At 45.7% G+C, this 130,025-nt stretch overlaps 6 protein-coding genes and 2 non-coding genes across 9 annotated transcripts in view; 4 read left to right on the top strand and 4 right to left on the bottom strand.

Moving 5' to 3' along the window:
• The window catches only part of LOC131267073 (probable G-protein coupled receptor Mth-like 1), a 143,596-nt gene extending 77,661 nt beyond the window's left edge, over window positions 1-65,935 (top strand). The window contains exons 5-8 of one of the 2 annotated variants that reach the window (XM_058269828.1): window positions 38,117-38,298; window positions 56,897-57,035; window positions 61,221-61,422; window positions 62,588-65,935. In XM_058269828.1, the coding sequence (XP_058125811.1) occupies window positions 38,117-38,298; window positions 56,897-57,035; window positions 61,221-61,422; window positions 62,588-62,779 (715 nt within the window). In that variant the 3' untranslated portion in view covers window positions 62,780-65,935. The remainder of the gene's footprint in view (window positions 1-38,116; window positions 38,299-56,896; window positions 57,036-61,220; window positions 61,423-62,587) is intronic. The other variant, XM_058269829.1, reaches the window with a different exon arrangement.
• Trnat-agu (transfer RNA threonine (anticodon AGU)) lies at window positions 3,496-3,569 on the top strand. Its single transcript has one exon. It is a non-coding gene; the product is annotated as a tRNA-Thr (tRNA).
• On the bottom strand, window positions 16,496-16,569 carry Trnat-agu (transfer RNA threonine (anticodon AGU)). The gene has a single exon. It is a non-coding gene; the product is annotated as a tRNA-Thr (tRNA).
• A 4,048-nt stretch (window positions 65,936-69,983) lies between the features above and the next one.
• On the top strand, window positions 69,984-86,089 carry LOC131267080 (guanine nucleotide-binding protein subunit alpha homolog). The gene is made up of 6 exons (XM_058269839.1): window positions 69,984-71,002; window positions 76,979-77,117; window positions 77,192-77,400; window positions 82,659-82,790; window positions 82,862-83,001; window positions 83,076-86,089. The coding sequence occupies exons 1-6, from the start codon at window positions 70,817-70,819 to the stop codon at window positions 83,431-83,433; spliced, it is 1,164 nt and encodes a 387-aa protein (XP_058125822.1). The 5' UTR covers window positions 69,984-70,816; the 3' UTR covers window positions 83,434-86,089.
• Window positions 86,090-88,842: 2,753 nt separating this feature from the next.
• Window positions 88,843-89,712, bottom strand: LOC131267085 (methyltransferase N6AMT1). The gene has a single exon (XM_058269845.1). It carries the CDS (start codon window positions 89,679-89,681, stop codon window positions 89,001-89,003), a length of 681 nt encoding a protein of 226 aa, XP_058125828.1. The 5' UTR covers window positions 89,682-89,712; the 3' UTR covers window positions 88,843-89,000.
• Window positions 89,713-90,082: 370 nt separating this feature from the next.
• Window positions 90,083-91,530, top strand: LOC131267084 (cyclin-dependent kinase 1). The gene is made up of 2 exons (XM_058269844.1): window positions 90,083-90,444; window positions 90,525-91,530. The coding sequence occupies exons 1-2, from the start codon at window positions 90,296-90,298 to the stop codon at window positions 91,270-91,272; spliced, it is 897 nt and encodes a 298-aa protein (XP_058125827.1). The 5' UTR covers window positions 90,083-90,295; the 3' UTR covers window positions 91,273-91,530.
• Window positions 91,531-91,568: 38 nt separating this feature from the next.
• Window positions 91,569-93,153, bottom strand: LOC131267078 (stress-activated protein kinase JNK-like). The gene is made up of 3 exons (XM_058269838.1): window positions 92,990-93,153; window positions 92,777-92,906; window positions 91,569-92,713 (listed from the first exon to the last, which is right to left on the bottom strand). Exons 1-3 carry the CDS (start codon window positions 93,151-93,153, stop codon window positions 91,799-91,801), a joined length of 1,209 nt encoding a protein of 402 aa, XP_058125821.1. The 3' UTR covers window positions 91,569-91,798.
• Window positions 93,154-99,918: 6,765 nt separating this feature from the next.
• On the bottom strand, window positions 99,919-109,791 carry LOC131267082 (stress-activated protein kinase JNK). The gene is made up of 7 exons (XM_058269841.1): window positions 109,653-109,791; window positions 106,500-106,863; window positions 105,757-105,886; window positions 105,312-105,509; window positions 104,968-105,232; window positions 104,610-104,893; window positions 99,919-104,541 (listed from the first exon to the last, which is right to left on the bottom strand). Exons 2-7 carry the CDS (start codon window positions 106,613-106,615, stop codon window positions 104,404-104,406), a joined length of 1,131 nt encoding a protein of 376 aa, XP_058125824.1. The 5' UTR covers window positions 106,616-106,863; window positions 109,653-109,791; the 3' UTR covers window positions 99,919-104,403.
• Between the last annotated feature and the right edge of the window lie 20,234 nt (window positions 109,792-130,025).

Here is a 130,025-nt window from a genome sequence, read left to right as displayed (position 1 = left end):
TCCACATTGGTTACACATCTCATTATTCGACGTTCTTGTTGTGGTGCATCGCCGGACAAAATCGGTGCACGTGATGCACCCTCCGGTTAACCTCAGCGCGGAGGGGGGGAGAAGGAGCAGGAAGTGGACAGTAAATGCATTCCTGGTGCATTCCGGCTTAGCGCGATGCCAGCGGCGTGTAGCACGCGGACACAATCGCGCGTAAACCGTTGGCCACCACCATCACCATCGGATTGCATAATGCATGAGACTGTGCACAAGTGCATAACGAATGCGCGCTTGTCCGATGCACACACACACGTGCGCTCCCGATCTTCTGGTACTGGGACGGACAAGCTTAACCCCCTTGGTAATAAACTCCGCCGAAACGAGAGATGGAAAACGAAAGAAAAACCAACCACGAACGGCTTAAAATAAATGGCTCTCGCTCGGAGGCAATGCAACTGCATTCAATCTTCTTACAAAGATGTGTCGTTGCGGCGGCGGCGTTTGCTAAAAAGTGCGAGCAGCGAGAAGAAAGTGGAATCGTGAACCGACGTATGCGATGTATTTGACGGACAGGATTCATTGGGGACCGTCTCCAAACGGTGAATGGAGTCCGCTGCATTGACCAACCGAACCCGAACCATGTCCCTTCGCCCCCCTCCCCCCGTCGGATCTGTCCTAAGCATTCCTACCAAATCCGGATCACCCGGGACGGTCGGCTTAAGTTTATGATGCAATTTAGATTTAAATATGGAACAATTAATCACTGTAAAGTTTATTTATTGCGGCTAGGCAAAAGGACCCTCCAGACTAACAACAACAACGACGGGGAGGATGCGATTGGAATGGGATGTGTTACGGCTTGTGTAACCGCAAAATAACAGCCAGCCCTCCTACCACCCACCCTCTCCATTCATTTCCTTTGGGGTAAATATTGACCATTTACCCCGTCGAGCGGTGAAAAACAATCGATAAACCTTCCCTTCTCGAGTGCATCCCCGCACAGGTAACCACACTCGGTTCAGTGTTGGGATGTTGTTTGCACAAACGTTGGCCATAGATCGGTTATTTGCATAACGAAGTGGCCGGGATCTCGGATCGGATCGGATTATTGCGCTTCCGAGCGCGCACTTCGCATATGTTCCATCGATTTCTAATGACGTGCACCATTTCCACCTGTGGAAAAATGCGTTGGCGAGTGGCGCAGGGTTTGTTTTCCGAGTGTAACAAAATTAAACCAGATGGAAATTAGTTTGCTCGTTGGTGTGGGTAAATGGTTTTTGTGGACATTTTTATTGCTTTTCGAAGCACTTGGTATTAGTTTGGTCGTGTGGTTGTGGTGACCTGGAATGCAAATTTTATGTAACAGGTAACAAGTTAGGTTCCATTGGTTTATAGCAAGTTAAATATAAACTGTTTTAACATTATTGACATACTTCTTCCCCAAAAGGAAGGCCCGAAATCCTGCGCCATGTTTCCCACCAACTCTCGCGCACCAGCATGGGGTGGTATTGTTGCCGTTGTCACTCGAGGAAATTAGCATATTTTAATTGATTTGATGTAAGCACCAACCACCCGCCAAAGGTTACCACATCGTGTGTAAGATTTTTTTGTGTTCGCTTCATTTCAAAATGTTCTGTTATCTTGTCGTGTTTTTTCCCACTCTTTTTTCCCATTCGGTCTAATGTCATTAACGTAAAGCAAACGAAACGAAATGTCATCACAGTCGTCGCAAGTCTCGAGCCTGTTTGAGCTGGTTTTTTGAACGCTCGTTGAAACAGAACCGAGTCCGACTCTTCTCCTCGCGAAGCCCGTTACGTTACGTTGCTTTTTCGAGGTATTAATTTATGCTAATAGACTGTATAATTTTCAGGGTCATCAACCGGCCCGCTTGCCGGGGTGTCCGCTTAGACATGAGATGGTGTTAAAAAGAAAGAGAGAAAGGGATTTGAAGTAACAAAAAAAAAACGGGAGCCCGGTGGGAGGGTAACATGATGCGTCCCACCCACAAACACTCGACACGGATAGTTTGTTTTTCTGGCAGCAAAAATTGTGTATCCAATAATTCATTTGTCACGATGTCGGAAAATTGTTTTCCCCCGCCTGTTTTAGAGGCGGGTGGCGGGGTGGTAGAAATGTCGCCCACAACACAAGCGAAAGAGACAAGCGCTGGGGAGACACCTGTTTGGGTCCTCTCTCTCGTTATGCTGGGCCAACATGTTGTGCCAGATTACATCGTTCGAAACGAAAGCGACTTTTAATCGCGCATCGGTACGGGGCGGGAAAAGAAGACACCATTTTTCCACGAGATCGTGCCCCATAACTCACTTGCACTTGCACATCCGGTTGTAGGGTGGTAAAGGGGAAAGGGAAGGAGTGGGAACGATCTCACTTTCTTCTCGTTTTCCGACCACGTTCGACCGTGTTGGAGCAATTTTCATTCGGACGGACAGTAGACGCCTCACGACGAGAGCGTCCGATGATAAATCGCTAGGGAAAATATGCCTCGCTAGTCGTTAATCACGGGTACAAATGCGCGGGTCTGGGCCTTTCCTCACACATCCCCCCTCGGCCCTTACTTCCCCGCTTCCCATGGTTGGCGTATCGCACAACGTTTTGTTTCACCACGGGCGTCCGATATCATCTCCATACGGCGGCTCCTATACGAGATAAAGCACCCGAACCGGTGAGAAGCATACACACACACACACACACACACACATACAAGAGATCCTCGACGAGCCCCGGGGTATGGTGATATGCTTTCCGAGGCGCGCGACGCATCTTTCCGAGGTCTCTAATTGTTGTCATTAATTTTCCCCCTAAGCTGCCACTTTCGCCGCGTGTGTGCGCATCTCATCGCTTCCCTCCCTCCTCCTCCTCCTCCGACGAGGGGTTTTTTTTGTGATCCACCTTCACCGCTATCTCATGCGCACTGTGAAAGATCGGTGAAGCGCACTGCTCGGGACCTTGGAGGAGATAAGTTATTGGAAACGGCGTAGCATAACCGTTCATCCTCGCCCGGGGATCGATGATTAACGTCCAATCGAAGGAGAAAAGAGGCACACGCCTCGCTCCGGCGGCTCCAATATTTACGATTTTTTTCCCCACAGTGTCAAGGTAGAATAAATCTACTTAACGCATAGCGTTTGGGTTGAAATTTATGTTGCCCGCAATTTTACAAATTTACAAATAGCAGCAAGATAAAACTATATCGAGTTTACAACCCACTGACTGGTACATTTTAAAGCATGCGTGTTACAACAATTTTGAGCATTTTTGTTTATTTTTCACCTCCCGAATGCCTTCGTACGCCTTTGGGTGGTTTATTTTTAACTTCCTTTCACTTCGATCGCTAAAGTAGGGGTTGATATCATGCGAGACGTGACGGGTGATCCGTGCACAAAAGGTGGGCCTTGTTTCATTCCTCCGTCTGCGTGAGAGGAGTTCGTAAAAAAGGGGATGCTGGCACTGAATCTGTTTTCTTTTGGACCACGTGAGTGTAACAACGGCGCCGTGGCTTAGTTGGTTAAAGCGCCTGTCTAGTAAACAGGAGATCGTGAGTTCGAATCTCGCCGGAGCCTAGTAATCTAAGTTTAAAGATAAGATTACGCAAACGATACTTTTTTACTATTAAAGATTAAGTGTATGATTTGATAATAGTTCTTTCCATTTTATCATACTCTAAGGGCCAGCGACGTACATCTCTTTTTTCAGAACTGATGTTTTACAGCTTGATTCATTCAGACACATGTGACCCTTGAGTTTGTGCTAACAATTTCTATTGACCTACGCATCCCCCCCATCAATTTATGGTTTATTTGTTTTGGATTATTCTTTCCTCGTCACACAGCATGGTGGACCAAAAGGTGGAAGAAACGGTGGGTCCTCACGTATGTGAGGAATAAAAATCGGTCGAGTCAAAAATAAAACAAACATTTACGTTACCTCCCAGGTTGGGCCACGAATCTCAACCTCCTGGGTCATCGGGAAAAGGAAAGCTTGGTACAAATTGTAGGCAGGAGCAGAAACAAAAAGTTGAATAAACAGCAAGCCAACGACGCTCGGAACAGGGGTGGGGAGAACATGTCCAAAGCTGGATGGATTCGTGAGTTAAGTTGGGGCCACCGGGGAAGCCGAGTGAAACTGTAGAACATTGCTTTTTTCGATGTCGGAAGATAGTAAAAAGTTTACAGATGGAAACCGTTGGATAAGGTAAAGGGATGAAGAATGATGAGAGCCTTGATTTGCGACCGGATGGAAATTTGAAACGGCAACTGGAATTGATCAAATCGTTGAGGGTATGGAAGCAATCAACCAATGGCCGTAATTTTTCTTTTCCCCTCTCTAAACGTGTGCCGGCAAAGTGATGGTCTTCAGATAAAAGCTTATATCTTAATGATATCTTTTTGGAGGTTCATAAATTACAGGAGGTATGATTTAAGAGGCAAATTAGCAACTCCACCATAAATGAACGCTTCCGAGCTGCTTGGAGGTTCCGCTGATCAACATCAAAAGTAAACTGGACAGTTTGGGTCGGTTTTGACCAAGTTTTCTGAAACCGAAAAGATGAAAATTAGGTTTCCCTCGGAAGAGTTTAATCATTGCCCGTAAAAACTTTGCATCCGTTTAAATCGCGCAGAGAGTAGGGGACGGTTGTTGGACACAATCTCTCCTAATAAGCTATTTGCATAAACGATACCTGATTGTAAATGAAAAAGTTGAGCGATTAAAGCATCGTAGAAGAGTCTGGGGAAAGATTGGCAAGGCTTTCGATTGCTGCACGCTGGTACACGAACATGTTAATTTATCTCTCCCTGTTCACTCTTTGAGAAAAGAAACATTTAATTTTGCATACTAGACTTCCCTTTCCATGTTTGCGAATAACTAAAAGCTAGTCGAGTTTCAAAAAGAAGCAAGCAACGCAGCTGAAAACGAACCGACCTAACGGAATTGGCAAAATCAATTCGTGAGTGTTGAACGAATTCGTACGGTGGTGGTGCATTCGAGAGGAATCTTTGGGCCAGATCGGATTAGAAATTTTATTGCATCCGATCCGTTCTGATCAGATCCCGTCCGACATTATTGGGGCACAAAAACCCGGTGAACCGGAAATCATGACCTGACTGACTGACTGACAGCTCGGTGACGCCCCGTGGGAGGGAGGCACAGCCGAGCAGGAGTGAGCAACGGAGTGGAAATGTGAGCCGGAAATTAGATTGATTCGGTCGTGTACTTTCCAAATGCGGGAATGTCGATCGGAACACCGGAAGGAGGGGTTGTGGAACAAAACGCCTGGAAACTATCCTGTTGATGGGAAATGCGCAGCTGCAGGTGAAACGAAATGCAACGGGGTTCCTCTTTGAACCTGAGACCTGAACCTATGACGAACCTGAACTGGAAGGTTGGCTTTGGTTGAGGATTTTAATTAAATTTGAAGCTATTTTTTCACCATCTACACCATTTGAACCGCACGGATATAGTCTGTTCTAGTCCTGAACATGCTGTCCGTCTACCAAAACACCGGTGCGACTTGTGCAGGCTGTATTTTCATCGTTTCGAATCGGTCGAAGATAATTCAATAAAATATCGTTATCGAAAGGCAGGTGTTGGATTGGGAAAAAGGGAGCGATTTGATCAAATGTTGTAGGACTCGCTGCCAAAATCCTAACGTGATGGCGTCGCAATGTCGCGGGTTCGAGCGACGAAGTTATTTATGTTAGTCCCCGCGGTGCAGTTTTGGCTGAAAGTAAACATAAATTGCCGATACCTTTCTGCATGTCGACGGATGCGCCCCCATTAGCTTTTATTTGGACTGTCCCTAAATCGTCGCAAGCTCCTTTGGGAGTCGTTAGCGATAAAGCTACCACCCGGCGCGTGTGTGCTGGCGGAAGAATTAAAACAGCGACCTCACCGTGTCGTGTTATGATAACGGATTCTAATCGCCACGACTTGTTGCCAAAATAGAACGCGACGCCAAAGTCCCGTTTCGCGTTCGTTTTGGCGAAGAAATAAAAACATACACACACTCCCGATAAAATCATTTCAAGGGACCCGCGGTCGTTTGGCGGCTTGTTTTTTGGGGGCCGTCAGTCGTGCTGGGGCGGTTTGTCGGTCATCGCTGGAAACTGGTTTACTAAGCAGCGGCTTTGCGGTTCAATCCCACACACACGACGCCGCACGTGTCCGTGGACTTCTGAACCGTTTTTTGATGGGGCAGGGGGAGCCTAAACCAGAAGCACCCCACATGGTCCATGGTTCGTTGACTTGTGCTTCCTTATACGCCACTGTCCAGAACTAACCACCCAAGGGACTCCAAAACGGGCCGCGATTTAATCAATCCTCGGCGGAACGGTGTAGTGGCTCGGAGGATTTATGATTTCCTCCTTCTCCTCTCAGTCAAGATGCGAAACGGGAAGTGATCCCGTTTCGATTGAGGCATTGGATTGTTGGTATTTAGTTGGCACCACCTGGGACGTTGGAAATAGGATGAGTTTTGATAGTTCCTCTCAAGTCGCAACATTGTTGGCTAATCTCATTCATCACGGTCACGGCAGCAGCAAGATGGAGGTAGTTTACGAACTGAAATGCTGGAGATAAATGTCACCGTTTGGATTATCAATCCAAGTTGCAGCCTCAGTCTAGCGTACGTATGGTGTATGTGTTCGGAATGTCTTGAAGTTGAGCTGGTTGGGACTCGGATGTCAGCTATTTCTCACCAGGCCTCTAGCCAACTCTAGGTAGTGGCCTTCAGTTTTACTGCGAAACTAGGCAGTCGGATGACAGTTTGCACACCTTGAATGGCACCGATTTTTCTTCCCAACGACGTCGCTAAACATACCGAGCGTTTAGGTAGGAGACTCGATGTGGTCTAAGACCTTAAACTGGCGACATTATGCAAACGGCAAACGGACAGCATCCATTTCGGGTCAATTCCACTTATCAGCGCGGCCCGGTGGATAAACCCTATGCCGATCGGATGACGATCGAACCATCACCAGCCAGGGGCATTAAACCGCCATTACATCCATTTCGTCAAATCATTGACCGTATTTGACGCAGACAATCCTCACGCCACACGATCCCTTAGTCAGTTGCCTGCTTCGGTGGGGTGGGTATTTTATCTACTGGTGAAACCGTGCCTTGAATGTTGATGGACTTGGACGGAGTGGATAAACCACCCAGCTATCAAAGGTAGTGTCGCACCGATATGGGATACCCGACGTTGGTGATGCTGGGCGAGACAACACACCGCAACCAGAATGACCACGTTAGTGCGCGGGCCATAAAATCTGCTCACTGATTGCATTGACGACCTTCCTGCATATTGCATTCATAATGCAACAGGTCTTTAAGAGTTGCCAATAAATTAGCCCACCGGCATGGGACCGCTTGTTGAATATGATCCCCGGTACTCAAACTCTCGCGTCCATAAGTGTATACCCTGACGATCCCCTTCGACTGCGCCAACTGCTTGGTTGAGAGCGATGGCGCACCGAAGCTTCCATAAATATTCAAATGATCAAAGAGCGCACACTGCAAGAGGCTGTACACACATGTCGTTGAATGTGCATTCCTCGTGCTCGTTCCGCCGGGCTCACGGCTAAATGCATCTACGCAATTGTGAACCGACGCGTAACGCCCAATGGTAATTTTTATGCCGTCGCGAATTGCCATTGCGGAACAATATCGCCGGTAATGGTTTATGAAGACATTATTTTCCAATTGTGCCGAACCCGAATGGGACCTGCGAGACATTGCGCTAATGGAAGGAATTCCCTTTGAATCCATTGAAACTGAGCGAGAGTGAGCCAATCATAGTAGGCAGTAAGTAAAAGGACTAGATCTTAGTAGCCTTCGGAACAAGCTCGTTCATCGTCGCTCGTAAACATAGTTCATTTAATTACTAACCTCGAGCGATCGGATACTTGAGAAATTATGGATGCACGTCCTACTCGTATAAAGGTTAAGTAGTATGACACGAGTCACCATCTCTGTGCTGATCGATTGTGACTTTTGTAAAATTTGAGAACTTACATCCCTGAACCTGCGCTGCATACAATAAGGAGGAAAGGCCCACGCGAGGTTTTCCCACGCGAAACTAACCTGCTGCACCTTCCGCACTCTCAAATTGATTGCACTTGATGACATGCTTCGGCATCGACGAGCAAATTGCCGCCCATTACGACATTCAATTTCGTTCGCTTGGAAGACTGAGGGAAATTCGTGCCACCTACACATCATCGTCTTCCGATCACATCATATCTGAACGGCGTCCCCGAGACCCCGTTAATCAACATCGATGTGTAATGAGCATAGCCAAAAGGAGCGAAGGCAATCACTTCATGGAAAATGGATTATTATGCGCGGGTCGGCAAAAAGGTTAAACCCATTAGTTCCTGCATATACTCCGGCACACAGGTACTCTGTGCTGGTGCTCGAGCATGTAAAATGACGAGTGTTTCGTCGAATGCAGGAGGTAGCATTACAGCTCCGGGCCGAACGTTAAGCACCTTTTGGGAGGCGAGAGCGATACTTGAGGATGGATTGATGGGGTCTCGAAAGGAAGAATACTTTACTGCGAGCTCTTTCGATGGGGCGTTGTTAGGGCGTAGCAGATTACGTCGTTCGGTTGGCCATCGATTTCAGTCGATAGTACTCGTACGGAAAATCGTAAGCTCTCAGTGTGAGGCGACGACATTATTTAAGCGGTTGAGTACAACAATCACCCAGACAACGGCAAGTGGATAAGTAGTATGTACTCAGCGTTTCTATGCTGTCTTACTTATTGAGAGGCTTTGGCGTACATCTTTGATGTCCGATACTTATCCGCACAACTTGTTTTCTACCATCCGCAAAATTTCATCAATGTATAACATTAGCTAAAACGGATGTGGCATTCAATCTAGTTATTATTCCACAATAGTTTCCTCGTCATCATGTTCAGCACGTGATACTGCAACATTTTGAAATTACTTTAATTGCTGTCCCTCACTCAATCCCAATGCGTGTTTTGGCTCAAACCAATTCTGCCTGCTACTACTGATCGATGGATAGAGAGAGCGCATGGTAGAACGCCCGTGGAAATTTTTAATTGAATTTTCCCACCAGTAAACCCGTTCCGTGCATTTCAATCAATTACGTGACGAAAACACATGCACGACCGAGCACGACACTTGCGTGTCGATGCTGGTCAGCTTCCAGACGGCCGACCGCCACCGGTTCGGGATTGGGAAGTTTAATCGGAAACGGTCATATTCCGATCATGTTTTTCATCCTCCCGATCCGAAAAACACCCCCCGGATGGAAAGCATCCTCGTCCTCATGCTCCCTGAGGCAGGCAAGTGTCGGGGACGGTCATCATTCCGCTTTTACCAGCGTCATCACTCATCAGTATGCTCGTAAACGTTCCGGCCGGTTCTGGCTCTGGGAAGCGGCTCGCCGCCATGGCGACAGTGGTATGGTGGAAAACGTGTGTAATTTTTCCTTCACGTCGAGTCGAGACACCTTGGCTTGCCTTGGCTGGACTCATAAATCCCAGCTCTTGACTCGCCGTTTCGATCGGCGTTTGGTCGATCGGGCAGACAGACGGATCAATATTTATAATTGCACCGTAACTTGAGTGGACAGTCGGTTTTCCCTGCTCTTAGAGGATACGTTCGCTTGTAACCCTTTCCAGTTACAAATCTCTTCCCGTTGACCCTTCCCGAATCAAAGCGCACGTGAGTTAACGTAACGATTATGGTTGTTTGAACTCAGATTTGGGATCTTACCTTGTTGTCCACAATTCTATTTATAATTTTTTATTTTACTCCAAGGATTCAAATGGCTTACATTATGAAATGAGAATGTTTTCCATTATTCAGCAAGCTTCTTAATGGTTACTGTAAATAAGTTGCCTGATAAGAATTGCACTTAACTCACCATTTTGTCGTAATGGACTTCTTTGCAATTTTCTGGTCCTTGCATTCATGTATTGTTTCTTTTAATAATGGGCCTTGCTATATCTGGACGAACGACGAAATTATAAATCCTTGAGAGGACAACCGAGCTATTGATAAGGTCTAGTGGGTCCTGTCCAAAGAAAGGTTACTATAGAGGCAAAAGAAGGCTAGTATAAGGTACCCATATCGTAGTTCGTGTCCTTGCTGTCGAAAAAGGGCATATTGACTGGGAACTGGTTTGTTGTGGCAAGATTCATCGATTCAAATCAACGAAACACTTCACCTTCGGCCATATTACGACGCAGGTATTAACCGATACTACGACTTGGGACCTTAATTACAAGGTGTTCGACTGGCTGGTATTGTTTATGGTTTTGTTTTTTCCCCTTCGTCCGTTACTTTTGTGTGATAGTGTTCCCAGAGCGGTTATCATCAATCAGCTATAAGACATGGAGCGAAAACAAAACTAGTGAATGAATTCGTTTTGAATAATTATGCTAAATAATGAATCGAAAATGAACCTTGGCGTAGAGGCGACGATGGCTTGGTGCAACCGTTTCATCCAAAATTACAATCATCAGGCTGTGGTCAGGTGATAAAGATCGCTCGTTTCGTCGTTGAAATATGAAACCCCCCCCCTTTCCGCCGATCAGGTCAATTGCAACCTTCATAATTGGGGATGGATGGAAAATTCATCACAAACCGACAATGTGAGAACCTGGATGCGACGGTCACATTGCACCGATTAATTTTCAGCTTAATTAAAACACGAATAATTTCTGTCATTAGACTTTTAAGCGACCGGAACTCGCCGATAGCGACCGTCACCGCCTCCTCTTGAGGTCGCATTTTGAAGCCGGTCAAACCGTTGACAAACACCCGGCAGGTGTTCACCCTCCCTCCATAGTCCTTAGTCGGCATTTGCCCCGCGGCCCACTGACGACACACTCTCGGCTCTTTAAGCTTTAATGACGGTGATAAAAACAGCAATCACTAATTGACGATAAATGCCGCGTACCGCAAACGCGAGTCGACTGAAGGCTTCTGGAATTGAGCCTGGAAAACCGGACAATTATGGCGCTCCCGGGACGTGGTTTTCACTCTCTTTCCTTCCGAAGGCTGGTCATCAACATGAAGCACATGCTTACTTGTTCGAAGTTGAAACCTAACGGGTCGTAGCCAGTGCTCCCTCCTTGGAGAGCTTCTTCTCGGGTTTCGACCACAGGAATGTGTATGCTTTTCAACTGGAAAATTCACCTCCGCTTTGTTGTCTCGGGCTGGCAGAAGTTCCAGTCTTGCATTCCAAAGTTTAATCAGAGCATGAACGAGTGAGTGTTAAACGAGGAAAATACCCAATCCAGTCCCAATGGAAACCCATTGTCGCATGTCACTTCCAGAAGGCGATCTAACGGAGAAGGACCGGAGAATGGTTCGTCAAACACGACAAGCAAACGGTCTTTAAGATCACGCTTCTGGAGATCTTCGGGGTGAAACCGATGTTATGTTTAAATACCCATTTCCTCCGCGGCCCGTTTAAGTGTGTTTAAGAGTGTGTTCAAACTCTCCCGTCACCGCCTCAACGCGATGCTGACCATTATTGCACAACCCATGATCGCAGGTGATTTACGATCCCGTTCTGCCAACAGTCTGCCGGCGCAGACACACTCACTAAATCTTGTTGTGATCCACGTCCGGCTCAACTATGTGACATCCGTAAGTATGGTCGCAAAAGTGACGGCTAGAGTCGCGCCAGACGTCGCCGGAAAGGTCAGACGCCTCTTTGTGCGATCATGCTCGAGAGACGATCGCGCGCGAGACAACACAAGAAAACCCCCCTTATTGGTTGGGTACAGTTAGAATTCGCGCATGAACAACCCAACACGGGGAACAGATCTAGTGATTGTTGTTTGGACAGAGTTGCACTTTCCAAGACGAGGCTTAGCGAAAAGTGGAAAGTCAACAGTGTGGTTTCATCCCGTTCGTAGGCTTTAATCTGGCCATTGTCGACTGGCAAACTGTCATAATGATCGTTACAGCCGATCGTTGCAATCTCGAAAACGATCATAAACGATAATTATGATAATCCTCTTGAGACGCCTTCCCGGTATCTCGAACGAATCAACTCGGTTGATCAGCGAAACTGAATCGAAGATAAAACGGTGTATAAAGACGCTAGGCCGCAAAGATCGCCGGGGGTTGGAAAAAGTTGCCCACTTTATTAACGGGCGGGACTCGTTTGAAGGATGTTGATTCAATTAAAATTGTACCGTTCTTCGTCGCTCATGTAGCGAACAGACGGTTCCCTACCCTGGCGCTTTCCTTAAACCTTGGCTTCTGGTTTCTCGCTCATGCGATGGGAACCGCTTGCTAGCTAACAAACCGGGGCCGAAAATGATTTATGATAGTTAACTGCACGCCGATCGGGCGACAGAATGCGTTTGCTTTTTTTAGTATTGCACCGCACCGAGGGTCGCCTTCGAATGGCGACGACGGGATGAACGTAAAATCACGCCGATATCGATGACAGTATCGCAATCAGGTGGAATTCTATTAAATTGTAACATTGTCTAGGTTGCGGGTCCCAACGTTTCCCAATCATGGGGCAAACGCCAACACCGGCCGAACGTTTGTTTCGATTAACGCTGAATTGCAGATTTAAGGCTTATCGTTCCGTCGGACAGGGTGGAGGGAAGAGAGAGGGCTGCATTGGATTGGATGCAGCATAAATCAAACGATCTCCAAGCTAACTTTTGCGTCGAGATGCCGCAAACCGTACAAACGTGGGCCTCTCGTTATATGAGTGTGGGAAATTGAACACACAAAGTGTTGTAAAATGGGATACTGGTGGAGGGCTGGCGGGGGGTAGCGGGTGATGAAGGGCAGAGATAGAATGCGTCACTTTTGCCGCCGATATTAGGAATGCGCATATGATACGAGCTTATAACCCTTCGGTGATTGATGGTTGCGACAACAGGAATGGCCACCTGATGGGAATGAGGTGGGAAAAAAGAGAAAAGATCAGGGGGAAGAGGGAGAGATGAAAACATTGATCTTGCTGGGATTGGAAAAGCAGAGGGTGGGTTTTTTTTCTGTTTGTCGTGTCACCTTCATAGGCGCTTTTGAACGATGCTTCCCTTTTTTTACCGAAGCCAAGCGTTCAGCCATAAATATTGACATGGAAAAGGTTTTGACACGGCTGTGTAATTTTTATCCCGCCGCTTTTCCTCCCATTTACATGACGTTTTCCGTCCAGCATCGAACAGGGAAAGTGAAAACCAATGGTGAATGGTCTCTCCTCTGGTGTTCACCTTTGGGAGAACTTTCACTGAAAAATTCATCCACACACTGTTTGAAAAATGTCAATGCACCACCTTATGCATCAACGTTGAACTGCATATACGGGGGGTTGCATTAGATTTTCATGTCACACCCCCCATGTTCATGAAAGGATCGCTCATTTTTCCTTCATCCATTCATCCATCCACCACTTATTTGCCTATTTATCATAATAGTAACAGTTTTTCCTTTCTCCATTTTTTCTCTCTTCGCAGGTAAGTGACTCACTTTGTTCGTGTGCGTTTACGTCTGCCCTTGCATCTCATTCCCCGAGGGTTACAATTTCCCTTCACCGGTGCAACGCGGGCATTTGCTTGCCGCGAGCAAGTTTTCTTCTCGGTTGCGTTCACTGCACCTTACCGTAAGTAATCGTCTGTCTTCGCGTCTGCTGTTATGGTACATCATCACCATCACCATCATCATCATCTTGGTGTGTCGTCAATGGTCATCGACAATCTTCGAGCAGGCTATTTGTGCTGGCCAGTGAAGATGTTTATGGTGCGCTTTTCTTCTCCCCTTTCGGCGAAGTTGCGACAAGCCACTTTTGGCCTTTGGGAGCGTTTTTTCCCACAACCCCTTTTTTCTCAAGGGCTTTTCACTTTGCACGAAACGGCCTTGCCGAAAAGACGAAACGATTTATACGGTGGAGAATGATTTGATGGCTCAAGTTTGTTTCTTTTTCCTTTTTCCACCGGTGCATGCATCGATGATGATGATGAGATGCACTTTTGCGTCGCCGTCGTCGATGATCATTTCACTTTCGCGTTTTTCCCCCGGCGTCCGGAAGATTAATGACGTTTCCTCGCCGACGACGACGACGCACGGATTGACTTCAATGGAATGGAACACGATTTATGGCCCGAGAGAGGTCCGATGAATGCATTCGCGGACGCTCGTGAAGGCGGAATGCATCAAACATCATCGCCGTCACTATCGGCGTCGTCACCGGCAATCGGTAGTGGTCATGTTCGACCTGTTCCTCCCGGAGCTGCTCTGCGCCATCTCGCCCCTTGACGGACGGTGGCAGATGAGAGGATGGATGAGATGCTGATCTCGCCCGATGCATCCCGACGGAAAGCGAAAACCGTCCGTGACCGTGTAGCAAGTTAGTGAAAGTCATGTTTGACACTGAAAGTGCACCGGCATGGCACGAGAAACCGGATCAGCGGAAGCCGCATTGCAACCGGTTTGGGTGCTGTTTGATAGATTGCTGTGTAATTTGGCAATACGTTGATGCAAGTGAAAGTGGTTACGGGTGACGACAAGGGGAAAAAAAGCTGAATCTTTTTATGCAAACACGTTAGGCTAAAAATAAATGATAGAGAGATTGATTGGAAAATCGGTTAGAACACACTTCTCGACCGAAATGAAGTGTAAACCGCTCTGTTTATTGAATCACAAAAACTCTAACGAACAAGTTCTTGGGAGTAAATAAAACAGTCTGCCATATGATTGAGGAAATCCTCTCGGCCCTGCAAATATTAACGTAATTAATGTAATTAGAAACGGCCGTAAAGATTTGGTCCCGGGCAAGGGTTATCGCGTTCGTGAAGCGCTCTCCCTATCTCATCTGCCTATTTTCACATTCCTCGGCATCTTCTGGTTGGGATCAATTAGCGTCCATTCCACCACAACCAACACACGCAGTCCCAAAACTGTGGTCGGGCGGAAGTGAACGATTTTTTCATTTTAAGAAAGAGTTAGAACTCAAGAAGAAGTTCTGGTTAAAATCTGCCTTTAATATTGTCCACGTCTTTTTTAAATTAGTGACGGACGGCTCCTTCGCTTCCCATTCAGCTTCTCATTCGTCAACCCGGTTGTGAATGTGTTTCAGCGAACACGACTGCTGCAGCAGTGGATGCTTGAAATTGAAATTAATGAATGAAATTAATTCACTTCAATCTTGGACCGGCGGAGCATTTAAAATCTTATCGACCGAAATGAAGTGTAAACCCGCGTTGCACATTTTTCGGTCTTTCTCTTCATTTGCAGGTCTTCGGCACGGGTTAGGGGTTTTTCTCATGTTCGCGTTCCGTTATCGCGAACATTAGGTTTTATTCATTTCTTTTAGCACTTACAGGGAAAGCATGTGCAGTTTGTGAAAGAAAGGATGAACATAAAAACGTACGTTTAAATGACCGCACGGCGCGAGAACATGGGTTGTTCGGGTCACCGTTCGGTTGATGAGGATATCGCTAATTATAGTTACACGCTCGAGTTCGTACCCGCTCGAGCACGGCCATGTCCCGCTGTCCATTTCAACAGACTTCCGGTCCGCGTGAGCGATGGCATAAGATGTTTTAAATTTTTAAACGCCTTCGCGAGAATGAGCGAGTCGTACCGAGCCTTCCACCACGGATTAGGTTCATCGCGATTAGCGCGTGCGTGCTTTGTCGTGTCACGTAGAGAAATGCTAATTAAACTCTTTCTTTCATTATTCCATAGAAGTCCTTTAGTAGTACCAATTTAATTGAAATTGCTTTATGCTTCTTACAGCAGCATTTGAAACTTATCATGTTTTCAATGACCACTCGACAAAGGATGCATGCACAACAAAGCAAAAGAGTACGCCAGCAGAGAAGTTTCGTTCTAATTGAATTCGCACTCGCCCCGTATAGTGGGAAGTAGTAGGAGTTGCTATGAATAATGGACCCGACTCGCATGTGACATATTCTTCCTAGTTCTCGCCAGTTAGGCCTGTAGTCGCGATGTTCGGTAGCAGAACAGAACAGAACAGTCATGCAATGAAAAGCGATGAAACAAGATGCGGGACATTGTTATTTTCGTTTCCATGCAGCTAGCTATGCGAAAATCCATTTGACAATGTACCGCTGTTCCAGTAGACAGTGTCGGCGTCGAACATGAAACACGCAACGCCTACGCCAACGCCTCGTCGAACACCTACGCGTATGAGACACGGTTTAAAAAACATGGAACACAGCGTATCTTCACATTTCCAGTAGCGTTTAGCGTCGTCATCCAGTATAGTTTCTGGTTTCCTTGGTTTTTTGAAAGGCGATAAATAATTCTTTATTTGTTATATTATATTATGATTGTCTTAATGCAGCTTTTTGCTCTCTTCTAAGACTGGACGGACTTTACCATGTATGTTATTAGATATTTCGTAATAATTCGTAATACTATTCTTTTCTTTTGTTAATACTTTAGCACAAAAATACTTCAAAAGTTTACACACTCACAGCTCTTTTGATTCAACGCTTTGCGAGTATAGGCTCCGGCGAGATTCGAACTCACGATCTCCTGTTTACTAGACAGGCGCTTTAACCAACTAAGCCACGGCGCCGTTGTGTTTGTCTGAAGGATAAACGCTACTGAATGTCGCCGTTCAAGATCGTCCACATGTTTCAACCAACCGCGGTTTGTGTTGCTAAAGTTTTATTTAGTCTCTATACGTAGACTTTCCATAAAGTTTCTATTAAAGATCCCACTCCATGTTGGCTAAATAATCTCGGCAAGATTTTCATCCCACATATGCACAACACTCACCCACTCCGGCGCTACAAAACACCCCCCCAAATCGGCGGAATGATTCATTTTCATATTTTCACATGATTTATCCGGATATTTATGGCCTACCAGATCGCAACGATGTTTGCAGCACATTTGGCACACGTTTTCGGAAGGGTGAGAGGAGGGGGGAGTTCGGTTTGGCCGTTTTCATTAGAGCTAACCGGCGGGGAAAACGACACCCGAATTTCGCTCGCTCGCGTCGAGTGGAAAGGGACCTGGTCATGTTGTTGTGTATGCCTTCTCGTGCGTTGTTTTCGCGAAAAAGTTTACGTTTCTGTTTCTGTGAGTCTATGTGGTTTTTTTATTCAGTTTTTGTTGTCTGGCGCACACTGCAAAGATCGGTTTGCGTACCGATCCTTTCATTCGCACGCTTTTTTTGGTGGACGTTGTGGAACGTAAATGCAACGCATGCAGGGATGCTGCCCTTCGTTTGGTTATTTGTTCGATTTTGATCGTTGCAAATTTATTGGCTTACTTTCGTGCTTGTTGTTTTGGCGGCGTTCCTTGGCTGTCCTTCGCTCCCGCTTGCCCTTGCTTTAGCACTAATTCCTTCCGATTTGGCTCTTGTTTGTACTTTGTTCCACAGTTGGTCCACGCCGGAGGAACACACTTGAATGTTTGGATTTTTGTTTTAAAAACTTTTTTATGCAAAGCCAAAATTCCTCATACAACTCATAAAAATTCCACCCGGTACGGTATGGTGCCCTAGCCCTTGTTCGCCCTTTGGACGAATGTACGCTCGATGGCTATTAATTATGCTGAATTGGCAGAAAAGTATCCTAGCCCACTGCTGCTCGGTGCTTCCGCTTTACGCGTTCGATCCGGAAGCATGAGGACAACGGTCTCACTGCCGGCTTATGAAGGATAATTAATGACACTTGAATGATGGTACCGGAAAGGACGATCTGGCTGTGCGTTCGTGTTTATTAAACGTTGTATCCAGGCGTTGAGTATCATCGGAGCGAAACGAACTGAGGATAATCCGTGTGCGTTCGGAAGTGTGTGCATCTGCAATTCCGTCCTCATCAACTATCCTGAAATTCATGCATAGTTTGAACCTCAGTTTTGGCTCAGTCTACTCAATCCATCCCACATCGTTGCATTACCGCATTGATCTATTTTTTACGGTCAAAAGGCCTATACCACATCCTGTCATCACCGGTTTGTATAATCAAACTACGTGCCGGAAAGGCCGGCCGGAGGGCAAAACGGGTCGCCGATACGGATCAAAAGTGCCAAAGTGATTGATGATAAAATGATGGCTCAAATTGTCCTTTGATGAGTTTGCTGCTGAAGTTCGCTTTGATTTACTGAACCTGAGGTAGCATGGGAGGGCGGGTGTCATCGGCAGGAAATAGGTGCTTTTTAGGCCTTTCATAATTTATCGCAGTTCATCCGCGTGTGGTTTTGATGATGGAGCGTTGTAATTTACCCAAAGTGCAGGGCCCTAAAACGTCCTTGTCATGTCCTATTAGTCAGAGGATGATATTTCGCTTTTCGTGTTTCGTGTCGATAATCCATGTTGCATGCGATAAGTTTTTAAACACTAAATACTGATGCATACTATTGAACTTTGAATCATGTATATTTGACGACAGAAAAGACTCTACGATAGTATCAATTACATTACAACGTTTTAAAGTGAAGAGCTATCATTTTGTTTTTGTCGATAATGGTGCACTACGAAAAAGTTTTCATTTTATTGAAATTTCTGGAATGTCGATTTACTTATTTCATCGCTGCACAAACATAATAGACTAACAAGAGGGGAAAACATTAATCATTGCATTTGGAGCACAAAGAAAAACTGGTCTCAAGTTGAGGCTTTAGTGTGGGATTTTTGCATTTTCTCCCCACCGAGTTGTGGTTGTGCGAGTCGCCATTAGGAGCTGAATGAAATTTAATTCTTTGCGTTTGCCATTCAAGCGGATCAGATTTCGGTGAAGAAGAAGCGGATAAAGCGATTCCAGAGCTCGCCGGAATCAAAGGCCAGCAGTACGCCACAACGACATTCAAAGTAGAAGAATATAAAAAAAGACTGGTATCAACCTCAGTCCGCAAACTATCCGAGAGTAATTCAATTCAGCATCATCCGCCCATCCAGCAGTCGGTGGAGGTCCTTTTTTGGCACAGCGTGGGAGTCGGTAAGAAAAATTCCGTCGCTGCCTCTCCTAATGACATAATCATTAACAGAGGGAGGGATGGACGCGGAACGAAACGAATACTCGCGCCAAAGGTGGTTCGAGTTAATAATCCGGTTCCTGCCCATTTGCCTTAGAACGACGATGGACACACAGGGGTGTCGTGTTTTGTTTGTTCGATTTCTTGAGGAAGAAATAATCGGTTCATGGACCTCAAGAGTATGATGCAATTCAGTTCCAACCAACCGTTTACGGTTCTGTGGATCGCAAATGCATCGAATCGAATTTACACTTAATTTTTGGGTCGTCCCACCTGCTGTCTGGAGAGCTTAATTTTAGAATTTCCAAAAGCTTCGAAATATTCACTTAAACAAATTCAAAATTTGTAGGTAAAATTAAAACAATTTAATCTTGTTCATTCGTGCAGTTTCGGAAGCACAAAAGCAATTGATTGCTTTATGTGCATAAAACCGTTCACGGGTTCCCTTCCGCCACATGGCGGGCGAGTTCTTTTCATCTTTTCTAATCAGCCTCCGTATGAAAACCCTCGCATGCTACTGTGCGTCATCATCAGCGGCAGTTTATTGAGTTTTTGTGCGTGTACCGTTCATGTTTTGCTTTAGTTCATTGGAAAATCGCAATTAAATTGCTCTAAATAACGAACATTCACAGCAGCAGCAGCACGTGTTTCCGTGCATCCGGCGTTCGTGTGTGTGTGTGCAGACCACTCGTTGCATGCAGATGCATCATCGCTAACCGAGGCATTCTTCCCACCTTCTATCATTGACCGCTTTCCAATGCCATTTCCACCTTTCCCGCGTGGTGAAGCTCTTATTTCGTCTTTTATCTGCGTTGCTCTATGGTGGTTTTTATCGCTGAAAACGCGCACCCAAATACCAACCAGGTTCGGGGTGTTCTGGCAAAACCAGCGTGGTCTTTTGAAGAGGAGGCCGACCTCCCGGGGAGGAAAAGCGCGAGCGTGCGCGCGCAAAACATCATCCGCAAGCCGGGCGCGTGGGCGACCCGGAATCGAATGTTTGGTCAGTTTTGTAGTTTTGAATAATTGATTTTTCGTGCGGAAATTTCAATTCAAACACCCACCCCGAAGGCTAGGCGGGTGGTAAGCGTTTGGCGCACGCATGCTATGCGCCGTTGCGAATGTGTCTCCGTGGCATGTGTTTTCGTCATTATTTGTAGTGATTTGCGGCATCGTAGTGGGCGAGTTCTGTGCACGCAGCATTTAAAGTTTGTTTTGTTTATTGGTGGGTCCGTTAAATAAAGTATCATATTTTTATCAGAGATATGTCCTCAAAAACATGTGACCAAAATAAAGCGATTAAACATGATATGGTATTCCCTATGTGGTTTTATGTATTCAATAAAATCGGAATGTCTTGATTAAATTTTATGTTTTCAAACGGTTGATTAATGGGTTCATATAAAAAAAAACATCAAATCACATTTCAGTTCTGCTCGATACGTTCTGGCAGAAGTTCATCCCAAAACGAACGTCAACCGTAATCAAAATAAGTCAGATATATTTTTGTCCCGAAGTGAATCAAACGAAGTAATCAGAAACCGATCGAGCGTGGCTAAACGAGCCGTCGATTTCCGTTATGTTGTGTCGTTGATGTCGACAGCTACACGATTTGGTGTCATGTTTGGCCAAATTTAAGTTGCAAGACCATTAAACACCCGACAGCTACCAAATCTCCTTCCCTTCAGGAATACATATAACGATATTCGATATGAAAATCTGTAGAACACCTTCGATTACGTGAGGGAATAAATGTGTTAGTAGGAAAAGGTGTCACAAGTTCACACTTCTTCACTGTTTGATCAAAAGTTAGGGTGGCCTTCCTTCATGGAAAAAGGAGCAGGCATCGAAAATAGGACGAAAACCCCGGAAAGGGAACGTTTTCGACACCCGTTTCAGATCGGATAACAATCGGACATCGATAATCTGAGGTGTAAGTGTGCGTTCTACGAATGTTTTGTAATTCTGTGTGGACCATTTCGACACATTTGGTGAGGATTTTACAAGCAAAGCTCTTGCTTGCATATGAGGGTGGATGTGCGGTGAACATCGGTCTTCTATCATTATCCTGTTTTCCGCAGCGGCAGCTGACTGGAAAGAATAATCGGATGGCAGTGTGTCTTATTGTTGTTGAGGTCCTGTTGTGCGGGAAAATAAGAGAGATTGGACAGTGTTTGAAAGGATCCGAAGGTTGTTGGTCCAGTGACTGTGCATGCCACAATGAAAAAAGGAAAACCCAGCAGCCTGACAAACCGACAATACTTCCACGGCTCTCTGTGCAAAACCATGCGAAAAGTAATGAAAAAAAAAATTCGACCAAACCGGATGCACGTCTTTCTCTTCCTTGTCCTTTGTTTCCGGTGTCCGAGTTGCCGGCCTCTGGTGACAGATGATGAGATTCGCATTCGCTCGACCGTAACGGAGCACGTATAGACGAGCAAATATATCCTTCGGGGGTGCGTCCGGGAGCCGCTGGAACGTCGACAGAACGTTGCCATGTCAGGACTGCACCAAATTGGCACATACGAAAGAGAGAAAAAAAAACTGCAGAAAAAACTACCACGCTCCCTCGGGCACTTACGCGTTTGGCGTTTGGCTGGCAACACTGGCCTATCAACACTGACAGCCCGTTTCTGCAACGCCCGAAAGGTAGGCTACGCAATGTGCGTTGCCCTTTCCAGCACCCGGTCCCCGGGACACTATGGGAGGAAAAAGCAATAAAGTGTCATTCCGTCAGCCGGAAACGGACAACAAAATGTGACACTGACACTTGCACTGACAACTCGGCCAGATGAGCTGTCCGTTTGGGCCGTGTTGGGCCGACGCCTCACACGACGAAGTCTTCGGTGGAAAGCCCTTCACTAATGGAAGAAATTTCTCGTCTCACGCGTACCGTTTCCTTGAGCTTTTCGTGTAGCGAGGTCTAAATTATTGGATGGGTCATAAAATCCCCAGAATGTTCACGTGTGAGAGCAAAAACAGAGCGCAGGCCGCCGTAGGTTAATATGTTTATGCTAATGTTGGCTGGAATGTCGTTTCCCCGTTTTTGGTCGGTTTTCGGGAGACAAATTTGATGAGCTTTTCACACCCAAGCGGGGTCGTTAATGGATGGGGATAAAACCTCCAAAATAGCGTTTGACGGATCGGAGCTTCTCTCTCTCTTTGCCGGCCATAGTTGATGGGACCGTATGTTTGGATGAAAAGCGTCAAAATTTCATCAGTTTGTATAAGGTGGGTGAAAGGTTAAGCGAGTCGCTTTTGACCTCGAGCGCGATAAGCCTACATTTATGGTGGATACCATGGGTTCATGCTATTTAAAACGTGAACACTACGATCTAATGAAACTTAATTAAATGTATTTCCTTGGGTACAATATATTGAAACATATTCTTGTACTTTTGTAAAGGACCTCGAGCATTCCATACAAGTTTATGATCATTATAGAAACAACACAGAGAATAGTTTATCGCTTCTCGTGTTCATTTTCTTCCAATCAACCGTGAATGATACGAAGCAACACTGCGGACGGAGTAAAAACAATCCATTCATGCTGCCAATCGGGGTGAGAAAGACTTTCATCGGAAATCCATCAGATACCGAAGGGGCCACTAACGAGGTGTGCACGCCGTCGATCGCCAGACATCTTAGTGGGCAACTTCAGCAAATTGTTATGACAGTTAATAAACATAACCTCTACACCTTTCGAGTCCGCTTGGCCAATCGAGTGTATATTTATCGCCTTCAATCAATCCGCCACCGGCGGACTCGCGTTTACTTTCCTGACTTTCGCTGTGCCGGTCTGATCGGTGGTCAGTCTTTCGGTTGAAGGTTCGGCCACACTCCGACGCCGAAACGACACCCAGACGTTTGGAAAGTAAAACAAAATGTGGAGTGAACCCAGAAACACTGGTGGGAGGCATTCTGCTTCCGATCCGAACAAGAGGAGGGAGGAAAAGCAGCCCGGTCATCCGGCCTACGGTGGTTCGGGTGGTGCAGGGAAAGCTAGAAAACTATGTGAAAATAATTACACTTCGAGTACCGAGATAGAAGACAAGAACGCCGCCACCGTGCAGTGGGACAAAAACGGCATAATGACACCGATTTTTCTTTGGTTTATGTTACATCTTTTTGTGTGTGTGTCTGAGGCATCGTCTTCCTCCGACGACGTGACAACTTCTCGGGACAAGTGATGCCTTGGTCGTGCCATCGAGATCCGCAAGCGTTGACAGAGGTTACGGCCCACGAAGGAAGAGAGCGCGGCTGGAAAGCGGGACGATGTCGTGAAAGGTGTCGAAATGTTCCAGGAAAATCATCTACCCAACCACCATCGTAACCGCTAACGGTAACGTGGAAGGTTTATGTTTCGCCGCGAGGTTTTTTTACTCTAAGGAAGGTACAAACGGTCGATCTAATGAGACCTTTGCACTCGAAGAAAGTAGCGCTACCAGCTCCAGCCCGAACGCTGACGACGTAATCTGCGGAAACATTTTCGTTCGGCTTGGAAATAGTGCAGTCGGAAATTGATGGTCTCTTTGTGGGCCAAACGATATTAGGGCATATTTGAAGGGGGAGAAAAATTACGGATGTTCAGAAAAGTGTTCTGCTGGCTCGAAAAAGACATGATTCACCGAGCGAAGGAAACCGAACCATTTATTGAAATGTTTCTGCCGGGTGAAAAATGATCGTGACAAGCAAATTTCGCATTTTCAACCGTGGAAGAAGCTACTTCGGTTTCTACCTTCGACATAATTTATGTGCGGCATTTAATCTTCTTAACATTAGTTCGTCTCATTGTCTGTCCGCCGTGGACTGTTGCATATCCCCTACACAACACAACCAAAGGCCCGGTGAGTAATGGGAACTTTATCGCATTTCCGCTTCATTTCTCAGCCCGTCAACTCGCCGCTACCGAATCTCAGTTTGGGTTTGGAGTTTTTGGGGCGGCTGTAAGTAAAATATTGTATTCCTCAGCACGCAGCACACACACACACCCTCCGGGAACATTTAAAGCTTTTCCATTGCGATAATCCTCCTCATCCTGGAACAACCACTTGGAGTACAAATAGGAAAAGCGAACGTGTAACCTCAGATGTTTCCTCAAATCTGCCAGCTGATGCCAACCGTTTGATAGAATGTTGCGGCCTCGAGGAAACGAGGCCAAAGCGATACAAACAAACTTAAGATGTTGTACATCAACATTACATTATTTTAAAAGGGGGAAGAGAACGTGGTGTCGAGTACGTTGTGCTGCACACAAATGGGCAATGACAATAATCGGGTGCATGAATGCGAGTAGAAAAGTTTTTAATCCGCAACAAAGTCGCACCAACACGGTGAGGACTTTGTGAACCGCACGCCATTCGGGGGAAGCGACCGGTTGGGTTTAGATGGAAATGGTGAAAACCTGATGATCACGAGGGAATGTTGGTGATGGAAACTCACAAAAAACGGTTAAATCTGATACATGAACCACTGTATCGCATACGTTCTCGGTTCGTTGTATTCTCTGTTTTGTCTCAACGTGAGGAGGAAAAATTCATCCCGAAGGAAATCCTGCTCGTCATCGGAAAACAGTCCACCGAGGGTATGCAAGATTTCGAGATCGAAATTGGCACTCCGCCGTGGATCTGCGTGCTAATCCCACTCAATTATGATAATAGTCAATCGGGAAGTTGTCGTGTCGGTTTTTCCGATGTCGAGAACAGAGACAGACAACAGCTTTCCTGCGCCGTTCGTAATCCTTTCCGGCTGCTGACACAGTACTACTATAATTGCATTTCGGTCAACCGACCAACCAGCCAGCAAAAACATTATGAGGCAGGATGTTGCACACACACAAACGGGTACCGAACAAGAACCTCTAAAAACTGTTCCAATTTTTCCGATGGTCAGCCATTGTGTGTTGGGGGATGTTGAACCACGGCAAAGGTACTGCGAACTAGAGTTGGGAAGCATAACGAACATGATGATACTCAACCTCGTCTGTGCATGACAAACGAGCCTGGGAGCGGACACATTTTCGGCCAATCGCACACAGACACGTTTCGCTGACAGATCCTTACCGACCGGTAGTCCTTCGTTTCCGCACGCTTTTGTTCTAATTTTCACCCCCCCCCTTGTTGGGCGAGATCACATTTGGAACAGATTTTTGGCACTATCCAGACGGAGGTGAGAAAAGAAGAGCACCACACAGAGGAGTGTCAAGCGCCATCAACATCGGTCGAATGGTTTTGAAAGCAATCAAATTCAATTTGCATAAATTACATTGTTCTAATGGATTTCATAAAGTTTGTTGGTTTTGGGTTGTTGCGCGGGCGCTGAACGCCAAAGGACGAAGGAGTTCCCGTTTGGCAGGACTTTTTATCGGAAGTGAAGCCCCCCCCAGTTGGCTTCGTGGGTGAAATCGGAAACCCGAAAGGTCTGAAGGCCCGCAAGCCCCTGTTTGCAATGTAAATGAAATATGATAAAAGCATCACTGTTCAACCCTCGCTCGAGGAACAAACGGTAGAAAGGCGGGTTTTCACCGTTCAACGCTTAGGGGAGTTTTTTCACGGATTATTATCTTAAACGGTCGTTCGGTGTCCGCGTGATTTGAGCTAATGGAGTGTACTATCCTTTCCGTTGTTCTGGTTTGGAAAAAAACCTACCAGCTCCCAACCGGAACTCAATTTAAATTAGGCAAACACCGATATTGGATACTGTTTGAGTAGGCTCATGTTAGATTTAAAATACAATTACTTGTGTCTTCAATGCTTTTTAAGAAAATTTGAGTAGAATGTAATGAAAACCACTTTTTAAAACATTATAAATAATCCATAAACTCGTTACTAATAACATGTATTTATTTTTCTTATCTCATTGCAGGTGAGTTACATGCATCCGTTATCGTGGAGTCCTGTAAAGATGTCACCGTTATTAACGATATTTACGTTGGCATCAAACAAACGTGCTCCAGAAAAATGGGCCCATTTCAATAATCTCTTTCCCCGAAACGACGAACCAAGCAAGCCTCCTGAAGTGTTTATTTTCGTCGGGCATTATCACCCGCCAACCCCGTCAGATTGCCGGTTCTGGTCGGTTCCTGCGTGTCTCGTCTACGATTCCAAATATAGGTTAGGGAAGCGATCGACTGTCGGCGTACGCAAGTGGCCGCAAACAAAGCGAAGCGCAGAACACGGGATCGCGTCTGGCGACGGTTGTCACCTTCTGTAGCCTTGCGCGCCTGCGGGAGTATGAGTCAGTTTTTAACGGTTCTCGGGTTCACTGAACAGCCACAACAGTTGGTGGGTCATGTGCAGGCCCTATCGCGAACATCGCGCATCGAAACATCCACGTGTGCTCCGTTGGAGTTTCCCGTTTTCTCGGCCACTATCGGAACGATTGTCAAAGTGTCATCAGAAGTTGTTTATTTTACGTCTCACTGAACTAGTTCGTCCAAATTCATTTTGGTCAGAATCGAGCGATAAGTATCATGGGAGATATATTTTATTCCAAATTTCTGATCAACTTTTATTTTTCTCCGTAGGCTTTGGCGGAAGTACCTCTGAAGGTGTTAAAAGGGAAATAAATAATTAAATCTACAGCGCTTCGTTACCCCGATCCAACGTTTACGATCGGACAAAGTTGCTACTCCGATTTGGTTCTGAAGCGTTGTCGCCTGGTCATGGCGGTTGTACTATTTGATCAGTGATAGCGTTGGAAGTGTCGTGCAAGGTTCAACGACCGTCTTACACGTGTGCTCCCGAAATGGTCATCGGTTGGCTGTACGTCGCAACCTAAATCCAGACCGGTTCCAGAACGTTCGAGAACGCTCATAATCCAACATCAAAAGCTATTTTCAATCTGCACTTAGCGGCAAACGGATGGAGGAAAATCATGTCCCACGGAGCGAAAGGTTCATTTTCCAACGCTCCATCCGAAATCCTCCCCCACGCAACGAGGCTGCATCTTTCAAGCTGCACTCCGCGCGAACGACGAAAGCTTTCGACGTGGGATGACTTTATCATAATTAGATTTTTCAATTTGGCTCCCGAGTGACTCGACGATGGCAAACAGTCATAGTACACAGAGTGTATTCCAACGGCGAAAAGATCAATATGGCACGACATTTTAGCTTTTCGCTTTGCGCCATCCAGTCTGTTTCGGTTGTGCCCTGGGTCCTGTTTTTCGTTTGTGCTGAACCGAAAGCCTCTTCTCGCTGCACGTGAAGCAATTTTCATCATCCATCACGTTTGATGTAGCTATGTGTTTGTACTTTGACATTGACATACCTGCGAATCATCTTTGGTTTCATGTTGCATTTTCATGTAGCCATATTGTCTTTCATACTACTTTTCTGTAGAGAAAGCTCTAACAGTTTTACTTCTATTCCTTTAAACACGAATACAAATGATAAACTCGATAAACATTAAATTTCATTCCTGTCTAACGGTAGTGTGTGATGAATATAAAATATTATTTACAAATTCCTGCTTGCTGATAGCGTGAAATTACTTGCAAATTCACACCTCCATCAAAGTGGAAGCGACATTTTGCATGCACACTCAACATTGATTGTATGCCATCCATCAGGCGGTCGAATCGTGCCGTTGGGCTATTTCTAAACTTCGCTTTAGAACAACTCTCCATCCTTGCGGAAACTCCTCCTTCGTCTTCGTTTATCTACCGCAGTGCTATAAATGACCGTGAAAAGTTCACGACTCTGCCACGAATCATTTTCCCTTAGCTTGGGTGCTCAAATGCCTTTGCGCTTCGTTTGTCGTCACGGAAAATTATGGGCAAAAATAATATGACAGACTGCAACTTGAGTCCACAACACTCGGCTCTCTCTTTGCAACTCTTGTGCACAGAGGTTATGTGTTCGCACTCCCGCCGATCGGCATGGGCATCGGGTTTCGGTTGGTTTGCATACTTCAGAAGAAAGCGTAAATAACTGTAATAAAATAGAAGTGAACGAGCAGCACGATGTGCCAGAGCGAAGGAACTCATCAGGTCTCAAGGTGCTATTAGAATCGGCAAACATTCGTATCTTGAAGTGTTTGGATAAAATTTATTTCCGTCCCACACTTTAAGGGAACTCTCACTCTCGGTGGAAAGGGTTGGTGACAACTCTCCGGGGGTGGATGGAATTTTCCCGTCCCAAACCGACAACGTTTATCTTAAACGGATGCAGACCGCGTAACCGACATGGCGATCATGGTACAGTGGTTCAAAGGAGCCCCGGGGTCGAAGGATCCATCCCTGTGGCAGATAACGAAATTGGGGAAGAAAAATATGCAAATCGGTTGGAAAAACGTGCCTCTGGTTTGGCATCCTTCCCGAGGTTTCGTCCCTGTTGGGTTGCCAGTTGGGAGTGACAGTTGTGTGCATAAACCATCGGCACTATCTCACTTGCTCGGATCTCGGATTGGTGCGGCGGGCGAGGCTGTTATGCTAATGCCGAGCAACCGACCCGGAAAAGGCCACGTGCCTGTCAAATGGAACAGGAAGCGTCTTACCGACCATCTAATTAGTCCACTCTTTCAATTCATTCGTGTGTGTGTCATATCCCGAGTTGCTTTAGTTGCTGCAAAAGCACCCCCGAAAGCACTCCGTTCTCGATTATCCCCTTTAATCGGTTGGCTCGATGCCAGCAAGCGCGGACGTTCATGCCGAGACCGTCCGTGATCCAACAGGCGCTCCAAGGACATATGGAGCATGGGTTCGAAACTTCCGGCGAATGTCATGTAGAAAGTCGACCAATTTACAACCACCATTCACGAAGTATCCTTCGCTTTTGTCGGTCCCGGATTTCTCCTGGACGTATCTCTTTTTTTGTGACCGTGCCGCGACTTTCTTTGACAGAGGTTGCAGCTTCCTTAAACTTCATCCGGAAAATGTTCTTCCTTGTCTGGTCGTTCCGTTCCGGTTTGGGGGGGGAAATTTTCTCATAATGCCAACGGAATTCTAAACATGTCCGTTCGTTGCATCCACTGTACAGCTGCATGTGGCCTCAACGAGAAGACATTGTCGAGGATTGTAGGAGAGTGGTAAGAATGCAGGAACCACACAGACACCCGAAATATCCAGGAAACTGTTGGAAATTACAGCACGAACTTGAATTTTCGCTCATGCCTGCTCCGTTGCACGAATGTTTCTTTCCCTTAGGGAGTAATAACTGTGGATGAAGGATAGAGTTAAAGCTCCGTAGAGTTTCCAACAAGGACGAACCGAAACCTCCGGTCTCGACCAGTGATCGACTTTTGTGTAAATAAAGACACTAACCCAAAACCTCGACAGCCAAGCTAGCACATCGGGAGTGTGCTCTAGCCGATGGACCGTTTCTTCTACACCGCTTCTCTTCCCTCTGCTCGGAGCTCCCTTCACCATCACTCGTTCGATTCATGAAAGTGGTGCTAATTGAGAACGAACGATAGAGTCCGCTGTGGCTCACATCGAGGTTAGCTAAGTACTTTGAACCTCCTCCGCGCGTTTGGGAAGCTGCAGTCGAGTGTATCGGTTGCTAATGGAAGGGTTTTGTTTAGATTCTTATTTACACCAAAACCTCCGACATGACCCCGCCCTTGAGTAGCTGTTGCATGTTGAACCATGAGCAGAGATCTCCTCTTTTTGGTGGATGCTTTAATCTGCAAGCTAAGTAGAAACAAAAATGTATTCCATTTGTTAACATCTCGTTTGCGTGGGCAACCTTTAAAGCTCCTTCGCAAATGTTTAGCAGTCAGTTCATTAGCATTACTGTGATTAAATTTACATAACCCCAGTATGCAGAAGCACCTTCCAAACGGGTACCTTTCGGAAAAGGAGAAAGAAGAAAATCCGATCCAATTTCGCAAGAAATCGTCGCATCGCAAACCCCTGCTTGGCCCCAAAACCCGCTGCTCGTCATAAATCAAAACACATGTCACCCATTGCGCGGTGGTGGTGCCGGTTTCGTCACCCATCTTCGCTGACGATGTTGCAGTGATTTAAATAAATTGAAATTTGCACTCCCAGTGCACGGAAGGCACGCGACCCAAGCGTTTTGGTACCATTACCATCGCTTGCGCGACCGGTTTTCGTGATTCAGATGCAAATTTGAGGCACACTTTCTTCGCGGATTCCTCACTGCGGGCGCCCGGAGGGTCTCGTTGCAAAATTGATTCGTCCACCCTTTTCGTGCACCCTTCCACCCTTGTATGGCAATCATATCATGGCATGTGCTTGCAGAGTATGCTAACTTAATTCAATTAAATTAGATTAATCAAATTCTTATTTATACTGAACCAGCCAATCACTCCTTGGGTCGGGAGATTGTTGTGTTGTTGAGGAAACCCTCTGGCTTCTTTCTTTTCGTGTGTCTCTGCCATTTAATTCCATGTATCAGAAACTGCCTTTCTTCGTACCTTCGTAGCTCTTTTTCACTCTAAAGTACAAGGAAATAATTACTTCTCGAAAGACATATCCCTTCACCGATGCTCAGCCGTGTATTAAGACATTAAAGTTAATCATCAAAATGCATCCTCGATGGAGACGTTCAGCAGTTCATGGATATGTGCTTGTGTGCGCACGAATTTTCCTTCGGAATGCAATTTACTGCCACTAACACAACGGTTCGTCGGTTGTGGTCGCCCGCTTGGCGTGAAGTGAACGAATGCTCCGAACGCTTCGATGACTTCCGATTGAACTTTATCGAAGGACGGGAGGATGAGGAGCAACCCGGGAACGGTGTCTGGTCGGCCCGGGCTGTGGCTTGGTTAATTGGATTAAAGGCAATTTCCCTCTCGGGTGTTGATAATTATTTGCAAATAATCTAATTGCTTCCCACTGGCAAGCAACGTCCTGGGCCGGTTCCAAGGGCGACGAAGCGAATACCGACGATAGTGTTTAATCAATTGCATTCCAAAGCTATATGCGGGTGAAAGAAGGAAGCAAGAAACTCAGGTTAAATTTTAGCAACCAATCCTTAAACGTAATGTTTCTGGGTTCATGTTTTGAAGAAAGAGTGTACTGTGAAAATAAATTTTGTTTATGGTATAGGACTGATATACTTGTATTGAACAAAAAAACTCACTGTTTAAATCATCCGATCCACTTTAAATGATTGTGATTTCAAATCATGTTTTATTCATACCAAGCCTCTGCAAAATGGAATTCAATATGCGGCGTCGATATCTTTGTCACCAAAGCGCGGCGGAAAGTGAAATGCTAGAAAAAAAACGGTTGTCCCAAATATTTCTGCCAACCGCAAACGTGTAAAGCAGGACAACGAATGTGATGCAATCCGGAAGGGAGAAAACCGCCATTCGACGATATGCAAAGCAAACACAAAGTGTGATGCTGTTCGAGGAGGTTTGCAGAAGAATCGATTTCTTTTCTTTGTGGTGGTCTCTCCCGGTCGGCATCGAGAGTGAATTTCCCTTTTATCGGAGAAATTGTTCCACCGAAAGGAAGCATTCATCATAATCCCGCCAGTCCGAGCTCTTGTCTATGGTTCCACTGGATGTGGAATAGCCCCCTTCAGTCCGCAGTGAAGGCTCGCTTTCGCATTCATCGTTGGGGGAAACCATTTCGCCATATAAATACGGCAGCCATTGTGCATATCCGGCCAAGGGACAGTGAGAGTTTTATGGTCCCTCCGCTCCCCGGGTCGTATAATGTATCCATTCGCACAATGAACCGTGACCTTTCCCTCGTTGGCTTTTCGCTAGATTCACTCCAAGACGAGAGCACATCATTTCCGGTATGATTGCAGAAATTTAAAAACTGCCCTGCCGAGAGCATCCCTGACCTTACTCGCAGCATCACTATCGAAAGCGAAAATCTCCCGGTCCGGCGACGTCTGGGGTGTGTGATAAATCCGAGGCCGGAGCTCTAGCGATCACGCGCGTCCGGCAGAAGCCTTCGGTCACATTTATGGTGGCTATAATTTTAATTTTATTGTCACATTTTATACCCTCAATTCGTTTCCAACAGACTTCGAGACTGTTGGGTGCGTCTGGAAGGGTTCAATGGGCGCGAAGATTCGCACTCGGTGGAGAAAAAGATGCATTGCTGAATAGAAAGAACAAGTTTTAACTGACTGCAAACTCATGCTAGGAAGTAAAACTAGGAGCGGAGATTTAGAGAAGGCAGAAAAATCACTAAAAACTCCTGAGTTCATAGGAATTGTTGCGTAAAGAGATAACATTCTGTACAGCAATGTTTTTGTCTCCAACGTTTACCACCAGCTTACATTGAAAGAAAAATCAAAATAATTAAAAATGGTTAGATACCATGACAAAATCGGATGAGTTGGTGTTCTTTGGAGTCAACACTTTCGTTTATACTTACTTTAAAAGCTTCAAGTCCTTTTTTCGAGACAAGAACCTCGAAAACTTGCTTTCGCTCTTGAATCGTGATCGTTCAATCACTCCATTTCGTGTTGTTGCTGCGTGACACAGCTCATAATGAATTCGTGGCAAAACCGGTTTTCCTATTCTATCGCCGTTATGATGTTGCACAACTTTTTCCCGACGAATTTCGTTCTTTGAAGTGCTTCACCTTTTTTTCCTTGACCCTCGAGCCTTCTCGCTCCAAAGTCCAAACGGCTTTTCGTTTCGATTTCACTTTTTAATCAAATTAAGTCTCGTTTTTCGACGGGAGAAGCGGGAAGTCTCAAGTCTCCAGAAGATTGGATTGAATGCTCTTCGGATGACGCATTTTCCTTTCGCCCGGGTCAAACGCTGCCGAGAAAAGACATGATTTGGTGGAATTCTTTTGCCGTCATGTGCGTCTATCCATGGGTCGAATAAAATCGACCGTAAACGGTGAGATTTAACGGTTCGTTCGTTTTCGGTTATTGAACTCACTCACCTGTGTATGTCCTCCGCTCCCGTGTGTGTATTTCCAGCCACACTGCACCGTTACAACGTTTGGTGGGGCCGACGAGATTTGTGATAGGATTTCTTAAGTTTCTCAATCGTCTCTAGATGCTTCATAAACCCAACCGGGATGAAGGAAACAACCATTTCGTGGACGTCGTTTCTTAATTCTATTTTGACAAATGCGTCCCTGACAAAGAGCTACAAATTGAACAATAAAATCTCCACACACCGGCGAAGTTTAAGGCGGACGAGCGCCTCACCTTAGGTTGCGCGTCCTAAAAAGTCGATCTTCATTTAGGATTAAGCACCCCTGACGCCGAATTGCATTCTATCCTACGCATTTTTCTTCCTACGGCCGCCGTACGAAACTCATAAAGATGCCATCATCATCCGTCGCAAAGAACCGAGCGGTGTATCGTCGTAAATGAACCCGTCTTGTAGAGGTTTTTGTTGATTTATTTCCTCCTAATAGCACAGATTTCCGCCGTCGATTGAAGGTAAACGATCGACGTTCAAACTGCATCAAAATGCAGTTAGTTTAAATGGTGCCTCGGCGGGCAACCCTTTCCTGAATCGGTGGTCGTTAAGTTAAATTGAGCTTTATCTCAAATGAAATTGGAAGTAGAATAATGCTGATAAATATCTGATACGCTTAAATGCTGAAATATTTGGGCAATTAAAGCCTTTCAAATTCTGATTAGAGTGTAGTTCGTCGTAGGTTTATCATATCTGAAACGCATACAATCAAAGTTAGTTCGTAACACTTGATTCATATTTTTTTATGTTGTCTTATACACAGCAAACGTGATAAGGATATCAGGTTTTTGAACAAAATAAACGTTAAAAGAAAGTTTTTCCAGAGTTGCAACGAACTATTTTTGAATTGTTGTGTTGTTTGTCGTTGCTTAGCTTTGTTGTTTTGAGCAGTAATTTCGGAAGTAATTACCAACGTCTTCGCACGAGTTGACAGGATGAACCTTCCAAGTGGCGTGAGATACCCAATGTAACTTTTATGTCACGAAATTGGTTGCATTTCTTTTGCAGCATAACTTTTTCCCCCACGCTGCCGCTTATTGTTTGCCAATTGTTTGTGCAATTTCCATGGCGACGAAACACAACACCCGAAACGATTTAGAATCCGACAAGCGGGGGATAAAAACTTTCCCCTTTTCTGGTGTTGTTTACAGCCCATATGTTCGTTGTGAATAACGGTCACGGCACAGGTCCCTGTTGGCCTCTATGCACTCACTTACAACTGCACGTCGCATGTTATCTATCCAACGACTCCATCCGGGACTGTCGAGCGAAACTTTTTTAAGGAAGAAATAAAACTATCGCTTGATGCACAGCCGGGTTCCGGAAAATTGGCGTCTTCAATGTTTGCAGCCACGGACGAAAGGAGAAGGACACAAAAGTGCAGAACAGCACGATCCCTCAACACCACGCTGGCTGTCCGCGCGGGAGGATGGCGTTGGTGACTGTTTTCGCTTTTAATTAAAACTTGTACAATTTTAAAATGTTTTAATTGATAAAACTCAACCCACTCCAGTTCGCCCCCGCTTTCAGCCTGTTGTGGGCAACAGCCCCGGCGATCCCGTGCCGCTCCCTTCGTTCGTCTCCCGATCCTGATCATCACGTCTTAAATACCACCACCTTCGCAGAAGTTTCCACTTGGCCAATGTGACGCCCACGACCACGAGGCTCATTCCTTCATTACGCAGAGAAAAAGGAAGAAGAAAAAAGTGGCATTGTGAAACATCTCCCGAGGAAGCAACGGGGGCTTTTTTCGTGACTTCCGTCGCAGTCTCGCGACAATTAGGGAATCTGTTTCCAGAGTAGATCCACGCGCGCGCGCGGGTGACGAACTGTGAAGGGAAATTTAAATTAATTAATTCGTTTACTTAAGAAGTGAAAACGCTGCTACAAGTTCTCAGGGTGTGTTCTCACAGCCGGTTTTCTTCCCTCCCTCATACACACACATACACTTTCTCCGAAGGAATGAAATTCATCATCTTTCAGCAACGGCTGGAGCTGAGAACGGTCTGAACCGGGCAACGCCATGCCGTAGAAGTTGTTACAGTAATTTGAGCCAACCGAGAGTGAGACCGTTGAGTCGGGATAGAAGCAGGAGTGGGGAAATGTCTAGTTAAAATGACACCATGGATGAATGAGTTACGAGTTTATTGGACTAAGAAGTAAGGCTTCATGGAGTGCGCAGTTGGGCGTTGGTGGCAAAATAACACCCCCGTTGGAACCACCCTTTCTTTCTTTCTCGCCACCTTCTCTAGAATACTGTTGGAAGTCAATCTTCATTCTGGATATAATAACAGGAACTACAAGCATCGTGATTGATTGCTGCTTGCTTGGACGATGGTTGATTTGATTGTGGCAATTAACGAGTAACTGCAACCCTTTGGAAACAGCAGCTATTGGAGGCAAAGTAGAAGATTGTGTTCTTACACAGAGAGTTAGAGCTTGTCAGAAGGAATAATTTGTCAAGCAATTTGTTTAGTTTAACAAATGTTTTAGATTCCGTATTCGTCAAGTCTATTTTTCACAGACCAGAGAAACTAGATGCCACTAATCCCGTTCTTCAGGGTTATCGTTTTTTTCGGGGTCCTCCGTAGCCTTGCGTTCTCAAAGCGCAGTTTGTTCCTTCACACCTCGTTGACGGTGTTGACGTGTTCCGTTTCCTTTCCGTTGCGTGATTTGCGATTTGCGCATTGAGGAGTAATGTTGCTCTTTACCGACACTACTAGAGATATCTAGAGTCCAATAGGCGATCGGAACCGAAGAAGAAATATCTCTTCAACGTCTTTTGTGCCTGCTTTGTACAACGTGCAATAACGATTTCGTAATTTCACACCACATAACTCTCTCGGCGCCGTTAAACGTCGTTAATGACACTTTACCGGACGTGGAGGGAAAAAAATCAAGCAACAAGAAGTTCATTGATCAATTGGTAGAACAGCGTAGAACATTGGGTTTTCACATCCAAACCTTAGCCAAAACGTTGTCTCTTGCTTTTTACCCATTCAATGAATGCCTTCTCTAAGGAAACGAAGGAGCATGCATACTAAATGTATTCCCCCGGGCCACCGATGGCTTTCGTTTTCTAATTCATTCCCGGTTCCGTCGTTTGAGCGTCTGCTTTGCTTTCAATTTCCGTCTTCTGTTCAGCTTTTCCGGGGCGGAGACCGTTGACACAATTAGCGCGCGATTTATCGATTGATATGCAAATCAATGCCCCGATGATTTCCTGCTAATGGGCCCTTTCATGCTCGTGTGTGGCTGCATTATAAAATCATACCCCAGTGATTAATAGCTTCCAGGATGAATATTTACCTTTCGATCCCCCCTCCGCTTCTGTCGTCGTTCCCGGGACATCTTTTACAGTATCGAGAAGTAAATTCCTCCGCAAACATGAAGTGACCTCTTCGTGCCATTGTATGACTTTTATCACGTGCTCAAAGCTCGGAAAGTAGATCGAAAAATGGCAAACCATATGCTCGGGTGTGAATCGTGTTGCCAGACTGTGTCGATGGTTCCGTTTCCGGCTTGGTTCTCACGTCCGATCCATAAATCATACATCCAAATGGTCCCGAATTTCTAATAAAACACAATTTTCGCTCCAGTATTGAACTGACTTGGGCGAGTATGAGGACACTTTTCTGCACGTGTTGGATCCTTTGGCCGCATTTTGAACCTTTCCTGTTCGTTCAGTAGCGCAAACATACATTCCACTAAGCAAAGCGTGTCGTAGTCTCACTTTGGAATCATAAATTTTCATAAAATGCTGTCCCATATCAACATCAACGAAGGTCGAGCCCAGTGACCACAGTAGGCTTTGGGTTTCCTTTTTCCCAAAACAAGCATTCCGAAAGGACTTCAAAAAACCCCGGGCAAGCTGCTGCCTCTTGGGGTTGACGAAGATAAGGAGGAAGAAGGATACCCAGAAATCAAAACTCTCCCAATGTAGGAAATGCAATTCATAACCCCCAAAGGCGTCTCTGCTCGCAAAACGACAGATAACAACGTTACTAGTTTACTTCGAAAGCCTCGAGAGGAAACACTCAACGGTAACATCTTGAGAGCAGGAAATCTTCCTTAGCAAAAAGAAAAACTTAGCAGAGATACTGGACAAGAATCGGAAAACAGAAAAGAAAACATGAATTGCTGATAAAAAAAGTGTCCGTGCTATGCTGTCATATCGTCCTCGTTACGAGTTGGTGAAAGTATGGCAAAGAGGATGTGAAATATTGAAGAGCACGGCATTTGAATAAATCATGTCAAGGATATTTCCGGTCATTTTTTTTCTGGCTGTAGTATTCAGTTGATCTTTCGTCCTCGCAAAGGACGTAGATTGCTAGAACTGAATGAAATCAGTGACGTTCCATTGAGATGTTTGGGGTTTGCCCGTTTTGATACCCGTGGATCCAAATAGAGTGCAAACAGAACGAAGAAGTGAGGGTAAATTTAGATTATCTACAAACGTTCCAAAAATACTTTTTGCCTTACATCATTTCCTGGTTCAAGAGAATTGCATTTAACAAAAAAAGATTAACAAAATTGGATTCTGGTTTGTTGGAAAAATTTATCGATTTGCTTGCTATTCAAGTTGAGGCAAAAGGTATGATCTGTGTTTTACAATTACATAACTCCCAAACTAGTCAACATCTTTGAATTCTCTTTTCCGAGTTCAAAGGAAAAACTTTACAATTACATGCCAATGGTGTTGTATTCTCGCTTTTGCATCAAAACTATTCAAACCTCACAGCACGAGTGCTTAAAGTTTGCCGAAGCATCCAAATGGAAGGAAACATTCCACAACGAAATCCATCCCTGGTCCTCCTTTTATCCCGGCGTCGCTCGGTACACCAATTCATTTGTTCACCAGTGGTGCCACCGTTAGCACTTCATATGCCGACCTTTTCGCTCCGGCTCCGGCTCCGGAAAAGCTTCATTTTCTGCATACGCAGACATTGGCGCAGTCTGGCATCGGCATCGGGATCAGCATGTCCTGCTGGCGGGACGAACGACGATGATGCTGCTGCTGCTGCTGCATCGTCTGCAGGCGTGCGGGTATTATTTGCCAAGCCGGGGAAAACTATTTATTTATTCATGCATGCATGTCTCTTTATTTATCTTTTCCGTCGATTTTCCTGCTACAACAGCGAAAGGCTGGAGCACCACAAGCACAAGCTGCATCCTGGGGAAGGGAGGTCTACAGAAGTAGCGAGCGGCGGGGGGTCAGTGTTACGTTTCGGTATTTATAATATTTCCTCTCTTCTCTCGTTGCAGTGATCTACGGCCAACGTCGCTGGAGAAAAGCCAGGAAGTCTGCCGGCTCCGGATCTACGAGGTGTACGCGTGGGGTGTTCCGCTGGTCATTGCCGGCGTCGCGGCCATCCTGGACAACCTGCCGGACAGCAACGATACCTACTTGCGGCCACGGTTCGGTGAAGCCAAGTGCTGGTTCTACGGTGAGTGAAAACCGCATCAGGATTGGAGCAACAAATTCCAAGCCTATCCCCTAAACGCAGGACGTCGTCAGACCAAATTCCAGCGTAAGCTCGTGGGCTCACGCACCCACACACTTTAAGCCAAGCGATCGATGCATCAATCACGGCGGACGACCAAGCAATCAAATCGACTAACATTTCATTTCATTTCATTATGGTAATTATATGAATCAAGACGAGGGCGTCTCCCACTGATGGTTCGCCTCCCTTAATCCCCGTCCACAGAGCAGCCTCTCCGTACGCTTGCTGCTAGGTTACTGGTTTCCGATTCCATTTTCACGATCAATATTAACCACAAATATTTCTCTTTGGACTCCAGCAGTCCACTCCTGGCATACAGACGGAGCAAGATTAAATTACTTCCGCCACAGGAAACAAGGTGTCTTTGAAGCTCTTGACGTAACTTCCGTTTCATGTGGGCCAAGCAGCATCTCCTCGTGAACACGGTCGATCACTTACCTATATCTTGGGGGTTTATACGAGAGCGAAAGAGAGAGACAATGATCTACCTCTTCATTCTGACAAACCGGAACTACGTTGCTGTGTTATGTTCATAAATTAGCAACAACACGGAGCACTGCCTTTGTTTGTTGGCTAAACTCAGCCCCGATACCTAGACTTGATTGGCTCTGCGTGCATGTGAACGCCTCCCGGAAGATCTATGATGGATGCATTTCGACGATTGCATCCCATTTATCATTCAAGGTGCTCTTAGTGTGGTCATCATCGGATGTAAATATTGTGGCTGAATTCCTGAAACTCCTATTCATTTATTTAGATATTGGAACGGAAATAGGACAGTTGGAATTTCTCCTCGTATATTTGTTTTGATTATATCTAACCTTTTTAATATTGTACACAAGACGACTTTCAAGGTGTGCAATATTTCGTTACGTTTAACAAAACTACTGCTACCAAACCAATTAGTTTCACGATGAAGAACCAGCAAGGATTCCACGCAACATGTAGTTCCAATAGACACACCTAGACATGCTTCCTGAAGAGTATCAACACTCCAGGATGCACCGTCTGGATTGTTTCGGATTGAAGGATTCGTATCCGCAGGATATTCAAAGTGCACTTTGAAAAATTAATGACTACACTCTCGCTCTAGAAGATGGTTACTATCGTGTGTGACTCCCCGTTTGCCAAACGATATGTTTCGGTTTGTTGTTGGTAGTAGAAAGGCAAGTCTGCAGGCAACATGCCACTGCACACACACAAGACTTGATGGAAGGAAGGAATCATTAATTTTTGTATATGCAAATGAAGAAGTGCTGTACAGTTTCAATTAAGGAATGAATGTTTGATGAAATCAAGAAAATATGTACATAGCTCAAACGTTGTTGGTTTTTCTCTACCTGGTGTGAATTGTCAAACAGTTTAGTGATTTTAAAATAACAGCATTGGTTGAAATCAAGCTGTCACTCCTATTACCATGGGTTGAGATTCCCAAATGTTACGATTGCCTTCATTTTCAGAGGAAGTCCATCGATTACACGCCAATGATAAATTATTCTGTGTGATTCAAACCGAAGGGAAATCAAAGGTTGAAATACGAGGGTTCGATGGTGATCTAATTGTGGCCCGATTGAAGCACCGTTGAGGTTATAATCAAAGCCTCTGCTTTCCGAGCGATGCACTTGACTGGTTGGAGCATCATTTTAATACTACCTGTCATTACCCGTCTCCGCAATGGCTTGATGAAAAACGTTTGAACATTGTAGGTGAAGGAAAGGCCTGGTAATGCTCAGGCATCATTCATTACCCTGCAGTCACCGGTGGCAGCCTTGCAAAATTGAGATGAATCCAATGAAACCCCGAGGACAGACACGGAAGATAAAATCCCGGATCTCCCGGTTCGACGTCGTCGTAGGCTACCGCCTCCTTCTGACAAAATGTGCAGAAAATACCGATGGAGCTGGGCTTGGTCCAGTGTATATGCTTTCTAGCCTTCCCGGGTGAGACGACTCCACCGACGGAGACGAAATGGAAATCAATCTTCCATTTATCACTCCCTACCAACGTCTCCCATGTCAGAGGCCGGTCGAGTGGCAAATTGCACTTGCACCCGGCAGGCATCGAGGGATACCTCGGACATCGACTCGGACAAGGAGACCCAGAGATCTGCGGGAGTAGATATCAATTATGAACGGAAATCGAAGTACTTATCAATATTCAATCGATGACACTTTCACTCCTCCGAGTAATGATGATGCTAATGGTATCGAGATGATGTTCGATAGAGGGAGAGAGAGAAGATCTTTCATCTGCCGGCAACAGGAATGTTCCTTATCGTATCGCATAGCCATGCAGAGTCCGGGTCAATATTGTCCAGGTGATGAAGTGGATTCTCTTTGGAACGACTGGGAAGTCATACAATTATGCTGTAAAATAAATCATTCCATTAGAAAAGAGATTAGGAAAGAGTGTCGGAACGTGCATGGGCATTTCATAATGCTTAAATGAGTCTAAAAAGACATTGGGTTATGACATCTAATATTCATCGAGAGATCACTATCTATGATTTATGTATAACGCAATCATTATTCTGTGAACATTTAATGTTAAAAGTGTTCTTCAACTTCCTCGCTAAGATCGTGAATAAAGCCATCGGTTTCATTAATAGCTCGGACGTTACGTTATACTCAACCCATCGTCACTTCTCCAGCGGCGAGTTCTCCCGAGAAGATATTACGCCACCCTGTCGACCATTTGCGGATTTAACAGCGAACCCCCATCGCCGAAGCCTTCGGCTTTGGTTTTACGAGATAAAATAGGTGCCGGCACTGTGCTCCGTGTCGGCTTTTGCATGTTGTTTTGCCTTTTAATTAAAACGGGTAGCTTTCTGTCGCCGCGATCGCCAATCTTGTCCAGCTGCTTACTGCCTGCCTCTTTGGCCTCTTGGTGGACGGAGGAAATTGAAGTGTTATTGCCCGTCGGCAAGATTTGCTGTTCGTTGTTCGTTGCTGTAGCTTCCGATTCTCTGAGTCTCATGGTCGAACGCCGTCGCAGCGGTTTACAACAGGCGAGCTGCAACTGCTTCTACTTCTATCGATTGTTGGAATGGGCAGGAACCCCGACACCCGAGCGCAGTGCAACAGTGCAGGATGCTAATCAAAACGCCGGCGGGCTATCGTAATTGGCTGCGACCGCTCGGCTTGGCTGTCCAGGGCAACCAAGACCTGGTGGTGTGCATCCAAGTCCAGTTAGAGTCCGATTCAGGGAAGGCGCCAGCAAGCTTCACTCAAACCCCCGGTGTGGTGGAAGTGGCATACGCGGCAAAGTGTAATTTAAATCAAATTATACGATAAATCTCGTCCCGAGCAAGCGCCAACGTCGCTTCGGGGTGAGTCCGTCGGTGGAGGATGGGTTTGTAGCAAAACTTCCTTTCTGCGTGAAGTGAAAAATTGCGTGAGAAAGTGAAAATTACGAAACCACATGTCGGTTTGGTCGATTGGTTCGTCCAGGTTGTTCGCGTGCGTTTTTCTTTTTTTGCTAGCATCGATCGACCGAAGCTAAATCCGATCCGCTGAGTCCAGACTAACCTTGAGCACCACAACATGACCACAGTGCAGCGTTTCCGATCGGTTCCCGGTCTCGTTAGTTCAACGACACTTGCCCGCACTGAACCCCTCGGAGGGGGGGAAATGGAAACGCATGTTACCAACGCGAAAAGTTCGAGGGGAATAAATCAGCCAACACACCGAGCACACCGACCGTAAACTATTTCACACTTTTCTCGCTCGCGTCTTCGTCGAACATTGCGAAAGGTTAAGATCGTCACCTTGCTACATGCTTGCCTGCCAGCCGGACATAAATACGGGACTGGTGAAATATCCCAATCCCGCATCGCTACGTTGGATTGGCCTGGGTGAACATGATATACCCCCGGGAGAACCGCAGGGTCAACAACTAACTAACACGGTGTTTGTACGTGGAAGTGGAAGAGAGACACTGCCCGGAGGGGGTTTGCCTATTTTTACGTAAAATTCCGAAAGGGACGATATGCGATCGAAAAATAAACAACGAAACAAATCAGCATTCCACCCGGCTTGGGGTGCGGGGGGGATAAATCGGCAGTCCAGCAGAAAGTATAAACACACTTCCCGCTTAATAAATATGTCCGCGATTTGGTTCGGTCAGCTCGGAGGGACTGCAGGGAAATAGAAAACCCCACCGCGTGTCAATCAGACGCTGGAATGTTCCGACGAAAGAGTTTATAAATTCTCTCCGACATCATCCGGACAGCATCGGCGTTCCACTCGGAGTCCGAGGTGAGCTTGTTGAGGGGACGCGGTAAATTTAATCCACTCCACTCAACAAGCCGCCGGTGAGGGCGTGTTTCGGACATATTTTCTCCACGGGGAAAAAAGGGCAAAAAACCAACACGACTTCGGCTCGGAACCTTGTCTCCACCTAATCCTTCTTTTGCTGGACATTTCTCCTCGAGCGGTTGATTTGTCTTCAGTTTGAATCGAATGAAACTGGATCGATGCCAACGATGACAGCGATTTTGGTGTGCGGTACACTCTGTCTGAAGCGGTCTTGTTGAACTTGGAAATGTCGTCAACGGTCGTTGTTTTTCCTGCTTAGTTTTTCGGAGTTGAGTTTGAGTTGTACCATCAATAATCCAGTAGGAATTGGTTTGGCTCCGAATCGAGCTGATGATGTTCAAATATTGGGCTGTTTGCAGCAGTTCAACGAAACGGCCGAAATGCGGAAGAGGTGTGACAAGCTGATGAAAAATAAATGCAGTTGCAAGCCGGACTATCGGTCCCGGTGTTGTTTGCCCCCGGTTGACATTTTCCAACCAAGTCCAAAAAGGCAAACATGCACTGACAAATTGGTAGAATACGGTGGATAAATATGGAACACGGACTTTTCCCAATCCCGCAGCATTTCGACTCCATGGTTGATTCGATCGGTTCCGATCACGTTGGTTATTTGCCTACCGGACCTCACTGGCAGCTTGTTTAAGCACTCGAATATGAATAAATCAGAGGAGATGATTTTGCTCTGGGCAAACGTTGCGACTGGATTTCGGATTCTAGCGTCAGTTGATTTTGTTACCGACTCAGTTTTGTGTCGAGTTCATTGATGTTTATTTTTTGGTTGGCTTATATCGATTGCGATTCCAAAACCGTCGGATGTATATGAGAATAATTTAATTATTCCTTAATTGAAACATGTTTGACGTGAGATCAACGTGATTGTAACGTTTGCTTTATGTGCGTTGAGTGTTTCATTAAAGATTTATCAAAGTTTAGAGGCCATTGCTTTTACAATTTTGTTTCTACTTTTATCTGCATCCAAAATAACATTTTTTTGTTTTCTTTATTGGCAAAATTCGTCCCGCTCAATTTGTAAGTGGAAAATATCTTTCACCGTGACGTGGAAAGGGGTTCAGAAAGGATAACATAATATCGCCAAGCTTCACTCCACTGCGCCACGAGGTAAACAACCACTTCGTAGTAATTCTTCTCGCTAGACGAGGTGCAATGCGGCATTTTTCCCGGACTTCCACCATAATTATGGCCATCATTCAGACGCTAAGCGGCTCCCGAGCCCGCTCCAGTTTATCTCCGGCAGAACGACGCCAGACGACGGAAGCACGCGCGCCCGTGTAATTATAACTTTTGAAAATTAATACAATCTCCAAAGCGCGCTGCGAAACCGACCGGAAGAAGTTTTGCTGAAACGATGAGCTGAGAATTATTGGCATCCATTGCGTCCGCCGCAACCCGGCTGAAGCTGGAGTGGAGTTACGCTTTATATTCATCCTTCGTTCTCTGGCATGCTTTCTCCGAAAGAAATTATTTCCATTTTTGCTGCTTCCACAGTCGACATGAATGAACCTTTTGGATGGTGGCTGGTGCTGTGTGTGTGTGTGTGTTGTTGGTTGGGGAGTAAATTATTTAATCATGATTTATTCATCACTTTCCTTCAACTTCTTCCGCGACCGACTCTGATGTTTCCAATGAATCGATCATTGGAATGCCAAACCCCAGCACTGGTGGATAAACGCGTCCGAGTACGTTTCGATTCCGCCTGTCGATATCTCTCTGTCCGGGATGAGGATGGGGGTCGGCACGTGCCACGTGGTGGGAAAGATTATGCGATTGCACTTATGCATCGGATTAACGTAATTATAATTGTTAATTGAGCAACTTCATTAAGGCAAATTAAAGCATTCGATGCATTGAGTGCAGCAGTGGACACAAGAAGATTACCGCTCGTCGAACAACAATCATTCACGATGATCTGGTTCAAGTAACGCTTCGCCATCAAAATGAGTCGCCCGGGGAAAATCCCCACCCCCCGAAATGCACAAACACAAATAAAAAAACGTACTGTAATTAATTTTCAATTATTCAGCTAAGGTTGGAATTTATGAGACGATGGGTCATAATCCTGGTAAATGCGCCCCCGTTGGAGCTCATCTACCCCTCATTAATCCCCAACAGCATTAAGCGCAGGCGTTCGAACGATTTTATCACCCCGAAATGATGAACGACCGCGTCGATAAATCACGCTACGGCTTCGGTTTGAAGTGGAATTAATCTAATATTCCCGTGGGTGAGAATGCGAGAATGCCTAAACACACCTAATTGGAGGATAATGTGTTTAAATTTCGTATACGAATTACATTCGTTGTTGCCTCCTTCTACTCAACGCCCCAACGTATTTAAATCCTCATGCTGTGAAGCTCATAAACAATAACACATAGCCCATCGAATTGCATCATTTATGCCTTCGTCGCTAACGATAATGGGACAATAAGGCTTACCCAAAGCCACACCTTAGCAGTAAGGAATTCATCTCACGTACCATTCCAATGCGCGGCCTTTCTACACCAATCGCCTAAAGCCTAGCATATTTTGTTATGCTTATTATGTCTCCCCCCCCCTCCCTCGATTTCCACAGAAAGTCAAGTCCCCTTTCACGTTTTTTTCAGAAACTTGTACAATTTCTAAGCACCAAATAATGCTCTTCTAGAATGTTAGTGCGAGAAATCCAGCACGAGGTTAATCGACGTCGATCGGCGCTGATAGTTACATCGTATCGCAATCAATCATGCTATTGTTTAGTGTGGCTTTGTGAAGCTTGAGCAACCAGGAAGCAAAACAGGATCGAAGACACTCTCGACTCTTTGCCCGACTTGTGACTTTCGCTTTTGCCATCTCGCATCGACACACATCCATCAAACGATCAAACGAAAGTTGCGAGATTGCTGAGGTTGACGCCAATCAACCCACCACCACCGATCGCTTGCTATCGAATATCTCGTATCGCACTGAGGGAAAAATGTAGGTTAAATCCTCCCCAACTTGACCGGACTCTGGACGTCGGAAATCTTTATTTCTATCTATCACGATAACCACGGGCGGTCCACGAGATAATCGTCTATAACTCACCTGGGGGTTCCCAGTTGGAGGTGTTCAAAAATTCGCCAAACGAAGACTCCCGTTTGATGCTTCGAAGGGTTTCGGTTACGGCACGTTCCCGCCCATATGATTATGCTCGCGGGTGTGTCTTATGGTTCCGTGTGCCAAGGGTTTTCCACTCTCATAAATCAGTGTAACTACCCGCATCTTTGAAACTTTAGCCTTTGGACATACCGTTCGTCTTTCCTTCGGCTCCCTTTTCGTTTGTGATGTGCTTCGGTTTTGTGCGATTTCCAATTAGCATCTTTCCACCTTCCGAGATTCCTCCACACGGGTGGACAGTGGAAACCGAAAAGAAACGTACCACTTTTACTTGCTCTTTTGCCGCCCGTCACGATTCATCCGATGACGGGAGCGGACGAAATGTGCTAATCTCTTCTTCCAGCTTTCGTTGAACGTTGCCGGTCCAATTTGCATGTGAAAGGAGAAGCGCAGAGAAATCAGCAGCTCGTCGGTCTGGTTTTCCAAGCGATTATCACCGGAACGCAACCGAAAAGGCTTCCAGCGAAAAAGCGCGTTGTGGTTTTGCCGCAGATAAACACGCTTGCCTTACATTCTTTTCAAGGTGACAGAAAGCTCATTTGGCAAATATCTCCCATTTTACGCTGCTCTTAGAAGACCACCGTCTTGTCGGTTGTCTTCATCGGGGACAATTTGTTTTCCTTTCCCGATCAAATTGATGTTTGTTTTTTTAAAGGCTTTTATGTATGTCGTGTTTGATCGTTTTACGATCTATCAAAGAAATTTGGATTCGGTGCTTTGATCCGATTGAAACTCTCATCTTTGGAGACTCGAACGATGACGCAAGTGACAAGAAGAAACAGTCTAGGACGGTTTATAAGAAGCTAAAATAGGTTCACAGCATAACTTAATTAACCGAAAATGACTGGTAGGATTTCAGATGGTGTTGTAAGAAAGTGGTTTTTGTCTGCTAGTGTTTGCGTATCGTATACTTCATACATACTTTGCTTTCACGGAAACCAACAAGAATACGGGCAAAATCTTAATTGCTTTCGCACAAACTTGAGCAAAAGTTTGGTTAGTCTCGTAAGGATTCAATTAAAAGTTTGTTTCGGTGTTTTATAATATCAAAATAAATTAGGAGTTTTTATTCTGATGTGATGAAGATGATTTCTTTCAGTAGTGACTAAAGCCACGTAATTTTCCTGTATGTTTAGAGAGAATTTTAATTACTTCCCATGAAACAAGACAAAAACTGGAATGAAATGAAATACTGATATTTTCCCACAAAATGTATAAAAGAGAGCTAAGAATCGTAATCATTTCCCAAGTTTAACGTTCCAGTTTCGTTAAATGAGTTTGAAATGAACAAAGCAGAGATGAATAAAAAGGAATACCTCCCAAATACCGACCGACTGGCTCAAAACGAAGAATTTGACTCGCGAAGGCTTCCCGAAAGGCTGTTTGTCATCTGGCGTTGCGTTTTGCGTGAGTGAATGAATGATGAGCCACGAGGATGCGAACTCGAAAAGAAAACAATCGTAATAGCGCCGGTGGGAAATGGGTCATGAAGTCAGCGAGACACGGGTAAACCTCGCTAGGCCTTCATTTCTTCTTCCCTGAGACCGAACATTGTCACCGAGTCTGCACACATCCGGCCTCTCGCGTAAGTCATTCGTCAGGCGTAATTATCCGCACGTTTTCAGAATGTTAACCTCTCGTGTGGTTGAATTGTTGTTTCATTCCGCCATCACAGATCGGACGATCGCAGGATGCTGTGGCGTTTCGGAGAAAAGAATTTTTGGGAATTTTTAACGAACCGCAAATAACGAGAAAATATTTCATCGCATTCGTTGACTAGTTTTGCGAACAAGAGAGAGAGTTGCTTGTTGGGAAAACTAGTTTCGTAAAAACATGGGTTTATCTTACCTTTTGTTGGTTAAATCTTTAAAGTGCTGCAAATATTACTAACGATACCATTCATAAATTGCATATTTTGATGTGCTATAGTTCCTAAGATCTGCATATTGTTCCATTTTCCGATTTATAATATCGATTTAGATGCAAATGTTTTGTCTACCTCCTCAGCAAACTTCAACCTGCTTTCATACAGTCGTAATAATCTGTAGAAAGTTGAAATATATCAAAAGCTGTCTCAATATTAACTTGTTATTGTTCGATAGTTTGTTCAGACGAAACCTTGTTCGGTTTGTTTTTCACTTCAAACAAAACACATTTCTCTTCACAAAAAATGATGTCTGTTTTATAGCAAGGCAGTGGATGAATAAATGTTTTCATCTTTTTTACTTTGACATCCACTCAAAGAAAGCGATCGTGGGAAGGGAATTTCCAACGATAGGAAATCTGAAAAAAAAATGCAATCTTAAAACCAATCACTAAGCAATGGCGAAGAATAACACATTTTGCGAACATATTTTCCTGCTTTCGTCTGAATGCAGGCATTGGCTAACAGTACCTCCGGGAAAAGGAAGAAGCTAGACCGATTTGAATAAACAATAACAAAGGAAAAATATGTTCAGTGAGCAGAGAAAAGCAACTATCTGTGAAACCTCTGGCTGGCAAAATAAAGGTGGATTTTGAGACGAATCGATATGGCCTTCCCGATCATTGGTGGTCCGTTAACATTCGAATGGCGTTGGAAAATTTATGACTACGCAATTTTCCTCTTTTGCGTTCGCTTCCCTAATCGTGGTCGGTGGAGGGAAGATAAAAAGGTTTCAATCGAAAAGATAACATACGCCGTTGTGTTGAGGTCATACGAGATCGGATAGATCTGCTCTCGGAGTTTTGTTGGTCGATCGTTTTCCCCCCTTTGGCTCCCTGGTTTCGTCAGGGGGTATTTTCGAGTTCATCATCATTAGTCAAACTTTCCACGAAACCATCATTCGTTGGATGCGGGCTCGACGATCGTTACCGACTTCCACGTGAAAGAATCTTCACCGGCGAAAGCCGGCATCCCTTCTTGACACACAGACACACGGGTTTGCGTTGTGTTTCCGTCAATAGGTTTCACACATTTACCCGACATCGTTGACCGGCCGGCTAATGGTTCCGGAAGAGGAAGTTGCCACAAAATACCACTCGTCCGAGAGCTGGGCTCGGAACCTCGCCAGCGTTGTTGGGAGCGCAACAATGTGTGAAAAGTGAAAATGTAACATCCTCCCCACTCCCTGCCTCTAGCTACGCATTTATCAGGGGGAAAAAAGGTCGAGGCAACTTCTAGACGATCACGAAAATAGCGGGTCGTCGTTGATAGCGAGGCGAGTCTGCCTCTTTTTTCGCTTCTTTCGCCCGGGTGCGCACACATTTGACACCAATCCGCGTGCAAAGCTGTCAATCAGATGCGGATGGAAAACAGCACCAACAGACAACTCTTGCCCGTGAGAGTGCGTCCGAAACGGCAAAACTCGGACCGCTCGACAGAGGAGATAGTGTTGTGCGCCAGGGCGGCATGAATGAACAAACCAGTGGTAAAGGGATGGTAGTGCGTTTTAGACGGGGAACCGGGGAATCAGGGAAACGGAATGACGAGCGGATGAAAAAGAAAACATAAGTAAATCCCATTCGATTTGAACGGTCGCCTCCAACGAGCGCCCGATTCATGAGGCGACGAAGTAAGTGATGCTGCACATTAAAAATAGAAACGTATTCATGGCCATGATTCATAAATAATGTTCCTTCCGAGAGCCAATGGTCATGTGCTGACGGGTGAAAGGAAGACATGTGAGCATCGTCCCTAAGCCACGCGCTCTCTTTGCGGACAGCTTTGAAGTCAAACATCTATGAATATTTTTCAATCTAGGAATATTGAATTGCACAGCTTTATTGATATTTTTATTGCAACGATAATATAAATAAAATTCAATTATTTTTTTTATTTGCATGAATTAATCAAACTTTTTTTTGTTAAATAAATTATTATTAGCGCCTACCTTGGGATAAAAAATAGCATTTTAAAATTGATTTAAAAGACCTCATGGTTAAACGTCCATATAACACGAAAAATAAGAAATTTCCTTCATACACTCACAAACACCTGTCGATCTCTCTCTCGAATGAACATAAAGTGCAAATTGCCGCAAGACAAGCCTCTCGATCATTACTCGTTCGAACGTGTCATGTTGGCGAATTTGTAATGGAGATAACTGTTTCGTTTATATTTCGTTTGTCGTTTCGTTTGTTCAGCATCGATTGGAGCTCCTCTTCGTTCCAAGAAAACAGGGGACAGAGGACATTCCGCACGAAACTGTTGGTACCATACCGTCTTTCCGACTTTAATTGGCCAAGTTCACCGAGAGTCCCGTTGGTCACTTACTTTTATTTTTGTTTTTTGTTTGAACATTTGCCGACTCGCCAACCATTCGAGATGAAACCCGGACCGACCTTCGGCCATTTTCTGGTTGATAAGACTCCGGCCACGATCTGTGACGACCTTTCCCATTGGCCCCGCTCAGCTTGTTACCGGAAGATCGCCGACCACAACCAGCCTCCGGTTGAGGTCTCGTGCGTGTCCGTGTGTGTGCGTGTGTGAGTTCAATTGTCGGTGCGGTGAGGTTCTAGAAGTCGCGCAGATAAAACATCGACACACAAAAAGCACATAAACGCGCCCGTTCGCGGAACTCCAGCTTCCCCACCGGGTGGAGCGAGGTAGGGGTGGACCCGGTGTGTTTTCCAAAAAAAAAAACTAAAGGCCAACCTTTCGGCGGCCTTGTTGCAAAAGTTGACCGCGTGCTTCCCTTGGCGGCGGCGGCGGCGTCGACTGCGGCTTGATTTATGGACGGCCCGCAGTTTGGCCCATAAATTTTACTTCGTTTAGACGTTTAGACGTTGTTGTGTCCATACACAAACCCAACCACCCGCCGGCGGTGGAAAGTTTCCCCCACCCACCCCATACCTATTTCCCCGTTTCCCACACATCCAGCGGATGGGTGAAGTATTCGTTTTTTTATGTTTAATGTTCTCGGAAAGCAAGCATAGTTTTCGGTGAAGATACCGAGGTGAGATCTCCGGGAGCTTCCTCCCGGCTGCGATGCCCGAGTCTGTTATCCGTGGTTCATTTTTCAACGAATGATCGGTGGATCGACGATTTATGTTGTTCGCTTGTTAACGAAACAACGCCGTAAATTATGCCCCATTTGAATGCTGCTGCCACATTATTAGTTTTTTGTGCACAAACAAGTCCTTCCTAATCGGATAGTTTGCTGCCATTATTGTCGATGATAACGCCAATCCCGGCTTATCACGTACGTTCCTCAATATTCATCTTCACAAAGTGCATCCCACCACGAGGGTCGTCGTAAACCATACGTTCTTCCGAGAAGGATTACACCTGCTGCTGCTGCAGGAGAAACCGAAACTAAACCAAACATGCCATCGGGTTTGCGATAAATCATGACCGATGTTCCGGTGGCTTTTGTGTTTGCCTTTGTTGTTGCGCACGCGAAAACCGCCAACCCAACCGCGTGTGCCTTCTTTGTTTAAGAATTGCTCCCACCTCCAAACACCCCTCTCCTAAGTTGTGGTGTTGCTTGTTCGAACGCATCAATTTATGTGCCATATAACGGCTGACCGATTCGCTGATAAACGTGATGATAATTGAACGACGACCCGGTGGATCGCCGACACGTTCGCCTCCGATCGAGGGGTGGTGGAGTAAGTGTTCAGGCGTGCGGAAAACAACACGTGCGAGACAACACGATGCATCCTAAACGTACGCGCCCCGGGTTGTGCATTGCAAAGTTGCAGTTTGATTCAATTAAACTTATAATTAATGGTCCGAACTCTGGTTGGTTGGTGAGGGGGAGTGGGGTTTGAGGGGGGCGTGCAACATGGAAAGTGTTAATTGTGTCAGTCTTTAGAGCGAGTTCAACGGTCTATAGAACGGTGCCGTGTGGCAATGGAAAAATGTTCGGTTGCGCGAAAACCAATAGAAAAACCCTTGTCGACACTTGATCTTATGGAAACAGTACGCAAACTTTCATCTCTACTCCGCAAAAGCATAGAGTGACCGTCGAGTGGGCCCTGGGGAAGGAATTTATTTGATTACCCCTTCCGCCGCACCCTCCTTTATCACCCTCCACGGAGGGAACAAACATAGGTCACGAGTGTGTGTCGGCGTATGTTTAATTGAAAATGTGTTATGTATATCGAGACATAAATAAAACGCTTTAACCATCGGCGACCGACAACTGTTCAGTGTGTTCCCATCAGGTTGTTTAGACCGCGTTGGTGGCCAACGAAGTAAAAAACCTCTACGCTCTAGCCATTCATTTATTTTGTACGACAGTTGCGCGTTGTAGCGGTTCGACAGAATGACACGTTTTATGTACACGCCGGTCGGTTGGCGTTCTGGTTCCTGGTTTGGAGTGGGTTACTCGTTTTTGCCAGCACAAGGGCGGGCGTGTCTCGCCAACCTGCAAACAACCTGTGTCCGCGTTGATTATTTGCCCGGTTTTCCACCCACCCTCCCACGGAAGCTGGCAGGCGGCGGCCCCCCGACAGCATGACAAGACAAGCGCTGTTGTATGCAAATAAATAAGTTAATATGACAATTGTGGACAAGCGCGGACAACAACTTGAGGCTACTGTCGATGCCGACACATCGCAAGACACGACAATGGGATAAGTGAAGAGAAGACGAATATTGCAAGAAAAATCAACAGCATCCAAGTGTTATACACAGTGATCAATTCGATATTCTAGAAAAGTGTTGTTTTCAATCAAATTGCGACCAATTTTTAATGGTAAAAGTGAAAGCATCCCCTACGCAGAAAGTAAACCCAAATTATCTCCGGTAGCAAAGTGAGAGTCCGAAAAACTAGTAAAAGTACTTTTACCAATTTTCGTTGCCTCCTTTGATTAAACCCCCCCGACCGATCAGTAGGTAATGGTCTGTAGGACAATTTTGCGTCGTAACGCACAAAAACGCTTAGAAAGTGTTCGCGGCCACGGGAAAACGGAGAGAAAAATGGTGGTTAAAAATGTCCACTCGGCTGGATCGGCAGCCGGCTGTTTGCGCGACCATTTGTGCGTTGTCGCCCTTTTTCGTCGCGGAATGTACGCAATCCGAAGGGGAAGGGAAAATGGTGGCCACCATCCATAAAGAAAAAAAATGAAAAACTCTTGCGCGTCATGGGGACGGTTTTCTGCCCACATTGCGCCACTTTCTTCTTCCTTTCTGCGTAATAAGTTTGGTGATTACTTTTAAGGTTTGCGCAGAAATTGGGTCACTTCTACGCCGAGGTGCGCCTATGAAGCCTCTAATGCCCTGCGGCTCTCAAGGGCCATTCGTTCTGCTCGCTCCGGAGGGGGAAAGAGAAAGAGAGCTGGCTTTCGCTTCATTTAACTTCAGTTTCGATTTGCCGCGTGGAAATGTTGACGCTGGACGCTAGAAGCGGATTTATTTTTACTATCCACCGGCCACAGACACTTACGATAATTGGGTACGAAGATTTAGTGTTCGGCTGCGAACGAGGAAGATGTCGATCCGTCGATCCCTTCCGGGGGGCTTTTCAAGGGTACGACTCCGTGGTCCCTTTTTAGAGTCAAGGTCACTTCACAAGGCTCATTAGGGAAGCGCGTCGAAGCACCTCCAATAAATGTTTTCCGAGATATTATGAAGGCCATGCCACGCCCTGAAGCCGCTTCCAAACACTCCTCCGCGGTGGAAAGAGTTTAATTAAATTATCATCCGCATCCGGCGATCGGTTCGGTTCGCTACCGAATGATTTTCCCCGTCCGGAGTCGCTTCCGTAAGCTGCGTGAGAACGGCCACTCAACGCCGTTGTGCCTGCCGGGAGCGCCAACGTTCACTTTGAATAATAAATTAAGCTCGACGATTCGTCGTGTCCCGGCCGAGCCGTCCGGAAAGCTTCCTCCCCTTGGGGCCGTTCACTGACCAACTGCTCCACATTTCAACGTCCGTCCAGCCGGATAATCAATCATCCCGGAGGTTTGTCCCGTGTTCCGATCGCCCGGTGGCTCTCTCGCTGGCTTTTGGACATTCTTTCCGATTTTCACACCAAAAACATCTTTCCTTTTTGTGCCGAGTTGAGGCTTAAATGCGGTTTTCCCTTTCATTTTTGTAGCATTTGGGTGTCTCTTTTTCTACCTTCAAATCTACCTGTAATGGTCGATTTGTGCTGAAGAAAATCAATTTTAACTTCTTGTTTCCTAATGTGTCAAGCGGAAAAGTGATACAAATTCCCTACCTCGCTTCCCTGATCTTCTACGAATCACTTTCAAGGTTTCATTTGTCGAAATCGCCGGAAGGTAAAGTTTGACCTTGAGTTACTTTGATTCCCGTTTTCTCTGGTCTAGCTTTAATGTCCGTGAAGTAATACTATAACCATCAGCTTGTAGCAAAATGTTCGGCAAGTGACGAAAACAACCCTTGGGCGCCGGCAGCTGTTAAATGAAATTGTTTGTTGTATTTTCACTGAATACAACTAGCTTTCAAGAAAGAAGAGGAGGAAAACTAGCAGATTGGAGTTGAAAAAAGAGTTGTCCGGATGAAATTAGAAAGATGGACGTATCGTTGGTGTCGTGGCGATTGACGGCTGCTGATCCCTCGGATGATCGATGATCGGTTTCGGTGGCGGATCGCGTCTCGGGCAACATAATATCAGTAGGCCTCGGGACATGTCTGTGTGTATCGAATTAATCATCACCTGCCGAATGAACGTCCAGGGCTCCAATCAATCTCGTCCCTCCCGGTTCCGCGGAAGCCCTATCGAACCTTGGATCAACCAAAAGCAAGGAAGGAAGAGCAACCTGTCGAAAAAAGTGCGCACACTTCCTCCACGCGCAGAAGGTTACAAGGAAGGACGAAACAAGATCCGTAGCACCGATCCCAACCGTATGGCCAAAGGCGTGAAACCCATTTAGCTTTTCGCACCACTCGCGGAACTGGTTCCAGATAACTTGATGAACAGTTCTATGCGCGCACTTTCCCTGCCACTGGCGCAAAAGTCGCGATCGATTACTTTTCGATTCGGCTCCACCGTATCGTCAAACGCACAACATTGTACGCCGCCGGTACGCCGGCCTTCGCCATGTGACTGACACCATAAAGGTGGGTTTCCCTTCTGCTAAAGGCACAGCATCAATCGAAATTGATTTATGCACCGCTGGGCGCAGGCAGGCAGGAAGGAAGGAAGGGAGCAAACCCGCCCGAATCAACATAACAATGTTGCAGGGAAAAATTTACAAATAAATTCACTATCGGTCCCATTTTACTGTGTATGTGTGTAAAGGGGAAAACGACTGTGGGTGAACCTGTTCGGAGAAGCATCCTTCCAAAGGCGTCTTTCGCGCGCACACACAATGTAACACAATTTTCCGACGCACAACTATTCGCAGCCTCGTTGCTGGTAGCAACCGACACGGTTTCTGCAGAATCTCGAAGCAATCGAGACGACAACGCCCATTCAACATGTTCCACCTTCGCTTGCTCCGCATGGAAACACGATATATTTTCGATTCAATTGTAGCTTACACGACGACGCTCGAGTATCCTGGCAACCTGGCATAAATTTCGCTCTTTCGATCCCAAAACGGTGGAAAATCGTACCATACCATTCTTATTCGATTTCCTTCGCACCGGGGGGTGGAAATGCACCGGGGGAGGCATGGAAGGGAAGCGAAAATAAATTCTTTCTCGATCACTATCCGCTGCTCGTTGAACGGTGAACGAAAAAATTCCAGCTTGCAGAGCGATTGTGAAGTTCGGAATTCGATTGTGAGCATCTAGAGTGGGAGCGAAAAAAGGTCCACCCTCTAACACGTTGCCAGAAGCCACAACAGGTGCACACCAGACAAAGTACAGCCAGTGCAGGCGAAGGCTAAAACAAAAGGCAAAATGTCGTTAATTTGAAATTACTCTGCAACGGTCTTCGGGAGAATGTAAATATTTGCAACGAAGAACGAAACGATAGAAGGAAGTGATTCCACTTTGGTTGTATCTTTGTTTCGTCAATTAACAGTTACTACTCGCGAAAGGCGAGACGATGAAAACACGTCCACGCTTTCCTCTGATGAAGACTGCAGCAGTAAAGCTCGATTCGGGAAAGCCAACCGACCGGACGGAACTTCCCTTCCAACGAGAGATCCGTTTTCACGTGTCCCAACTTTTCTGTCTCTATCGGTTCCCGTTCGTGCCGGGGTGGAGAGAAGACATTGTCTATTCTTTATGCCTTCCGACATCGGCGAATTTGTAAGCTAGCGCTTTTTCGGTCGTCTATCGGGAAAGGAAAATCTAATCCATTTCGACTTCCTCCGCACCGCGTCGGAGAACGGAAGTGAGCAAACACTGCAAATTTATTGGCCTCAGACAAAGTGACACACTGTAGATATCTACTCTGGGACAACAGAGTGTGCAACACAAGAGAGCAACAGGATGAAATCTTGTTTCGTTTGTGGAAAATTTTCGATAAATACAGTTGAAATAGTTTTGATAGAGGTTAGTTTATTCATTTTAAAGTTGGAAGACAAATTTTTTGTTATTTAACTTGGCTAGAAATAAAATGTTTAATATGACTTTTCTGCTCCAAACTTACTCAGAAAGAAGAAAAACAAAACGAGAGACAACGGAATCATTAAATGCGGCCACAACGCATTTAATGCCCGACATAAATTTTATTTTCATTACACGTGACGAATGATTTTACACCTCAGACAGAACGGGAGTAATCAGCGGAAAATCTTTTCTGGCCGATGGCCTAGTTTTCCCCACTTGGCTTCAAGCGTCGAGCCAGTCTGACGTTCGCCGAAAAGAAAAACAAAAATCGGCCTTTCCAATGCATCACTCGCCTCGGGCGGCCTGGGGTCGCCGTGGAGGATTGATGGGAGTTTGATTACGGTCCGTCCGGTGGAAAGTCGGTGTTGATGCACACAATGACAGCGCCCCGAGCCCGCCGCGAACCGATCCGGATTACATCAGCTTCTCCGTCCGAGCAGTGCGTGGTATAAACCGTGCATAATATTTATACAGTTGCTTTTCAGATGTGTGACCATCGTCCAATGATCACTTGTGCTTATAGGTTCATTTTATGCTCATCACTCCCCTTTTTCTCCTACTTAACGCTTCTCACCCCCGATCTCTTTTTCTTTCTTCCCTTTTCCCCCGACAGGTAACATGGAAATGCTGACCTACTTCTTTGGCCCGATTGGCATCCTGCTCTTCATCAATCTGCTACTGTTCGCCTCAACTGCGCGCCAGTTGACCTGTGGCCTATGGAAGCGGGACGACGTGAAATCAACCACGGAACGGTAGGATCAATTACTGGGGCCCACAATTTCCCTGTCTCTCTCTCTCTCTCTCCCTATCTCTCGATCTCTTTACTTCTCATACATTTTTCCATCCCACTGTCACTAAGTCCACATCGGTTACTAGCTTTATTTTGTGCTAATTCGTAGAACTTAGGGTTGGTAATCGTGTAGCGTAAGGGAAAACATTCCCAACCCATCGGCCTAACACTTGACTAATGCAACGAAACGAAACTAACACACAACTCATCGACATCGACGGACTGAGCGGTGTTTGGATGCAGAGGGTTTTCTCAATAGAAGAAAATCTATTTTGCTGGAAAGTAAATTAGAGTTCGTGTCTAAGCTCTTGTTAAACTTGAATTGGAATCGTTGGAATCCAATCGTCTGAAACCAATATAAATGGTTTCAATAAAATCTCATCCTTTTCGGGGCAAGTGTTTTCCCAAAGCTGGGTTGGCACTCCAACGTACGAAGCTTACCTTTACGATCATAATTTGTCGTGAGCGTTGTGCAAATATTAGTTCCATTATAAATCCGGTGGTAAAGCAAACCTTCGTCCGAAGCCGAAAATCACTTTCGCAAACTTCACTTGCACTCTCGCGGTTCGGTTTCGGCAGTTTGTGTCCGGAAAAATTCGTTTTCATGTTCGCCGAGGTATTTTTCCGGAACACACCCCTCCGTTCGCTCCGGCCATTTTGGAGGAGGAAATGGAAAAGTGTTCAATCAGCGGAAAAATAGCAGCAGAAGGATCGAATGCGTGGTGAAATATCGCTCGGGGAGAATGAAAAAAAAGGAATAGTTCCTCGGGTGGGAGGAATTGCAAACTTTTCCTCTCCCCCACCCGACCGACAATGACCTTTTCCCTCCTGTATCCTGCTGCCCAAAGCGCGTTGCTAGTGCCCGAAATAGGTCAGCACATTTTAAGTTTTCCTGTCGAAAGCAATTTTCGATTTCGAACGAATTTGTACAAAAACCATGCTACTTCATCGCTTCCGTTCGACCGGATCCTTTTTCCGGCCCGGGGTAGATATTCCGGGCTGGCAGGGCTTCGAAACCCCTTTCGGGTATTGAATTTATCGGTATCATCACGTTCAACCTCATTTCCGGCTCTGACAAGTAGTAGAGTTTCGTTTTTTCCGTTGGTCGGTGCTAAAATCAAATCTAGAAAACTTTCCCTGGCGTAGGCGAAGGGCGGCGGTGCAAAAAAAAAGGGGCCTGAAACACAAAACATTTGTCCTACAGCTATTGGCAAAGTGCCGCCCATTCGGCGTGGGTTAGGTGGGAAATAATTAAAACCCCCCTTACGTGAAGGAAAAACCGGACAAGTTTTCTGCCATTCATCCGTTTCGGGCTGTCGGTAATTTTGTTTCAAGAGGTTTTTTCTCGGTTTGCTAAATTTCCGAATTTTTCCTCCTAATGATTCACAATCTTCAAGCCTCCCGCGTTCCCAAGCACAAGAACACAATGCTCCGAAGATTGTATCATAAATCTATATCAGAAATTGTTTAATTAGCTACAATTACCCAGCGCCGAGCAATGTTTTACTGTCACTGGAAAATTAATTGCTATTTGATCAAGTGTGTGCTCGTTCCTCTATTTGGTCTTGTTTCCGGACGGTTTCCTCCTCGGCACAGGCTGGAAAATTATTTTTCAACACATTACCCATTTCCTCGGGTGATGAAGCAATGAGATTTTCAAGCAGTTTCCTCTGCAATTGAAGGGACGAAATAAATGTCCCAAACTTCTTTCCATGGGAAAGCGTTTCCACAAGGTGAAACAGTCTGGTGCACTGGTCGTATCGAGACAAAGGCGAAACAACATCGTCCCCATTTTCTTCTCGCCCACCGAAGAAGGTCCTCTTTTCTACCTCCTGTGCGCCTTTGCGTCGGTTTTTCAATTAATTTCAAGAAGCCTCTCGACTAAACATTTTCCTGTTGCCTTCCGGAGGGGGCGAGTAGGGATTCGAATTGAATCGTGCTTTTTTTTTTTTTTGTTGTGGAAAAGTTTTGTTCCCCGACAGGGAAGTCTAACATTTCACCCGAAGTGCATCCAGACGAGACTGATGCAGAGAGTAGAGTTTTCACTCCAATTTCCCTGGCATGAATCCCAGTGACCATTGATGAACTTGCACAGTACAAGGATGTGCCTGCATCGTCATCATCATTTGTGGCGAGTGATTTTCCCGTTTGCCCACCCTCAGTGCATTTTCCACCGTGCGGGAGTGCACATTGTCTCAACATTCAATCCTTGTGCAATCCTTCGAGCGAACCATTCATAGAACTCGTAGAAAAACGAAACAATCAGATTCTCATTCCGTACATCCGGTCGTGAGGGAAGAGTTCGTGCATCGTTCGCAGCTGTCGGTCGAAACGTAACGAAACGAAGCCTCGTGGAAAGAAAAACTACCAGCATGGATCATTACCGGGCAAACCCGCACAATCGTTGATGAACAAATTGGATAACAAGGCAGGCTGTGGGGAGGATCAAAAACAAATTTCAAAATTTCTTCTCTAAAGTGTGCTCTTCTATTTTGCTTCCCGAAGAAAAGTTTCCATTGAAAACGGGAGATAGAAGAAAAATATGCTCAACATTAGCACAAACAGAACATGAAAATCTCATCTTACCGTTCGACATCGCTTCACCCAATGAAATATTCATCCTCCCGAGCTTTGGGTAATTGTTTAAATTTAATTTCATCGCATTTTCATCATGCGATCGATCAATTAGATTTTGATTGCTTAAAGTAGGTGCAGAAGGGCAGAGGGACAGAGTGACCGAACCGGAAGGGAAAATGCTCAAATACACTTGGCATTGCTCCAGCCAGTCACGCAAACATTCGCCATGGGTTTCGCAGCGTCGATCATACGACGATGGCGACATCATCAAAGTCAAGAGCGAAACACGACAAGTACAAGTCGTTGCAAATTTAGATTTATAGATCCGAGTGGTGGTCGCCACCAGGCCCCTCCCGCTGCAGGGCCTACAACCTGTTCCGGGGCACTCCAATGTTGATCGGTAATGAAGCATTTATCGTTCTCGAATTTGTCGCCGAACCCTTTCGAATGTTGGTCACCGAATGACTTGAATGGCAATTTGCTCGAAAGACTTCGAATCGAATGAGCGATGGTACGCTTTTCCTCCACTTGTCACTCGCGCTGGGTGGCCCACCGGCGTTTCCAACCGTTCGGCAAAAGATCCAACGGGAAAACCCCGCGTCCTCCAAGCCACGAGACCACCAGAACGAACGCCGCCGTGGTAATGGAATCACACACAAAAATCTGTATCATTTCAAGCGATAGTTTTTCCATGTACTGTGGTTTATTTTTTCTCCTTTATTACACTGCGCCCCCTGCTCCCGGGGCTTGTGCGCTCTTTACGAGGATTTATTGCACCTTTTGCTACACTCTCGTTTCGAAACCGGGGCCTTGTTTTATCTGCGTTCGTTGCCTTTGCTTCGGCCGGACGGTAAAGGACGATGAAGTGCAGCCTTCGGTGGAAAGCTCCTTTTGCTCCTCCAGAGCCGAAACCAAACCACCAGATGTCGGTTACCAGTGCGACCCCGGGGTGAAAGAAGAAAGTGAGTGATAAATCTAATAGTAAAATGGTAATAAAATAAAACATAGCCGGAAAATGAATGGTGTCCCATTCCGTACGACGGCGGACACCCGCGCAAATAAATAGGAATAACCGCAAGCTCAGGCACACTTACACACACTCACACACATGGACGAAAAATTGGGGGTGGTGATGTTGGGCGGAAAAAACATAGCTTTGCTAGAACTGCATGCGCCAAATCCCAAGGGTTTTGTGTAGCTCGGAACGGTACTGCCTTTTTTACATGTATGTTAGTCTGGGGCGACTCCGCGGGTGTTTTTCGGTGAGGCTTTGGAGTAGGTTTTTTATTTTCCTTTTCCGCTGGGTCGCCAACATCGACTGAAGGTGCCAGCCTAGACGTGGAGTATCATGTATGTTTTTTTTTGTGTAGTTGGGCTAGTGTTGTGTGTTTATGTTTAGTGATATGCTCTCTCTATGTGTCCTTGCTATGTCGCGCCGTTGTGCGTTATGTTTCGTTTCTGGCATGATTTAATGATTCCACCAACCTCTCCCCCCCTCGTCGTCCCCCTTTCTTCTCTTCCCTCTCTCTTCTCTCTCCCTCTCTTTTCTTTCTCCCCCGTGTATGCTCAGCCGCGGTTTGGTTTCTTCTCCCTCTTACAGTGCGGCGCTGGGGCGCGTCTGCTTGAAGCTGGTCGTCGTCATGGGAGTCACCTGGGTGGCGGACGTCATCTCCTGGGCCGTCGGTGGTCCCAACTACCTTTGGATCGTGACCGATCTGATCAACGCACTGCAGGGCGTGTTCATCTTCATTGTCGTCGGATGTCAACCGCAGGTGAGTTTTCCAAACGGGTTCTTTTCCGATCCGTTCGCTCCGGATTGATTCTCATCGAGATTCTTGTCTTCGGTCGGAAAAGTTGCCCGTTGCAAGCGCATCACTGTTGTCCGGAAGAAGGAATGGAGTGAACACACACCTTCTGAAGCTGTACATGGCGCTGAAGTAGTTCGATAGGTTTGAGCTGCCTTTTATTATCACATAACTGGCAATACTAATTTAAAAAAACGATGGAGTTTACCAACGACACCGAATTAATTATTTTGGATAATGCTACATAACTTTCCTCATCTAATTTTCCTATCTAATTGAATAATCTTCGCGTGACGATCGTTTCTGGGTGTTTTCCGTTCCACACATCGACCCACTTTTGCGTTCGTCCCAAGCAAGCAGAGAAGTCTACTAACCACAAACTAGTTTCCGTCGCGGAACTCACTCCCACCCCGCGTACGGGGGCTGTCCCTTTCCTTGGCCTTTGGGGGGCCTGGACCGCAAAATCTCATTTGGCACCATGTCATCCGAGACGTGGCTGGATCGTGTCCAACGCGAGCGGAACGATCTTGTCGAAGCCATCTGGAAGCTGGCAGGTTTGATGGTTTGCGACCACCGTCGTCAACTCGAAGGCAAAATTAACCTTTACTACCGACCCAGGTGGTTTATGCCTATTACACGCCGCTTGCAGCTTGTTTGTGATAACGGTTGAGAGAAAAAGAGAAAGGCTGAAGGAAATAGAGATAACCAGGAGTTTGGAAAGTTCTTTGTAAGCAACACACATATCGTAGGAAGCAGAAAAGGCACAAACTAACGGAATCAGCGAGGAGGAGGTTAATATGTTGAGCTTAAGCAAACAGCAGAATGCACTCATCTATTTTCACCAGTGGCTGTGTGTTGGGATTCCTGGAATGGAAATTCGTACCGTCACACGAAACAACCAGTTGCAGGACGAAATAGCCCACTTCCACCGCAAATAGCTACTGACCGTTCATATTCATTATCCTAATTTCAACACCATCTGTGTTGGTTCGTGCAAGATGCGTTTTACGCAATCCCTCGAATCCACGAGGCGATTACCCGGAAAGGTCCACCCTGGACTCGTAGGTGAAATCAAAATTTATAACCACCATTCTTTTCTTTTCCATCCCTTTTCTCGCACGGCGTACGGCAGGTCTGGGCCGCCATGAAGCGCCTCTGGAACTCGAAGACAGGTCGGTCCTTTACGAACACCACGCACGGCCCGCAGCACTCCAGCTCCTCGCACGGTCTGCCCTCGATGGGCGAATCGATCACGAACAACACCTGCACGAACAACACCACCACGACGACCTCCAACCGGGTCCCGATGGAGACGGTCTGCTGAATGGAGCTGGAGCTGGTTCCGCTGCCGACGCTACCGGAAGAGCTGGCGGGATAGCATGATCTTGCCGGCGGCATCCCGGTAGCCGAATGGCGTCGCGAATCGGTAACGCTGAATTTGTAGACTCTGGTAAGATCACCGGGGCTTTGGAGAACTTGGGACTTCGGGGGCAAAAAAGGGGCTGCAGTGGGAGAGGAGAACTGGCCGGGACGATCAGGGAGGACGACGATGCCAACATGCAGCACAAACCATACGCGACATGGCGACTCTCGCGAGTCGACGAATCGACGATCGGCCATACTGTGATAGACGAATCGATCAGCTCACAGCTATTGTGCAATCTTTCACAGAAGGTCGGAATTAAGTTTTACCCCGTTGGCTAACATTTATACATACCATCTCTGCGAAGGACGATCGGCCTAACATGAGCTTCTCCACTGCAAGGCGACAAGTTTTCTCTTGTGTTAGACGTTCTTCTAAGGAAACGAAAACAACAACGCGTCACCCGTTCAGTCATTAGAACAAGTTCATCCCTTACAGCTTACGGCTAACTGCCAGAAAGGTCAAGAAAGATCCTTACGGAGGAATATGATGAGACAGGAGTCAGTTTAAGTTCCACCAAGTCAAACGCGTAAAACAAGTGAAGAAACTTTTTCCTTCCTTTCGGAACACCTCTTTTTTTGCACAACTATATGTGTGTGCTGGTAGTTTATAGTATAAACCTCCACAAAACGTATACTAACCGTTAATAAATAATATTTAATCGAACAAACTCATTCTCTCACAGTTCATAACGCGTTGCACAAGTGCTGCACCATTTACGGGACAGTTGTCATTCATGGTAGAATAGATAAGTCAAACATTATGCTACAAACTCGAATCATAGTAGAGAGAGATAAAGTGATAGGCGTACATAGATATGCTGTTTCTTTGTGCTCGACCTTTTTTTATATTTTGCCAAAAACATAATCCCAAAAATCATTTTGCAAGAAGGTAAAGCAATTACAAAACAACCAACACAAGCGTCGAAAGCGTCTAGGCCTAGAACTTTGAGATCCCCCCAAAAACCCTCAATAATGTGTACATTTACGTTTGTTTATTTGCAAAATCAAGTGTATTATAAGGCTATGTTGATAACTCGCTATGTCGAACACTTTTCGTTGTTTTGTGTACATTTTATTTTCACCCCGATGGTGATTTGCTAACGCCTGAAGATGGTATTTCGGTTTAGTTTTCGTTTATTTGACCACTGCCTGCTTGCGCTAGGACGAAAAAGGTAGAGTTAATCAACGTTACGGCCTCGCTTTTTTCTAGCTCCAGCCCAGAAAATGGTGCCCAGCAATGGAAAGGCAGTCTTAGGCGATTATTTAGAGCTTTACTTAAGATGTAAGATATTCTTGTTTAACGGCACGTGGCCGTTTGGTCGTATAATTTTGTTTGCTTGTAATATTTACTTAACACACTTACACCCGCGTATTTATGTAAATAGTAATATAGGGAACGCACTATCTTTACTGGTTAGTAGCGATTTGTGGGAGGATAATGTTTAAAATGTGTCCGACGTGGCGTACTCGTAACGTAGCATTTTTGTTCTAATTGACTGATCACACCCCAATCGGCATCGTGTTCATGTGGAAACAAGTATTGGAAACATGATAAACTTTGATAAAACACATGTTCCTCCCCCTACTCCCGAGGGGGGGGGGGGGGGGGGGGGGGAGATGAATAGTAAGCGAAACCTATTTGATATCGTGTTCTTTTTTAAATCATACAAATCGTGTTATACTGTAATTAAAATATACTAACAACGCGAGAAATATATGTACGAAGAAAGCAGGCGCACGTAAAAATAACGCACGCACTTGCATAAGCAATTCGGAAGAATGAAATGTTTTTCTTTTAGAAACGTTTACAAAATTATATGCCAAACGCGATAAAACGAAAATACTAATTACAATTTATAAGAACAACAATGAAAAGCAAACATGCAATTAGATATTGGTACTGACGATAAATGAGGAAAATACCCACCGGAGAAAATGAATAAACAGCATCGATTTACAACAACAACATTGCAACACAGAACTAAGAATAAAAGGAAGCTCTTAGATTACGATACATTCTCACTCATAGCCACTTAAATTGATACTTTGCTATTGAATCCGATTTATATCGACATAAAAGTAATGCAGAACCGTTGGTTGCGAGAAGAACTAGTAAACCAATGAACCATTCTTATAGCGCGTCTCTCTAGTATTCAAATTCGAATAGAAGAACCGTATAACTCGAAAGTGATAGCAATAGAAATATAGAGGTAGAGCAAATCAATTAAACTCTTCTCCAATTAAGCTAAAACGTAGTTAATCAATTCGCGATAGATGCTAATCCGGTGGCGATAAAAAGCGTTTGCGAGTGCCCTCGACGGATGCAACTTGGTGCAAGGAGGATGCATTTGCATTTAGCCAATCGGAACCCGGGAGCAAACGCAAGAAACGCCGGGAGCAAAACGGGAACGTCAGTATTTTTACATCTTTTTTCTTCATCTGCCCTTAAACTCGTTAGCTTCCTTACTGCAATCGATCCGTACAATCTGTATGCCATTGCTACGAAGGAAAAGTGAAAAGAAATGCGCTTCTTTGAGTCCCAATGACTCCGTGGTGAAGGTGCACGGCGATCGCAGCATTCTCACGCCGACAATAGCATAAGTAACGCAACTGTTCAACATTTATCTTACTCTCCCGGTGCTCGCCGGGAAAATCCTCTTGACCTACCACAAGCGTCGACACACACGCTCCCGGGCTTTTTCTCCGGGCTTCTGGAAAACGTTTCGTTTTTCACATCGCCCGAACCGAACGATAAATCAATCGGGCAGCAGCACGACTCGATTTTCAAAACGGTTAGTTTGTTTTCGATTCGAATCGAAACAGTTTTCCTCAAATTTCCCTTCCCGTTCGGCCAAGCACCGGCAACACTTCTTTGCTTTTGCCGGAATTAAATTGTGATCGGCTGATGTCAGACTCTTTTTCCAACGGGGTTTTAAACCCTCCTTCCTTCACAACCCGGCGTACAATATGAAACATTTACAAACGAGTTTAAAAAAAATTATAGTCGACTGTCGAAGAGTAAAGCAAAAGATGTGCGTACAATATTACATAAAAATGTGTGTGTGAACAAAGTGCGGCGCAACGGAACGGCGCTCTTCAGAACAATATACAAATCAGCAAATAATGATAAATCGGTGAAGCAAAGTGGGAGTTTAAAAGCAGTCTTTACAAGTTAATAACACAAGCGCAATAAATATACATCTCTATACTATTATCAAGCGAACAGTGTAGCGAACAAGAAAACGAAGGTGAACGTGTGCTGACGGTGTCGCTTACCTTAAAACATCATCCGAATATGAGAAAATATATTACAAATCATTAAAATAAAGGTAGGTCTACATCATTTGTTTTATTTTTAATATTCTGGAAAATTTTCTCCATCCTAACAGATACAACAATAATGAACATTAATTGGATGGATCGTGTAATATTGGCATCGCCAGTAGGAAATCGGTTACAGTTGAACTTCCTGGATGTGTATGCAGGAACTTTCATTTGCGCATAAGAACCCGCCCTTTTGAGACAGTTGCGTCATTCTTCTGCAGTCACTCCGGAGTTGCCGTTGTTGGAGCATAATAAACTCTAATCAACCTGTCAACCCGCCACGCTCCATCGCTTGGTAAAGTTTGTGTTGTGTGTCGTTTGTGAGGCATGCAGGCGCCATACCCGGTTGACCGGATGAAGAACCGGCGGGTAAAAAAGTAGCAAACCGTATGGACACTTGGCTTAGCTCTTAGTATGTTGTTCAGTAGTGCGTTTGTGGATAATTATGCATCCGCCGCCGCGGCGCGAAGATTGCGTCGCATGACATAAGACGGCGACGATGACTAAAAAGCGACGTCGATGGCGTCGAGTCGGTGTGTGGAACTTGCGCGACACCGTACAATTAGCATAATAACAGCTGGGAATTACCCTCCGTATACGTATGCCCAGGCGCGTGCGTGTGTGTTTCTGCGAATTGCGTGTGTGTGATGTGTTCGTTTTTCTCTTCATCCCTTGACTACGGATGTAATAATCAACCCACACGGCACGAATGGTGGCGCGCGGTTGCGAGCAGGTTGATTGCGATTGGAGGGGTTTTTCTTTCGTGTTTCCATACTAACTTTTCCTCCCTAAGTCATCATTATTATGTCAGATTGAGAAGTGACTCACCCCACTGACTGATATTGAGTGAAATCACTTCCCCACTTCGACGACAACCGACCCAGATTCGAAACAAGGCTTTTACAAGGCCTCTTATCAACACGATCGATGCATTAATAATCAATCATACGGTGTGTTTGACCCGAGGCATAGAAATTCATCACAATAATTCACCGAAATGTGACGCCATTTAGAAGATCATCGAACGATCGATCGCTTGATAGTGACGTCATTGGTCGAAACTGTACGATGAGTTGTGGGATCAATCGATCCATCGAAGTAGGCTTCAAGGTAATCATTTTTTCCCCCAGCCAGCTGAGATGGACAGAACCGGATTAAAAATGATAGATGATGCAGAAAGTTTAGACATTCCAATAGTTAATTCCAGTAGGGCTGCCTATATGACATATTTTTATCGGTTTACTGTTCCTATCAACACCGCGCCTGCGGCTCCGCGATCATGGCGTCGTTTGGACGCGAGATGACCAATGGAAACACACACCGTCTTGGGGTTTCGTGCTCCACTTCCAACGCGTTCACTTCACACACGTGCCCCTAGCGTTCGTTGACCGATAACGGCGACGTTCTTTCCACGTGGTACGATCTCAATTTCAACAGTGGGTTTAAATGTTCGAAAATGGAAGTAACAAAATGTGCTGGTCACTCTCGTACCTTTCCAACCGTACAACCATCTGTCGTCTTTCATATCATGTACATACATGTGCCGTTTGGTGTGTGTTTTCTCGTCCGCGTTGCTAAAACATCGCGCACAAACTTTTTGGACAATTTATGGTAGTTTTGTCTTATTGCTTGTGTTTTTTTTTCTTCTCTTTTACCCAATCGACTTGGTTGGTGTGCCGGTGTTATGGGGGCCTTCCCTGGAATTTGACGAATGCCAACAACACAAGGCGACCCACGGAACGGTACGAAAGTAAAACAAAACGCGTCAAACATGGCGGCCGGTGCCAAACCTGGGGCTTGACCTACCGGCGAGCTTGTGGAAAGGTCTTCAAATACGCATCAACCTTGCCCAAAATTTTGCATACGTTCGCACTTCCCTTCAAGGTTACTGAAGAGCCAAAGAACTTGGCGGAATAGGTAGGAGGGTACGAAGGGGGCAAACCCATTTGGCTTTCTTTTGCTTACTCAAGCGTGAAATTGGCTTCGAGCCTGCTCTGGCGTCCTTCGACATTGCGAATGGCCATCTCCTCCCCGCCGGGTCGCGGGGTCTTAAAATCGCCACAGGAAGTGGTCAACTGCAACAAAAGTTTGAACAGAGGTACTTCACAGCCTTTAACGGCTGAAAGAAGTATTCGTAAAGGCCATCGGTAGGATAAAAAAAAGATTGAGGACATTTTGAAACATTGGTTCGTACAAATGATCTTTTAGCAAACCCATCGAAGAGCGTGGTATACAGTCGAAAACAAATTTCCGTCTCGTAATAAAAATGAAACACTTTGAGATTTGCGTTGGAGGCGTTGTGGGAGCAGTTGATAATGGTTTTGATTAGCGGATGTGTGCTTTATTGGGCAATTATGCACAAAGCCTCGGCAACGATGACGCTGGAACCGCCATCAACAAACCATGCCAAATTGATTCATTGAGTGGTTCTCTTCTTCTCTCGGCTGAAATGTTGATACACACACACACGGTTCGCCGTTTATGAGCGACAATTGGAGATGAATAACCGGGAATGGACGAAATTGAAAGGTCTTGAAAGACGACGGCTGCTGCCGTGAAAGTAGTGTCCCAGTGTTCCCCATCTTCAGCTTCGTACCTACTGACCGATTTACCGGAACACAAAGTTTTTAAAACGGATCCAAAGTCCTCCGTCCTCTCGAAAGCGAGGCTCATAAATCCTGGATAAGCTTTCCTGACCTAAAACCGATTCCGTAGAATAACAAATCCTTCGGCAAGGCTTACGGGAACCCCTAAGCCCTCTTCGAGTGGCATGCAAATCCGACTGCAGCGCATCCGAAAAGGGTTTTATTTTTTATGTGGCTCCGCTGTTGGTTGGCCGGTCGGCGATAACTAAACGAGTCTTCAGGTTCAGGGGAACGGTGGGTAGAGAAGAAAGAAATTTGAGAAAAAAAACCCAAATTGCAATTGAACAAAACGTAAATCTACGGTAAAACGCACCCTGTGGGTGCCATGCATGAGGAGGGAAAAACCTTCCTCGGTAGTTTTCCCTCCAACGAGTCGGGAACGGGAAGGTGCACTCTTGCATCCGGTGCATATCGGGACGGGCGACGTTAGAAACAATAAACATAAAAACATAAAGGCGCTTGCCCGTCTCGTCCCTTTCTCCGGTGGTTCCGTTTTTGCAACGTTTACCCGTGCGGGATCTTTGGTCGAAGAAGTTGAAAGAAAGCAGGAGAAGGCTGAAGAAAGAAAGGCGGAGGAGAAACTAAACATACAATTTTTGCACAGCATGGTTTATGCTTTCGAACCTCTTACTGAGAAGTGAGCGAGAAGGACGATGTTTGAGATGTGATGTGAAAAGGAAAGGTATTAGAATGAGATGGACGAAAAAATGCTTTTTCTTTCACGTTCACCGTCATCTCACGAGTCAGGATCTTTTTGAGAGTAAGAGAGAGACAATGAGGGAGAGAAACTCCATACGTAAAAAAATTATTTAGTTTTTAAACTGAAATCCCCTTCAGCTTGACGAACTTTTTGTTTTCTAACTTTTCAATAACGTGTTTACAAAAATTATAAATCCTAGTTTCAGAAATATTCCCTTTAAAAGATTTAAAATTCCAACCGAACCGTCAGTTGCGAGATCAAAACAAAGCACCACAAACTCGCTCTCACACGCGAGCTAGCCTTCTCTTTCGCGCAACCATCGCACCAACAACGGCTAGAGGTACCATGATTCCGACCCGCGGAACGCTCTCTCGGAGTCACGGAAAGCAGAGCAGGAACGCCGATTTTTGTAGTCAGAGTCCGCTGGAAGTCAATCGGGTGCGGTGTTGACGTACGCTTGCTGCTGCATTTTTGCGAAAAAATCCGTGTTTTTCGGCACCAGCGCTGCCAAAACTGTGGAGAGCGTGTGCGTGAATGTGTCATGCGTCGAGTGCAACCATTTTTCGACCCTTCCCCGTAGGATTCGACGGTGAAAAATGTGAATTTCCATCGGTTCCAGCGAAGAACCGTGCGTGGTGGAGTGATGATGTTAGTTGCCTTATGCCACCTCCGTCGTCGTCGTCGTCGTCGATCGTCGTGTGGCCGCTTGGAAGGGAAAGCGAATGCGAGTGAATGAAATAGATTGTGTAGTACGTGTGCAACTCTTCGCTCCCGGGGCGGCTTTAGTGTAGTTCAGTTTTGTTCTACCGCTTGGTTCTGGTGTGCAGAAGAAGTCAAAGCAATCCTTGTTGGTGGATAAAGCAGAAGTTGTTGGGTTCTGTGGTGATCAACGGTGGATCGGTGTCGATTGTTGCGGTGTCAAAAGTGCTCCAAAAGGGCTTTAGTAAATGCTCTCCGTTTGTTGGCAGAAAAAGTGGTTCTAAGCAGACACCGTCAGCAGTGAAGTGTGGATAAGTAACGTTTACTCGAAAAGAAAGCAATTGAAAAGGCAAAAAAAAAGCAAATCGGTGGTCAAGCACACCGACGTGAAATGTGACAGCATCTGCTGTATGTGTCTCTTTCCAGAGATATAGGTGTCTCTAGTGCGAGAGAAAGTGAGAGAGAGAAAAGGAGCGAAAGAGCGCACCTCGACTCAACAGTGAGAGAGTGCGGTAGCATCATCAGGCGAGTGTGCTCACGTGTGTGCGTGGTGTGATGAGATTTAAAGATGGCGGCATCGACTAACAGAAGGAGAGAAAGCACCTTATCGAAATTATCATGTTCTCGATGCTGCGGCGACCTGTTTGGCTATCTTCTGCGGCTTCGCGTCAGCCCGGAGGAGCTGGAGCAGCGCTACAAATCGCGCGAAATTGACAAATTTCTCGAGAAGGATAAACATGCATTTCGGCGACAGGTAAGCGAGCAGATCGCGTTCTTCGACGTGATCGATCGATCGAGAAAGGGCTAATTAATTTCATCCGGGTGCGCACCACAAAGGAAAGGGAGTAATTGTTCGTTACATGACCTTCCTCTACTGATTAAGCGTTACATCTCCCTTCCCAGACACGACGCGATCATGCTCGATCGCTTGAAAAACGACCCGACACGGTAGACTCTTTAGCTCAACCGCAATCAGCTGATGAGATGGAAATAATGATCGTTTTTGACGGCCAGGCGTGGTGCGTCTTGCATGCACTGGCATTGTGCAACCAGGACGCTGTGACGCAGGCTCGTTAAGGTCGTGTGGCCAAAGACTTCCAAAGGCGGATACGTGGCGATCGTGTGTTGTTGTTGATGTTTGGCCAAGTGACCACACGGATGAATCACGCCGCAGATGACGTGCACAGTTGTTTAATGGGCCAAATCCGGGGTTTGACATAACCGTTTCGATCGTGGATTCGTGGCGGAGGTTTGCTTCTCCTGCCCATTCTTTTGCAAGATATTGCACGTCGATAAATTCCCAACAAACGATGGTTTGAACATCAATTCCAGTTCGAAAGATTGCTATCTTAACGAACGATATACCCGTAAACGAATGCTTCCAGCGAAGGTAAAACAACGTCCGCCGCCTCCAACCAGGGACGGATAGTGCACACGACACGAGAAACATGGAATGTCGCGGGCATCCGTCATACCAACACCACGCTTTCCAGTTGCTTGGGTTGGCTGTGGGGTGGTGGTAGGCGTATGCAAAAAGCGCAACCGATCCAAAGCAAATCCGAAGGTGTTTGCCACACCACGCCGCCTTGGTACAAGTCGGTGGGATCGCTTAACATGGATGGTTGGGGGGGTCGTTTTAGCTCAATCGACCCCGGCCACTTGCAAACCAACACGTTAGCCCACGGTTTACGACCGTGGGTATGCGATATTTTTCATAATGTTGCATCAGCTTCATGATAGGCGTACGCAATTGTCATTTCAAAGTGTCTCCGAGCAGAATTTGTCTAATGCACCATTAAAATATTTTGCCAAACACTTTCGTTTCAGATATCCCGAGAAGAAAAACCTCTTCGGGTTTATGTCCCACTTTAATAAATTCTCCCAAATGTTCACTGTTGATAAACAAAACAAAACACGGTGAAACGGTTGAGCCATTCTGAAGATCGTCTACTCTTGGTCAAAAACACTCACACACACGCACACGTAAACGCATGCACAACTGTTTCGATTGTGAAACCTCATAAATTTCTCCTTCGCGGCGGCTGGCGGATCTTCCACAACGGCGATCGGACGTCCCACCGCGATCCGAAGAATGAATATATATTTGTCGCTGGCAGGAACACATTTCACGGCGCGAGCAAACTATTTTTAGGCTGCATGATTAAGTGTGCTGGCCAGGAAGGGAGGGAGGACAAGGCGGGAGGGAAAATTCCTCAAACTTGTTGATATTTCTATTGCGAATTTCCTGTAAACATGTTTGTTCTTCTTGAAATGACGATTCCCGAAGCATCCCAGTTGCTTTTGATTTGGTTGCGTTCCGATGAAATTGAAGATCCTCTCCAACCGGAAAGCTGGACGGCACGCAAAGCAGATCATCCTTCTTCGATAACATTGTGGGGCGCGTTCCGTTTCCAACCCAACGCGATCGTGTTTCATCCTCGAAACGACCTTGCCCCCCTCCTTCTTGCCACCCTGAACCCCCGGAGCCACACCCATTTCCGGTTGGTTGCGGTTAACTTTCGCTGCGCGCCTTTTTTTGTTTTTTTCATCCATTCGAACGTCACGCGTATCTATGTCTTATTTTCGCCTGTCTTGGGCTGCTTTCACGTGTCCGCTTTCCAACCGGGAGATTGGTTCGAAACTGATGGAATTTTTCATCCGGGAAGTAACGGCTCCTCCAGTCTTACCCTACCTTCCCGACGAAGCAGTTGGGTGTGCCGGGGGCCAGAGCCCCGTAAACCCAATTGCGTCAAGTTACGCAAAACGAAAAGCATCATACATACATTAACGCCATGACGTTGACAACAACTCTCCGCTTTCGTGGAACCCTGCCAGGAACAATATTGTCTCAGAAAGAAAGAACAAGAGGGGGAAAGAGGAAAGTTAAAAAAGTCAGTAAAATAATCAATGTGAAGTGTAAGTAGTTGTTGTTTGGATTCCATATCCTGCATCCGGTGCGCGGGTGAGATGATGGATCTGTTCGAAGAAACATACATCGAGCCGGTGTTTTTCTTTCGCTCTGCCATCGGCTGTTATTTTTATGCGGTGTTAAAATTATTCATCCTCCTCCCGAAATCTTCCACACCAAACGAGAAGGAAGAGTGAACATATTTTCCCTCAAACCGTCTTGTTTCTGGCCAGGACCGTTTCGCAGAATTTCGATTACAATTTTGCTCACGTCCGTTCCGCAGTAATCTTTCCGATATGAGATGATCTTCGCATCGGATCGTCCCGGAAGTCGCTACATTTGGGCGATGGTGGTGTCTAAAGCGGTGTCGACACGATTAAGTGTTTCCTTATCAACGCGCGGAGTGTGTGGCAAGTTTGACCTTCGCCATCCACCTCGAAACCCCAGTTTGACACAATCTCCACCGATGTCCGATGTTATTTTTGTTAGAAGGACTAATCTTGGGGATGTTGTGCCGAAAAAAAGGTTCAACTCAGCACACGGATCTGCATTGCGCTTTGTTCATTTAAGCTTGATTAGTCGAGAGGAGGTTCGGTTGTGTGTTTTTTGTAGATCGTCTGCATTCAACAACGACCTACGTCAGCGAAACCATTTCATACCGATTACGAAAGGATTTTTTCACCAGCAGAGAATGACCAAAACCTGATTCAGTAGAGGCTATGAAGTGAAAGATCGAGAGTGAAATTAGTTTCATCAAAAACATGCAAACACTTTTGTTATCAGTATCGGTTTGATTTCGTTAATTTTTGTATTAGCATTTGAAGGTCAGTTAATGATTCCCAAAACATCAATGAATCAGGGAGTGTGAAAACAAATCAAGAACTTAAGCTTGTGTTGAGAGATTAGTTGCATGATTTCGAGTGATCCTTCGCCTTATTTCTTTTACGAATTCCTTGGAAATCGAAATGTGAACCTGATTATTCCCTTAAAAATAAGTAGGTCACAAGCAACGATAGGGTTGGGAATCGCTTATCGGGAGAAAACAAGTATTCGTCAACAACTAATTTTCAATGTCAACATCGTTTCACGTTCAAACACCCTTTTTGCAGCCCTTCATCTATTCATTCGTTAATTGATTTTAGTGGCATTGAAAGCGGCAGACGGTTAGAAAAGCTCGTTAAATCGAATGGAATTGCTTTGTTGTCTTTTACATTCGCGCCCTGTTAACGTCGTTAAACGGTTCCCTTTGTTCCGTTCCATCCCCGCGGTTTGGAGATTTCAATTTCACTTCCATTGCATTGGATTGCATTTGCGATGAAAGTGCATCCAAGGTCTGGACTAAAGGACTATTAGTCTGGCGTGCGCGCGACACTCGGTGCACGTGCCATCTTTTCTTTGTTTATTTGACCGCGATCTCCTGATTTGCTCCCGCGAAGGAGGAACGAGAAAACGAAAAGCTGAAGGCCGCAATTAGGATCCCTCTGCTCGTCGATGCATTGCCGTTGACTTCCGTTTGATTTATTAATATTGATTCATCCACACGCCGCCGCTGGAAAACCAATGTTTCTCGGTTTGTGGCAGAATCGGGATGAAGTTCAAACCTCGACGGGGACGCCGGGCTTCGAACGGTAGCCGGTAGCGGGAAGCGAAGATGCGAAGGACCCCCCCGCGGTGGTGGGTTGTTGCGACTCCGTGACCCAGAAAGGCCTTTGGCACCAATCGACACCGACTCCCCGACATAAGAGGAAGACGGCGACGACGGCGATGAAGACGACGACGACGACATCTCGTGATCGCGTAGATCGGGCGCGAGATACCCGAGTTCATCGTGTGTGTCTTCGAGGCACGGGGTCTCCAGTTTTTTTTTTTCGTTTTACTTTGTGCCGGCAGATGCTTCGACGTAACCTTCCCCGCGCGCCACCCCACCCCGTTGCCTCCCGGAGTGGGTCGGAATGTTTACGGCTCACGCCGACTAATGGCCCCCTTTGGGGTTTGAGGCTGCGTTCGCGGAACGGAAATCGATTCGATCGGGAATCCGCGGCGAAACGTCGTACCGATCGACCAGATGAGAATGTTTGAAATTTACTGATCGTGATGCTGTTTGGCAACAACAACAGTTTAGCAACAATATTAATGCGCTACCGTACCGTCTACTATCAACACTTTCCCCCCTCCCTCGTGTATGGTGTTGTGCTCCCCACACATGATCATGAAAATCGCACCTCAAGAGTTTCTCCTGCTCTGTCGGAAGTATTTTCCCCCCTTTTTTTGTGTCGGCTTCTGGTGAAAATTGTTGGCATACAAACTTCGATTGGATGCGAGAAGAAATGCGGCTTGTGAGTGTGCATTAGTGCCGATTGGTATGTGCACCGGTGCATTTTAGTGCATCATGGAGAGAACTTTCTTCTCCGTTTCACTGCGCGCCTGTGGGTTTCTGTGTTTTTGTTTACTATTTGCTCGAACCCCCGTAGGAAACCCTCCCCAAGGGAGGCCCGCGGTTGGCGTCAAAGACTAGAAGCACGTTTTTGATTAGAGTGCTTAGTCCTTATTCCCCTTTTTTCCCTGTTCACTGTTGTCAATTACCATCGAACCCAAGGACAAACCTTTCATCCGAAGCGAAGCACTGATTGTGTTTTTATTTACTTTAGAAAGAGATATCTCTCAGTTAGTCTTCACGTACGCAGGAGGCGCACGTGTGGAATGATCGATGGGGTGCTAATGGATGGGTGGACGGAAGAGAGAATTGAAAACCCACGCAGCAGCAACAAACAAACACATACCTTACAAAAGTGGGTTAACGAAAGCCGCCTTCCAGCAGCAACAAGGATGGTTAAAAGCATTCTTTTAGCATTTTTGTTTCTAGATTGCACCCATCTACCCCGTTTTGCCCCTTCTTTCACCTCCTGGTTCAAAAGATGCTGTTATCATGGAGCGACATCACCACTTTCACTTTCTCTTTTCCCGTTGTTCTTCCTCCATGTGGTGGCATTCCTGAGAGATGCATGGAGTGCACGATCAGGGCAACGAAACAAGATCACGATGGATTGATATTGCCGTATCTAGTTTCCCTGCGGTGAAGCGAAAGGACTTGATAAAAGATCCGATTCAAATTCCCCACGGCTTCAAACCTTCGCAAGGGAAACTCCTTGGGTCATTCGATGTTCTTGGCTAATGCAATGGCGAGGAAAGACTTGCTGGCGATAAGAAGGGAACGCCACGGGATTTCGTGGTGCAATAATTGTGCGGTGTTTTGCACGTCGAACATGTGGAGCTAATTGTAACTAATTGAAAAATGTGATTACCCTTTCACACGTCCGTTACGTTACACGGACGTTGCCTGAAATTATGGACATCGGGTCTTGGATATTCGATTGCGAAAGTATTAGGCACACTTTTACCTGTTTGTTGGTACATTTAAAAAGAAAGTCGACGGAAAAATCATGTACTTTACATTATGCCCAAGGATACAAATCAACGTACCTGCGAGAGACACCTGCTCAAACTGTGTCTCTTACCTGTACATCTTTTCTTTGATGGGTGTAACCCTTTCACCTTCGGCGCATTTCATTTTAACTCATTACCAAAAACTATTTATTTTTATTACATCATAAGGTGTAGGAAGGTGGCGGATTAAGATTTGTCCCCAATAGAGATGGAACCCTTTTTCGGCATCGAAACACAAGGCCATTGAAGAATTTTACGACCTTCAATTCGGCCCACAAAAGTTTTGGGAAAACCCTTCTTGTGCCTTTGAGGGTATTTAAACGGGTAAAGAAACGATGCAGCTTTCATTGATATGACTCTTTTTTGTACCCTCTGTAGGTCAAGCTGTTGCTGCTGGGCGCGGGCGAATCCGGTAAATCGACGTTTCTCAAGCAGATGCGCATCATACACGGGATCAACTTCGAGCCCGAACTCATCCGAGAATACCAACATGTGATCTACCAAAACATAGTCAAGGGTAAGCACGCCAAGAGGGCGCGATAGCTGACCACAATTCATTGATTAATGTGTTCCCTTTTTTCCGATTTACAGGCATGCAAGTGTTGTGTGACGCTAGAGATAAGCTAGATATACCCTGGGAGGACCCGAAATCGCAGCAGGCCGCGAACAAAGCGATCCTGTTTCACAGCGGCTGCCTGCTGGCCGCCGAACAGTTCAACCAGTACGTTCCGTACATCAGAATCCTGTGGAGGGATGGCGCCATCCGGAAAGCGTACGACCGACGAAGGGAGTTCCAAATTGTAAGTCCACACGGCGACACGCGGCATACAACAGGGTTCGAGTAACATATTTGTATGCGCTAGCGGTTTGTTGGCAGATCGTTTAACGGCCGGCCAGGAGATGGTCATTAGGGAGAACGCGTACGACGCCACGAAGGAGGACAAAGAATTGGGGAAAACCCCGTCGCACGCACGCCGAAGAAAGTCACGTACCGTTGGGTAGGCGAATCCTGTTCAATTCGATTGTTTGACGATCGAATGATCGTGCGAAAACGAAGAAGTTTCACATTGCTCTCGCTTTCGTTCGAAGTTCGCGTCCAGCAGCGTCGTTAGAGGAATTCGCCGAAGCAAAAACCATCGTAATGTTTCATTTTTTTTGTGCGTGTGGACCAAACCTCGTAGCTCTTGCCCTTCGCATTGCTTGCTTGTAGAGCCCGTGGCCCCCCGTATGTTATGACACATGGGGAAAAACACAATGTTTTAAAACATCGCTGCGTCTACCCACCACCACCCAACGCTGGGGACGACGGGGGGCAAGCAGACGGGGTTGTTGTTTCGTGCGAAGACAAACGGCTACACGGCTGGTGCTGGTGCACCAACAAACCCACCACTGCGGAAGAAGTCACCCCGGCACGTACGAACGCCCAACCCAAGACGATCTTGATCTTGGTGGATGGTGGGAGCGTTTGGCAAAGATAGATCGCATTAGCTCGCAGTGCGCGAAACAACAACCATCATCTGCTCTCCCAAAGGCCAAAGCCAAGTGTCGTTCGCTCGCTAAATGAAGCCGTCTCTAAACGGACGACAAAGGTTAGGTCGTAGTAAAACCGGGCATTTTATTGGTAGTGTCCAATTTTATCGCCCCATACGCTTTTTGACGAAGGTCAGCGAGGAGGCGCACCCGGACCCCTTGGCCGGTTAGTTGGTAATTATGGTTTGTAAAAGTGAATTGAGCATCCCGTTTTTACTACCGACGTGTACTACCCGGTACGAAAGCTGCTGGCCTGGAGCGGTATGGTGGCCTAGGCACGGTGAAGCATGGAGTCATCATCGATAAAAAAAAATGTAATGTGGCCACCTTTTTGCGAGCATTAGCGCGGATCGAATATTGGCGAGAGTGTGGATTATTTTCCCACGGAAACCTGTTACCCTGGCTGGCGAGGAAAAACGGGGTGAAACCGACCCGCTCCTCCGGAGGTGGTGAACATATTAATTTGCATCGCCTCTGGACGGTTGGAAACGTTTAGCCTATTTTTCTTTCGCCAACTCCAAACAAATGCCCCCGACCAAGCCCCAGCTGTTGCATATCATCAACTCAAGCAGGATGATATCGCTCCTTATGACTGCGGTGGTGTTTGAATCATCCCAGCTGCGTCCCGGTGGAGGCTGTGGAACGCGAATTTCGGTGGATGCCCCCACCGGCTTTGAGTCAGCAGAGTACGCGCATCGACTTTCTTTTAGCCGGTTCCGGCGATTCCCATAACTCACACGATTATACTTTCTCTCTTTCTTGCATGATCGTGTAGGCATGGTGATGATGATGATGATGATGAAGATGAAGCACGCCGGATAGAGGCCTTGACCCAGAAAGTGAGATTTCTTCTCATCGCTCATCAGCAACCGCTCGGAATGTGCCCGTCCGGCCAATTTAGGTTGATTGTTTGAAGCTTGAAGAATCCGCCAGTACGAAAGGAGAGGTAGCCTTTTGCTGCCACACTTCGCGAGCTCGTAGTTCGCACACAACAACACAAGGCTCTAGGGGTTGGAGACCAGTGCATAGGTTTCCTTTCTGGGAATGTGCCGCCTCTGGCAGCAGCGTGGCTTGCCTTGCCACATACATCAATAGAGAGAAGTTGATGAAATAACATGATGAAAAATGAAATCAATGCAAGGACTTTGGTGCAGTAGATACGGGCGAAACGGGCTGATCTATATTTACACACACACAAATTGTTATCGTTTCTTGTGTGTGCGCAGATGTTATGATCCCCCCATAAAAGCAGGAAGGCATTCTCTTTCGCGTTTGTGCCCGGAGCGGCCAGCCAGAGGCTCGATTGGCGAATAATAAATACACATAAATAAATAAATAACTAATGCCGATTCCAACACTTCCATTGTAGCACACTAATTAAATGAAAATTGTGCGCGCACATTGTGCCGCCCTTCGCCCACGTCGAACCCGCCGCCGCCACCGTGCGGGATAAAATGGAGAGATCATGGAGTGATCGTTGGATCTGGTTTTCTTCGATCGATCGATCGATGTGATGATGGAAGCGGCCGTCAGCCAGAGCGCGTGTGCGCTAAACATGCGCACCGTAATGCACACCGGATTGGCACATGGAGGTGTCGAGTGTCGGTGACTTACGACAAGCCACGTGTGTGTTAGGCAAGCTTTCCCTTCCTAGAATGGAACCGACGATCGTGGCACCAGGTGAAGAAAACTTCACCGAAATGATTCAAACGCAGCTTCTCGAAACCCGATTTTTCACGATACCGACGAGCGGATTCGACGGCATTCCCACGGAATGTGTGACAGCGGCAAAATGTTGTAATTGCAGCACTTAAGCACATCTTGAGATGATAAACAAATCCCACGCGAAAGTCGCGATCCGCAGGACGCGATCGCAATGTTTTCGGTTCGGAAAGCAATCAAAAAGCCGTGCTTTCCGTTCCGTGAATGTGTTTGCTGAATTGCGCCATTGCGCGCGTACACACAACAACGGTAGTCGTGTGGAAGGAAAATAAATAACGAAACCAACCTATGGGGGCCTATCTGCTGCCAATCGTCCCGGCGACGCGTAGTGAGACGCATTTATTGCCTTTTGATCCGGCGACATCTGGACAATCTCCTCCTGCTCCTGCCCATGCTTGCTTCTTTCGCTCACTCTCGGACCGAATGATCTCGGTGTCTCTGGGTAAAACTACTTCGTCTTGGCGTAATTTGTTCGCGTTACGTCGATGATATGCGAGCACACGCGCGTTCCATTGGGGGTTCGATCGATGAGAAGTGAGATGAATTGATCCCGCAAAGTCGAGGTGGTGGTGGTGGTGGGAGTAACGTACGTTGAGGCCCGATTGGGGTGGAATTTATGAAACGATGCAAAAAGCCTATTAGCGGATTTATACGCGCACATTCACTCACTCTCACATCATGTGCACGGTTGCAGTGCCAAGGAGTAACGCATGTATTTAATTTCAATTTTAATTAAATTTATGACAACCTCTTTCACAGGCGGACGGAAAGAGACGGAGAGACGGAGGGCAGTGAAGTGCAGGAAAAACCTTGTGGTAGGATACACCTGCACAAGAGCACCCAAACGGTGTGTGCAACAAATCCCTTGAAGGCTTGGATTGAGTTTTTATGCAACCTGTCGAACTCTCGCCATCCAACTGTGGTGGCCATTTGGGACGAGAAGGGAGAGAGGGAAGTCGTTGAAGTCAATTCGCGAACGTTAGAAGAACCTTCGACACCGCCAAGACACACACACACACACTGTGGCCAAAGTGTTGCCGAAGAAGACGACGATGATGGCGGTTTATCGCCTCCGCACCTTTTGGCTTTGGTAGCCCGGGCCAATCCGGAATATGGTACTGGCGACCGGTTTTTTGTGTGGCCGTATTGGAATGGTAATCCATCCGAGCCGCCAGCATTGACAAGCGAGCGCGAGGAAATGCAGGTCCCCGTGTGCCACGAACCTGTGTGGGAGCACAAGAATCCCGCGAGCGAGCGAGTGAGATTGATGTTGGTGGCAATTAACCCGTACTTGACGGTAATGCTCCATCAACCCTCGACTCCCCCCGTCCCCGCCCCCCCCCCCCCCCCGCGTCCGGTAGCTATTCGTCGTCGTTGGTTGCGTTTGACAGATGGGAGCTCTTAAACGTCGTATAAATTCAGCCATTTAGTGGAACAAGTTTCGTTCGTTAGTAGCGCACACGTTAGGTAGATGGAAAGGCGAGTTGGGGTTGCTAAATATTTCCACACCGTTTGATGGATTATTTTGTAGAATTGGCTGCGTTCACTTTATTATCGCGTACTTTGCGGCGGCAGAAGGCAAATACCTGCATATTCGAGCTGGGAAACAGGATACACCTCTGTTCGAACGGGTTGTTAGGAACCGTAGGACCGAAGGAAAGCATGATTAGGACCCTTCACTTACTCAAATGATCTTTTATCAATAGGAATGACTTGTTGCCTTTTGAACCGAACCCTCGGTATGGATTAAAGTTCCTTCGAAACTCTATATTTAAAAGACCATTTCAACTAAATCGGTTGCTAATCTGCTTACTCACCCAAGTAGGCGATGGCGATAAGGTGGAAAGATTTTAATTATGCTTCCAATTGGTAATTGGTTCACACAATTCGGGAGCGAAACCTTTCCCTTTTTGCAACCTTGCCCTTTATGCTACAGGAGAGGAGGAGGGAGCATTTCTGTTTTTCGCTTCCGCGCTTAGGCTTATGCTTTCGATAACTATCCTTTCACACGAAGGAGGAGGAGGGTATGCAAATTACACTCTGCAACAGGAAAGCGCTTTCCAACGGGGATTGGATTGTTCGACGATAAAGGTAAGGGGTGGGCGAAGAATGGCCCACCTCGTAAAACCCCCCCGTTGTCGAAGGCGAGAGTGTTTTTCGAATAATAATATTTGTGATGCCTTTCTATTGATAAGCGCGCGTTCGGTGACTGGAGGAGTGGGGCACCGAGTAGGGTAGGGTGTCCACAACGACTAGTACGGAGTTAGCTGAAACCGCAGCAGGAACACTGGAAACCCAGCGCGAGGCGGTTCCCCTTCACCGGAGAACGGAGGGGGTTGAAGTAACGCGTGGGGCTTCGAATGTAGGGCAACGTTCTTGGCGCAGGCCCTTTGCAGATTGTTTGCATAAGATTAACCTACCCCCGGGATCGTGTCGCCGGTCGTCAGTCGCCGTTCTTGGGCCGACGCGAACCGAACGGCTTGATGATGTTGAACGGATTTCATTATTCGATTAGTTCCGATGGGCCCCAGAGGATTTGGTTGAGGATCGAAGGCACGCGGGAGGGGGGCTTTCGTTAATTGGGCGATTATTTACACGTTAAAATATTCCAACACTTTCCTTGCCTCGGCAGTCGATCGAGGGGGAGGACACTTAGCATAACGTTGTGAAGGATTATCGCAAACGGTATTGAGATTAAATTTCGAACACTCAATTCGTCGTTGAATTTCCATTTGGAACGTTTAATTCTTACTTACTCTTAAACGCCTTCTCACCAATGTTTCTTTATTCCCCTTCTTTCTTTCAGAGTGATTCTGTTAGTTATTTCCTAGATGAATTAGACCGAATATCGAGGTTAGATTATGTACCCACCCATCGTGATATTTTGCACTGTCGCAAAGCAACTAAAGGTGTATTTGAGTTTACGATTAGGATACAGGTAAGTCCAAAATATTTTCGCAATAAAAAGGGGAACCTTTTCATGATTTTTGTTTCATTCCTCCCCGGTAGAACATTCCATTTGTGTTCGTCGACGTCGGAGGACAGAGGACACAGCGCCAAAAGTGGACCAAATGCTTCGACTGCTCCGTCACGTCGATCCTGTTTCTGGTGTCGACCTCCGAGTTCGATCAGGTGCTGGCTGAAGATAGGTAAGCGGTAACCAACCTCGCGGTAAGAGGAAAACCTCGTCGTTAACACGTCACTTCCCCCCTCCCCTCCGCAGGCAAACGAATCGCTTGGAAGAGTCACGGAACATCTTCGACACCATAGTGAACAACACCACGTTCCAGGGGATCTCGATCATCCTGTTCCTGAACAAGACGGACCTCCTGCAGCAGAAGGTGAAAAACCCGGAGACGGACATCCGCTGGTACTACCCGCAGTTCACCGGCAACCCGCACTCGATCCTCGACGTGCAGAACTTCATCCTGCAGATGTTCATGAACGTGCGGAAAAACACCAAAACGCCCATCTACCACCACTTCACGAACGCGGTCGACACGCAGAACATCCAGGTCGTGTTCAGCTCGGTCAAGGACACCATCCTGCACCGGAACCTGTCCGCGCTAATGTTGCAGTAGGAAAGGATCCGGCGGGGGTGGTCCGGGCGCCGGGAGTGTTCGTTATTGGTGTTTTTGGTTCCAATTTCCGATGGCTGACTTCGTTCCGTTCGTTTCGTGCTGCTGTCAGAATATCTCTAGCGTAACGAGATATGACTGTCCCCGTATCGGTCGGGTTCAGATAAGATTGAGTGGACCCTTGTGAATTTAATTACAAAGAATTTCCAAACAGCAGAATACATTTTTATTTCCTTTAGATCTATTTAACGCTTTAACAGAAGAACTATTGATTAGCATTTTCATCACAAGAACCGATAGGAGTTGCACAATGTAGGGGAAAACCTTTTCTTCAATTTTTCAAACATCACACTTAAAATTTTCTTTCTATTGTTCCGTGTCCAATTACTATAAATCAGTTGAATTTAACTTTATCATCCACGCCTACTTGATGATCCGCGACCGGCACAAGAACAAAAGCATGAACGAAGCAGTGTATCAAAAATCTGGAATATGCTTAGAATCATGAAAAGAAAATCCATAAATGGACGGAAAAGGCACACAATTTACACCAAAAACCAAAAACTAATTTTAATCAGAACAAAATCACGCTCATAAAACAAATGTATGAGAAATAATGAACCACGGGAGGGAGGGTGTGTTAGGGAAGAAGAAGGCAGAAACAACAAGTATTTAAGAATTATTTGAATACTATTTGAAGTAGGCGCGCAGAGCCAGAGAGGGAATAGGGAGTCACGTACTTTGGGGAATAGAGAATGGATTGCTCGGATTGGAAAATAGCTGCATAATTATTACACTTCAATTTTAGTCATATACATAATTGCCATATGTGTTGTGTCTTTCGATTGGTATTAAGTTTAGATTTGCCTTAAAAATCTTTTTATTTAACATCCACAATCATCATTTTTTTCTTTCGTAAAATCATCACCACAAGCGTGTGCCATAAAACAGTGTGTGTGTGTGTGTGTCTCTCTCTAGAGGCACGATAAGATTTCGTTTCGTTTCAATTGCCCAATCCGAGCATTTTCCTTTGATCTTCCTTCGAGCAAAGACGTGCACTTTCCGATGCACTTTTTCAGGTGGGGGTTTGTGCGCAATTTCTAAGAAAGACAAATCATTAGAGTGTAGCTAAATAGGAGAAGTAAAAACCCCGTCGGCAATCGCCGCGCGGTTCGGTGGAGCATCATCACGCCTTGTACATAGGAACTGAAAACACACCCCGAACAATGCTGGTTCATCCCTCCTACGCCACTCCGAGAAGGAAGGAATGTGTAGGAAGGATGTGTTTGTTTTGTAGCATTTAATTGCCAAACATTGCGCGAGGGAAGGCGCACGAGGGGGAAAGGCAATTAAGAAGGAAGTTACTTCTGCTAACTACGGTTAATCGCTCGCTCAAGGAGAGACAATGGGAAGGGAAATACACGGTAGATACTTTCCCATCCCGATGGAAGTAGATAGAGAACCGTTCGAAACAGGAAGACACGTGTATTGTATTGTACCACATTCAGCATCCAAGTAGCCTACCAATATTCTAATCCAAGTAATCACACACGAAACGAAGATACAGCAAGCCGCGGAGCGTATCCTAGCAGCATTATAACGAGCATTCCTTTCGACGACGAATCCGTAGCCTAGCTTGGGCGGTCACGGTTTTAGGGTTAGAAGATTCGCTTTTTTTTAGATAACGATGGAAGGCAATATACGGACCAATAATACTGTTACGATTGCATCACGCGAGGCGGATATGCTCGGTCAAATGAAATCCGGTGTAGGATAACGATAAACAAAAAACGCACACCAACAACATGTCACTATCCATATGAGGACGACGAAGGAAGGACATGGATGATGTGTCTTTTTGGCAACGACAACTACAAGACTACTCTGGCGACCGGTTGGCCGGATCCGTGTTTTTGCTAGAGACATTTTGGACTCAAGTTTCTCGTAGTATTCGTAGGATGAAAATCGGTTTTTGACGGGCAGGTCCTGTGTGTGGAGCCCTGTCGTGTTTTGTAAGCTTTGCCTTTTTTTGTCTCTCTTATACAACTCGCTTTTGCGAAAACATTGTGTGTCCTCGTAGGGACGCGGTGCAAGCGAAGGTGAAGGAAAACGAGTAGTTTAGGAAACCAATGTAAACGTCCAACTGCCGCGACTCGGCCCTTTTCTGGCAAACAAGTTCAGCACAGGGAGGGATGGAACAAAAAGCTTAATGTGCTCGGTGCAATAACCGGAAGGAAGTTAGTTATTGATCGTGGCGTACCGGAATTCGTTTTAGTTTTTCCTCAGCTTTCGTTACTACTAACTCGCCAAATATGGAGCTCGCTCTGCCATCGAGGATCGATGTTGATCTCCTGCTCGGGAAAATCGAAAGCGCATGAATGTTGATTTCATTTGAGGTAACGGAGGTGATGGTGGTTGGAAAGGAACACGAGGGGTAACCAAACCGGGCTGAGACGAACCTCGGAAAACCCGTTAACAACGAGGAGCTGCTTGTGTAGTATTTATATGTGGGTTTATTTTTTATTACGAATTATTATGATTAGGATTACTTCTCATTTCTTCTCCCCCTCACGCTCGCTGAAGCGAATATGTATGAATATGTATGGATTTGTATGTATATGTGAACATAAAAAATGATATAAGTTGTTGTTCGATGTTACTTTATGGAGATTTTATTTGTATATTGTGGAAAAAGTAATATAATCTGCGAAAACTCTTCGCGCAGCGTCATGGGACGCGGATGAGGGTGGTATGGAATGGAGGGGGGGGAGGGGGGACGGCAGCGCCGGAAGGAGAAACACACGTACATCCGCACATGAACACAAGTTATACGGTCATATATACACCATTTGTTCGATGGCAAACTAATTGAATCCAAGAATAAAAAAAGCATCAAAGAAGGCTATACGTAGGAACTTTGGTGCACTGTTGTGGAGTTATTATAGAAAATTATCCGAAAAGATTGATTTAGGTAAGTAAACAGCGCTCCTGATATTTTTGTGTTACCTCCTGATCAGTTCTTCGCTCCTGGCGCAAAAATCGGCCCGATTCCGGGACGGTCTGGGGCGATTTCGGAGCTCAAAATTTCATCTTTTGTAACAGGAGCGAAGAACACGCTAGGAGGTGCCATTTTTCTGGAGGGTAGGCCCAGTGGAAGATATCTCTTTTAAAAAATACTGTTAAATTGTTATATTCGGATATATTTGAACAGAATAATGCAATAAAACAAGTTTGAATTGGGATTTGCTGTAACATTTTTATTTTAACCTAAATTTTGTCACTATTTGCTGCTTCATTCTCATCGCAAGTTAAACTTAATACTTTAATTAACGTTTACTTAGCTTTTCCATAATTTTCACACAGCAAACACCCCCAAGTCTCGTACACAAGTCCTTGGGGACCCAAGTCTCGTACACAAGTCTCAGACACTTGTATGGTAAGTGCCGGATTCAAGTCTCGGACACAAGTCTTGGACACTTGTATGGAAATTCTCGAACATAAGTCTTCCATGTAAGTACTTGTATTAAACGTGCATGCAAGTTTTAAAAAATCGGAAAAAATGCGTGTCCTTTCTCTGCAAGTTTGTAAAGAAAACCGCAGATTTTTGTTTAAAAATTTGAAAAACCTAGCGTGCAAGTTTTAAAAAATCGGACAAAATGAGTGCAACTTCCATACAATTTTATCAAAAAATCCGCAAATTTTTGTTCGTGTTTTTTACGGTGTAAATTCGGCGAAAATTGCATGCAACTTGCATGCAAGTTTTGCCCACTTTCTTAAGACTTTCATGCAAGTTTTCCCGGAAGTGCCCCAGAAAAAACATCCGGAAAAACTTGCATGCAAGTTTTCCCGGAAGTACTCCAGAGAAAAACATCCGGAAAAACTTGCATACAAGTTGCATGCAAGTTTTCCCGGAAGTGCTCCAGAAAAAAATGACATTTGACAGCTGTCAAAATTGACATTTGACAGCTGTCAAAATTGACATTTGACACCTGTCACATTTGACAGCTGTCAAAATTGACATTTGACAGCTGTCAAAATTGACATTTGACAGCTGTCAAAATTGACATTTGACAGCTGTCAAAATTGACATTTGACACCTGTCAAAATTGACATTTGACAGCTGTCAAAACTGACATTTGACAGCTGTCAAAACTGACATTTGACACCTGTCAAATTTGACAGCTGTCAAAACTGACATTTGACACCTGTCAAAATTGACATTTGACAGCTGTCAGAACTGACATTTGACACCTGTCAAATTTGACAGCTGTCAAAATTAATTTGACAGGTGTCAAATGTCAGTTTTGACAGCTGTCAAGGGTCAATTTTGACAGCTGTCAAGTGTCAATTTTGACAGCTGTCAAGTGTCAATTTTGACAGCTGTCAAATGTCAGTTTTGACAGGTGTCAAATGTCAATTTTAACAGCTGTCAAATTTGACAGGTTTCAAATGTCAGTTTTGACAGGTGTCAAATGTCAGTTTTGACAGCTGTCAAATGTCAATTTTGACAGGTGTCAAATGTCAGTTTTGACAGCTGTCAAATTTGACAGGTGTCAAATGTCAGTTTTGACAGCTGTCAAATGTCAGTTTTGACAGCTGTCAAATGTCAATTTTGACAGCTGTCAAATGTCAATTTTGACAGGTGTCAAATGTCAATTTTGACAGCTGTCAAATGTCAATTTTGACAGCTGTCAAATGTCAATTTTGACAGCTGTCAAATGTCATTTTTTTCTGGAGCACTTCCGGGAAAACTTGCATGCAACTTGTATGCAAGTTTTTCCGGATGTTTTTCTCTGGAGTACTTCCGGGAAAACTTGCATGCAAGTTTTTCCGGTTGTTTTTTCTGGGGCACTTCCGGGAAAACTTGCATGCAAGTCTTAAGAAAGTGGGCAAAACTTGCATGCAAGTTGCATGCAATTTTCGCCGAATTTACACCGTAAAAAACACGAACAAAAATTTGCGGATTTTTTGATAAAATTGTATGGAAGTTGCACGCATTTTGTCCGATTTTTTAAAACTTGCACGCTAGGTTTTTCAAATTTTTAAACAAAAATCTGCGGTTTTCTTTACAAACTTGCAGAGAAAGGACACGCAATTTTTCCGATGTTTTATAAACTTGCATGCACGTTTAATACAAGTACTTACATGGAAGACTTATGTTCGAGAATTTCCATACAAGTGTCCAAGACTTGTGTCCGAGACTTTCCATACAAGTGTCCAAGTCTTGTGTTCAAGGCTTTCCATACAAGTTTCCAAGAGTTGTTTCCGAGACTTTCCATACAAGTTTCCAAGACTTGTGTCTGAGACTTTCCATACAAGTTTCCATGACTTGTGTCCGAGACTTTCCATTCAAGTGCCCAAGTATATATTAAAGGAAATAAATTTTCGAAACAAACATTTAGAAACTGTCTTGTGGATTTAAATTATATTTCAGGGATTTTTTGTCAATTACAAAAGGCGTTACGCCTACAGATAACGGCAAAGTTAAACTAAACAAGTCCAAAGAGCTTCCTACCCAACAAAATTCCATTACCAAGAAGAATGGACGATAAAATCTTTTTTTTTTTTCGTCAGCTCTTGGTTTCGCCGGGTTTTCTTTCAATACGAAGCACGTAAAGATGTTCACCGCGAATGCGCCGTTCTTTGATAGTTTTCCCTAGAAATCCCTGCCGGTGGACCTTGTCAAGGATACTGTCCGGATTGTTTTCTTTCACCAGCAATAGATAGAACACTCCCACCGGGGACAGCACCCGATCCAGGTCGTTTAGCACACGATTCGTTACCATCATCCCATCGATGCCACCTGCCCAAGAGTGTATCAAAGCTTGTCCACCGTCGGAGCGAAACGTTTCCGCATGCTCTTCGAGGGAACCGTCGATCGGCTGTGTCGGAACGTACGGTGGATTGAAGATCAGCAGGTCAACCGAGTGTGAATGCAGTCCTCCGAGCAGGTCCATGTTGACCACATCCACTGCCACTTGGTTCAATTGACTCGTCCTTCGTGTCATACGACAGGCGGCCGGGTTTATATCGAAGGCGATGCAGTGTGTCTGTCCGCCGGGGAAACATTTGGCGATGGCACTAATCAGAACACCGCTGCCTGGACCGATTTCGACGCACAGAAGAGGCTGCCGGCCCTTTATCGTATCTTGCTCGTCTTCCAGCGCATCCAGGAGCAAGAACGTATCCTCCGCCGGCTCGTATACGACTTCATAATCTTGCGGTTCAAATCTATACACTGGAGTGTCCATAAATCGTACAAAACTCACGAAAAACTATCAACCCGGCAGCATCTTTGTTTGGTAAACAACCTCCGGTTGACAGCTGACCGACAGCAGCTGTTCCGCAATACGTTACACGTCCGGATCGAAGTGTTCACCTCCAACATGAAAGGCCTTTTCTACTCGCATATTGCAACCAACTAAAAATGTTTCTTCCTTGGTTTAAGGTGTGTGTAAAATTAGTAAAACCTCAATCTTATAATTATTAGCTGATTTAACGTAATTTTGTAAATAAAAATGTATAAATTATTTGCTCGAATTGTGATACTGCTCGACATGTCAAACAGCACGCCAAGCGTAAATGTCACGGAAAAACGTCACATTTAAAATAACGAACGTCAACTGCCCGCCCGAAATGTGTTTACAAACGCAAAACACAGCAGCATTGGTTTTCCGTCTAGTTGGCTTTTCGTGTAGAAATCGTAACGTTTCTCGATTGGTTTAAAGTGATATTCCGCGCGGAAGAAGGCATTAAGGAGGGCACCTAAAAGTTTTGTAATTACGATTGGGGTTCCTTGAACATTCTCGTTCTATAACCTCAATATCGTTCTCCGAGGTTCGCGAAAAGCCACACTCCTTGTACGATGGAAGACTTTCAGAAGATTGAAAAGATCGGTGAGGGGACGTACGGCGTTGTGTACAAGGGACGGAACAAGGTTACCGGTCAGATTGTGGCGATGAAAAAGATTCGATTGGAATCGGAAGACGAGGGCATTCCATCGACCGCCATCAGGTAGGTGATCGTGTGTGTATGATTTGTGTTTACCGGGAAAACCCGAACTTATCCTTCCGTTTTATTTCCCATTCGAATAGAGAAATCTCCCTCCTCAAGGAGCTAAAGCACCCGAACATCGTTACGCTGGAGGATGTGCTGATGGAAGAGAACAGACTGTATCTGATCTTCGAGTTTCTCTCCATGGATCTGAAGAAGTACATGGACAGTTTGCCGCCGGAGAAGATGATCGACTCGGAACTTGTCAAGAGCTACATGTACCAGATCACGGCGGCGATGCTGTTTTGCCACAAACGGCGCGTACTGCACCGTGATCTGAAGCCGCAGAATCTGCTCATCAACAAAGAGGGCGTCATAAAGGTGGCCGACTTTGGCCTGGGCCGTTCGTTCGGCATCCCGGTGCGTAATTACACGCACGAGATTGTTACACTGTGGTACCGGGCGCCGGAAGTGCTGCTGGGTTCGCCGCGTTACTCGTGCCCGGTTGATATCTGGTCCATCGGTTGCATCTTTGCCGAGATGGCCACGCGGAAACCGCTGTTCCAGGGTGACTCGGAGATCGATCAGTTGTTCCGCATGTTCCGTATCCTGCGCACACCGACTGAGGAGATTTGGCCCGGCGTGACCTCACTGCCAGACTACAAGTCGACGTTCCCATGCTGGACACAGAATAATCTCGCCGGTCAGGTGTCCAACCTCGACTCGGCCGGTATTGATCTGCTGCAAAAGTGCCTCATCTATGATCCGATGTTGCGCATCTCCGCCAAAAAGATCCTCGAGCACAAGTATTTCGAAGGGTTCGAACAGTGCAACATTCCTACCGAGTAATGGCCGAACCTGCCGTAGTAAGAAGCATATATTTCTTTTATTTTATTTTTCTACGAAGGGTGTAAATATTCGTTTCGCCAAGAACCCCCTCTCCCGCTGGGAAGCGTACAAACTTCCCCTCGCGTCTTGTCCTGACTCCAGGTTCGCTTTTATCTCGTGTTCGGTCCGAATTGTACTGTACATCTACGAATTATGCTATCAATTAAATTAATAAACATGATGTTTGTAAGATTTAAGACCAATCTTTCTCCTGGTTGACTTTCTTTGCTCTTACTTCCTTCTTCTTCCTCCCTTCCTTTCCGTGTGATTCTCACCCAAGCAACAGTCTGCAGGAGGACCTCATTTAGTGCTACCATAAATCGAGATCGAGCGAGCGAAAGATGTTTTGAATTCAACAATTAACATCCTTACCTGCTCGGTTTGCCTTTTTTACTTCCTAACATAATCCTACCTAAATTTAACACTAAATAGCTTAGACAGCCTCAAAAGGAAACACAAATATGGCGCACCGGTTATTCTTCCGGGCTCACCGTCCCTCCTCTCCCGCAGGATCCAATGTTGCACTTGGCGATGGTTCGTCGTCCAGAGTCATCGTTCGCTGGATGTCCTGTATCTCCTCGTACAGGAGCGCTTTCCACTGCTGGACGGTGAGATTCTGGGCGTCTATGGAATGATCGTATGGGGCCGGGGCGGGTCGGTTAACGTCCTTCTCGGAGTACCACAGGTGGATGTACGGATGGAACAGGGCCTCGTCGACCGATATCCGTTCCATCGGGTCGAACGCGAGCATCCGCCGGAGAAAGTCTCTCGCTAGCTCGTTCGTTAGCTGCGGATAGTTCGTGGGCGTTCCATCGAACGCGTCGTCCGGGAACAGGACCTCGAACGGTTTTCCCTCCTGCTTCGGCTGATTGTTAATGTACCGCTGGGTGCCGGGGGTGGTGCGGGCAATGAACTCGGCGCGCGGTGTACCGAGCGTGTCGACGATGCGCATCCACTGGTCGACGTGATCGGTGCCGGGGAACAGCACGGAGCCCGTGATCAGCTCGGCCATGATGCATCCGATCGACCAGATGTCCACCTTCGTGTCGTACTCCATGTTGAGGATGATCTCGGGCGCTCGGTAGTGGCGCGTCACGACGTACTGCGTCATGGTGAAGCTCGTCTGGACGCTGCGGGCCAGCCCAAAGTCCAGTATCTTGAGCGTGCAGTCCTTGCACACGACAATGTTGGAGGGCTTTAGGTCGCGATGGATAATGCCGGCCGCATGTAAGTACTTGATGCCGCACAGCATCTGGTAGACAAGGAAGGAGATACGATCGTGACCTATACTGATGCCGACCACGTTCCTCAGGCTGCTGTCCATCAACTCGGTGAAGATGTACACGTCACGGAACGATTCTAGCGTGGTCTGGGGCGTATACGCGTAGAGAAGCTTTATAATCTGTGGAAAAACGGAGTCGTTCATCAATCATACAATCGCCTTATCACCATCGACCATACTTACGTTTGGGTGATCGACTAATCGCATCAGCTTAATCTCGCGATACGCCCGTTTGGCGAACGTCAAGTCCCGGAATGGTTGTGAGAGTTTCTTCACCGCCAACCGTCGGCCCGTTTGCAAATCAATGGCGGCACTATGGAGCGGACCGAAAAACAAACAATCAAGGATCGTAGTAGAAAGTCAATCGGTGGGATTAGAGTTATTGCTTCGACTTACCATACGGCTCCCTGTACTCCGATTCCGATCGGACCCATGGTGGTGAAGCGGGGTGGTAGAGTGAATTGGTAGTCGAACGATCCGCCCATCGAGGAAACGACTGTGGTGGTGGTGTTTTGGGAGACGGCGGCTCCATTGTCCTCACCGGATCCGTGTGACTGCATGCTAGATAAGATGGAATGCAAAAGAACAAAGATGTAACAATGTACCATTCTGATTAACACGTGCAAGAGAGGTGTCCTTTGTTTGAAGAGATGCACTAGCAATATCACAAGACATTATTCTAACGATAGGATTCGGAATGTTTTGAACACCTTGCCTGGGAAAACAGGCTTTAGTATGATGTTAATTGCTTATATTATTTCGTGAATTACTAAACTCAAAACCGATTGCTTGTTTAATTCCAGGAGATGCTTAACTTATAGTTAGTTACTAATTATATAAAGTTAATTAGCACTTTTTATGCAGTATTTCGAAAACATTTTCTGCAGTTAAGTCAAATATCTGGTTACCTTGGAGATGCTATATAGCAATCATCGGTTGTTAAGGACTTTTCTCTAGTTGTCGCTATGCTTTTTCCAATGCTACATAGATAACGTACATGCCATTGTTTACCACTCCTTTGATCATTTATGTAGATTTGTGGTTTAGGGTTTTTAAATATTTTTAGAAAATTATTACTAAAGTTTGTGATCCTGTGAAACCATTTGTCTTTAGTCCCGATGCGATGTCACGTTTTGTTAAAGAGCTTTCTATCAAAACGTGGCCCCTTCAGGGACTCAATATGTTGATCCGCCGCTCAAAAGGGCAAGGGACGGAGAACAAAACCACGATTCATGAAACGACAAGCACCGTAATGTATCACCTTGTTAGCACTTGCCTCAAAGTGCTTTGGAGATTTTTGGTCGGTTGGTTATCTATCAGCAATGAGCATGGGACTACGGAGTTTCGGCCTCCTCAAGCTATTTGTCATTAAGAAATGCGGTATGAATTGAACTCTTTTAACAGTCAATTAGGAGGAAGTCGGAAGCTGCCTCTGAAAACTGTTTGTCCACGTGATTAGCACACATAAACACACACACACAAGAACACATCCCACATAATCCTTCCACAGCAAAAATTAACAAGATGTACTAGACACACGCGCTAAGCGTGCACAAGGGAGGATGGGTGGTACTTACATTATTGTACGCACCTTAATTTTTGTGTTTCGCAAAAGAAACTTCAACGGTCAAGAAAAACACTCCCAGGTACACACGCACGCACGTGAAACGGCCAACAAAAATATGGTAACAAAACACCAATGGTATTGTTATTTATCTCACCAGCTGAACCAACCCGCGAAGAGGTTCGTCAAGGTTTGCTGCAAAGACGGCGGTGACGACATGTTGGGTCTGAGATGTGCCCGGAGATAAAAGAGACAGTGCTCAAACCGCGACCCAACACATCCGTATGTGCGATTGCGACGATGACGTCCCCGGAGCACGGGGTAAGCGATGAGTAAGAATCCCCGATGGCAGGGGGGTTTGGTACCCCCGGGGCGCAGCTGATAAGGCTGAGGAAAGATAGACGAAACGATGATTTTACACCAACAACCTGTGCTATCTGTCTTTTATCTAATGACATATGTTCCATGTGATACGGGAAGGTGCCGTGAAACAGTTGCTCCAGCAACTGCTCTGTTGATGGGCAATAGAGTTTCATCGAGTGCCGTAGGTCAGTGTACTGTAGCATTGCGTCACCGGGAAGGAATGGTGGATGTTTTTCCAAAAACGTGATGAATAACACTACCCGAAATACTCTGGCGGCCCAATGTATCAATTTAGGTGGACCATCATTCCGATAAAAAACGGGAGCAATTGGCGCTGATTTGCGGCCCGCGTGGTATGCCAAATGAGCATCATCATTTCAACGTGGATGATTCATTTGCCGGGTGAGAAACTGCGGGTGTGTGTGTGTGTGCCCATCCATGTGCTTCGCCGTGATGCCCCAATCGAATCGGTGTTTCTCTGGCCAACAAAACACACGTCATCCTTATCGGAACGGGGTGTGATGGATTGCCAAATGCAATGTGGTGAGCAGTGAGTTAAGTACAGCGAGCCCAGTGAATCCAGTGAAGTGGGCTGTGAGACGAGAGTGCGATCCGCACAGCATCCGCGAATCCATTGATCGATCTTCCGCGAGCGATCGCGAGCACGTGGCACTCATGGTTTTATTTTTAATTTTATCTTTTTTTTCAGATGGAGCCGTCACAAAACGATCCCATTGGGAGGAAGAGCGAAAATGAAAAGCGAGAGAAGGAGAAAGAGAGCAGGCTCCACGATCATGCGCCCCGAAACGGGCGAGTGAGGGCTCACTTTCGCGATCGAGTATTTCCCGTTTGGTTGGGGCATTCACGTTTTCAGTAGGTCAAAGCGTCATATCCCAACGCAAATCCGCCACAGCTCCCACCTTGTTTCCTCCTTCTCACCCCGGGTCGACGAAGACTTTCGCCTTCTCTCGCGCACGTTACATCAGATCAAAGCCAATAAGTGATGCTAATGCTGTGGGTGTTACTCATGCTAGTTCCGCGAACGCCACGCGACGTCATCGTTTTGTGGATCTAGAATCATGGACACACAAACACGTCGCTGGTGTCGTCATCATCGTCGCTAGCACGCGCGCATTGTTTTACGGAATGCAGGCGGCTTCCGAACAGAGGATCACCATTTAAAGCGGTTACGATCGGAAAATCCGCCCGAATCGATCATCACACCGGTGCGTGCGTGCGTGCGTGCGTGCGTTTATATTCGGCACAGCTGACTAATGGGAGGTACAGCGACTAGAACCAAAACTGAACGAACGCAAAGAGACACGCGCTCGCACACACCCTACACCCTTTTTGCGTGGTCGAGGCGGCGATTTAAATCGCGGCGACTAGACTTCCACGAAGCGATCGCATCAGGGAAAACGAAAGTGGTGCGACGGAGGGTGTGATGAGGGAGGGCTGCAGAAATTACCTATGAGTCAGGGAAGGCGCAAAGGATCACTCACCTTGCCGCTTCGAAGTTGGACGACGCTGCCTGGTGCTGCTGCTGACGGAGCAATGGTCACACCACCGAGCGGGTTTCGGGACGATGGTGGAGAGCTTTGTGTTGCCGTGGTGTCGTGGTTGGATTAATATTTAAATTTCACACACCACGGGAGGAACTGCCGTAGACCAGCGTTGAGGGAGAGCGTTGGTGTACGTGTCTATTCGCACGCCTGTTCTTGTAAAACGCCGCGCTCGTTGGATGATAAACAAAGAACATTCGGTGCGATCGCGATTGATCGTACGACACTTGGATTGTCGTTCGGGCGGTGTTTCACAATGACACATGCACGTCGTCGTCTCGTTGTTGTCTGTTGGTCTGGAAAAACCAGCGTGTGCCCTCACTCACTTTCAGCGACGATCCCACATACCGTACTGTTCCGCCGAAGCAGAAGGGAAGCGATACAACAAATACAGCGCACACACACTGTACCGTTTCCCGTGGGTTTGTTTTCCTTAAGGTGACGAGAACCAACACCAGAAGAACCACCTCAAAACACACGGCGATTCCCGGACCACCGGAGACACTCGGAAGGCTTTGTGTGAAACGACGGAGATCACACGGACAGAACAACGACGATCGCGCCCACGACGAGAAAAATGCGCTCGCTCGCCCAAACACACAACCGATCGTGACGATGGGATGCTTAAGACTGGCGGCGGCGATCCGGCGGTCGCTCTCCGAACGCCACGATCGCGGGTTTTTGCGTCTCTGCATGTGTCCACGCCGACGCGGGGGGCTCTCGCTCGTGTGCTCGTCACTCACGCGCGTTCGAATGAATGGCAGTGGCCACCGCGTGAGTCAGGCTGTGTGTGCGCGCGCGCGCGCGACCCAAGAAAGCAAGACCAAGACCGCGAGAGTGAGAGCGGACCGAGACCAACACAGACCGCGAGACCGGGACAAGTTTTTGTCCCATGAATCATCCATCCAGTGGTGGTGGCGGTGGCGGTGGCGGTGGCTCTGCAGATCCTACCACCAATTGGGCGCTAAAGCTTCCATAGACCACCATCGACCGGACCCGGGACCATCCCCTCCCACAGCCACACGGTGCACACCTACATCTCGCTTATGTCGAGTCCGAGGCAAACCCGATAAGCAATCAGTATGCCATCGTGCCTGGTGCACAGTGGGCTAGCTAATGAATCTCGACGTAGATTGGTGCAGTTTCTTAAAGGAGGTTGAAAATCTTATCGGCTGATAAGGATTTAATCTTCCAATAGGTACTTTCTAAAATTGAATTAAATGTTATTTGTATTAGAAAACAACTGAAAAAGAAACATATCATAATTTAAAAAAAGTTGATTAAGTAAGTTTAAAAGTCTTACCATACCACCCCTTCGGGGCCCACTGTGCGATGAGGGAAAAACTTCCAAATGCGGAGGACCTCGACCGATCGAGCTTTCGCCGCAACCGGATGAATCCGGCGATGGGTTTCCAAAGCGTGCCGCGTTGCGCCATGGTCTGGGTCTAGTTTCATGCACGACTGGGAGGGCTTTATTTGAGCCTGACTTGCATCATATCGGGAACTCCCGAATCCGCTTCGGAGCGTGGGAATGCAAAAAGCAGTTCGACGATACTGCAAGCCGGATCAATGCCACAGTAATATGCGCTCGTGCCCTAAAATAAGTATGTTGATAAAGTCGGTTACCTTACTTACCTGAAGCACTTCATTGCACACCGAACACGAAAAAGAGTACAAAGGCCTAATATTTGCGTCCCATGTCAACGACAGTGACGCCAGTCGTCTATGGGTTTGTATGTGGGACACGCTTTTATCTAAAGAGCTTTCTGATGGCACGCTTTGTCTTAACGTAATGTATTGGCATCCCCCTTTCATACTTTTAGTTACATACTTTTAGAACGAAATAAAAACAAACTCTTTAAATATCTATGACACAGTGTTTTGAAGCAAAACTCACCAGGAAGTTATTAAATGGCCCCATGTTATTCACACGACCGACCGATAAAGAACCGATGAATGGAAATTTTCATTGAAAAACAGCTTCTGCATCACAAAATTGGAAAGGGCAACGGCACGAACCTTCAAAAAAACGATTCGCATGAATCACACCACAGCTAGGAAAGCCGCCCCACAAACTAATCCCTTTTTATTTGGGGCAACACGAGGGCGTCATAGGAGGCCGGTACGGGCGACTGGAAAATTCGTAATGGATTTACGACCCGTATCAATCTGCCTTCCAATAGCGCACATAATTCCGATCGGAGATCGCACACGCCGATAACGGGTTATCAACGAAACGCAAACACCACAGTATTGATCTGTCTTGGCGAAGGTTAAGGCCGGAGCGTGAAAAGAAAGAAAAAAAATATGGGAAAAAAGATCAAAAGTCAATCGGCTTCCGGATGGAGGAGTAAAAGTCGGGAGTTTATTTTCGGTGCCAACAGCGATATCACGCATGCGTGAGTCATCCTTCTCCTTCGCCGTGTGAGCGGTGGAAACTGGATTGGGACGTCCGCAGGACGATGGGCAGACGGGTCGGTGAGGTGTGATGGTGGGGTTTTTATCGTGGCGTCTTCTAATGTCTGTCTGTCTGCCCGTTCCTGCGATCGGCTAAAGGGGTATGCGCGCATCACTCGAAGAGAAAAGTCATCCACCAATCCAGAGCCTGCTCTGCCTTCTTGGTGGTGGCTGGTTTTTGATACATGAAAAGCCACATCCACAAGCACCGAGGAGGTTTCCGATCTCGCGGTGTAAGAGGAGATGGGCGGAGGGGGCGGGTACTATGACTCAGCATCCTTCATATCGCGCACACCCTGTGTCAAACTATTCTCACGGGTATCAGCTTTCGGAGCGAGTGATTTTTGGTGTCTCATTTTCCTCGAATCACCAAAGATCACTTTTTGGCAATTTTTTCGCGTCGATCGCGAAACGCCCGCGGTTCGTGCGATCAGCTGGTCAGTTTTGTTTGGAACACACCGCGTTCCTGGCCCTTGAGTGTCGGCCCCCGAGAGCGAATCGCGCATCGATGCTCGGGTGCGCCAGACTCTCTCTTCCGGCGCGGCAAGGGGCGAGCTCTATATCCATTACGTAACGGTTACAACAGCGTGCCCCCACCAATCCATCTCTGCCATTGGTAATCTCGCGTGTGCCTCGACTGTGGCGCGTCCGGTCCACGCGGGCCGGGTGTTTACGCTTATGACGTCAAAGGAGATATGTTTCGCTGTCATGGTCACGGGCCGGCGTCTCGTTCGACTGTTGGGTCCCGTTCGGCTGATGATTCATGCGGGCGCGGGCCGCATCTAGGGCAGTTCTCTCCTCACGGATGAGTTATCGGACGCCACCAAACTCGGCTCACTCTCTCGCGCGCGCAATGTCGGCTTTTTCCGGTCGTCACATTCCGTGTCATTCGATAACAACGATCTAAAGCCCTCTAATCCTTCCAACAGCCTCTAAAAATAAACAATGAATGTGTGAATAGTAGAAGAAAGAAATCCTTGTTTCGATTTTTTTTATTGGTAGTTATTAATTCATTTATTTTCCTTTCTTATCGCTTCATGCATTCGATTTATATTCCCTTTGCTTGGTTACTCCAAATCATATACTCTACGCTGTTCTGTCTCTCTCCCTACCATCGTCCTTCTGCTGCATCGTCCTACTGGCATGCAGCGAGTACACTTGAGTTTCTTCCACTTCTTCTATCGCGCATCGGTTATCATCGTTATCAGCAATACACCGCCGCAGCAGAGGGAGAGAGGTTGTATTTTTGCACTTAGTTTTTTTCTTTGCCTTGCTTCGCCTTTTCTGTGTAACTTTCTCCGTTTTATTTGTATTTTAACCCCTTTTCTAGTTTATAGTTTTCTCATATATCGCCTGCCCTCTAATGCTGCAACATACTCGCTTCTCTTGTGGTTGTTCTCCGTTCCGTACATCCTCCTTCACACTCTGCTCTTGCACATTATTATTTTAATAATTATTAATATTTCTTTTTTTTTTTGCACCACACACTGCACTCGCTTTCGGGAGGAAAGGGACACACCCCCCCCATCCCACACCGGCAGTTGCAGGTAACACACCCATTGTGTGTGAGTTGTTATGCACATGTTATGCACATTATTTTCCTCGGTTTCCTTTTGTTTCTAGTGCTTACTTTTAAATCCTAATATCCTTTCTTTTTAATCATGCTTTCTTTTACTTTCTCAAGCTGTCTGGTTTGCAGTTCACTCACAAATAATTTATTATGCTTATGTGTCGGTGTATTTGTTTTTATATGATTTGTGTGTGTGTGTGTGTATGTGTGTTTAGATTAAATTTTCCTTCTCTCTCTTATACCGGATATATTGTTTTACTGACGAGTATACACACATGGTGTCCTCCCCGGGTAGCTATGTGGGAGGAGAGAGGGGGGGACGTTTATGCTCTGTGTTATTTTTTGTCTGGCCGTTTTATTTCACTTTCTGTGACCGCTCCTTTGCGAATCACCGAGACGTCGCGACCTCATGCCCCAGGCATTTTTCCTGAACCCTGACTATTGCTATACTGGTTGTTAGTTTTTCTCCCTTATTTGTTGCACAAGTTTGCGTTTGTGTTATGTATTCATTCTCATCATTATCATCATCATCATCGTCGACTGCTCCACACTCATGCCTTTAGAATGGTTTATTTGTTACTCATCTGCTACGGTAAACGATTTACAAAGGACCAACGAAGGACGATCCGATGGGAAAAAGCTTATACGACGAGGGAGCTGCTCATATTAGCTTGTTTTATTATTTTGTATGTGTATGTGTGTGTGTGTGTGTGTGGTTTTGCCTACCGGATGATGGAAAGGGTCATCCCAAAGAAAGCGATCCTTCCTCCACGAAGGAGGTGCACGAAGGAAGAGCATAAGCAGCATCTTTATTGCTTTATTAATTGGGATGCGTTAATTTACATCCAACCGTTATCTCTCTCTCTCTTTCCCGTTCTTCCTCCCTGATCTTTTGCAGGAATGATTAGTGGAGGTCAGTAATTTCATATTATTTGCTATATTCTCTTTTTTATGTTTGCTATTGATTTTGCTGTTGGTATGGAACTCTATTATTTGCTCATGCACTCATTTGCTATGATTGGTGTAAGTTTCTTTAAGTAGTGTAATCATTTGCCATTGTTTTTTTTTATTATTTTCCTCACCACTGGATCTGGACGTGTGTTACACTTTCCGGTAATCGTGTGATACGTTCTTGTCGTAGCTTTACACAGATTAGTACTACCAAGTAACACTATAAGTTGCCATATATTGTTGGTTTGAGCATTCGCTTACCGGATGACAAGACAACGTGTGTTCGTATGCCGACATTGTTGCTTCCATTCTCGGAGGCTGGACACACCGAAGAAAAAGGCTCCAAGAGTGGCCATTCACGGTGTGTGTGTTAACGAGCAACTAAAAATGAAGCGATTGTCACTAGGTGTTATGGTTTTTTTTGTTTTGTTCTTGCTGCCAGCCTCCACCCCTCCTTCAGCAGACTCAACGCAAAAATGAAACTGCAAACAGGGCTCACACCAGGGTTTCCCTCCCCTCATCACGGTGGTGGTGGTGGTGGTGCTGCTGCCTCGGAGAGTTTAGATTGCTAGAGTATCGGAAAAGCTTCTATTTATATGCACAGGTTATTTTACTTCTAAGCATAGCGCCACAATGTTTGTCACCCACCAACAATAAGTTTCCAACGGGGAAATTTCGTTGGTGGACGAACCCACACTGAGCGTAGAATTTTTAACACGTTTGTCCTCTTCATCATCTTCTACTGGTTTTCTCTTTTATAAAAAGGGCGGAATCGTAAAACTGTACCGTTTCATCTCATCTCCTATCTCGTCTGTCCTTTCTGTGGTGTACACATGGCTTACTTTGCGTCCCATGGCTCAATCCAAAGCTTGCTTTAACATTTTGTTGGTTTTCTTTTTTTGTGTTGTGTAGTCATATTACGTTCAATTATTATGCTGCTCTCTTTCTTGCTTTTGTTTAGCTCTATATGCGCGGCATCGCCTGCTGTGTGTTTGCTTTCTAGTTACTAAGAATTTGTTTTAAACGGGCTTTTATATTCGATTTTCTTTTTTTGTTTGCCGTGTGTGCTTGGTTGAAAGAATTTAATTAGATTTCCTACATACGCCTTCATTCGCGGGAACCTTACGTGACGGAAACGTATTTATATGGTTAGTTAGAAATAGATTTAATAGAGTTTGCAATTGGAGAGGCAGGTTTCAAAACTGTCGACATTAGGAAAGGGAACAGGGCCTGGGGATTGATATAATGGGATTATTAATCGTTCTTCATTCGAGCGTCAGTGCCGCGGATGTTGACGCAATGGAAAATATTTTCACATCACGTTCTAATCACTCCCAATACACAGCGTGTTGGTTTTTATAAATGTCTCCATCATTGCATATCTCGTGCTGTTTCCGGAGGGCAAAGGTAGAAATATGAGACACGTTTTCGATACGGGGGTGTAGGTAAGAACTATTTCCCTCTGTTGTCTTATCTGTCTGCTTCGATTCGTTCGCTTATTTTGAAGTCAGCATTCCTTGCTACGAATGGGGGAGTAACGATATTTGCTATTTACAAGGGTCCTTCTTCTACACAGCTATTGTATTATTTATGGTAAGAAAGTAACGTTTACTGCCGTTTGCGACATGTTGTTTTAAACAAATTACAAAAACTATGCTGCCCCCAAACGAATTGTTTCTTTTCATTCCTGCCTCCTAGTGGAGTCTTAAAATTGCTCCGATTTCCTTTCCCGACGTATTTGCGTTTGGAGTAAAACGTAGTAGTGTTATGTTGTGTGCAGATGTGAACGAAATGTGAATATATTGTTGTTCGCGTCTTTTGTTTAAGTACGTTTCGCTCGACTTTGTCTAGTAGTAGTTTTGGTAGTTTGTACAAATTATCCTTCTACAACAATAATGTCTTCACCGCCTGTGGTGCGGCATGTATCCCTACATGACAAGCCGTCACAATTAGTCAAATGGCAAGGTGAATGAATAATAGTCAAATGAATTAAACAGAGCAATAACCTGCACCAACTGAAATCCTGTTTGTGTCGGTATCCGCGATCATCCGACGTTTCACCGATAATCACTTGTCTGCATATGATTTCTTTTGCTTCAAGTCTTCTTAAATTCAAATAGAGGGCAGTGTGTTTCAAATGAAGCGAGAGGGAATCATATTTGCGGATTTTCTAATGAACCAACAACATCATACACACCCAACTGGCGATACAAAGTTCAGTCATGTCTTTGTTGCTATCCCTTACTGCCAAGAGGTTTTTTTAAATGTTGTGTGGATGTTTACCCCACCTGACCAGGATTGTTTCTTATCTCTTCCGGTTTCTGGAGTGTTTTGTATGGCTTTTTGCTCGTGCCCGGTAAAAGGGAAATGAAATAACTTACCACGGAACGGGGTGCCACGGATCGTCAATCAACGCTGCAGCACAACGCAAACGTGTGTGCACCGGATATTTTTGGGGACTATGCGTGTTTTTTTGTGAGGAAAAAACCGCTCCCTATGAATGTAGTACATTCTACAGCTGCTTTACGTTCAACAAGTTCAGCTCAACCTGTGTGAAACGATCAGCACTTTACCACAACACACACACTACTAAGGACATTGTTCAGGCTGTAAATATCACTTTCTTCATCTTTTGCGCGCGACGTTCATACACGTGTTATGTTATCCGTTTGCTTCACGCGCCCAACATTATTGCACTTAATGACCAGATAGATACGGAACTACGACGGGGCGAGATATATAAGTTTTGGTAAATGTTCCACCATTTTTCTTCCACCTTTTTCCTCGCGCGACACCACGCACAGATGATTGAAACCATATCACTCTTTATGCCTATGTAAGCATTGCTTACTTGCTCACGCTTGCTTAACCCATGCACACAACGAAAGAAAAGAAGGATCTGTATTCACACACCACCACTAGACAAGACGCACTGAAAATGGCGACTGGAAAGCAGCTTCAGAGTTGACCCATTTTACCTTTCATTAATTGGTAAACGGTCGCGGCGCAGGACGCTTCCGAAAAATTATGAGATAAAACTCGTCCGAAAACCAAGACATGTTTGGAACCGAAACTGCCCTAAAGCGGAAACGTTGTACGATGTCAGTGAATCTTTCTAAATAACAAATTATTGCAATAAAGAAACTTCCAATCATAGATGTCCTTTGACTGCACGTCCGTCCATTTACTCGTCGGCGGTCGATGGTGGTGGCCCGGATGAGGCGGCCGTTTCGCCTGGTTGCGCCGTCGTTGCCGCTGATGTGCCCGTTGCTAATGCTGTTGCTTCGTCCGTTACTGAAGATGACTGTGATCCGGAACCGACGGTACAACTGTCCTCCGGTTTCTACCGTGGAGCACCCTCACCGTCGGCTAGATTATTGCGTGCCTCGTACTCCATAACCTCCTGGTAGATCAGTTCTTTCCACTGTTCGACTGTGTGCTCGCGCTCATCCACGCTATGATCGTACGGTCCGGGGGCGGGCTGAAGTATAAATGATAGTTCATGTGAAAATGGTGTTACTGCTTCGAATTCGATTACTGTTCACTTACCGCGTTCACTTCGCTTTCGTCGTACCAAACGTTAATGTAGCTGTGCACCAACGCTTGATCGACAGAGATACGATGCTCCGGATCCACGACTAGCATTCTGCTCAGAAGATCCCGTGCCTGACTAGCTTTCAGTCGGTTGTGTTCGTTCGAGTCGGTCGGGAACAGTACGTCGGGGAAGAGCCGATCGAAAGGATATCCGGTGTAGCGTGGTCTATTTTCCACGTAGTTCCGCACAGTTGGCTGCAATCTTGTCATAAATGACTGGGACGGAGTACCCAATTGTTCTGTTGGATTCAAAACGCACCGGCGGTTAGTATCGGGCAATTATTTTCACGTTCACGAATGACGAGCTACCTACCAATAATTTTATTCCACTGATCAATATGATCTGTACCCGGGAATAACACGCCGCCCCGTATCATTTCCCCCATGATGCAGCCCACCGACCAGATGTCGACGTTCTCCTTGTAGCCCATGCCCAGGATAACCTCCGGTGCGCGATAGTATCGCGTCACAACGTACGGCGTCATCATGAAGGTCGTGCCGGCCGTGCGGGCCAGACCGAAATCTAGTATTTTTAGCGTGCAGTCTGATTTGACGACGATGTTGGACGGCTTCAAGTCCTGTAGATAGAGAGAATACAGGCATGATTTAATGATGAAATCATTTGGAGCACCCTCGGGAGGTTCTTCAACAACTTACCCGGTGAATAATACCAGCCGAGTGGAGATGCTTGATGCCGCACAGCATCTGATAGAGCAGGTAGGACATCCGCTCGTGGTCCAGATCCATCTGGATGACCTGGCACAGGTTTGCGTCCATAAGCTCCATAACGAGGTACACATCTTGGAATTCTTCTAGTGTACGCTGCGGCGTGAATGCGTTCAACAGTCCGATAATCTGAGCGAAGAGAAGAGTGTTTTTATTTATTAGATGTTTAGAAAAAGGAAATGGCTGGGTTTACTCCTTTGGTAATGTATTTATTACTATAGAAGCGTCTCTATCTGATGGACAGTGATGTTTTTAAATTCTCGGGTAATAATATTCACCCTGTATGTAAACACTTCCGAGGAGATTTAGCGTAATTTAAAGCAAGAGAGCGCGTGTCTACTATTCCGTACACAGATGGCTCGTATGGTATACTTACATTTTTATGATTGACTAATTTCATAAGCTTAAACTCCCTGTAGGCTCGTTTGGCGTGAGTGACATTTTGGAAAGGTCGTGATAGCTTTTTGATGGCAACATTTTGCTGTGTTACTGTATCGTATGCGGCACTGGAAAAGGGAAAGAATCGGAAAAGAAAACATTTACATTATTTCACTCTCTCTTTTCCCTGTAAAGCCGATTCCCTGTAGAGCCGTTGGCGAAAGACAAGGACAAAGCGCAATGGTAACGTGAGGCGAGATTCAATGATTTTGTTAGTCGGATGCGAAGAGAATCGACGAAAATGTTAATATTACTGCGGAAATCTGCAACGGATGGCCCGGCTCTGCTAGTGGATGCTTTGGGACGATGTTTTGATGTTTTATTAAGAAGATAAGAGGGTGAACATATAAGAAGCAAACACCGTTTCACCGACATAACGAATATTAAAATTTTGCAGCTGGTGACAGAAGAAAACTGGCATGAAAATCATTGCCAGTTTTTCCTACACATCAAAACTCACATTAAATCATCTAGAAGTTATTAATTATTGTTTTAGTTCAATAACCATACCTCTAAACTATTTAACAAATACCAACAACCTTCACCATAGTTTTAAGATTATAATTAATCGAGTCGAATAAATGTTCACTACCTACTATTATTATCGTATGCAGTTTAACCGAAACCGTGAGCTCTGATTAGTTTTTAGTAGGTAAATAAAACGGGCAGGCAGCAACTTACCAAACCGTGCCCTGGGCACCGAAACCCTTTGCCTCCAGATTAATGTAACGGTCCGGGACTTCGAACTCGGTGTCCCCGAACTGAACCTTGACATAATTGGTTGATTTTTTGTTCATGATTGAAACGGAATATCGTTCGTCGTTTCGCTCGACGCACTCCTTAAGTGGAAAACAAAATGACTAGAAATAGTGCCCCCGTATGTATGCACTCTCACTTTACAATAGTGTAAGAAACTTGAATACTATATATTATGACCAAGTTTCTTTTTCCGGGTTTAAAAACTAGCTTTCTTCCGCAACACGATAAAATTGTACTTTTGAAAACGAGAGCAGCAATAGTTACAGCTGAGTAAAACAGATCTTAACTAAAAGGAAAAAATAAAATAAAATAAAAACACAGAAAATGTTGAAATCAATATGATACAATGGGTAAAGGTAGGTAAAGGTAAAAAATAATAAAACTAATTACAAACTGTTACAAATACGACGACCTCCAAAGGCAATAAGTTTTATCATAGTGAAATTTTAACGAGAACATAACGAATCAAAAGTTTGAACAAGAGCTTTTTCTTGCAACGTGAAACTAAAAATGCTCAATCACTGTTTTTGGGAGGCATAGGAGCGACCTTACAACCTACACTCATTCGACTACCGATGACGTGCATAATTTAGTGTTTTTCACGTTTCTTTTTTGGTAGATAGGTTTGATTCATTAGGAGCAAAAGATCTCTCCAAAGAGACAGCATAAAAAGATAGGGATACACTTTGATTTATGGCTAAAGTTAGCACGATTCCGGACGGATAGGTTCGAGTTATTTTTCACGAGAGAGAAAAGTTGAGTTTTGGAAAATCATTAATTGAAAAATTGATGACGTTTTCTCTTGAAACGTTTACTGTTTCGCTGTCGAATGCAGATCCGTGCTATCAAATAAGTTTCTAACCGATGAGTTTCCGGCTCTTCAAAGCTCCTTACGGGCCATTAAACTAGCAGAGTGATGGTGCAACAACCTTTTAATTACTGCTCTGTTTCCAATTAATTACTGCTCCACAGATGCAACCGACGGTGCAGTCAAACAATGCAAATGCGATGATATTGGTTGCAGCAAACCCATCCGGGACGGTCGTATGTAAATTGGCAAACACAATATCAAGGCGCTCACACCTCAAGGCCCCAAACGAGTAGTCATTTCACACCGAACCAAACCAAATGACGGTGACTTTCTGATGACTTCGAACCCCCTCAGGGACATTCCCCAAGCGACGTCGTTCCCATCCACACTCGTACGAAACAAGTATACATGGCCAACCAAGCGAATGATGACGCTTTGTGCAGCTCGACTGCGACTTCAAATCATAAATTTAGACAACGGAGATTGGGACTTAGGCCGGGGCCAGATTTTCCGGGGCCAGAAGTTTCTGTGCAGATTCGTCTACATTCGTCGTTGGGGATGAAATTGCGTGGGTGATGCACGTGTACATTATGTTCCGCTCTCCTTCGTGGAAACCGTAAGACGTGCAGCAGCAACGCGGAGGGGCTATAAAAAATAACAACAATTATCGTTATCAACACGGGTACAAATTTTGCGAACAGAAAGTTGTTCATATGCGTTCTTCATCGCCCTTCGTGCACAGGAAAGCATCATCCATTTCTTGGGCGCAACCGAGGTCCGTGCATAAGGGACCATCAATTTTCATGGCGTATAAACCTCTACCGGAACAACGGCACCCGGAGTTGCTTGGCGGAGAGTTAAGACAAGTAGACGACGAGCTTTCTCCGGTCGTTTGAAGATGCGGGCTCTTGGTGCGGGGTGCTCGGTGCACGGAGAGACCCCGCTGCAATGCAAGCAAATTAGGCGCACGAAATAGCTTCACTGGTGTCTCCGGAGGATCCCACCCCGCCCGCTCCGAGAAAAGGAAGGCGGGGTTGTGCTTTAGGGCAAAGATTTATGGGGCAATATTAATATTTGTCAACGATCTTTCCGCTTCGTAGCATTGGAATTGAAATTTCACAAGGAAGATATGTTTGCCATCGCGAGCAAGAGGTGCTGTTTGTGTGGGTGTTTTTTTCCGGAACCCCGTGGCAAAAATGGGAAATACATAAGTAAAGAGCTTGTTTTCTGTTGCAGCCCCCCTTGCGATGTTCGTGACGTTTCCAATCCAAACGAGTCGATTAAATATATCCATTGAATAAAAAATTTAAAACCTCCAGCGGCAAAACTCAATCACGTAATTAAAGTGCTTTCCGTTTTCCTTCTTTCGTTTTTTTTCAAAAAATAACTGCACACAACATACGCCATGGAAAATGAATAAAATCGTACAAAATCCACTAGAACGAGCCCCCAATCTTTTTCCAAAAATACACACAAAATAGATACACATACACAGCAGTGCACAGTGCTTTGGATGTTGCAACGAATGAACAATTGAGCTGCAAGAGATAAAAGTTCCCGCCCAGCGCCTCCCCACCAACGGTAGCAGCATTCCGCTTGTCCCTTACGAAACAAGGCTCGCCATATTCCGCCGGTGGTTATAGGTTTAACTTTCTGAATAATTGAAAATTGTTTCGCCCTATGCCACCGATGTGGCGCACGGTGGGTGATGCGCTCCCGGCACTCGGAGTTCGGTGCTTTTGTACGGCTGCCTCCTTTTTTATTCATCAGCTGCAGGCTTGTTGCAATCGGCGGGGAGGAGGAGGGCAATGAGGTTTGGGAAGGGAGTGTATTACACAGTTCCAAACAGAAGTCGAGCACGCAACAGTAGGATGCACAAACCTTCGGGAAGGGGTTTTTTTTTTCCTCTTGAAAAACAAAATGCTGAAGAATGGAAATGCATGGTAGTGGAAATTCAAGCGTCAAAGGTGAAGATTTAGGTTTGCTCGAAAATATGTGAACACCCCCCGGTGAAGCGTGGGGGGAAGTGGAGGTGGAAAAACCAACAATAATCGAAAACTCTTGTACATGCTGTACGTTACTACATTTCACAGACGATCGACATCCAGCGGCGGTGTTTAATTACGAAAATGTGTCTCATGGAAGTGGTGTGTTCCGCCTTCGCTTCACTGTGGTCGGCGGCAAGACATGGCCACTCTGAGGACGTGCGTTGTTAAGGAATTCCCCTGACCGCTGCGGGGGTGGTCTGCCTCCTGCGTACTTACCATACAATGCCTTGAGCACCGGATCCGATCGGCTTCAGGTTTTGGTATCGCTTTAGAATGGTAAACTTGGTGTCGCCCACCTCAACGGTGTAGAAGGCGTGACGTGAGCTCATGTTGAAGCCACGATGTTGTTTCTTACTTGTCCTTTAATTGTTGTTATTGTCTGTTGAGAAGAGAGAAGAAAACAGAAACGAACCATCAATTAATGCCGATATACAATACTGTACTGCTACTTGGTCTGTCTCGTGACGAAAGTTATAAGCTTCACACACCCCGAGAAAAGTTTTATTTCCTCCACCGCCGACTCATTAGTCGGAAAATACATTACACCCCGGAAAAAATAATGATAATGGTTCTCCCGGCGGTTCATTACGTTTTAAAATTCAATCCAAACGGAGTACCCTTCCTTCGTGAGGCTGACTTTGGCCTTTGGTAATGGATATGGGGTGCCGGCCAGGAAAGACATCAGACGGGTTATAAAGGATTCCAAATGTCTTTCCCTAAGGCGATTAAGAAAAGAACTTTACTCGTTTGAAAACTGGTTTTATTCCCCGTTCTTCGCCGTGAGGGTTTGTTGAAGTGTGGGTATTAGTCGGAACAGAGGATATGGCTGCAAATTTCTACGTTATTTGAAGAAGAACAACTCCTATAGTGTATTAGTAAAAATCTTACAGTTCTTCAAATTTATTTTTTCCTTCCAAACCTTCCGGCTCTCATTGCAAGCAACATGAAAGATAATGAATTCTTCGTTCGAGTTTCGAGCAGTTCGCCAAAAAATCCATTCGAGCGTTCCGGTAACGAAACAAAGCCGGCACCAGGCGCCTCCATCGGAAAAGCGTACCGAAAAGAAGCGCACGCGAAAGACCAATTATCATATTCGATTAATTAAACGCTGCAAACAGGGAATGTTTTGCTTTTCTTGTACCCCCCCCCCCCCCCCCCCTACCCCCCTCCCCGAGCAAAGGAAAGTTTTTCCGTTTGTTTTTATTTCTTCCGGCAAAAGTATCTTTTCCCTCCCCGCGACGAACTTTCCCATCTCCTTCGATTGCTTTTCGCATTGGGAGCTTAGGAGTGGTAAGCTCACTTGTTCGAACTCGCAATTGGAATTGGCATCCGACTTCGGGGCTTCTTTTCGGTGCAGGACAAGGCCGGGCAGTTTCGCTAAGCCAATTCGACAGAACTCGAACCGGCGAACAACACGGCGCAATGACGCACGAAGTGGGCAGAATCGACACAAACCCAAAAACGATCACGCCTCCCACACCGTGGAGAATCCACCGGTTCTACCACACTCCGGAGGGAGGTCGTTGTTAGAACCAACTTTCTTTACCGTCGTCGTTGGTAATCCAACAAGGATGCCATTATGCCCGAGGACAGCCACCAGAAGATGGAGTCAGTGGTGGTGGTGGAAAGCGATCAAATAATTGCGAATCCAAATGAAAACGACCCAACAACAGGGGAGTAACCTTGCAAAAAAGGGCATCCTCAAGGGGGTAGGTATATGTGTGTGTGTGTTTGAGTGTTTGCACTGTGAACTTTTGCCCCAGTTTCGATCCGTCAGCCATCGGGATTTTCAGTAAGCATTGACACATACACACGGGCGAGGTTGGGAATTATTCGCTTCACTATCGTTTGTTGATTTTTCTTGATCCTTTTGATTGGTTCATTTGTTCGCAACTGTCTTTATGTGTGTGTGGGTGGTTGTCTGTTCGCGAGCGTTTTATCCGGTGGTTAACCGGAACATGGAAAGGGCGGTCTCTTTCTGCTATCGGAAGTTAATGGCATGCAAAAGCGTCGGAAGGCGTGCTGACATGCTCTTTCGATCTTCCGAAATCCCTCGGGGAAAGTACTGTGATGAGTGTGACCGGTCCCCCTCCCCCGTCCTCGTCCACCACCTGCTTTGAGATACAACGTGTTCATGAATAAATGAATTCCATTTACTCCAAGCAGGATGCCGACGTCCATGTTGTACCCTGTCAGCCAACATCAATCTCCCCTTGTGCTCTCCAAATGCATCCCACGTTCCGATACACGTCGTCCGTTTCCGCAATGTGCTCATTAAAAATGATTGATTGAGGAAATAATAAACACGCTTGGGGCGAAGAGCTTTCGGGCGAAAAAGCTTCTGCTTGGCCCTTTCGCTTGGCTGACCGGATCAAACCCGTGTCGAACAATGATATTGCCCTATCGGTCAGTTCGTCGTCCATCAAGCAGTTAGCTGGGGGCGTCTTTTCCGTCGAACTCGTTTCGAATTGCGCGAACGGGATGAACGAGCGCAATTTAACGAACGTAACGAACGGACATAGAACCTTAGTGGGGGGGGGGATACTAATTTCACTGTCATGGTCGAGAATTGACAACTGCAACGTTGCCAATGATGGTTGAATTCTCGTTAGAAGAGGTCTTCTGTTGGGAGGAGTTTCGTTCATTTGCATGAAATTACATCTACCAATATGCAGGGATAATTTCACTTACAGAACTTCTTTTGATTTATTCCTAGAAATTTGAGCTATAGAGATTCTACTCTATTATTTCTCTGCCTCTGAAGTCTCTGATGCTTGGTTACCTGTCACTGTCTCAAATAAATCTCTAGTTCGCATTTTATTCCTAACCTTGGTTCATCATATTACAATTACAGGTTTGTGGAAGGAAAGACTCCCACCAGGCCAAAAGGAAATGCAAATTAAATTCCTGCTGTGACCAGCTTTTGGGGGAGAGAACTGAAACTTTTTCTGTACCAGAGAAGGGCATTGAGCTGCTGTTGCATAAATTGTGCTTCAGAATGGTTTTCCACCCAGCGATGAACCCTCGAGAGCCAGAGTGGTGGAATACAGCGGGGCGTAACATTGGCTTGATTTTCCGAGTGGCTGATTCAATCGTTCCTCCATCGGGTGGTACATTTCTTTCGAGTGTCCAAAGGAGCGCAAAACGACTCGACAACCTCGAGAAGAGCTAAAAATCTCTAGCACTTCGTTCAGCTCTTGTGGGATTCAAATAAAAGTGGCCAACGTTACATAAAGCCAGTGGGGCGATCGTTCCTGCCATGGCCTGTTCGACAGTCCAGGGGGGAAAATATATTCGATTCGGGCGCACGATGATGATGGTGTCGAAATTCGAATTGTTTTCTGTTTGTTTCGATCAACGCATTCGAATGGGTGGTGCCATGCGATGAAAATAAGCATCGTTGGATGGTGATGCAAAAAAAAAGGAAAGGATTTACGAACTCGCTACATGCTATAAATAGAAGCCGATGGTCAACTGCTGGCATGCACAGCATAAAGGACGGATTCGCCGACGCCTTGCTGAGCTTTTACACAGAATCGACTAACCGATTGGCCCGAACCGACCAACGCTGATGATGATGATGATGATGATGATGGCGGTCGACTTTGGAGTCGCAGAGTCTCGGTGCTCTGACCGAAGCCACCAGAAAATCCGCCTCTTATGTATATGTAGAGGCAACATAGGCAGCTCCGCAATACGATGGCGATGTTCCTTCATTCGCCGCGTTTTTGTTTTTACCTATTTGATTTTGCGATGCTGGTGATTACGAAAGAAGAAACAAAAGGAAGAGAATACACAGCTCCAGCCCCCTACAGTTCTCCCTCCCTCCTCAACCAATCCTCCTAATGACCCCATTTGGAAGAGCGCGCCCCATTTGGCCACGTTCTTCTGAGTCTTTTGGACGTGGTCCAAAAATAACATAGCGACATTTTCAGAGCAGTATAAAACGATCCGCACAGTTCCGCTAGTGGCAATGCTTTCTCCCCAAACCCTCCCCCCCTCCCCGTCCATATGTTCAGCAGCATTCTGGCGCCGCATGATGAAGAACTTTTCGCCGTTCCGTTCGGATCGCGTTTCCGTTTTCCCTTTCGCTTTTCGGTCGCAGCAGCGCGCTGCAATTTTCACAGCAGCATCATTTTATTCCCGGGTTTCTGCGACATTCTTGTGTGTTTCGGCAAACACCCGGACTTTACAGTGCGATGGCTTACTCTACTAGCTGGGGCTAAAGCACGGTGGAAAGCCTCGAAGCCCGCACACTGATGGACGGATGATATACTAGCATTGTAATCATAATCCTTTTTTTTGCCGGCTTTCCTCACGCAAAAGAGCGCAAAAATGCTGGTGAAATAAATAAAGTAGCTTAGAGCTTTGCGATTCGCGGAATGGCGTATTTCGGTCGTTTTTTTTTTTACACGCTCATGTTCGGCAAAATGTTCAACGCAAACGCACGTCATCGGGCAGGGAAAATTCGGTGTTGTTTTTTTTCGTATCCCCCCCTCAGACAAGCAAGATTTATGACTGCGCTGAAATAAAGGATGCCTAGCGGAAAAGGAAAGGCAAAAACACCCGGGCATAGCTTATTTCACTAAATCATTCTCTCTTCATTCATCCATCTCAATCCCGTGAGCGGCATCACCATGTGTTTCAAAAGGCGTGGAAAAGCGGCGGGGTTGAAATCGTCCGTCAGAATGGGGATTTCCCCGAAGGTGTGGTAAGAAATGGCATTATCACTTACCATAATGCAGAAGATCCCATCATAGTTCGGAAGAAGTCAACTCTATGGTGGCCGTCTTTTATTGCAACACCTGCCCGGGAGAAGAGAAAAAGAAAGCAGAGTAAAATTAGCAAAAAAAGGATTTGGAGGACGGCGTTATTCTCGACATTTTGCAAAGCGGAAATTTAATCTTCAATTTCAACTCAAAACCCCCCCACCACCAGTAGCGGAAGACAGCTGGCAGAAGAAATATGATTTTAAACGTTATTCGGGAGCATTTACAGCGGAGTCAAATTGCTGCAAAGATTCATGGACTTGCGATTGTGGGGGTATCATTTATTCTTTGCAGAGAATTTTTTTTCGAATCGTCCAAAATGCATCAATTTACAGCAGCGTGAACTGATTATCATTCAATTGTGCACGGTTTCCGATTACTTCTACCCGAAGGGAAGGTTTGCCGGGAGAAAAAGAGATATGAAAAAAATGATTCTACTCTGGTTGATGTTTGCGCGATAAAGATACCCCCCCTCCCCCGGTTTTTCATCCGAAAGAACACACATACAATCCCCGACCGCTTCGTTAGCATTGGCAATTTATGGCATATTTTAAGGAGGCAAAACAAAAAATGCGTCAACCGACGACTACGACTACCCGAAGTGACACCGGTGAAAATATGCAAAACGCGATACGCGACACATGGCAAAAAAAGTGCGATCGGAACATATCGTTTTTCATTTGGCCGGAAACATTATTATGGCCGGCTTGCAGCCAGCGCCAGTGTGGAGTATATTTTTTCCCTCAATCATCGATTGAGTTTTGCTTTCCACACTGTCTGCTCCTTCATCATGCCTGTCGAATTTTTATTCATGTGCGGTTACACACAGATTGAACACTGTTTGTGTAACCAAAGTATTATTTAAAAAAAAATATGGAAAACGTAACAAAATTTCACTGAGCACTCTTAGGCTTTGTTAAAATACACGAAGCTCGTTAGAAAAAGTTCGCCATAAATCGATATCGGCCATAAGCTTCGGAGAGAGAAAGGAATCTATTTTTAGTAATAGACGCGTGTTTTCATCGATTTTGTTACGAAAATACACACAAGGTGTATTCATTCCACGAAGGGAAACATTACAATTTACCACACCCACAACAAACACATACTCACGGGTGTACGAGAGCGCGTGTGTGTTCATTGTGAGACCTATTTATTATGCTTTTCTGCACACATAATGATTTCCTATCCCGTGGAAAATCGCCCTATGTTTTGATGGGGATGGATGCTGCTGCTTGGAATGCTTTTATCATAATTGAAGCCTTATTGATAGAGTGTGCGTAAGTGTTGGCAAGCGCGCGGTTGTGTTAGAGAAAGTGGACATTTTTGTTTGGTGAAAAGGACATCCTGGTCGTCTGGAGACGCGTTTACGAAAGTAAATCTTCCTCGGGGCCCGTTGCGATCGAAGGATGGAAGGAAAACTTTCCGCAAACCACGACATGACGATTTCCCAAAGCCATAACTTTGGGCCCAGGCCGTGCGCGCCGGGTTTTCCTCCTCCTCCTCCTCCGCCATCGGATGATCGAAGGATGCAACAAAGGGACGGGAACACACACAGTTGTCGCTCGCAGTCAGGTTTATCGACGTGATTAAATTTGCCTTGGTTCATAACTTTTTATTGCCCGTTTCTCGCCCTCCAGGGGGTGGCAAGGTGCCTCGGTCAGCGTCATTCGGTGGTCATGTTGTGGAGACGGCAACATTAAAACACGACGAAGAAGGGCCACAGCTTGCGAGTGGGCTCACAATTAGCATCGAAGGGGAAGGGGGGGACGTTGCTGACGGCAGGTGAGAAGGTTGCTGAAAGGCAATTAAAAGTAAACCTGACAGCACCCGGGGAGGGGTGGTCCCGGGTGTGGCTGGGGACGAATTTCCAGCATCCGCATTAGGCGAAGCGAAAATGAATTAAATTTTGCCAAAGACGTTAAGACGTTAGATTTGTGGTTCTGGGGGTTTGGGTGTGGGGTCGTGTTTTTGCGCCCCTTTGCTTTGGAAATATTAGGCAAAGTACACGGAAGTCACGAAAGAAAATTTAAAGTAAAGTTTCGTTTTAGGAGCTAATAAACTTTTCACCGTCTGGTACATTTTGACCAGATGCGGATTCCTACAACACCGATGGAGGCGCATGGTCATCAGTGGCATGGAACATGTGGCAAACATTAGTGGATGGGTTTTTTCTTGATAAAACAAACATTAGTTCGCAAAGTTTGCCTCAATTTATCAATCCAAGCACAGTTGTGTTTGATACTGAATTTTGAACGAACTCGACTCGTTTTTCGACTTCATGGAAGCCGGTGGTGGAAACGCTCAAAGTCACGTCATTCAAGTTTGTTCCCCACCCGACGATGGTGTCTGTGTGTGTTTGTTACCACATCTGGCACCATAAATTGTTTATCACTTTGTCATCTTTCTTGACACCATGGCACCATGGACTAGAACAAGAAGTGCACGTTCCTTTTGCACAAGCCGACGTCCACAAAACGTGGAGTGGGATTCATGGAGCGAGTCGAAATTAATGTCTCTATGAAATCTTCCTCGTTCGGCTCTGCCTTCGACGGTGCGACGGAGGATAGGAAATTATCCACCACAAAACCCTGGATTGTTCCAGAGCGGACCCGTCGCATGGTAGTTAGTATCAATTCCGCAACAGTATTGTGTGCTTCGAACGAGGGACCACCTCTGGTGAGACGACGAATTTCGAGACTGGCCAGCATGAAAGAGAACATGAACCAGCTCCCCCCAAAAAGCAGAACATCTCAATTCTGGCGCCGCGAGGGATGGATGTATGCTGCTGATGTGTATCTTATTTACATTTCCCCTAACCATGCTCCAGTAACCCTCCAAATCGAGACGATTGCACCGAACGGGCGAGAGCTTACCATTTCAAATATTTTATGAACATAAACCTTCCAAACATTGTCGACATCGTCGACAGCCCCCATCTTATAGCCACTCTCTCTCCGGGATAAATGTTGGCAAGATCTGGTCACATTTTCGGGGCTAGCCTTCGGAGTTTGAGTAATTTTCAGAAAGATTTCCAGAATGAAGGATACTGCAACTATATTTACTAGGATTCTGGATGTCTGCTACAAACCTGAAAATTTAATTGACACACCAGAAACGTCGGAATGTACCTGAAAAAAATACATCACTTTTCGAACGACCTGAAACGCAGGACGTTTGTTTCCATGCCAGGCTTACAAAAAATCGATAGAACACACCGGGACCATCATCAACTCCATTTTCATATCATTCCGGTCGAAATGCGCGCTCTCGAGCCTTCACACACATCACATGCACGAGGCACAAAGTAACATGACAAGCAGGGAAAACTTCGTTGGTGACTCGGTTCGGTAGGTAAGTAATACAAAATTGATGCCATGACATGCTCTTCATTAAGTAGCGTGCTATTTCGTGGAACTTTCCACGTATTTCATCCATCCGTGTTCCGAACGTACACTTGACGAGCAGTGTCCAAATGAAGAAAAAAAAATACAAGCCCACCGAGAACTCACCACCGTTCAATGGCTATTTTTTCTGGCGGTTCTCACAGTTTGATTTGGTTTTGATCCAAACGTGCAGAATGATTTGAGCGGGTTGTCATCTGACGGGCTCCTGCCAGGAAGGAGTAATTTCATGCGGAACATTCTATCCCGTCGTGCGGAGGACACGCCACCATATCGGTTTCGGGGTAGAGAATCGGGGTCGACATAATTAATCCATGAACCTAACCCCTGTTCATTGGAGTGACTGGCTGTGAAACCTTTTTATGGCTCACCTCCCTCTTCCCGATCGAAGCTAGAAGGTTCTGTCTTTGGAATGAGATTTTCGATGTGAAATTCCCCGCATCCTTCATCCATTGGAGTTTTCCATATTTAATAGGTCGAGGGTCGAAGACCTTAAGACGAGCATGATGAATCGACGGGTAAATGACACTCTCTCGTCCAATCCCGCCGACTTAAGGCACGGGAAAACGGCTGTAAAACGATGAAGGGACGCACAAAGTAAGACACCCACACGCATCCTCCTTCCAGACAAAGAAGACGGCATCCTTTTTGGCAATCCGTGTCCATAATGAACGAAAGATGGTTCGATGAAAGTCAGCACACCGTAACAACGCGCTGGGATGATGACCTTCCGGAGGGGTTTTTAAAACCCACACCCACACACGCACGCTTTCACGCTCTATGGCAAAGTAGAATTAGGTTAGAATGTACATTACCATGCCATTTACATCGCGCCGACGCCAACCACGAGGCACAAGTACGAGCGTGGAGCTACAAATTGGGCCTTACTTTGGCGCTAATAGAATTCCGTGAAAAATCTCTGTTGAGCGCCATTACCATTAAGGGAAAGTGGTGGCGTAAGAGGAAGGATTTTATAGGGAGGGCAAAAATTATCCATTCCATTGAATTTTAACCTTTGAACTGAAGGTTTGTTGTAGATTGGAAAACCCTCAAGAAAAATGAATTAATTCCAGCTTTTTATTGAACAGCATTTGAGTTGCTGATGAGAATGAATGACCCTTTCTACATCAATCTTTTAAAGATTCCCCCGAAAGAGAGTTTAAAATTGTTGACCAATCATGTCTACATTATTCGAAGAATCGGAAAGCTACCCAAAGTCGTTGAACATTACATTTCAATTTGTGCATTTCTTAGAAGGACCGTTCGTTGCTGAAAGCCTTTGGAAACTTTTCACATCAGAATACCATTTTTTTATCAATTCTAATGTTATACATTTCCGACCGGAGAACCGCAAAAACCTGCCTCTGATAAATGGCGATGTAATTATGTCCATATCGCGAAAAATTATGTCCCATAAAAACATCACTTTGTAGAAAAAAAACCAAATCGCACCATGAAAGATCGACAGGCAAAAAGCGAACGAACGATTCAATTATCTGTTTCATCTGCATCATTCATTAAAAACCAACATTATCACCGAGCATTGGCAGGGGAGGAGGAATCGGAGTACATGTTTTATTCTTGTGAAATTATTGCTGTAATTGTGCTGCGCTACAGTAGCGCATAATAACATCAGCGCACCGGGAGGCATTAATATTAAAACATGAAAAAATAATGCACCCTCAACATGATGAGCCCGTGTTGCGATTCGATTGTATGCTTTCTATGGCACTTGCATGCCCCTCTGTCGAGAGGGTAAGTTGAGATGAGTAGGGTTTATATTTATTTAGCAGAATCATTGCAGCCCTGCACTCTCAGGACAAATTACACAACCAGGAAACAAGTGTGCGCCATACAACGGGGGAAATGCGGATGGGATGCGATCTTTTTCATTTACAATTGCGAGTTCGTTTGACCTCCGACATTATGCGGAGTTGAGTAGCGAGTACCGTATTCGATTTTAATTGCTTTGAAACATAATCATATTCATCATGCATTTATTGTTAATTTTCATTACCAGAGTCCAAGTTTTAGTCTGTAGGAAAAAAAACCAGTTGGGATCATTTATATTATGTCAGGCATCCATTTAATTACAACCCATTCATTCTAATTCAAAATAAATAAGTAGTGGACATGTTATTTTAACTATTTTGCAAACAACTGTTGTTTTCGTAGCTCAAACCATACTCGTTTTTCCCTGGTTGATTTCTGAAACGACTGTTAAATATGTTTGTTTTTACCACCACTCCTTGTCCTAAGGGCGCTGGTTTGGGTAGTTTCGAGGACACGAACCAACCTACAGTACTGTACAACCCTCCCAAATGCCGGTTTTAGTTGTACGGTCGATCGACATTGATTTATCTACGTGAAGACCTAATGGCGCCCAGCTTTTAGAGGAGTTTCTCATGACCTAAGGAGAGGAAGGCGAATGGGTGAGGGAATTAAAGACCAATGTCTATAGTTTTGGTCCTGTTTGTAATAGAAAATTTAAGCAATATACAACAAGCATTTTCTACGAAAAATACATCATTAAGAATGAATTATATTTATGGGAAGACTCTCGTCCAGCGATGTTAATACTATACCAGAACGAATGTCTATGAATCTATGATTAACGAAAGCGTCCACAGCAGAATGGAGAAAGCAATTTAATCAGAGACCTCACCATGACAATCTTCCGTCTATGGGGGGGCTGCGATAATCGTTTTTGCCAATAGTGTAATCATGTTTAGTGCCGAAATTGACCTCGTGCAAACATAACATGAGCGACGGAAAAGATGTAGCCCAGCAGCGAAACCGAACATGGGTTGAGCGACTTTCGTCCGTGTCCGTTTGCCCTGCGGCTCAGGATTTTCCGACGGTCTTGTTCTGCAGATGGACCCGGCTATCCGTCGTTTCGACACTGCAATCCGAAGTAGGACGGAAACGAGGAGAAATATTTTGCAATCAAAAACTGGTTTGACATCCACCACATTCTGCAACATTGATCCAAACAAATAAACAAAAGTATATCAAGGACGAACACGTTTCCGATGGCGCGCTTGGCAGCCGATATTTGTGATTTTTCTTATCCCTCTTTTTGCTGTCGGAAAAGCTTCCCTTTGGTGTGTCCAAGCGAACCCCGCAGGTCGAATGGCCCAAGAGCGTCGAGAAAGTGAACAACTGCCCTGACATGCAATATTTCACCCCCGGAAAACGAGCCCCACAACGTGCACAATTTCGACAGCAAATGCAGCCATTTTCACCACACCGAGGATCGCTGGACGGACGGCAAACATTATCGGCAACTTCTCCCCCCACCCACGGACACACAACATTCCATGTCCGGAATTCCTCCCGGAGCGGAACTTTATAGACATAAAATTTAAATGATGCGTAGTTATTTATTTAAGCTTTTATTCGTGTTTATTTTACCGTGTGTCCGTGTGGTCAAAAATAGCAATTTACGTCGTGTGGAGCCATTTTGTGTTTTATTCGTCAGAATGGCAGCATACTGCCGAACTCGCTCTCCCCTGGTTCCATCCATGCTCCAAAATTCACTCGTGTTACATCTGATGTCGCTGTCGCCTCCTCATCGTTACGATCGTGTATCATACTTCAACAGCAAATCCATGGGGAGAAAGACCTCCTCTCGATGTGGTGTACTGCTGTGATGGTAAACGTTCGACGTACAACACGAGGTGCGATGAGGACATACAGTTGCAATGTTATGATGTGTGGTTTTGTGGCCATCATTTCAGCAGAGGACACACATTGTTGTCCCACGAGAAAGATAGAGGTTTCCCATTCGATACCCGCATATGAGGGTTGGCCTTGTTGACCAAATGAAACTTTGTTATTTACTTTACTTACTTTCACGTTTCTATCATCGTCCGATGAATCTGGTGGTTTTCGACTTCCGATGAGAAACCCGAATTGACCAGATACGTCTTTGACTTTACAATCCAATCATACCGAGCGCTCGAGAACAATGGAGCCTTTTTCATAAATCAAAATTCATCCCCAGTCGAAAAGGCGAGGCAAAATGATTCAGCTTTATCTCATGCGGAACGTTTGGGATGTCGTGCGGACGAATACTACCGTCGTCAAACGCACGCCCGCCTTCTGCTGAAACAATCCCAGGAAGATGTCAAATTCATAAACACTTAAGTGATTTCAACGCCCCCAGAGGACAAGGGACGAAGGTACGGACGGGACTGGTTCGGGGACAAATTGAACCACTCTCCACAAAACCGCATCCAATTTGCACCGCATCTTCCCTTCCCTTCACCACCACTTCTCCGCTTGCCTGACCGAGACGTGGCCTTACTGCAGCAACAGCACAATTTTCCATTGCATTACGCTTGTATGCATATGCTCCCCGGGTACGTAAGTATTTGCGATCGGAAAAGTCGGATCAGTTTCCCGCTACCAAGGACCGGGGCAAATGACTTGCGATCGATATTCAATTTCACTGACACCAGCGGCAGCGGCGGGGTACGGGATAAATGCTGCTGGTGCGCGGATAAATGATTTACTTGTCTTCGGATACGGTGCGCACACCGACGCTGAATTTATGCGAAGCGAGGATCCGAGATTTCGTGCAAAACGTGATTCGATTGGCTTGGAACTTGCCATTCCATTAGGTTGATGTCAAATAAAATTATCGCCCGTATCTCGCTCCGCAGACGAAATTGTCCCGTCGATACGTAACACACACACACACACGCTGTCGTTTTGCGCTGCACTGATGATACTGCGCTGGAGATTTTATTTAAATCTCCCATTTATATGACGTGCGAAGGAGGTGATCGTAACAAATCACGGAACAACGGGGAAAATAATAAAAGCGATGCTTCGACAATTCCCCTGGTGACATTAATCAGTGCATAAAACTCATGTTTATGTATGTCTCCATTCGACGGTACGTTTCTATTTTCAGGTAGTTTATATTCACGTATCGACCGGTCGGATTTGTGGCCGGATTTGTTCCTATCCATATTCAGAGGTAGTGACATAGAATCGACATTGTTTTCGCTGACTTGTGCAACATGAAAGTGAACTTCAGAAAGGGAATAGCTAAAGGTATGGTTAACGAGAGATTTCTAATATACAAAAAGCTCATTGTAAATATCCTACATTGAAAAGTAAATAAATGATACTAGGAGTAAAAATTAGCTTTAAAATAAAACACCACGTTTCGGTCTCGATTCACTGTTCTCAAACCTTAAAGCGCCGAACATAAAAGGAACCAAAATAGCCTGCATATAGCCCAGTTTCGCCATTGCCAGGATATTATCATTCGAGTCGTTCGTTGATTACAAACGACCGGTCGAAATCGATCCGGTTGCATTCAGTCTTTCACTGGGTGTTCCTTCTCCCTCCTCCTCCTCCTCCTTCCACCCACCCCAGGACGTGGGAAATGGAAGCATAGAAGCAGAACTGTGAACCACCAAACCTTAATGCTCTAATAATTAAGCTCTTAAGGTGAGCTCTCCGGCAAGTTGGCTCTGGATCGGCCCGGCTGCACGATGATACTGCCTATTATGTGAACACTTCCGCTCCCAACCCTCCCAAGAGCCGGTGAAAAGGGGCTCAGCATCATTAAAAAGGTTTATTGAGCTGGAGAAAATTATGTGGAGAGTGTGGAAAGCTTGACAGCTCGTCGGGCTCGTTGTTCGCTGTTGGGAAGGATGGGGCGAGTGTGTTTCGCTAGGATTACGTTTGCGTTGCGGCCCCTTTGAGAAAACGAAGGCTCAAGGCGCTGCTAAAGGTGAGTTGAGTGAAGCAGGCATGTAACAGACAAGTAGCTCACCGTAACGGAACCTTTTTTTCCCTCCCCCGCTCCTACGGTTCAAATATACATCGCGGAAACGTACGCAAGACCGTTAAAGTAGGATCCCAAACAAGGATCGTCGTTGCAGGACGGAACCAACCAGTTGCTACTTTAAGCCACGAGACGAGAGCACAAGATGAAGATCACGCAACAAAACCGTCGAAGGAAGATTAGATTTCCTGTCACAAACATAAAGTACACTTTTGTGTCGACCACCGCTCGCCCGTCTGGTTATGAATGTTGTTGCTCCACAATCCCACTGCGCGGATGTAACTCAAGCGAATCAAGATGCTGGAAGCGCATTTCCACTCCCACCGGGCGACAGAGGCGACATCCAGCATTGTTTCACCCAACGTTTGTGGACGGGAGGATGGCGGGTTCAGTGTAAGATTTCCCGGTGGTGACGGTTTCCACTCGTCTGAAGGAAAGAAAACTCTTACCCACGCTCGGATAGTCTTCGCCCTGTCCGCCCCGTTTTCTTGCAATGTGTCGTTCACAGAATCTGCGAACCGGGAAGGCGATATTGAACTATCCCGTCTTGCGTTTTTCTTTGGCCAACCTGATAACGTAGCCTATCCCGTTGCAATGTTCGCGGAAAGGTCACATGTTTTATTCTTCTGCTTGGAGTTTCAAAACCCGTCAGCTAACATTTCAGCTTCCATTCGTAATGTTTTTTCATTGCCTCTCCGCAACGAACTGGCATTGCTTTGATCGCTGAAGGGAAACCCTTCACTTGGGTTTTGTGGGGACATTTTTTTCCTGCAGTGTACATCCAGGAATTTGTTGTATAACTCCCGCAATTTACAAGCCCTTCGAAAAACGTGATTCAATTCAAATTTCGTTTTTGATGTAGCGTAAACAAGCATTACTTTAAGAAAAAAAGCAAAGTTAGACTTTTTCTGATTCTGAAGACTGCCATCTTCTATTATGATGGCGGGATTGCTTAAAACATGGTATGCAATATTTAGTTATAAAAAAGGATACCAAGCCTTAAATGAATCTATTTTAAAGTACTGTTTGCAGTTAGCTCAGCGTTGATTTTCCGTATTCGTTCGCATTTCGTTCCTAGCTTGTCAAAAAGAATTGAATCATGAAATCCAACTTCTCGTCTATTCTTTCTTTAGGAAAACATCCATTTTTTAGTAAACACATAAAAAAATTGATATGAAAGAATTACATAAGTATTTAGAAACACTTTTCCATGGATCCACTAGTCATGTTAGGCGTTGTAAAACCCGTTTCTGTTCTCTACATAGATATTTTCCCTTTTTAAGGTTTTATTTCCGGCCGAGCCCAAACACACCGTGACGGTATTTTCGGCACATGTTTGACCATTATGTTCAACGATCGTTCGACGGCGTCGTACCTTTCCGTTACCAACGTACGCAATCATAAATCAATTTTCCATGGCTTTTTCCGTGCTTCCCTTTCACTATGGTTCTATGGAAACTATAAAAGCCCCCGACATGGCGCTGGTTCAATATACACATTATTGTGTAGAGCAAAACACATAACGCTCACCGGCTCATAAAGCGAAAACGGATTGCTAGCCAAGCCAGCGTCCGATGGACGATAAATTTCCGTTTAAAATATCCGTCCAACTTTCTTCGCCAGTAGTGCTCCAGGGGGCAACGGACACCGAAATGGATGCCACAACAGCCTATGTGTGTATCGTATGGGCCTTTACCGAGCAGCCTACAGCCGTTCAACCGTTGGGACATCTGCTGGCTAATGATCGAGCATAATAAATTGGATTTTATAATCGACACGGGCAGTGTGTGTATACAACCTTTGCACATTATGCTCATCCCTTAGGGAAAAAAAGCCGGCTAGCCGGTTTTGAATGAGCCGTGGAAGCTTTATCAATCCTTGAAAGGTGCTCGACAATCGATTACCACGGGAATAAACATGACTATTGCAAAATACGGTCTGGAATTGCATTTGTTTGTGCCTTGTTCAACCCACAGAGACATTTCACGATATTGTTTGCATCGCAATGGGAAAACCGATACCATTAACAACGAACAGGACACGGTGAAAGTGTCCCCATGATCGTGTTTCCGGTAGTTTTCCTTGCACCTGACACATCGGCGTGTTTATGATGAAGGGTGAACCGGCGAATGTTTACGGGAAAAAAGGGGGAAAAACGTCTCCAATTTACCATACCTCCAATTGCGCACACTTCGCAGATGGTGTTGTTCTGGTCGTTTATAAATTACGGTGACAGCTTTCTAACCCCCATCGTCACGTTCCTATAGGTTTTTTGTAAGTTAAAACTTTCGCACGAGCTAGCCTGGCTCAGACAGAACACGAAAGTCTGACGGCGTCGCGAGGTAATGGTATATTTTTGGTTTATCCACTACGTTCGTGTACATAACGTAAGTACACGCAAGCGGTGTTTGCCGCTATATAAATAGGATTATATTTACACTCTGTCTCCGTAAAGTGGCAGTATTACAATGTTTGTACAAAAGTACTGCAACAGCATAACGTGACGGTGTAAATATGTAATGTTGGAAGTATGTTAAAGTTACCAATCTCGTAGAAATTACTTTAAGAAACAATATGTTTTTCTCTGCCTTAATTTATTTTACTAATCTTCACCTTTTCGTGTTGATAAAATATCATGAACCTAGAAAAGAAACATAAAGCACGCTACACAAACGGAACCCATTTCCCGTATCTTTCGCCGTAGCAGTAACAACAAATCACGCCAACCCTTTCCTGCGCTCCCGATAATGGTGTCTGTGAAAACAATTTATGTGTTTTCTCCGACAAAGCTGTCCCTTTTTTCCGAACAGGGACGGACAAAATGCCGGCAAAGTGTGTTAATCTTACTAAACATAAAATTCTTTTCAATACCGCCCTCCCCCGTTCCTAAGAGGGAAAATGCTTAGGCTTTTTTGGCGAGCAGTAAAGGATACTCTCGCAGGAATGCAAATTGCGTTAGCAAAAGCCCGGTAGAGCATTCGCATTCCATTTCCCTCGGCAGTCTTTTAGGGTACTTTCTGCAGGAAGGAAAGGTGAAAAAAGTAGAGGAAAGAAACTAAACCTTCGATTATCTGTAGATGGAGTAGATACCGCTCGGAGCCTCTGGAGTCAGAGGGTATATGTGAAGGAGGTAGCGCATGTTAAAAAGATTAGAGAAAAAAAACACGTTCCTGGAAAATCAATTTTTCGAAATAGTCTTCACTACTAGATGAAAAAGGATCACTCTTTGCATGTGCTCTTTGCGAAGTAGAAGCTAAAAGATTTCCGGTGCTATTTTTCCGTAAAACAACATCGAATGCAAGGAAGCTAAACCAGGTATTAGATCTTAGGCCATCTGGAAAAGATGAAATACTTTCCTCTAGCATAAGATATCGATTGTAAGTAGGTTGATGGATTGATGAACCCAAACGAGTCTAAAGAAAAGCATCATCGATGTATTTGATGGCTCTCTTGGGACCAATTTCTCAGGTTCAAACCATGTGGAAATAGTCGAAAATAACATTTTAAGGATTGAGAATTGAAAAACAAGTTTTTAAATCAATAAAGTTCTACCAAAGACATTAAAAAAAACTCCACATCTAAAGTCCCGACTCGAATAATCTTGTTGGAATTTTTAGCCAGCATGAAAAAGATTGCTCAGCATTCTCCTGCCTCCCATCAAACCACAAATAAAACAACACACTAACGTCGAACGAGAGGCTCCAAGGATCGAGCAGCATTCTTTTCCCGGCAGTAGTTCAAACAAAATATTAAATGAAACAAAGCCCTCCCTTCATTCCATTGCGGTCAATAATCCGGCATGCTATGTTTAAAATGCAAAGCCGACGTTGCTTTCGCTGTCCCTGGATTCCTAACCTCAAACCACTTTAAACCATGCTTTGGAGATGGAGAAGCAAGCCATGGAAAAAGTCCATCGGCAGTGCGGCCTAACCTTGCTCTCTTTTTGTGCCGTCAAAATATGAACCACTTGGATGTAGTGGGTTAGCTAAGGTTTCCGAGGACGCTTCTATTGGCTAAGCTAGCTAACGTCTAACGTTTCCGTATTCGCTGTTGACGATCGATACCAAAATTTCAGCCCAGCGAGCCGAACCACCACCGGTCGGTTTATCGCACCTCGTCGTGTGATCGACCGGGTTGTGTTGTGTTCCATCATCAGTATGGAGGAAATCAATCGCGTAACCGCGCACTTTCCTGTTGAGCTCCTTTTTTCTCCCAAACGGGGCCTAAAACTGTCATCGATGATGGTGTGATGGTGCTGTTGACAAGGACCCGTTGAGCGACAGCCGACGACACGGCGGGGTGTGTTTGGAGGGTGGTGGAAATTAGTGGCAGCTATGTTATGAAATATGTGTCGTCAATTGCTGACGCCTTCGTCCCGCTCAACCAGCCGGAGAAAAGCGAGGTGGAAAGTGTAGCGTATGTCACCTTGCTGGCGTGTAATTGGGTTCGTTAAGAAGTCGCTGTTTTTCACCCGACGGCACGCCATCGGAAACGGGGGAGTAGGCCCGTTGGTTGGTTTGCGGTTAAGTTTTGATAAATGGATGTGCGCGTCCAACAACGCCTGCTCGTTCAGGTGGATGGACAGGCCCCGACAAACTTCGTTAGCGCCAAGACATTTTACCCACAGAAGGCCACCAAACGAGCCGCTGTCGATGCTCGGAGGCCACAATAACAGTGATGGAAAATGACGTGAGAGAACCGTACCTCCGTGTTGTTGTTGTTGTTGCCGCAGCCGCGCAAAGGCCTAGCGCTTGGTCTCACAAATATCCTTGGCGTGTGGGCATGCCCGGGACTGGCAGAAAGTCACCGCTTTCGGGTTGAGTTATCGATTTTGCTAATCCCTACCAAACACGCAAGGAGGGGAAAGAAGCATTGTATGAAGGACTATTCAGATGAAATGGAAGCGGATTCGAAACGGACGACAAATTCAATCGCGAAAATGTCGTTCGGAACCGGTAGGCTTTAAGGATTCCAAACACTCCGTTTCTACAACGCACGTTGAATGGTATTATACATCAACTAAAAGGTGTTCGATTGAGAAGTCTGTCACTTATTTTTCATCAACGTAGATCCCAACAAAGGGAGTAAAAAGTACACAGTTTTCGGCCAGGTAAGACTAATTTGACATCAGAAAGCGAGTGAGCGAGCCTTGGGGGTACAGTTTTAAACTTCCCAAAAACAGTTAATTCCCACCGTCCGACGAGAATGCCACTTAATTTTCCGTTTCATCGAAGATTCGGAGGTAATTAAGGCAAGCTTTTTCCCATTCATTCTCCCGCCAACGCGTGCTGATTACAAACCTGTCTCGAGAAGTGAAGAACCTCGCAAATACAGTTGATTGCACGGGAGTGCCTTTCAGTTGGCGTCCTGAAATAAGAAAGAAAGAAAAAATACGTCAAAAAGTTGCGCGCAAAAAGGGTAGAAAAGAAATATTCTCGGAAACGGAATAAAAGTGTCATGACGCTGGTGATTTCGAGCCGGGGAAAAATGATTTCACAGACCGGGGTTTCATGTTGAATACCTTTGGTTTGTTGGTTAACCCTCGTGCGCTGGATTTAATTTATCGTCAACAAGAAGCGCCCGGAAAACCACGAGAGAAGAAAATCCAACGATATAATTCTCGATTTAGATATCCTGATAAGGTTTTGGCCTATTGGAAGGGGTGTCTTCCGGTGGCGCGCGTCACAAAAGAAAATAAGCAGCGTCTTGAGGGGGTAACTTCTAGCCGATGGTTTAATCTAGAATCCTTAATTTGTACCCCGCAATAGTTCGTCATTCGCCCTCTAGACGATGGAGTTTCGGTACCTTACCTTTTGAACTACTAGAACTACGGCCCACTCCCAAAGGTGGAAACCCAGGCGAGCAAGTTTGATTTGGGTTTGAATTATTAAATAGCAGGTTATTAAACCAACGACAAGAGCTTGGCTCCACACGACCTTTCCTTACATCGATTCCGTTCCCGACCCGACATGTATCGTTTTCGGTTGGGATCCGTTTCGATATCGGGGTCGAATCATCGTGTGACACTCGCTCCTTTTCGCCGCTGCTTCACGAGCGAACTTCAGTTCGTTTTTCTACCTTCTTCCAAGAAATAATTCGTTCTCCCATGTAGTTGGGAAATGGGAAAGTTTTTTTTTTTTTTTTTGGCAACGACATGGCGTGTTTTGGACGCCTGGCGGAAAAACACCAAACGCCACCCAAAGCGGGAGCCGGGAAATATGCCATTATTTTCGATTAGGCGTGGTAAAGGACTCGATGTATAATTCAGGTGAGGGAGTTAGTTTTCCTCACCCACCCACCTCACATCGGTGCCACCATAGTCTTACCTCCCATCAGCAGAGCTTGTGCTGACGCAGTACAATCGATAATGCTTAGACAATGTGGAGGAAAAAGCGAAAAATCAACATTTACCAAAAGTACAACACATTGCGGACAGTGCCTCGTTAGAAATTTATGTCACTTTGATGGCCATGTGTGGCCAAATAAAGAACCCATTTCCTTTGGGAAGTTTATGAATTTTAACTGCGAAAGAAAGCGTACCGTCGGAGTTTTCCGTGACGGCATTGGATTAAGGCTCAGCTCATAATTGTGAAAATTAGATTACTCCGTG

Source organism: Anopheles coustani, chromosome 2 (assembly GCF_943734705.1).
Source record: "Anopheles coustani chromosome 2, idAnoCousDA_361_x.2, whole genome shotgun sequence".
Lineage (NCBI taxonomy): Eukaryota > Metazoa > Arthropoda > Insecta > Diptera > Culicidae > Anopheles > Anopheles coustani.
This window is presented reverse-complemented; position numbering and strand designations above follow the sequence as displayed.

Excerpts from the sequence above, each read along its gene's own strand:
- LOC131267080 (XM_058269839.1), top strand. The coding sequence starts at position 70,817 with ATGGCGGCATCGACTAACAGAAGGAGAGAAAGCACCTTATCGAAATTA. Across the intron at positions 71,003-76,978 it reads AACATGCATTTCGGCGACAG|GTCAAGCTGTTGCTGCTGGG; the intron begins GTAAGCGAGCAG and ends TACCCTCTGTAG. Across the intron at positions 77,401-82,658 it reads GACGAAGGGAGTTCCAAATT|AGTGATTCTGTTAGTTATTT; the intron begins GTAAGTCCACAC and ends TCTTTCTTTCAG.
- LOC131267085 (XM_058269845.1), bottom strand. The coding sequence starts at position 89,681 with ATGGACACTCCAGTGTATAGATTTGAACCGCAAGATTATGAAGTCGTA.
- LOC131267084 (XM_058269844.1), top strand. The coding sequence starts at position 90,296 with ATGGAAGACTTTCAGAAGATTGAAAAGATCGGTGAGGGGACGTACGGC. Across the intron at positions 90,445-90,524 it reads ATTCCATCGACCGCCATCAG|AGAAATCTCCCTCCTCAAGG; the intron begins GTAGGTGATCGT and ends CCATTCGAATAG.
- LOC131267078 (XM_058269838.1), bottom strand. The coding sequence starts at position 93,153 with ATGCAGTCACACGGATCCGGTGAGGACAATGGAGCCGCCGTCTCCCAA. Across the intron at positions 92,907-92,989 it reads GGAGTACAGGGAGCCGTATG|TGCCGCCATTGATTTGCAAA; the intron begins GTAAGTCGAAGC and ends TCCGCTCCATAG. Across the intron at positions 92,714-92,776 it reads GATTAGTCGATCACCCAAAC|ATTATAAAGCTTCTCTACGC; the intron begins GTAAGTATGGTC and ends GTTTTTCCACAG.
- LOC131267082 (XM_058269841.1), bottom strand. The coding sequence starts at position 106,615 with ATGAACAAAAAATCAACCAATTATGTCAAGGTTCAGTTCGGGGACACC. Across the intron at positions 105,887-106,499 it reads GGTGCCCAGGGCACGGTTTG|TGCCGCATACGATACAGTAA; the intron begins GTAAGTTGCTGC and ends TCCCTTTTCCAG. Across the intron at positions 105,510-105,756 it reads AATTAGTCAATCATAAAAAT|ATTATCGGACTGTTGAACGC; the intron begins GTAAGTATACCA and ends CTCTTCGCTCAG.